At 59.7% G+C, this 136,922-nt stretch overlaps 4 protein-coding genes across 15 annotated transcripts; 2 read left to right on the top strand and 2 right to left on the bottom strand.

The window, feature by feature from the left end:
• Positions 1-674: 674 nt before the first annotated feature.
• Positions 675-14,670, bottom strand: BRAT1 (BRCA1 associated ATM activator 1). Of its 6 annotated transcripts, XM_082428463.1 has the most exons (16): positions 14,371-14,593; positions 13,595-13,782; positions 13,369-13,511; positions 9,697-9,851; positions 7,516-7,663; positions 6,644-7,016; positions 6,251-6,367; positions 5,106-5,197; positions 4,281-4,399; positions 4,021-4,207; positions 3,721-3,794; positions 2,531-2,633; positions 2,311-2,409; positions 1,952-2,127; positions 1,327-1,629; positions 675-1,287 (listed from the first exon to the last, which is right to left on the bottom strand). In XM_082428463.1, the coding sequence occupies exons 3-16, from the start codon at positions 13,493-13,495 to the stop codon at positions 892-894; spliced, it is 2,469 nt and encodes an 822-aa protein (XP_082284589.1). In that variant the 5' UTR covers positions 13,496-13,511; positions 13,595-13,782; positions 14,371-14,593; the 3' UTR covers positions 675-891. The 6 variants fall into 6 exon arrangements, with proteins under 6 accessions (XP_082284589.1, XP_082284586.1, XP_082284590.1 ...); XM_082428460.1 differs by lacking the exon at positions 14,371-14,593 and adding an exon at positions 14,600-14,670 and having other exon boundaries at positions 675-1,629; XM_082428464.1 differs by having other exon boundaries at positions 675-1,626; positions 7,516-7,660.
• Positions 14,671-16,729: 2,059 nt separating this feature from the next.
• On the top strand, positions 16,730-58,040 carry IQCE (IQ motif containing E). Of its 7 annotated transcripts, XM_082428466.1 has the most exons (23): positions 16,731-17,011; positions 23,783-23,830; positions 24,912-24,957; positions 27,791-27,919; positions 29,457-29,527; positions 31,954-32,067; positions 32,194-32,244; positions 35,284-35,354; positions 36,413-36,485; positions 36,684-36,733; positions 38,677-38,840; positions 40,124-40,179; positions 41,399-41,598; positions 43,174-43,278; positions 44,545-44,635; positions 47,505-47,663; positions 49,265-49,288; positions 51,533-51,640; positions 52,107-52,228; positions 53,295-53,395; positions 54,337-54,450; positions 55,701-55,873; positions 56,984-58,040. In XM_082428466.1, exons 1-22 carry the CDS (start codon positions 16,976-16,978, stop codon positions 55,826-55,828), a joined length of 2,061 nt encoding a protein of 686 aa, XP_082284592.1. In that variant the 5' UTR covers positions 16,731-16,975; the 3' UTR covers positions 55,829-55,873; positions 56,984-58,040. The 7 variants fall into 7 exon arrangements, with proteins under 7 accessions (XP_082284596.1, XP_082284592.1, XP_082284591.1 ...); XM_082428465.1 differs by having other exon boundaries at positions 55,701-58,040; XM_082428470.1 differs by lacking the exons at positions 54,337-54,450; positions 55,701-55,873; positions 56,984-58,040 and adding an exon at positions 53,812-54,302 and having other exon boundaries at positions 16,730-17,011.
• An 11,355-nt stretch (positions 58,041-69,395) lies between these two features.
• TTYH3 (tweety family member 3) lies at positions 69,396-96,753 on the top strand. The gene is made up of 14 exons (XM_082430008.1): positions 69,396-69,757; positions 83,350-83,519; positions 83,723-83,834; positions 83,978-84,198; positions 84,496-84,591; positions 84,756-84,828; positions 85,099-85,174; positions 86,277-86,332; positions 87,072-87,164; positions 87,812-87,904; positions 88,306-88,442; positions 90,122-90,295; positions 91,028-91,103; positions 93,545-96,753. Exons 1-14 carry the CDS (start codon positions 69,635-69,637, stop codon positions 93,617-93,619), a joined length of 1,575 nt encoding a protein of 524 aa, XP_082286134.1. The 5' UTR covers positions 69,396-69,634; the 3' UTR covers positions 93,620-96,753.
• A 5,503-nt stretch (positions 96,754-102,256) lies between these two features.
• LFNG (LFNG O-fucosylpeptide 3-beta-N-acetylglucosaminyltransferase) lies at positions 102,257-110,932 on the bottom strand. The gene is made up of 8 exons (XM_082430009.1): positions 110,407-110,932; positions 105,862-105,910; positions 105,259-105,358; positions 105,004-105,157; positions 104,810-104,895; positions 104,228-104,393; positions 103,603-103,688; positions 102,257-103,421 (listed from the first exon to the last, which is right to left on the bottom strand). Exons 1-8 carry the CDS (start codon positions 110,833-110,835, stop codon positions 103,355-103,357), a joined length of 1,137 nt encoding a protein of 378 aa, XP_082286135.1. The 5' UTR covers positions 110,836-110,932; the 3' UTR covers positions 102,257-103,354.
• Between the last annotated feature and the right edge of the window lie 25,990 nt (positions 110,933-136,922).

Raw genomic sequence — 136,922 nt, forward strand, 5'->3', positions numbered from 1 at the left:
TCTTCTTTTCTCATATACGCATTCAATGCTATAAATATCCCTCTGAGCACTGCTTCTGCTGCATCCCACAAATTTTGGTAAGCTGTAATTTCATTTTCATTCAGTTAAAAATATTTTTAAGTTTCTCTTGAGATTTCTTCTTTGACTGTGCTGGGTGCTTTAGAACACTGAGACACCTCTGGGAGGCAGAGTAAAATCCCCATTTTACAGATGAGGAAACAGGTCAGCCCAGGGTCACATGGCTGGGAAATGGCAGAGCTCAGACTGGTGTACCATCTGTTTGGTAACCTGAGGACCAGCCCAGACCTCAACTCCCCTGATGTTACCACTGGCGACTCTACGTGCCTGGTGAGTTGAAATGGTGAGCTCTGAACTGCTACAAGGTCAAGCTGATCCTGGGGGTTCAGAGACTGAAAACCTGGCTTGGTTAGACCTGGGGTCACTATCGCCAGGGGCCAGGGACCAAGGCCAGACACTCTCCAGCCTGAGCTGTTTGCTCTCTGACCTTGGGTGTCCCTGGGGCATGGTGGGATCCAAGCAGAGGAACCACCCCTCCATGCCAAGGAAGCACGTGGCCACTGTGTAGAGGGTCCCACCCCAGATGTTTCTCCAAGCCCCTACCAGGCCTGGGGCCTACCCCTGGGCAGTCTTAGAACACTGTGCTGACCCAGTGGCACCGTCAAATCACATTTATTTTGAGTAGAAAATAAGCCACTTCTTCTGCAATACATCAAAATGTGGGGCTCTTTGAGCTTGCTGGGCTCACCTGGTCCTGACTTCCCTGGAGGGTCCCTTGTGCAGCCAGGCCAGACTAGAGCCCTCAGGATGGCAGGGCCCGAGGACGGGACGTGATGCAGCAGCAGGGTCCTGGGGAGGTCGCCACGAGGCGGGTCAGTAGCAGTCGGCCTCGTTCTCCCCGAGGACGCCCACGGCAGCCAGCATGTCCTGCAGGAGTGACTGGGGGCTCTTCTCCACGTGGTCACTGCTCTCAGCCAGAGTGTCCCGAAGGCCCTCCAGGTCTATAGACCTCAGCACAGCCATGACGGCCCCAGGCTCCAGGTACCCCAGTGGCTGACCCTGCTCACCTGCCTGCCATCTCTGCAGGGTGGCCTCCACAGAGGCCACGTTGGGACTGTCCCCCGCCTCCTGCGGGCTGCCACAGGGAGCAGCCTTGGCCCTCAGGAATAGGAGAAGATCACAGGACTTCTGGGCCACAGGTCGGTCACAGTCAAACAAGGCACGGAAGGCAAACTCAAAGAGCTGCACACGGCAGAGCACCTGCAGGGCCTGGGCCAGCATGCCAGGCGGGGCTGCCTCGGGCAGGGCCTGGGCCAGCGTGCCAGGCGGGGCTGCCTCGGGCAGGGCCACGGCGCAGGGACAGTGGGAGCCGCGCGGGCCCAGCAGCCGCCCCAGGAACACCAGAGCCAGCTCGAGGCCCTGGGCCCGCACCTCCCAGTCCGGGTCCCTGCTCGCCGCCTGCAGCACTCGGGCCACAAACCGCTCCGGGTCTTCAGCTACGTCAGCATGGCCGTCCCTCAGCCACTCGGTGAAGACCTGCATGACGGCCCTCCGGGGGAAGCCCTCCGAGTCTGCGCAGAGGACGTGCAGAAGCTCCACGAGCAGGCTCTCCTGGAGGACGGGGTGGGAAGAGGGGGGAGGGGCCGGGGAAGTCGAGTTCCCGCGGACGGGCTCGGGGGGCAGCAGGGAGAACCCCCTGAGGACCCCCTGCCACGCTCGGCTTCCTTCAGGCGATGTGCCCTTCAGCCCCCCATCTGCCCACCGTCAAACGGGGGTGGCTGTGTCCAAGTGACAGGGCTTCCAGGAGGCGGCGCCGGAGATTCAGGGGACACGCCCGACCCCGAATGCCACCCCTGGGCGGCAGACCCACTCCACCCCGGCATCAGGACAGCCGCCAGGTGGGCACACGGCCACAGGACCCACTGCCTCCTACCTGCTGAGCCCCTGGGCGCTCAGGGCTGGCAGGGGCGGCAAGCAGCCCCCAGCTAGACAGCTGCCCTGTGGCGGTCACTGCGCTCGCGCGGACGTAACTCTCAGGGTCTTGCAGAAGCTGCTTGGTGAGCTCGGGCACCTCTGAAGCAAGGAGCGCTTGTCTGAAGCCGGCCTGCCCTGGGGGTCCAAGCAGCCACAACCAGCTATGACCAAAAGCTGAGTCCACAGCCTCTCCTCCCTCTCCCAGAGGCAGCCTAGGTGGTCCGAGTTCCCAACTACCTGGGGACAACAGTGTGCCAAGGCCAGGCCAGCCCTCCCACAGGGCCCCGCCCCGCCCCCGGCCCCACCCCCTGCACTCACCTCCCCAGTGTCTGGTCATTTGGGTCAGGAACTCGAGGCCTGAGTCCCTCACCTCCCAGCAGGGGCTGCACAGGCGCTTCTGTAGCACAGGAAGCAGCTCTGGGGCAGGGGGAACGGTTCAGCGGGGCCCGGGCCATGTCCACCCTGCCTTCCTGCCCAGCCCCCAGTCGCCTCCATCCCTGCTCCTCCCTCGGTTTCCCCTGGGAGGGGCTGGGATTACCCCTGAGGAACAGCTGGGTGCGGGGGTCCAGGTCGCAGCAGCCGGGGGTCTTGGGTGAGCTCAGGAGCCACCTGAGTGTGGCCTGGAAGGCCTTCTTCAGAACCTGGAGCGGGAAGAGTGGGGCTGCAGGGCCAGGAGGGGTGAGCTGGCCTGCCTGCCCCCGTCCACCTTCCAGTGCCCCTGCCCCTGCCCCTGCCCCTGCCCTGGGGTGTAAGATGGGGACAGGGTGCGTGGGGAGAGGGAACACCGGACTTCATTTTTACGAGGCAGAAGCCTCTGGAAGCAGCAGACTGGCATCCAAGACTGGCGAGAGAGAAGAGGAGGGGGCAGCTCTTGTCAGGAAGCCCCACTAACGGGGAAATGAAATTTCTGCACCAAAACAGGAGGAACTACCCACGGCACCTTTTCCTGAAAGCCCCGGAATCTGCCAGGCCTATCAGCCAATCTCCCCACTGCCTGCTCACTGCACATGCTACTCCTGCACCTCCAGAGCATGACTCAACCCTGGGGCTACAAGAACGGGGAGATCGGCAGGAAACCTCAATGAGAGTTTGGACCCCAAGCGTAAGGCCCACCTGGTTCTAGTTTACATCTCTCGTGGAGAATTCCCGGTAAGACTGGATCCTCTCCCTGCTTTCCACAGCCCGGTGACCCCTCACTCAATCTCCACCAGTGCCAGGCCCCGGGCCGAACCCTGTGCAGCTGCCTGCCCCTTGAAACTCACTTTAAGAAGCAATTCTGGGGACTTTCCTAGTGGCGCAGTGGTTAAGAATCCGCCTGCCAACGCAGGGGGCACGGGTTTGAGCCCTGGTCCGGGAAGATCCCACATGCCACGGAGCAACTAAGCCCGTGCGTCACAGCTATTGAGCCTGCACTCTAGAGCCCGCGAGCCACAACTACTGAGCCTGTGAGCCACAACTACTGAAGCCCGCTGCACCTAGAGCCCATGCTCAGCAACAAGAGAAGCCACTGCAATGCAAAACCCGTGCACCGCAACAAAGAGTAGCTCCCGCTTGCCGCAGCTAGAGAAAGCCCGCACGCAGCAACAAACAGCCAAAATTTTTTAATTATTTAAAAAAAAAAAAAAAAAGAGGCAATTCTGGCCCCAGAGAGGCCTGCAGGGGTGCCCTGCCTCTGCCTTCCTCCCCCTCCCCTTCCCCCCCGCCGCGCCCTGCACCCTGTGCGTGTACCATGGAGCTGGACTCAGGGCTCATGAGGTACTCCAGGAGAACGGAAAACACCTGCGTCACCGACTCTTGAGGGCCTGAGACAGACGTGGATGGCTGAGGCACCCAACCTCCTACCCTGGGGCCTCCCCAGCCCGCAAGTGTGGCAGCCCAAGGAGAAGAGGGGGCAGAACCCATCGGTCAGCTGAATCCCAGCCCCTGCCCCAGAGGAGACGCGCGGAGGACAGCAGTCTGGGGACATCTCTGCGCAGCTGTGGGGCTCGCCCAACACCCGAGCTGTGCGGAGAGAGCATTCTCACTTACCGGCCCCCTGAGACAGCGCCCCCAGGAAATCCAGGGCAGCTCGCTGGACCCGGCCACAGCCCACCAGGATCGCACAGAGGCGGCCGCCCACATCGGAGGTGGGGGCCACTGAGCCACTGCAGAGCCGCAGGACCGTCACCGCAGCCCCAAGCAGGGGCGCCTGCGGCCAGGGCGAGGGGCGCTGGGGCTGGGGGAGAGGGAGGGTCAGTGCAGGCCACAAGTCCCACTGCCAGTGTGGAGCCGGGCCGGGCCATACCTACCAGCGGCTGCAGCAGCCCCAGGTGGCTGAGAGCGCAGCACAGGAGACCCACGCAGGCCGACTTGGAGCAGAGGAGCGTGTCCACCGTCATCGGGTCGCCTGCGGCCCCACCCAGCAAGCCTGGAGGACAGCCAGAAACAGCTCCCGGTTAGCGGGCACCTCCTGCGTGGCCACCACAGGCCTTGCCGCTGGTCACTGCTTCACGCCAGAGACCAGGCCCGGACGTTCCGAGCAGGTGGCTCGTCCAGGGCGGCGTGCAGCCGGCCGGAGCCGAGGTCTGAACCCGTCTGCAGGGCTCTCGAGCAGTCCCGCTCTCCCTGCAGCCCGTGCCCGGGCCGGTTTCCGCTGGTCAGAGGCCCATCTCTACGCTCGACACGCGGCTCCGAGGCACAGCTGGGCCCCCTTCTCTAATCCTCACCCCATCGTGCGGCTGAAGCAAGCCAAGTCGCAGCGAGGAAACTCACTCTCCCGTCGCAGAACTGACCTTCTGGGAGGACGAGCGCCAAGCCCGTGTGCCCGCTCTGGGTCAGGAACCATCCACGTGGCCCAGGCCCCCCGTAACCACCACCAACTGCCAGGGTCAGCTGCTCTGGGGGCCGCTCCAGCTGATGCCCACAGCGCGCAACGCTGCCCTATGAACTCCCAGGCGGGGACGCGAGCAGCAGTCACACCCGGGGCGGCAGCCGACACCGCAGCCACCTTCACTCTTCGGTGGCGTGGCAAGCCAGGTACCCCGCTGCCCATCGGCCCGCCCTGGCCCCAAGGACGTCCTCAGGACCCCAGGGTCCTGCCTTCCTGCACCTGCCCACCCTTCCCAGCAGCCTACCTGGAGGTCCAGGGGCCTGAGCAGCAGCTTCCAGGACACAGGCCAGGGGCTGGAGGAGGACGCCGAAGGCCTGGGTCCTCAGCGCCTGTGGACTGAGGACAGAGGACGCGGTGAGGGCTGCCCCCGCCCTCAGGCAAGCTGGCTACCCTCCTAATATCCCCAGCAAGTCTGGGCCAAAGGGGTCAGTGCTGGGGATCTGGACACCCCCTTGAGACACAGCTTCCCTGTAAGCATTGTGACCGACACTCACACCGCTGGCCTGGGACTCCAAGGAGCTGCTAGGAAGCACCACCCGGGCCCCGGGAAGAGCCTGGGCAAGGCCTGGCCACACCCACTCCAATGGGCAGTGCCTGCTCAGGGCCAAAGGGGTGGGATGCCCCACCTCCCGGAAGTACTCCCAATGCTGAGATGTCCTTTCCTACGTTCTGGAACATGGTCTCGCCGATGTGCTTGGGCCCAGGGTGGTTGGGAGGCCGAGCTGGTACAGAGCTCTCCCTCCAAGCCAGCTGCCCAATCCTTCCCTCTCCCTTCGGACCACTCCCTCTCTCTGAACATCCGGAGACCCTGGAGCCCAGAGCCAGGCTGGCATCGTATCCCCAGCGCCCTGTGCCCACTTTCACCCCAGACCTGGGCCAACAAGACAGGCTCTAGTCCGCCCGAAACCCTGGAATGATTTCTCTTCCTTCCCACCTCTCCGGACCCCACACCCCCTTCCTGGTAGGGCGCACATCTCTCTCCCTCTGGGAATCTGTCCTGTCACTCCTGTCTACTGGGTCCCCCTCCACCGTCCCACAGCCCCTGGTACCCACCCCAGTGGCATGCACACGGGGCGGCCCGGGATCCACAAGGTGAGGCCACTGGGGAGGTGGCAGAAGGCAGCTGAGCAGATCCTGAGTATGAACCCAACCCTGCTCTGAGCAGGGCTGCTCCGAGAGTCTCTTTTATCTTTGGGGAGCCTGTGAAAAAGCTATTCCACCACTAAAAAATGTAGAAGCCAGAGCCTGTGCCAACACCTTGGTGATAACCCACGGACTGCCCGGCCACGCCCCGGCCAGCCGCCTCTGACTGATCTCTGGTTTCAGGAGCTCCCCTGAAGTTCCCTGACCTCTCTGCCCGCCTCACACAACATGAACCCCAATCCTTACCAGTCCTGCAGTTTCAGGATCCCCAAAGCCAGAGGCCCTGCCTGTGTGGGGCTCAAGTGGCTCAGAGTCTGGGCCAAAGTCTCCCACAGGCCACGGTCAGAACTCGGCACAGAAGAACTGCGGAGGAGCCCAGGAAAAGAACGTCATTCCCCCGTCCAGCCCACACCGTGCCCGGGGGGCCGCCGTGGCCTGGGCTGGGTGTGCCGGCTGAGACGGAAGGCCCTTCCCGGGTGTGCGGGCTTCCAGACCCCCTCTGGTGTCCCCTCTGCTCAAGGCAGCGTTCTCGGGCAGCCAGTGAGATGTGGCCCAGGTGTGATGGCTGCCCCAAGACTTCCCGAAGAAAACGAGCCCCCCCTCCTGCCCACCCCACCAGCTGCGCCCCGGGGGCCTGACCGGGCCACGCTGAGGAGGAGATCCACGAGCGAGTGTGAGGCTGGGACAGGGTCTTTCTCGAGCAGGCGGGCCACGAGGGGGCTCAGCCGCACCCAAAGGCCTTGCGTCCAAAGGCCATGGCAGTGCCCGAACACGGTGGTCAGGACATTGAGGGCCTGTGTGACCTGCGGGGTGGCTATGGAGCACAGGGAGTCTTCAATGTGACACACAATCTTCTGGGCACATGCTGGCCAGTCACAAGCCTGCGGACTGCAGCGGCCCTCGGCTGGGCCTCGCATCGCCAAGTCCAGGATGTGCACCAGGAGCTGCCCGGCTGCCGAGGCCACAAACAGGCTGGAATCTCCCTGCAGGGAGAAGATGGTGTCAACAGCACCTGGGGAGGGGGAGGGACAACGGGTGGGGAAAGAAACAGGGTTCAGCTGGAACAGAGTCCATGGTGACAGCAGCGACGCGGAAACCACTGAGCAGCTTTAACCACTGACTTCAGAACCTCGCGGACAGAACTCAGAAACCACCCAGTGCGGAGGCACCGTTAGAGGCCCAGCCTCCCCGCTACTCAGAGGCACAGGAATCAGACGGAGGGATCACAGGGCGCGGGGCTTTAGAACCCTGGCCACTTTGGATTCTTCTCATCAGTTTCAAAGCCACCCCAACTGCTGGGTCTCACCTATAAGCCACAGGACACCGTACACCCTTGAGGGGCCTCCAACCCTTGGTTACCCTGAATGTTCCTCACAACAGCCCTACGATACCACAGCCACTTTCACGTTCAGAGGAAGAGACCCGGCAAGGTGCAGTGACTTCCCAGGAGTCGCACAGCATCAGGCACAGCAAGGGCAGAGGCGGAAGGCAGGGCAGACGGGGGCACTCACCACAGGCGGCAAGGAAGCGCAGGGCACTAGGGTGCTGTGCCAGGGTGCGCAGGCCCTGGATCCAGCCGCTGCGCACAGCGGGGGCCGTCCAGGCCGCTCCTCCGAGGGGGCCCACCTCCCCGAAGAGCATGGGCAGCAGCTCCCCCTGCTGGGAAGCAGAGGAGGAAGTGGTGACCTGAGCAAGGTCCCAGGGGACCACACATCAGCGATGGCTTTTCTATCGTTCACAGCTGGTCGAGGCTCTTCTTTGGGGGAACTTTCTCGTGAGCTGCCGACACAAAGAGCCTGTGAGAGGTGGCAGGTGGCCACCAGGGCCAGCCGATGGCGGCCACCGCACTGCCACCTCTGCCTTCCAGGGGAGAGAACTTCGGAAGGAAGAACTGGGTTTTCCATAAAGGCTCATCAACCCTGTCACCGTTCACTTCAGAAACCCTTCCCCCACACAGCCCACCAACTGCAACGCCCAAGGTCCCCCTCTGACCGTGACATGCTGCGCTCAAGGACCCCCAAAGGTCTCCACAGCCGACTGGGCTCTTGTGCTTGGCACTCGGGGTCCTCCAGGGCACCTGCCCTCCTCCAGGTGTCCCCTACCCTGGATTCCCCAGCACGCCCCATGAGTCAGGCCTACCCCCCCCATATACCTGCTCAAACCCCTTACAACCTGGCTGCAAGACCACTGCCCCTACGAAGCTGGCCACCCCACCCCGTCAGCAGGCAGTGGCTAACTCCCCACTCAGTCCCCATCTGCTCGTGGACGTCCACAGGACAATACGCATTGTCCTGATCTGCTGCCACGTGCACAAGATTCTTGTTCACTACAGGGTGCCAACACAACGAGTGGGAAACTCGGGGGCTGCCTCTTACCCACGGAGCCCCTCACGGGTGTAGCTACTAGCTCTGAGCCTTGTCTATCTTGACAATAAAATGCTGGTCCCCACCCTCGAGTCATCTCAGACTCCAGAGTAAGAGACCACAGGGCCTCGGAGACACACTTCCAGTCGCTCAAGGATGACTCCAACTCCGCAATGGCCTCGAGGCCTTGAGGGGTGTTGCTGGAGGCGGCAGCTCACAGGGCAGGCCCTCTGTGGGACCTCGCGTCACCGAAATGCCCCCCCAGAGCTACAGCCTCTCCCTGGGGGCAGCTCGTAGCCAATGGGAAGGTACAAAGGCTCGGGCCCCTGCCTCAAGTAGTTTGTCCACATGTCCCCTGCCCAGACACCAGCTACTGATGAGCATCTGGCTGCTGAAGGGCCCTTAGGGCTGCCAGGCCCCCTGGGAGCCTGTGAAAGACCAGGTGAAAAGGGAACAGGAGCCCAAGCCAGTGCCATGGGCCCAGGACAGAGAGCAGCCTTCCACTGCGACTCAGAGCCCGAACCTGCCCCTGTCCCTCGTCCCCACGTACAGGGGGCCAACCACCAGACTGAAGGGCAGTCAGCGGCCTTCTAAGCCTCTAAAGCCATGGTCAGCCTTGGGAAGGAAGAGGAGGCCCTGGAGAAGTAGAGATGGGAACTGGGAAGTACTCAGGAAATCAGTGAAGTTGGGGAAGGCCATCTGACTGGGACTGAGGATTTACTTTCAGAGAAACAGATGGTGTAACAGAACATTCGAACAGTGCGACCCTTCAGGGTCTAGTGTGAGCTCTGCCAGTTCTGTGGGATTCTTATATTGAGCCTTCACTGTCTCCTAATCCAGGAAAAAGATGAAGACTCCTGACCTGCTTACTGGCCAGGTCGCCCGGGATAACATGAATGTGATTTTGTAAACTGAGGTGTTTTACCAACTGCAAAGCACCAGAGGTATGGGTGGATTATCACACGTGAAGTCATTTCCTAAAACACACCTCAGTGCAGAACATCCTGGGAAGCCTGTCCCGCAGCGAGCTGGGGTGGGCTGGGCCCCTGGAGCCTGCGCTGCTGGACTGAGGAGCACCTGTGAAGGGCGGTGTCAGAGCAGAGAGCCAGCCCCAGCTCTGCCTTATTTTAAGATGTTCCCCGTTCACCCCAACACCATTCCTGGTGAGTTTTTCAAAGGAGAATTATACTCAGGAATAAAAACCTTGCGGTACACGTCAAGACACGGGGGCAAAACAAGCTTCGGAGACTCAGGGGTCATGACAGCCACCACTGCTTTGTGTACCTGCAGGAGAAGGTGGGTCACTCAGGTGGGAGGACCCAGGCTCACCTGAAGATACTGGAAGCAGTCTTCCTGGGCTGCAAATATCCCTGCGAGGCGGAGTGAGAAGGAGAGGATTCTGGAACTTAGGTCCTGGGATTTCAGCACGCGGAACAGCAGCTCTACCAGGCAGGGATTCTCCTGTAGTAACAGGAGACTGGACCCTGGAGACAGGCCCAGCCGGGAAGCATGTCACCAGGGGCACAGCGCATGCCTCCCTGAGGGGCCATTCTTCTGGCAGCCCCCAGACTCCCTTTCTCTCAGGCTATTAGACTTAGCAGTCCAACTGGGAGAAAACAGTCGCAACAACTGCCACGAAGGATCCGTAACTTTAATTCAATGAGGGGGGACAATGTAGAAAGCCAATACCTTAACGACAGGCAAGGGACCTGGACAGAATATACAAATGGCCAGCAAACCACGAAAGATGTTCTGCCTTGCTGATTATGAAAAAGAAATGCAAATTGAAGCAGAAGACAATTTTCACCTCTCCAATGGATACTTTTCTCTTAAACTGAGAATACGAAAGCAAGAAGCACAATGGAACAGGCATTCTTTTCCAGACGTGGCATCTAAAACGTCTCTTCGCGACTGCTCTGTCATTCCAAAGCGCTGCCGGGGGTGGGGCAGGGGAAGGGGGAGGAAACCTGGGGCAACGCTGGGAGGGCCTCCACTGCGAGGCCCTTGTGAAAGGACGATGAATGGCACAGTAAGGAGGGAAAACCAGGGTGAAGGAGAGAGAAGCAAGAATCAAAGAAACCAAAAACGTGGGCGAACCTAAAAAAGCACTGACTTTAAAAATTAAGTTAACTTTTGAAGGAGTTAAAACAAAACAGAATCAAAACACCAGACGACAAACCACGGAAGACTGGACCGAGCTGGAGTTAAAGCGCCCGAGGCTCCGTGTGTGGCTGGCGCAGAAGACAGAGATTCTAGCTGACTTTCAACTTTTAAAATCCAGTTTGCACGTAAGAGTAACCCCCCAAAACGTAAGCAGAATGCTTCAAAACTCACTTCAAAACCAGAAAGACTGAAAGAACAAAAGCTTTATTAAACGATGGGGGGCAGAAAAGGAGGTAAAAGGCACAACGACAAGGCATGGAAAAAATGTTTTAAATGCAAAAGAATATAGTAAAAATAGGTTCCAATATAACAGTAAACTCAACAAATGAAACAAATTAAACTGTCCATGAGAATAAAGAGCTGTGCAGACTAGATCAAGAACCAAAGGCTAGCATCACACTGTGTGCAAGAAACAATGAAGCGTGACAACACAGAAGGCCACATTTGTAAAGGCTGAAAAGATACAGTTGGCAAATCCTAATTTTTAAAAAGCTGCTGCAGCAAGAGTAATATCAAACAAAACTGACTTTAAAGCAAAAAGCTCTGTCAGAGCTTTAGAAAGGAAGTCATTGCTCAAACAGCCAAATCCTGGAAGATATAACAGTCTAAAACTGTACATACCTAACCTAACTTCAAAATATACAAAGGGGGAAAAAAAGACAGAATTTCAAAGAGAAATTGTTGAATCCACCATCTTAGTTTAAGATTTTCACATATCTCTCAAAAACAATTAAGCAAACAAATTAGCAAGAACATCACAGGTTTTAACAATGTAAACTTGAACTAAGGAACACGTATGGAGACTATATTCTTTTCATCATGTACAACACTGAGGAAAATACAGGCTGCGGGAGGAGGGAATAGAGATTAACTGCCAATGGATACCAGGTTTCTTCTAAGGGAATGAAAATGTTGCAAAATTACCACTGAATTACACACTTTAAATAGATCAATTTCATGGTATGTAAATCAAATCTCAAATAAAGCTATTTAAAAATAATTTTTAATAGAGTTACCGTATGATCCAGCAATCCCATTCCTGGGCATATATCTGGAGAAAACCATAATTCGAAAAGATACATGCACCCCAAAATTCATCGCAGCACTATTTACAACAGCCAAGACATGGAAGCAACCTAACTGTCCAGCGACAGATATGGATAAAGATGTGGTGTGTGTGTGTGTATGTGTGTGTATAGAATGAACTATCACTCAGCCATAAAAAAGGATGAAATAATGCCATTTGCAGCACCATGGATGCACCTAGAGGTTATCATACTAAGTGAAGTAAGTCAGACAGAGAAAGACAGATATCATATGATATCACTTATATATGGAATCTAAAAAAAATGATACAAATTAACTTATTTACAAAACAGAAACAGACTCACAGACATAGAAAACAAACTTATGGTTACTAAAGGGTAAGGGGGGGTATAAATCAGGAGTTTGGGATTAGCAGATACAAACTACTATATATAAGATAAACAACAAGGTTCTACTGTATAGCACAGGGAGCTAGAGTCAATATCTTGTAATAAACTATAATGGAAAAGACTCTGAAAAAGCGTGTGTGTATATATATACAAAAAAAAAACAAATCGCTTTGCTGTACACCACAAACTAACACAACACTGTAAATCAGCTATACTTCAATTAAGAAGTTTTTTTTTAAATTTAACTACTAGGCCACAACTGAGGACTCTATAAATTCCAAACAGTAATATCCTATAGAGAAATCTAGAGAATATGTGCAAAAATGGTCTGTGTACTATGCCACGATAAAAGCCTCAACAGATATAAAAGAATCAAAATACAAATACTTTCTAACTCCAATGAAATAAATTAGAAATCAGTAACAAAAAGACTGAAAAAAAACCCCATGTCATGAATCTAAAGATACCCTTTAAATATTGATAATTTGTGGATGAAGAAATATTATAATGAAAAGTATGAAATATTTGGAAGTAAATCACAACAAAAGCACTGCATAGTAAGACTTACAGGGTGCAGCTAAAGTGATACCTTCAGAGACATGTGTAGCCTTAAATGCATCTATTAGAAAAACAAGACAGACCTAGATATTCAACTCAAAAGAGGGTAAAAGAACAGGGTAAACCAAAGAAACAAATAGCAGAAATTTATGACACGTAACCCACACTAAAACAATTATCAGCCAAACATTGACATGAGCAGGTTTACGTACAGAGAAAGCCATTATGTCATTATTTATAATAATGACACATTAGAAACACAGACATCTAACAACAGTGAACTAATTGTAAAATTAAGGTCCATTCACAGAGCAAACTGACATACAGTCAATAAAATCAACGTGTCAGTGGGGAAAACACCCACTAAGACAGTAAGAGAGAAAAAGCAAGATATCATGTTTATTTACGGTGTGACCTCATTTTTATAAGAAAAGTACAGAATTATGATGTGTTAAGGAAAAAGGTTGGAAGGAAAAAAATGTTCGGAGTGGTTTAATCTTCCTCTTTACTCCTCTGTGCTGTTCAAGTTTTATATAAAGAATATGTATTACTTACATAATCAGAAAGAAAAACCGATTTCTTAAAACAAAAAAAATGCAAACAAGAAGATAAGTTTGTCCCGTGGCCTCGGCAGCCACCTAGCATGGCCTGAATAACGGGAGGCCTGCATGCAGCTCAAGCTCTCCTGATCATCCCCTTAGGCTCAGCTTGCCGTGTGCCCAAAGCCAGGGGGAATCTTTAAGATATGAAGGAAGGACACTGGACAGACAGTCCTTCCCGAGGACAGGGGAGCCCGGCACCCTCTGGCCTCCGGGGAAAATCACCAGCAGCACCCTCACCTTACCTGCTTCGGTTACTGTTGTAAACCAGTCCAGCAGCTTCTCCAAACAAGTGTCGTCTGCCACAGGCTGCCTGGGGTCTGCCAGGACGGCACAGAGGGCAGGGAGGAGCCGGGAGCACTCTGGGTCCATGACGAGGCTGGGGTTCCTGCAAAGGCAATGTCAGGGCCAGACCCCACCTGCCCTAGTCACAGGCAGTCCCCACGCCCGCCCAGGCCCCAGGACTTCCACCTCAGGCCAGGTGACCACAATCTTCAGACGGAAACTCCAAGCTGCCGGGATCGATGTAAAGCCTCAGCGCAGGTGGGACCGGAGGTTGCCAAGAGCGAGCAGAGCCCTCAGTTCTGGCGGTGGAGATGGAAGGGAATCTTAAGTACAACATGAGGCCTGAGCAGCTCAAAGTCGGCCAACCTGGGACGCTGGTGGGAGGCGAGAATAAAGGGAGCATCAAGCTGACCGAGGCTGCAGGCGGGCCAGAGCGAGGGGCGTGTGCGCGCTCTGGGGCCGGCCACGTGCAGGAGGCAGAGCGGCTCAGTCCGAGTTGTAAGTGGCTCAGTCCAGACCGGAGGTGTGTGTCTGTCCCTCCCAAGGTCAGTGTGAAAACCCTGCAGCAGGAGTGTGCGGGGGGGAAGGCGCCCTGCCCACTGCCGGTTCCTCCCGGGACGGCAACTGGACCTGCGTGTCCGGCCTGGGAAGGGTTCAGGGAGCCCGTCGGTCCTGTGCTCAGGGAGGGCTCTTACAGGGGGGTGGGGTGGCCAGTGACTCTGCCGGGTCAGGAACAGGCCTGCCTGGGCTGGGGCGTCTGTCTATCCCTGGCCAGGCTCAGTCCTTGCGCAAGGCGCCCTCCCCGTGGACCCCGCTGAGGACGCCAGGCCGGCGGCCGCGGCCCAGCCCGGGCCACACACGCGGGCCCCAGGCTGCTCTCCGGCCCTGGTCCCGGGCCCCGAACCCCGACCCCGCGGGGCCAGCCACAGCGACGGCGACCCCTTCCCTGGCGCGCGCCTCACCCGCTTCGCGTCCGTCACCGCTGCAGGCCCCGCCCCGTGCCGTGCGACCCGCCGGGCTTGGAGGGGGCGAGGACGGGGACCGCGGGCGTGGGGAACCGTGAAAGCGCCCTGGAGGCGACTCCGAGAGCCCAGAGGGCCCAGGCTCGGGGAACGAGCTCAGGCTGAGACGGACATGCCACCGCCGAACGCGTCCACCTGACCCATCACCCACCCCAACCGGGACGCTCACAGATAAGTGCTCGGGGATCCGGCAGGCTTTGCGCCCGGAAGACAGGGCTTTCGGCGGAAGGGGCGTGGCTATGCGTGAAGGGGCGTGGCCTCGCCGGCCAAAGGACCACGTGTCTGGGCGGGCAAGCGAAGCAAAGCGCCAGCCGCGTAGTAGACAGATGTTCCTCCGCTTGCAGTGGGGTTTCATCCCGTTTGTAAGTCCAAAATGCATTTAATGCCCCTAACCCACCCAACATCATAGCTTAGCGTAACCTACCTAAAACTTGCTCAGAACGATTCCATTAGCCTACAGTTGGGCAAAATCATCTAACTCAAAGCCTATTTTATAATAAAGCGTTGAATATGTCATGTAATTGATGGAATACTGTACTGAAAGTGAAAAACAGGATGGTTGTCTGGGTACAGGATGGCTGTAAGTGGATGGTTTTTTACCCTTGTGATTGCGTGGTTGCCTGGGAGCTGCAGCCCGCCGCCGCAGCCCAGCGTCATAAGAAAGGATCCTACCTACCGCATATCAGTAGCATGAGAGAAGATCAAAATTCCAAATTTGAAGTACGGTTTCTACTGAATATGTATGCTTTTGCACCATTGTAAAGTCAAAAAACTGTAAGTGGAAGCATGGAAATTCTGGAACTGGCTGTAACTAAGAGAAAGTAAGTGAAACAACAGATGCAGGAAGGGCAGGGGGTTTGCGGAGCCCCAGGAGAGGGAGAGGAGCAAGAGGTACTGGCGCATAGGTAGTTTAGATCGTGAAGGCACTTGTCTGCCACGTGAACAATACCCCCCCGAGGAAGCAGATGGAAGTTAAGAAGGTGAGAGGCCTGGTAAGATTCACCTTTTATAAACAACTCTGGGGGCAGCTCAGAGGAGAGCATGGGGTTTCTTCTAGGATCCATCAGGGAAGGTGTAAATAGGGAACCAGAACTTGGGGTACAGACTGTACCTGACACCACTCAGGAAACAGGGCTTCACAGAGCAGAGGAGCGCCAATGACTGAAGGGGATAATTTCAGAACAAATAAAATTTTGCCATTTAAAATACCATTAAAGTAATTGGACCAGCGGCAAAGCGTTACCTGGTAGCTTGTTTTTTTGAGGTGCTTACCATGTGCCAGGAACCATGCTGAATTTTAGCTGTGTTTTCTCCTTCAGTGCCAACAAAAGCCCTGAAACTGTTTCTACTTTGCAGACAAGGAGACAATGGTGAAACTACTAAACCTGGGCTCCTGAGCACTAACCAGCTTGTGGGGAGACAGCGTCCGACCACCGTGTGGCTCACCCCCTTTGTTGTACAGATGAAGAGACTGAAGAAACGAGGGTCATGGACTCATAGTAATTGGTGGTGTTAGATTTCGAACAGTAATAACCTGCCAGGCATTCGTCCTGCTACACCACGCTACCCTGTGTGGAGACTCATTCATTTGTTCACCTCATAACAGTGTACGAACACCGTCACACTGCGCTCACTCTGGAACCGGCAACTGCACTAAGCAGTTTAGAGATACTGACTCATTTGATCCTCACCACAACGCTTTTCCCCAATTTATATTTGAGGACACAGGCACAAAGAAGTTATGACTTGCCGGGCACCAAATACCTATTGATTGAGCACCTGCTATGTGCCAGACCCTGTTCCAAAGGACAGAGATACAGCCGTGAACAAAACACAGCCCTGCCCCAGAGAGCTTACATGCTAGACATGGGAAGTTCTTGTAGATCATAAAGGCCAGGGGGCTGGAAAAATAAAGCAGGGCAGGGGGACAGAGTAGATGCCCTTGGAGGTCTGTATGAAAAGAAAGGGCAGGTTATACTTGCTAATAATTTAAATAAACTTTGCAGCCCAACTCGCCTAAAGATCTTCATGATGCACACTGAATACAGTGACTGAAAACTCTTATTTTTTATTGTCCTGTGGCTACATCAGAACCCTTGAGCCTAAGGTACCGAGATCAGGAAGATGGTTTTCTGAATGCCAGGCGTTCAGAGCTGGCAGACCGTGGACACCGCAGAAGCCCCTTGTCCCTTTCAACGTTAACCTAATAAATATTAATATCCGGCTCTGGTGACTAGTGCACAGGTTCGCATTGCAGCCTCGGCGGCGGCTGGACTGTTCCAGCTCCGCCCCGATCTCCGCCCTACACTCTGGGCGCGCAGCCTGTTGACCCGCCGGGGCTCCCCGAGCACGCTCACGGTCGGCCCGCCTCGCGGGGCGCCGGCCACATCCGGGGCTCGGGGGCCCGCGCGGTTGCCATGGCAGCGGGGGCGAGGCGGGCGCGCTGGCAGGCCCCGAGGCTGCTGGCAGCCAGGCGGTCGGCGGAGCCCCAGAACCGGACGGCCTTACCCGCAGCGCCTAGGGGCGATCGGGCAGCGCCGCCGCCATGTCCCTGAGCACCGGGGAGCCGGCCTCGGAGACGGTAAGCGCGGAGGGCGGGGAGGTCCCCTGGCTGCCTCCCCTCGCCGGGGCGCGGGCTGGAGGAAGGGGGCGCAGGGCCGGCGACCGCCGGTGACTACTGCCATTATTGTTACCGCATAAGAGCGGGCCTCCGGCCCCCGCCCACGTGCGGCTGGCCGGGCGTCGCCGCCCCTCGCCCAGCCTCCAGCCGCCTCTAGTCCCCCGCTCGTCCTTGCACTGGCCATCGCTTCCAGGAAGCCCTCCCGGACACTGCGCCCTCGCTGCTCGGCGCCTGCGAAGCCGGGCCTGTGCCGAGCCAGCGACCGCGGCCCGCCGGGTGACAGAGCTCACTGCGCAAGTGTCTGCCCACCCCTTGCCTCCAGGGCGGGGGACTTGGTTTACCTAGTGTTTCTGGCGTGCCAACCATCTGCTGGAGACATCATTGTGGATGAATAAACTGCATTCCAGTGGCGTGGGGTGGGGTGGGGGAGAACAAGGTAAAAAACAGATCATGTCCATCAAGTCAGAAAGTGGAAAGTGCGCTGCAGAAAATAAAACAGCCCATGTAACGGAGGTGGTTTGGGGAGGCTGCTTTAGACTGGGTGCCAGGAACAGCCACTCTGAGAAGTTGGAGTGTCCTGATGTCACTGATGAGAAGGAGGCAGTCTGGTAAAGATCAGAGAGCAGTGGGACCAGCAGGTGCAAAGGTCCTGGGGTGGGAAAGTGCAGTGGTTCCAGGGCCTGAAAGAAAGTTGCTGGGATCTCCTCAAGGGCATGGGTGTGGATGGAAGGGAGCCATGGGCCTGACCATGGAGAGCCTTGCAGGCCATGCACGGAGTTTGAATTTATTCGGGCCACAGTGGGAAGCCTTTGGAGAGCTCCAGACAAAGGGAACTTGGCTCACTTTGCTTCCTTCTCCCAGAGATGGCAGTACCCAGCATGGCTGTACAGAGCTCACCCCAAGCAGGGGCTCAGTGCTGCTGCCACTGGAGCTGCTGAAGTGTCCTACTTGTCCCTCAAGGCACCAAGTCCTGCCTCATCTGGAAGGCCTGCCCGTCTACAGTGGCCTCAGTTACTGCTCCTTCAACTTCTCATATTGTGATTATAAACGTTATTCATGCCCAGTAGAGAAAATCAATTACCCATAATCTAACTGCCTACAGAAAACCACGGTTAATGTTTGGTGTATTTCCTTCTGACCATTTTTAATGCATCTTTTTTTTTTCATATGCTTTTTAAAACTTGAGATCATATTTATATTGTTTTGTAACCTTTGCCATTTCATTTATTCCTAGCATCTTCCCGTATCCACACATTTTCAAAAACATGATTTTTAAAATTCTAACTTTATATATATACATATAACTAAATCACTTCGCTGTACACCTGAAACTAACACAACATTGTAAATCAACTCTACTTCAATTTAAAAAAAAAAAAAATACATCAAAGACAAATACTGTATCATCTCACTTATATATGGAATGTAAACAGCAAGGATTTACCGTATTGCACAGCGAACTATATTCAATATTTTGTAATAACCTATAATGGAAAAGAATTTGAAAAAATATATGTCTAATATAACTGAATCACTTTACACCTGAAACTAACACAATGCTGTAAATCAACTATACTTCAATTAAAAAAATTTTTTTTTAAAAAACTCTAACGTGGGAATTCCCTGGCGGTCCAGTGGTTAAGACTCCGTGCTTCCACTGCAGGGGGCATGGATTTGATCCCTGGTGGGGGAACTAAGATCTCGCCTGCCGTGTGGCGCGGCCTAAATAAATAAATAAATAAATAATCTCGACAGTTATTCCTCATGCAAAAATGGAAAGATAATATTTTTTAAAAATAAAAATAAAAACGCTAACCTAATAGGATACCCCCATTTTAACTCTCCATTTCCTTGCTTTTACTCTTTTTTTTTTTTTAATTTATTTATTTTATTTACATTTATTATTGGCTGCATTGGGTCTTCATTGCTGCGTGCGGGCTTTCTCTAGTTGCGGCGAACGGGGGCTACTCTTCCTTGCAGTGAGAAGGCTTCTCATTCCGGTGGCTTCTCTTGTTGCCGAGCTCAGGCTCTAGAGCACAGGCTTCGTAGTTTTGGCGCATGGGCTTAGTTGCTCCGTGGCATGTGGGATCTTCCCGGACCAGGGCTTGAACCCGTGTCCTGTGCATTGACAAGCAGATTCTTAACCACTGCACCACTAGGGAAGCCCGCTTTTACTCTCTTGTTTTCACGTTTGTGCTGTTAGAAACAATGCTGCTGTAAACGTTCTTGCACATAGAAGCGTTTGTTGAGCCCCTTATACATGCCGGCCTCTGAGGACACAAAGACAAGCTGAGCCCCAGTGCCTTGGTCTCCAGGAACCCAGTCTGTGGAAGAGGCTGGGGCAGGGCTCTTCGGGCATTTAGGAGACTCGCCGCCCTTGGCCCAGGCTAACTGGCGATTTCTCTGCTGAGCTTACGTCTGTTCTCAAGCAGACAAGAACCTCTTGTGAACAGGCACTGTCCAGTCTGTCCAATCCCCCGAACACAGCCGCCACTGGGCTTGCTCGTGAACTTCACAGAGCACTTACCGCGGTGCCAGGGAGCCCACTGTGCCGTGGCCGTGAGCAGGCCCCGCTGGCCAGGGCAGAGCCACAAGGGTGAAGTGGAGCCTGGGCGTGGTCCCTGGTGATTTAAGGGCCAACACTTCTAAAAGGGCTCACAGTTTCTAGAGCAAGATAATAAGAGCATTTACAGGGCGTTTACTACTTGTAAGATTCTCTGTTCCCTGCTCTACGGCTCTCCCTGCTCTAGAAGCCTTTGTCCGCCAGGTCCATCATCTGGGCCCTTCAAAAGTAGTTTCTATTGCCTGCTCTTTCCCCCTGTATATTGGTCACACTTTCCTGTTTCTCTGTATGTCTCATAGATTTTTGTTGAAAACTAGACATTTAGATAATATATTACAGCAACTCCTCCCCAGGGGTTGATGTGGTTTGCTCAGTGGTTCGTTTATTTGCCGAGTGACTTGGCTGAGCTAACTGTGTGAAGTCGATGTCCCCGCACCGTGCGGCCTCTGTTTCCCGTCTCAGATTTTTTCTTGTTTAAATCTTTTAGCCCAACTACCTAGGGGTTACCCTTGGGTCAGCAGAAGCCACTTGTTGGTCAGAGGTTGTGTTTCACCCCCTGGGCCGGTCAGATTTTTGCCCTTAACCATTGAGTGGTGTGTGTGTGTGTGTGTGTGTGTGTGTGTGTGTGTGTGTGTGTGTGTGTGTAGGCTGCTGTCACAGTTCAGGGGTTACATTTTTGCCCACGTGCAACGGGGAACTAGCGCATATGGGTTTTTCCCTCTCCCATCTCTCCTGAGAGGGCATCCTTGGACACGTGTGTGGTTCTCTGGACTTCCGGGGATGTCTGTCACTGTACTTTGAAGTTTTCTTTTTTTAATTTATTTATTTATTTATTTATTTATTTATTTATTTATTTTTGGCTGTGTTGGGTCTTCGTTTCTGTGCGAGGGCTTTCTCTAGCTGCGGCAAGCGGGGGCCACTCTTCATCGCGGCGCACGGGCCTCTCACTGTCGCGGCCTCTCTTGTTGCGGAGCACAGGCTCCAGACACGCAGGCTCAGTAGTTGTGGCTCACGGGCCCAGTTCCTCTGCGCCATGTGGGATCTTCCCAGACCAGGGCTCGAACCCGTGCCCCCTGCATTGGCAGGCGGATTCTCAACCACTGCGCCACCATGGAAGACCTGTCATTGTACTTTGAAGCCTGGCTTCCTGGGGCCTGCTCTCGGGTCAGGGTAGTTTATCATTCAGCCAGGGTTTGGTCAGCAGCTGGCCAAAGCCCCAGCACCACCAGGGCTCGCGCCCTTTGGTAGGTGTGGGTGCAGCGTGGGGACTGTTTCTGAGTTGGCCCAAGCCTGCTCTGACAGCACTCCGGTGCTTGCCGGCAGCCTCCCTGAGCCTCGGGGCTGACTGCGACCTCAGGAGGGCGCTCTGAGCTCTTCACCTTCTGGTTGCTCTGCCAGTGAGCTCTCTGCTTCGCGACCGTGGAGCTGGGGGCCTCGGGATCGCTCCCCACCTTGTCTTCGACTTGGCAATGGAATCAGGGAGGCGTGGAATTCTCCACTCTCTGGTACAAATACAGTCAGTCCCCTCGGCACAGCTGCCGTCCTGCCTCTCCCTTTGGGGAGGACCTCTGGGCTGCTGCACAGCAGGGACAGCGCAGTGTTTCCCCGCGGTGACACTCCTTCTGGGCCTGCCCCTCCCTGCATGGACCCTCTGCCCTACCAGCACAGGGGCAGTCTTAGCCTGCCGCCTCTGGGGTAGAGCTTACACCCTACTTCTGGGAGCTGGGGACAGGGGATCCACCACCACCCCTGTTGTGTTGACTGCACCCGCCTGGAGGAGAGCTCTCTGGAGTCCTTTCTATCAGATGGAGCCGGGGAGCCTAGGGGTGCCCCTGACTCTCAACGTTCTTCCCTGGATTTAGTAGATTTTTTTGAATGAATTTTTCCCCATAGCTGTGTGCTTTTAGGTCAGTTTCCAGAAACCGCAAAAGATTGATTGTTTCGTGGCTTCTTCTGTTCAATGGTTGTTTGTTGAGGAGAGGGCCTTCCAAGCTCCTCACCCCACCGTTCTGGAAGGTGCCTCCTGGATCAATGCATTCCTTCCCCGCTTTTACCGTATACTAAATCCCCGTTTGTTCCTGCATCTCTTTCTGGACACTGTGTCTTTTCTCCCCAGTGTTTTAATTAGTATATATTTAATGGTTTGAAAATCCTGGTAGGAGAACGTGTCCTCCTTGTCGACGAGGAAGCTGAGATGCAGAGGGGTGAGGGACATGACCAGCATCACCGCCCTGCGGATTCCTGACTCACGGTGCATGAACGCGATCTCATGTAGGAGTGCGTGGCAGCTCAGATCATACTTGGAGAAGGAAGAATGACTCGGCCGTTAACGTGCTCTTTTGTTTTTTTTTAATACTGTATATGGTCTCTTTCATGCTGCTGACTGAAGGGGTGGATCTTGGGCTGTTCTATGATTTCAGATACTTATATTTTGCTTCTTTAGTTCCTTCTGACTGGCAGGATGGAGGGTAGCAGAGTTTGAGGGGGACTGACTGGGGGGGAAAGCGATGGTGTGGGTGAGCCCACCTATGAAGACAGAGACCACTTCGTTTTGTTCACCACACACATAACCTCCTTCCCTCGTAGAAACTGCAGGTCCTTAAAAAGTTTTCAAGACTTTATTCAGAACAAAGAATAGTGACAAGTATTCACAAAAGAAAGTGTTGCTACTTTTCTGTGCAGTTGTTAACAACTCACCTTCATGGTTGGCGGGCTGTCCTTTGTGATGCCAGGAGACCAAGACTGAGCTTTTGACTGGCTTTCCTGATCTCCTACATCGTATGTATACCAGTTCCCTGCCTTCCCTGCCTCAATGTTGCACATCATTTCCATACACTTGGTTCAATGAAAACTTTATAACTATCGTTTGCTATTTATACCTTATAATGTCACCTGTTTAATGACATCAAAAAACTAATTCAGTGGCTGATTTTTTAAAGATTCTGTTTGTTTGGAACGCACTACCTTCCCCTCGTCCCCCGAATCCAGTCCCCTTGCATGCTTACGCTGGACTCTCCTTGTTTAAGAGGCGCGTACCGGAAGGGTGCCCCCTGTTACAGCTGCCCCCTGTCCGTGTGATTGTGCGGCTGTACGTTTTTAGTAAAAGTTCAAGCGGCTAGCAGAATTGTTGCTAATGTACCGATGGTTAACCTTGTAGACGATACACGGGCTTTCCAGAATGCAGTCCAGTCCCGCTACAGCCCTACATGGACTTAGCTACACTCCAGACAGCTCGCTGAAACGTAATTACACCGCCACCCGGATACGGCATTATTGGTTCATAATAGGGGCATTCAGTCCTAACTTCAGTATCAGCAGTTTAGGTCAACCGTACAGTATGGTGAAGGGATTTTAGAAATTGTTCTGCTTTCTCTCTTTGTAGGGTTTAAACTTGAGTAAGTGTGTTAACACAGACACATCATTCTCTTGGGAAAGTTCCCTTTTCTCCCTGACATGCTAGTGCTGGTGTTAGTACAGATTTTATTTTACTCCCTGGGCCAGGGCAGATCACTGGAATCAGAAGGTAGGAACCTCTATACGCCCAAATAACTCGTGTACTGATGGATACGTGAATGACTTTGATTGGTTCTCACCAGGATGCAGTCACAGGTTCCTTGTGCTTTGATACAAAGATGAAATCCTTTTATCAAGAACCGTTCATTGGGGGAGGGATAAATCAGGAGTATGGGACTAACAGATACACGCTACTGTATATAAAATAGATAAACAACAAGGATTTACTGTGTAGCTCAGGGAACTATATTCAATATCTTGTAATAGCCTATAATGAAAAGAATCTGAAATACGTATATATGTAACTGAATCACTGCTGTACAGCTGAAACTAACACAGTATTGTAAACCAACTATACTTCAATTAAGTTAAAAAAAAACAGAAGCGTTTGTCAATTCTGTGGAGATGGTGTCGCTAGACTGACAGGCCGGGAGCAGCCCTGCCAGCAGAGTTTTGTTCTGTGTCCCCACCTGTGCCTTCGGATGCGACGGGACAGACTGGCCGCTCCTGCTGTGAGTGTCGTGGACGGATGGTCTGAGCTGGATGGGGGCTCTGCGGCCGCAGCACGGCCTGGCCCGGCCGCTCCCGCTCTGTCAGGGTGACTGTGGAGCCAAGCTGGCGCCTGAAGCTTTCGCTGTTTGCATCTCTTCCTCCAGGGGGATGACAGCCTGTCTGCAATAACCTTCGACTCTGACTCCGAGACGGTGAGTGCAGGGGAGGGGGGGCGTGGCTGCCCGGGTTTCCCTTTCCACGGTACTCACACGCTTACACGCGGCCTCCCCACAAGTGCTGTGTGTAGCGCCCCATCACAAATTCCAAATGCTGCTCCGAGTTTGAAAAGCTCCAAGCCCTCAGTTGGATTTGAATAACTTAGATTATGATTTTAAAACTTTTACCCAGAAGTTAGTCGTGAGCTGAGTACTTTTGAGGCTGATGACAAGTTCCTATCCTGCATCTGGGTTTGGCCCGCACTCTCCCCGCCCCCAGCCCCCCAATCCTGACAAGTAACTGGGGGGGGGCGCGCGGGAGCAGAGCTCCGTGATGCAGTCGGAGGCGGAGGTGTGAGAAAGGAAACTTTGGCAGGTGCTTGCCTCCCAGCAGATAAATTCTAGCCTAACCACAGCACGTAGCCCTGGGGGAAGGCGGCCCCAGCACATCCCACCACAGCTCTGGGGACGCCAGGGGCAGCACCCTGGGCCTGTTGTCTGAGGCGCAGGACCTCCGCAGAGCTGAGTGTTCCCTCCACGCCACTGAGGGCATGGGCCCAAGATGCTCCCGGGAGGAGGAGGGATCTGGACCAATCTCCTGGGGGAAAGTCAGCCTGCACGGAGCACTTCAGTATTCCCGCTGGCAGGGAAGTAAGTGGGATTCTCTGTCCGGTGTGAAGCAGATCGGGGAAGAAGGCATGGAAGGGGCCCCCGGGTTCCAGGCGGGCCACTCCTGCTGCACCTTCCCCTCTGCCTCACTCTCAGGTTTCATCTTGCTGAGTACCCCCTGCGGACAGTCACGCCCCCGTGCTCCAGGGTGGCGTGGGGACAGCTGGTGGTACCTTCAGGGCGGATTTGAGTCGGCACACCTCCGTCTCCGCTGGACGCAGGCTGGGCTGCTGCTTCTGTGTCTGGGGGCGCCTCCCTGTGCCCGGTTCCCTCCTTTGCTTGCACTCTGCTTTGGCCAGTTAATCTACCGCCCCCGCCCATTCTGAACACACCGGTGCTTCCTGGTTGGGACCGTTCGGGCTGCTTGAGAAGGCTCAACCTACTTTCCATCGTTTGTTCTTTCTTTCAGAAAGCAAAAAGGAAAAGTTTCCACAAACCTCCCCCTACATCACCGAGTAAGTATGACCAGGCCCCCGTCCGTCAAGTTTCCACAGTTTAACTCAGAAAATGGTGGTTGGAAGCCCTCCTTCCCCAGTGTCCTGCGAGGAAGATCGGGAGCGCTTTCTTCTCTGAACCCTTAGGGTCACTGAGGCACGACCCTTCTGCCACTTGGCTCCGTTTCGTGTTGGGACCTCAGGCACTCACTCCCCGGGTCACCGCCCCCTGCAGGCGTCCCAGTGGGAGGAGGTCCAGCGAGGGCTGAGGTCCGGAGCTCTCACTGTCCCATTGAGCCCCCCTCGTCCCTCCCACACACACCGTGCTTCTCGGCCTTTCATGTTCTCTTTCTCAAGTCGCCATACGCTTCCCAGCGCTGCCAAAGTGAAGAAAACGCAGGATTTATTCCTCGAGACACAAAGCTGTTCATCTGGGTGCTATGCTGAATTTTATGTTTCCCGAGGCTTTTATGACACACCAAATCCTAGATTGACTTCCTTTTGCTGCCCACAAGCCTGTGGCCTTGCCTGACTTATTATCTATGCCTGTATGTACAATATGTGTATGCTTACATTTCTTATATACATAAGTATTTGAAACATACTGTCTTATATATGACACACTCAGAGAATACAAGTGAACTTTCATATTAGCCCAGGAACAACATAATCAGAAAGATAAATTCCTGCAAAGAGAAGAAAGCATGTTTTATATTACAAACAAATACAAGCGTTAGAAAGAAACCATCTAGGGCTTCCCTGGTGGCACAGTGGTTGAGAATCTGCCTGCCAGTGCAGGGGACACGGGTTCGAGCCCTGGTCTGGGAAGATCCCACATGCCGCGGAGCAACTAGGCCCGTGAGCCACAACTACTGAGCCTGTGCATCTGGAGCTTGTGCTCCGCAACAAGAGAGGCCGCGATAGTGAGAGGCCCGCGCACCGCGATGAAGAGTGGCCCCCACTTGCCACAACTAGAGAAAGCCCTCGCACAGAAACGAAGACCCAACACAGCCAAAAATAAATAAATTTTAAAAACAAATAAATAAATAAAAATAAAAATAAAGGAATTACTTAAAAAAAAAAGTATAAAGACATATTATACTCTAGTATGTCTTACTTGAAAGTAGAAAAATATTTAAAAAAAAAAAAAGAAAGAAACCATCTAGCAATTTGGATTTTGGAGGTCCTGGCTCTCCTTCCGTGGAGAAAATTGAGAATTGATATAAAGTGAAAGTATGGGTGTTTGTGTTTTAAACCTTCTCTTTTCAGACCATTTTGTTTCAGTCCTTCTTGTCTAGAAAGTACCTAAGGTAAATGTGAGACATCTCTCATTATTCTTGCTGGAAGTCAAGCATTTCAAGTGTTGAAAATGCTAGTAATCAAATTACTTTTATCTCGATTTCTATAAATGTCAGAATTGTGTTTCACGTAATTTAGGATGGCCAAAACCCCCAAAGAGGTGTGCCGTCACTCAGTGGCTCTGCCCCTGCCCGCCCCCCCGCCGTGCTCTCCCCCGGCCACGCCTGACGCCTGTCCCCGCACCAGGGCTTATCCCAGGCACCTTGCTCATCCAGCATGGACGCGGCGACAGGACGCTCTGTGTCCCCTCCCTGGGAACCCCCAGCCCGCCCTCCTAACACTCCCTTAATAGGTGTGCGCCTGTCTGATTTCCGGGCCGTGACAGCAGGAGTCATGCCTGCCCTGTTCACTTCATAAGTGGTTCTCTTCACTGCCCAGTCCAGGGCCACGTGGGTTTGCAGCTACCTGCGCTCTGAGATTTTCGGGCCTCACAGCGCTCTGAGGAGGACGGGGCGGGCGGCCAGTTTCCAGTCCTTCCACGCCTACAGGTTTCCACTGCCTGCTGCCTTTTTTCTTCTTCCTTCACAGCTCTATCCATAGGCGTACATGTTTGGAAATCCTTACTACTTATCGATAAATCCCATACATTTAGGAGGGAAATGTCGTTTGTGGGTTTTTTCCGATCACTAATTTACCTTCATAAATGAGCACTTAAATGCATGTTTAAAGTTTGGGAGGCCTTCCAAATATCCTGGAAGTGGAGCACGGTGGTCCTGGATGAGTGGAAATGCCTCAGGGTCCAATGTGTCTTTACTCCTTCACCCTAAACAATAATGGGAAATTTTCCATAAATTCTGAAGCCATGGAAAAATCTTAGAAATCTAAAAAATTAAATGTATTAGATTTAGAATCCCAGGACCTTCTACAGATATAAATTTCTTTGGCATTTAAGAAATATAAGCATGTTTTATGAATAGCTTGGCTTTGCATAAGTTTGCATAATCTCCATATTTCACATAATTAGAGGTAAGATTCCAGATTAAAATATAATTTTAAAACCTTTCCATTGTTTTGATAACAAAATCAAAAATGCCCTGGAAAAATATAATTTTTTTCTCATCTCTTCTAGCCGTTTTACATATCAAGTTCTAAATATTATTACTTGCACGCTATGTATTGACAACAACATGAAAAAATATTTACAGTGTTAAGTATAAAGGATACAAAGTTGTGTGTTCACTATGACTGCAACTATATAAAAATACATATGCATCTGAAAAAATTGAATAGGAAATTAAGTACTGTAATATTGGTAGAATTTTAGATTCATATTTTAAAATAAATGTCCCGTTATTTCTCTATAATAAAAAGTAAAAAACAAATGTAAGTATACCTACAAATCATAACTATAGTTTTAATTTTTGTCACAATGTGTTCATCTGGGGTTGTCATGCCCTTGTGAATATTTTGCTTTATCATTTTTGTCTCTCTGAAGCACCTGTGTTGAGCGGGCATCGATACTTTGCACCTCTAAAACCACACATTGGCTTTTTAGAGTCGCCTTATCAGTCTAAGCCGAGAAAAGTGGCCTCCTGGAGATCTCTGAGGACAGCGGGGACCGTGCCTCTCGGGAGCCGAATGTCCTTAACGCCCCAGAAGCTGTGGCTGGGAAGCTCAAAGCAAGGTATGTGGTCGCCCGGGAGAAACCCTTCCTGCTCAAGAGGAGTGTCTTAGAAATCTCGGGTGGTGACTCGGCACAGAGCGTTTAATATGACTCGTTTGAGCTGCGCTGTTTTTGATCTTCTCAACGACATCGCGCCTCCCGGCTTTCACGCAGCATGTGGTGTGTTTCCTGACATTTGCCGCCTGGGTCTTGGCTTGTCTGGGCGCCGCGGGCAGTCGTGTGTTGGAGCTGCTCCTGCTGGCTTGAGGAGCTGTGTGAGCTGTCCCACGTCACGCCGGCAGCTTGAGATTGGGTGTGCCGGGGATACGCACACCCCAGGAGTGGGCAAACGCCACACATCAGGGCTTTGTTTATTTTGCGGGCCGGTGGCTGGACGTTTCTCACACACCACTGGTCTCCCTAAGCTTTCATCAACCCTGAAGACTGATTATTAGAGGCAGCGCCTTCCGTTGTCTCTGCTTGTACCTGTCATATTAAATCCATGCACGCTGAAACCAGGAAGTCTGACCCCAGCCCTGAAATCAGACTTCACCTTGGAGCGTGCATGGACCAACCCCCACCCCCAGCAGCACCCCTGACTATTTGACCGAAGCTGAAAGAATGAAGAGGTCAAACCTCAGGCATTCTGCCAGCCACGGTGAGCACGTTGATGGTGACACGGCCACGACTGAGGGAAAGCAGAGCGGAAGGGCGTGGGGATTGGTGGGTGTGCTCTGACAAAGTGAGACCTGGGGCTCCCTCAGTCGGAGTGTCCTGAGGACAGTGACCCCTGAAGGTCCATCCTGCCCTCCTAGAAAGCGGCTTTCCCGATGTGGACAGAGACATCGTCCCGGGCTTCAGCGGTGCCTAGCTCCCTAGACTTAGAGTTGTATTTAAATTTGTTGTATAAACAATCTCAGAAATGAAAACTGCAAGGATAATAAAAACCCCAGATCTCACCGAAAAGAATCGGTTGGTTTTCATGTTTCTGTCTTCCTGTCTGGTCTTACCCACGTGCTTCCTCCCTCAGCTTTACTGCTTTTCTTGTCGGCCCTGGCCCCGTGGGAAGCACAGAGGAACCTTGTCCTGGTGCCAGGGATGGTCACCTTGCCGCACTGCTAGCTGGCAGCACTGTTTCAGGCTGGTGTGTTTCAGGGTCCTGACCCGTTAGGGATCACATGGAAGCAGAGACCAGTGTACACTGTACCTACCGTTAGACATCGGACTGGGTGCTGTCATCTGCGTGATGACATGACCACGTTTGTTTTTGTTTGTCTTTTTATCTGCTTGCTGTTTAAAATCTAAAGACATCACTTCTCCTTTTGACTCCCTCCGTTAATCCTTTTACTCTAATTAAGCCCCGTGTTCACATCTTTTAGTTTTCTCTTGCTTCTTCTTTCTATATCAATACCGGTTTTGGTTTCCTTACTTCTGGGGAAAGAAGTAAAACAAAAAAAAAGGATAATTTCATTAACCTCCAGGTTTCCCTTAAGGTATGGCCAAGAATTCCTTCTACTTTGCAGGCAGTCTTTTCAGAGGGTTGTGTGTCTCCCTGCAGATTATGTTCCTGGGACCCCTGTCTACAGAGAGAAGGAGGACATGTATGACGAGATCATTGAGCTGAAGAAGGTAGCGTTTCCCTCTGTTCTCTGTTGACTTTAAGCGGGAAAGCCCTTGGTAACGTGGATGGAAAGTCACACCTGTGCAGGGATGTGTCATGTGGGAAGAATAGGAGCTGTAGAGTGACAGCTGAGTTTACACCCTGGCCCGGTGCCTGAGCAGCGGGGCGACACTGGCTCACGGAGGGCCTCGAGCCCGCTGTGAGAGGAGCCTGGATGTCGGTTAGAGCCCGCCGTGCTATGCTTCTCCAGCCCCCGTGGCGGACAGCACTCGGGGAGGGCTAGATTAACTCCGGTCCCTCTGCGCCCTGAGACTTGGCCTTATGATAGGTCTTTTGGTGCTATTATTATCAATAACTTCCCGTTTGCGTAATTCTTTGGCGTTAAGGGCATTTCACAGGCCTGATCTCAGTTGATGCCCACAAAGGCCCCGAGAGAGAGGTCATAGCCTTGAGATTCAGAGACGTGAGTAGTCTATCCAAGGTTAACCAGTAGTAGAACCAGGATTTCCATCAAGGTCATCTGCCACCCGTCCTCTAAGGCACAAACTGCACTGCAGTAAATGACGTCATCCTCATCTGCTTCACCGTCACCGCGACACCACACCGGTCTTTAACGGCCACACATATTCTTGGGGTTCCTTCCCTTCTGTCACGTGAGTCTGTTCACAGACCTGCCGTCCCCACCCCACCCCCGCCCCCGCCAGCTGAGCCGCGTCCGGAGGGCTGTGATCAGTCTGGGCAGCAGAGGTTAAGCAGGGCGTTGGCGGCCAGCGTGCCCAGAGCACGTGAGGAGTGTCGAAGCCATCTCGCCTGAGGGGCACCGGGCCAGGGCCCCTGGACGGGACCCAGCCTCGCCCGCGGGAGCTGCACAGCAGTGCAGGGCCCGCCCGATGAGTCAGGACGTCCGTGTCCTGAGACGCGTTAAGCGAATCGGGCGCCGCAGGGAGGGTTGCTGTCTTGGTGAGGGGACCGAACCGCGTGAGCGCCGAGAGCCCTGAACAGTCGCCGCAGCGACATTCTCGGGAGGAAGCTGCCTGGGGCCAGAACTGGGTCTCCGGGTAAAACGATGCTGACTTCACTCAAACTAAATAAGCCGAGGCTTCTCTTCAGAGAGGAGGGAGTCTTATCTTCAAGACTCTGTCGCTCTGGGAGCTAGAGCGTCAGGGTAGTTTTTCTCGGGCGGGTAATGCCTCAGTTTCCTGTTGAAAAATGGGGATAATCATAATACAATTTCACAGGGTTTTGTGAGGATGCGACAAAATAATCCGTGAAGGGGCTTTAGTACAGGGTTCTTAGCTGTGCTAAGCAGGGGGAATAGGGAAAAGTGAGTGCACTTTTCTGGAATCCATATTTCTGGAAGCAGAATTCCCGGTATTGGATTTCTTATCTGTCCCAGCAACCGTACATTAATGACTAATTCACTAAACACTTGCGAGGGCCGGTACCTCTCCTGCCGGCTGTGGCCATGTGGCCGACTCCCCAGGTTTCCCTCAGTGGGACGCACACTTTGAATTGTCTTTCCAGTGCCGGGGGGCTGGCTGTGTTCAGACATTTCAGACTCTCTTCCGAGAACTACGAGTCCCCTGAAAGGAGAAGGACTTCTCCGAGATAACTGGCTAATTTGGGTGCAGGCTGGTGCTGGAAGCCGGTTAACCACGGCACTAGCTGACCCGTGTGGGCATTTCCAGATGAGGTTTACGAGCGCTGGCTTAACCTTACGCTTTTCAGGCTGTGGGGTTTCCCGGACTAGGGAAAAGCTTTTTCAAGTGAGGCCGTTGAAAACAAACTTTAAAAATAACCCTACCATCACCATTTCATAAAAGAACTATACATGTCCGAAATAATAGGAAGGGCATAATTTCAAAACACAGGATAGTGGTAAAACTTGAATAAACTTAGTTTTATGAAAAACTGACAGTCTTTCCTCTAAGTTCACCACAGACTGGTGAAAAGTTCATCCCCAGGTAGGCGTTTGGGAACCACTGCTCTGACCAACTGAGCCTTAGTTGAGGATAAGAATTTTAAATGGACATCAGACTATGATGGTATGTGGTGTGAAGAACATGGGCTTTGTCACACGGACGTGGAGGAGAGCATGTCACGTGGGCACCTTCCAGAAGTGCTGCTGGCGGTATCGATTGGTGGGGCAGCGTTTGTCTGTGGCAGGGGTGCTGCTGGCATTGTGTGGGGCAGAATTCCTGGTTGCCTGGGTAGCCCTGCACCTAATGGGGCATTTACCCCCGGCCCAGCCTTCACTGTGACGTCCAGACCTCCCTCCCCCACTGCACACGCAGCGCCCTGGTTGGGAAGTAGACAGCTTTTAAAACACCTCTCCAACTCAGTGTTTCACCGGGATGTGTGTGTGTGCACGGTGTGTGTGTGTGTGCACGGTGTGTGTGTGTGTGTGTGTGTGTGTGGTCCTTCTTTCCTTCAGTCACTACACATGCAAAAAAGCAATGTGGATCTGATGAGAACAAAGCTTCGGCGCTTAGAAGAGGAGAACAGCAGAAAGGACCGGCAGATAGAGCAGCTTTTGGATCCGTCCCGAGTAAGTTCCTGGCCCTGCACGGCGGTGCCCCGAGGCAGGCGTGGGGCGTCACCGGCTCCTCTCAGCAGGCCAGCAGGGTGGGGCTAGACCACATCTTGTCTTCATTCCTCAATCTACTTACCACAGGGCCCGGATTTTGTTCGGACGCTGGCAGAGAAAAGGCCTGATACTGGCTGGGTGAGTATAATCTCCAGCAAAACACATAACCTGTCCATTGAAATCTTACCTTCAAAACAGCCTCTAGAGAGATGCCTTTTCTCTAAACCACTCATACCAGAGGAGGAGCAGATTCGGGGAAGGGCTCGGGACTTCCTGAAACCCTTCTCCACGGAGCCATAGGGATTACAAGAAGATGCTGGGGGGCTCTTGGTGGGAGTGGGAGGGAGGCTGAACAGGCTTAGCACAAAGGCCGAAAATACACTGTAGAAAAAGGTAGTCACAGTGGGGGACTTACCCCGTCACACCTAAAAAACACACATCAGGCTTAACAAGTGATACTGATCTAAGACAGAGAAACAAAGCAGGAATAGAATTAGGACCTTAAAGCACATACAAACCCCTCTTGTATGTTATGTAATAATACATAACAGATTGAATGAAGCAAAATTATGGAAAATGGAGCCATTATGATTAATGCTATGGCAATAAACTATAGCAGTTGGAGAAAAATGTATCACAATAAACCTCATATGAGTCAAGGAAGTACATTTTTTAAAAAGATCTGACATGCTAAAAGAAAACTGGAAAGGATCCAATTTTGAGATTATTGAACACAAAAATCACATTAATGATGCAATTAATAATGGGTTTGATAACATAAACTTAAAATTTATAATAAAAACCCATAAGACTACAATGGAAAATGGATCAGTATATAATGGGTGAGGGGGGAAGACTTGATTGATCAATAAAACAGTTTTTATCCAGAATATGCAAAGAACCTATACTAATGTATAAAGAATAAAGGCAGTCTGTTCTGAATAAATGATTACAGCCTAGTTCTGTGCCTACAGTGGCACAAAGTAAATACTTAAGTGCTTGAGAACGAATCAATGTGTTTTTCATAAGAAATAGTTTTTAAATAATAGCCACTCTTAAACACTGTATAGTTGTACGGTATGCATGTACAGAATCTCATTTGATTTTTTTGTAATAGGGACTTCAATCCCCATTTTTAAAATCAGGAAAGGTTAAGAGATTTGCCCAAGTTGGGTTCATAGTGAGTGACCGTCGGCCCTGAAGGCCGGGATGGTGTGACCATGCGGGAGCCACGGTCTGTAACACCGCGCCCACCACTTGTCTAACAATGCTCTTTTTAGGACTATGTCTTGAGAAAAAAATCCAGTACTAAAGGCTGTTTGCACAAGATATTTACAGCTGCCCAATTTGGGGGGAAATTGAGGAGGAGCCACTCAAAATTAGAATACCGCTGTAACAAAACATCTTTGGAAAGATTTTTTTTTTTTTTTTTGGCTTCCCTGCGTGGATTGCAGGATCTTAGTTCCCCAACCAGGGATCAAACCTGTGCCCCCTGCAGTGGAAGTGCAGAGTCCCAACCACTTCACCGCCAGGGAAGTCCCCAGAAAGAAATTTTTAAAAAATATAAAACAGCACAGCTAAGTTCAGAAATGTCTACATTGTTAATTTGGGTGAGGATGTTGAATTCTGTAAGTAATGGATGCTTTTATAGAGAAAGGGCTCTTTGTATTTTTGTTGTTCTGTTGCTGTGTGGGGTATTTTTTGTGTTTGGTTTTTTGTTTTTGTTTTTTTGGCCACGGCGCACAGCTTCCAGGATCTTAGTTCCCCGACCAGGGATTGAACCCCGGGCCACAGCAGTGAAACTGTCGAGTCCTAACCACTGGACCACCAGGGAGCTCCCTGGGGTATTTTTGTTTTTGGGGGTTTTTTTTTTGTTTTAAATATTGTATTTATTTATTTATTTTGGCCTTGTCACGCGGCATGCAGGATCCTGGTTCTCTGACCAGGGATCAATCCTGCACCCCCTGCAGTGGAAGCGTGGAGTCTCAACCACCGGACCACCAGGGAAGTCCCCCCTTTTTTTTTTTTTAATTAAAGTTGATTAAAAGTAAAAATTCTAGATCATAGGGTACGTGCAGTTTTCACTCTACTACCCTTTGCCAAATCACCCTTCAGAGTGGCTGTGTCCTGTGACTGAACATTTCTGCTTGACATCACCTGCCCTCAAGAAACACTTGCCCTTGTGCACAAGGAGGACCGGCCGGGGGTTTCTGTAATAGCAAAAGTGGCTTACAAGTTAAGCATCTATCAGTAGAGGAACGGGTAACTAGAATAACATAGATCTGTAGGAACTAGCGGGGACAGATCACCAAGACGGCCTATTGAGTTTTGAAAAGAACAAGCTGCAGAATGATGTGTGGGGGGCACCATTTGTGTAAACAACAGCGAAATGCCAGACTTTCGGGGCTGTGCATGTGTGTGTGCGCGTGTAATAAGGCCTAGAGAATACGCAGGAAGTTGATAACAGTATTTAGTTGACAGGGGTCAACTCAAAGGGTATAGTGTCATCTATAATTTTTTTTCAAGAAAATGTATTCATGTATTACTAGTATAATTAAAAATTACCTTAAAATCCAGTTAAAAAGTTGTTTGACTCTTCAAAGGGAAAGAAAGGGATGTTCTTTCGGGAATATAGGGTGTTGTCTCCCAGAGTGCCACATGAGCAGAGGGCAGGAGGCATCGAGACGGAAGGGCGTCTCACGGCCTCTGTCCGGCTGCCCGGCCTCCTCCAGCCCTGCTCCCCCCCCCAGGGGCATGCTGGGGACCGGGGTGTCCTGGGCGGGCTAGGCTTGCTGAGCTTTGCATCTAGGGACCGAGGTGGCTTCCTCGAAGCTAACCGTGCAGCGTCCTGTTCTTCCTCCAGAGGGTGGGTGTGGAATGGGATGGAGGGGAGGGTGGCACCTTTCGAGTGGGAGCAGCCCCCGTGCCCCCACTCACCGGCCCCTCTGCTCTGAGCGGGCAGGACAGCCTGGCCCTGTCTCTCCAGCTGAGTCTAGAAGAGACGCCAGCACTGATGGGGAGGAGAGTTAAGTGCGAAGGCGCTCTGGCAGGAGGCTGTGGAGGTGCTGCCGGGTCAGCGGGCAGGGGACACCCAACCCCCCTTGGGGGAGCCCCTGGGGGGAGGGGGAGGCCAGGACCGCAGAGACGCCAGCTTGACGCTTCGTGTTCCCTTGGCAGGTGGTCAGTGGGCTAAAGCAGAGGATCCTCAAGCTCGAGCAGCGGTGCAAGGAGAAGGACCACACTATCGAGTACGGAGCCACTGGGGGGCCGGCCGGGGTCGGGGGGTGGGCACAGGCTCGGGAGGGGCCCGCTGGGCGCGCACCTGGCCTGCCTCTGGCTCCGCGTCCACACCCGCTGTGCCCTCAGCTCCAGCTTCCGTTCCCACCCTGCCGCCACGTCTGTGTCCAGCACCGCCCCTTCCACCCGTCCCTGAGGAACAGTGCTCCCCTCTCCTCTTTTCTGGCTCCTGTTCCGCTGAAGACGTGCTTTCTCTCCTTGGTCTTCTGTGGTCACTTGTCGGCTCCAATATGAATGGTATAGACCTTGATGCAGGCCCTTAATGCTTGGACATCTCCCCTCCCTGCTTCTCTCGCTGTCACGCACTGTCCTGGTGCTGTTTTTAGAGCAGCAACGCGGACTCCTTTCCTGCTGTTTTATCACAGAGGAGAGCCTTTCCTAGCTGTGTTTGAGTTTACTTAAGGAAATCTGAGTTTTCACTTTCTGCTGTATCCTCTTTATACAATAGAACCCCCCCCTTTGTTTCTTGATGGAATCGTCAACTTAAAATTTTTATCATTTGCCGATTTCTTCTGTGTCTCAGAATCCTGAACTCTGTGACTTTACTTTCATTTCTCTGTTAGAGCCTTTTCCCTAAAGTCTGTTAAGTGTTGAGAACAAGGAGAATTATACAGACAATATGACTTGAAAAAAATGATTCTCTTTCCTTTAAAGAACCATTCCCCCTACCTTCCCCAAAGATGACTCGTCCCGTCTAACCCTGAGGTCTGTCTTCACAATTACTGCGGTTTTTAAAGACAGGCCCTTGTTAGCAAAGAATATCCGCCGGGGGTCGGTTACGTCACCCTGGAAAGGGGCAGGTTCAACAAGGAAGGGCCCTGTAGGTGTGAGAATTCTCTCGTCGGCCTTGTACAAGGCCACGGCCAGCTGAGGGCCGGCTCAGGCTTCGCTTCCCAGCCCGGTTCTCTTCCAAAGCCCATCCTTCTGCCATGTTCTGGGAAACAGGCTTCCTCTCGCTCTGCCCGGAAATGCTGGCACTGCCATGTCAACTCTGAACTTGGGTTTTTAGCAAACTGCAGACTGATATGAAGACCACTAACTTGGAGGAGATGAGGATTGCCATGGAGACGTATTACGAGGAGGTGCGTGCCCTCCTTCCCCGGGCGGGGGGCGGGGGCGGAGGGTGGGGGGCCAGCTGCACTGAGGGGCCCTCTTCTAGTTCATCTTAACTTGAACGCAAATCAGCAACTTAGTGCTCACTTCCTGCCACTGGGCAGAAATCAGGAATCGTTGCAGTTTTTTCATTTTGTATTAAATGCATTTTAATTTGGTGTTTACAGATTCATCGGCTCCAGACTCTCCTGGCAAGTTCTGAAACGACAGGAAAGAAGTATGATCCTCTCCTTGGGAGCCATGTTTCATATGTTGTTTTCATGTTAAACTGCTATCAGAGCAGGGTAGGCCATACGTGGAACCCGCAGACACTGCCCTGACTTTGGAGCCTTGCTGGCACCTGCGCCCATGTTACTCATGGCTAGAGCTGGTGTGTTTCCCTTTGGGATGTTACAGACGTGCCCTCATAGTTGCCATGTGCTGCCCACTAACAGCACAGTCGGTGCTCTGGGCTTTCATTGTTCGTACTACTTCACAGCTTCCAGCTTAGAATTAGAAAACACTGTTTTTCAAAGCAGATCTTCCTTTTCGGAAGACATTTAGTACCAAGTACAAGTTCATCTTGCCAAATAAGTTTACTAGGAGAGACATCAAAGTTTCCTTATCTCGTGGATTTTCCCTTGTCCCTTTCCCAGGTGATATCAGGCTTTCAACAAATTAGGAAAGGAGGGATCCCTTATCTTAGATTTGGTTGTGTCACCAGCCTCTACAGTGAATTACTGACATTTATTGAGCGTTTACAATGTGCCAGGCATGGTCTTCCCTTTTTTCCTTTCCCCCTACTATAAAATGAGGGCTGGTCGGGACTTCCCTGGTGGCACAGTGGTTAAGAATCCGCCTGCCAATGCAGAGGACACGGGTTCGAGCCCTGGTCTGGGAAGATCCCACATGCCGAGGAGCAACTAAGCCCGTGTGCCACAACTACTGAGCCTGCGCTCTAGAGCTCGTGCGCCACAACTACTGAGCCTGCGTGCCACAACTACTGAAGCCCGCATGCCTAGAGCCCGTGCTCTGCAACAAGAGAAGCCACCGCAATGAGAAGCCCGCGCACCGCAACAAAGAGTAGCCCCCTCTTGCCACAACTAGAGAAAACCCGCGCGCAGCAACGAAGACCCAACGCAGCCAAAAATAAATTAATTAAATTAAATAAAATGGGGGTGGCAAACTTTCTGTAAAGGGCCAGAGGAATTACAGTCGATTCCCATTATTCACAGCGTTATGTTCTGTAAAGTGTCCACGAACACTGAATTGGGAAATGATGAACCAGTGCTTCTAGGGGAAGCACGAAGTTCTGTTCCTGAGACCCTCTGGTCACAGCTTTCCCATCACCTGACCAATATACAACCCGCCTTCACGTGTGTTTCTGTTTAAAGGCACCTTATTTAGTGTCTGTTGTTGGTTCGTTAACACTGAACTCTTGACCAACCGTGCCGTGACTCAGGCCTGAACGAAGCTCTGACACGTGTGGTTCCTCCCTGAGCTGTGTCACAGCCTCCTAGCAAGTAAGAACTATGCTGCAGGGGACCACTGAGAGTGGCGAGATCAACAGAAAGCACAAAACTGTGAAAAGACCTCGAAATCCACCCTGTGGATAGGACGAGATCTGAGACCAGATGCGGATGGCGCTTGTTCCCCCAGCCGGGAGTGAGCCCGCCTGCAACTCAGACCCTCGTCCACTCTGCCCGTGAGGGACCGCAGAGTGACCGCAGAGTGACCACAGAGGCACCGCAGGCATTGATTTGGGGGTTACAGATAAGTTTTAGTGAGTAGGCGAATTTGCAAATACGGATTCTGTGAATAATGGGGATTGACTGTATTTTAGACTTATTTTGCAGAATAAAAGGCAAGATCAAAACTATTATCTAAGTATTTATGGAACAACAGAGAAAATAAATTTCCACAAGTTTTTTAGTGATCCTGTTTAACGTCCATTGCTAATGACTGAACACAGTATTTTGTTACACAGGCTCGCTGATGAGAGGAACGGATAGCAGTCTGCTTGTCTGGGCTTCAGAGTTAGTGTTCCCTGTTTAATCGCAAACGTCCATCTGCAGAAACCACGCTGGGCAACCGGGCTGCCGAGCGCCCACCCCTCACTTAGGACGCGTATTAAACCAGTTCAGGCACCAAACCGTAGCCGCTTGGTCTCGTTCCACCTAGGCCTCCAGCGGAGAAGAAAATCGGCCTTAAAAGGCAGAAAAAAATGAGCAGCGCCCTCCTGAGCTTGTCCCGGAGCGTCCAGGAGCTCACGGAGGAGAACCAGAGCCTGAAGGAAGACCTGGACCGCGTGCTGAGCAGCTCCCCCACTGCCTCCAAGATAAAGGGTACCTGCTCCCCAGAGCCGCCAAGGGGGGAGGCGGGGGTGGGGGTGAGGCGGGGCCCCAAGATGCGGGCGGCCACGGCCGCAGGGGAGTCGCGGCCCTCCTTCCCCCGCGCGCCCCGGGGCAGCGCCGCTCCAAGGTGTGTTGCAAAGCGGCGGGAGCCTGCTGAGTGCCAGGGGCCGTTCTAGACACTGAGCTAGAGCAGTGAAGGCGCGCTGGCTGAGACGAGAGGCCAGCAGGTCAGATGCCGGCCAAGTGGTAAGAGCGCTGGTCAGCGGGCCACGGCAGGGAGGAGGAGGGGGGCCGGGGGGGCACCAGCAGGCGCAGAGCCCCCGAGTGTCCCGGCGCGTCTGAGGCCAGGGGCCCAGCCTGTGTACGCGCTGGCCATGGACACAGAGGTGAGAGCGGGAGAGAACAGGGCCCTGCAGGCCACTCAGGGGACAGAGGGCTGGAGCAGGGGTGGGAGGGTCTGCCTCGTCTCTCGAGGACCCCCTGCTCCTGTGCTGAGTGGACGTCGTGTAGGAAAGGGCCTCGCAGGGGCCGCTGGTGGCCTGACCCAGGCGGCACAGCAGTGGTGAGAGGTGGCCAGGCTCCAGTGCCCGTGGGGAGTGGGTGCAGCCCGTGAGGGACACGGGGGTCCGGGTCCGCGGCCTTTCTCTGGGCTACTGAAAGGACAGGCGGGGGTGGGGGACATGGAGCGAGCGTGCCGGGGGGGTGGGTAGGTGGCCAGTGGAGGTCGGTGCGTCGGTGCGTTGGGGGTCGGGCGGGGGCCTCAGCAGGAGGACTGGTCCTGGAGGCCGTCGGGGACCAGATGACCCGGCGAGAGTCCGGTCACCCAGCGAGTGAGTGGGGGGAGGGTGGACCAGCTGAGCCGCTTGAGGGGCTGCCAGGAGCGTGTGGGTGCCGGGGAACACGCTGGTGGCCCAGGGGCTGGGCCCGAGGCCGGGGCCTGGCATGTGGCGGAGTGGACTTGCTGGTGGGCTGGAGAAGGGCCGTCTTGGCAGGCTGGTGAGGCCAGAGCCCAACGGGGTGGAATCGGGAGAGAAGGCCACACTGAGCCCTCTCCCGACCGTTTGTGTCGGTGAAGCCGCGGTGAAAGGGAACAGACGTCGCCGTGGAGCCGCCCTCGGCACCGCAGGTCTGCCGGGCATGGGGCCGCTGGCCGTGGGGGCCAGCCTGTGGAGGGGACGCCGTCGGGCCGTGCTCCAGACGGGAGGTCCGGGCTGAAGGGGCCCGTCGGGACGGCTGTACGAAGGGCGCCCCGTCACACCCCGCTGTTCCTCCAGGCTCTGTGGAGTGGAGCAAGCCCCGGCTGCTTCGGCGGATCGCAGAGCTGGAGAAAGTGAGTGTGGTCCCGCCGCGGCACCTTCCCTGCTCAGGACCTGCCTGTGCGAGAGCAGCGGGTCTTAGAACACGGGACAGACGTAGCGCCACTCCCGGGACTTACGCAGGGAGTCAGGTCGTGCTGAACATGTAAACGGTGGCCGTCTGTCCGCAGACGGCACGCGGACACGCTGGCAAGAGGAGACTCTTACGGGTCCGGATGAGACCTAAGGGCGTGTCATGCCTGTCTCTCGTGTCACAGATAGCAAAGCGTGGTCACATGACACACCGAAACGTTTCAGGCTCTCGTGGGCACCCGTCGCTGGGTGCGTAGGATCCCAGAGCCTTTCAGACGCCCAGCCTGCCGTGCACATGGGGGCTTTTTACTGCCAGTCACTTCCCAGACTGTGTTTCTCACCACTCGTACAGTATTTGAATTCACAGAAAACTGTGCATCCGCACTTTGCCAACCAGGAAAGTTAGGAAGTTAACGTTTCCTCATATCCCCCATGTGAATTTGCAAACGTAGTCAACCTGATTCTGCTGAAATGGGTCAGAAGCGTGCCTACCTTTTGAGTACTGGTACAGTATCAAGTTAGAGCTGTCAATTGTTTGGCTGAGCAGAGTAAACCTAGAGGGGAACAATAAAAAAAACAATAATTTCACGTATTTACAAAGCAGAAAACTTAAGAAGTGTCTATAAATTGTGGGTAGTTCAAGAATACAGCTTGTTAGGAAAGAAGGGCAGCCGGAGGTGGTCCAGAAGCCAGTGGGGCGGTGCTCTTCTACGCGGAGAGATGCTGATATCAGTGGGAATCTGGAGGTGCTCAGTGCCTCCAGCTGGCAGAGCTGGATCGTCTTTGACGTGTGAAAGCGTAGAGGCTGAAGATTCCAGACGTCCTAGGGAAATAACAGGGTAAACGAGCACAAAGAAAAGCAGTTTACGAGTTCACGTTCCCTGCCCTCTGCTGTTTATTACGGCACCTGCCCCATCCCGGCTGGGTCTGCGTGCTCCCTGCTCCAGAGGAAGAGAGTTCTGGGGGCGGGGGGTGCCCTGCCATCGCCCCCAGGACTCTGGTGGAGCAGAATTGTCCCCGATCAGCGTCCCAGGTTTCTCAGATCCCACGCAGAGCTCTTCCCATTCCCTTGCTTGGGATGAGTTTCCCCTTGGCCATTGTCTCTTTCCTAGGAAAGTAGAGTAAGAAATAACGTCTAACAGATGCCTGTGTTGCCTCCAGAAAATAAGTTTGATGGAAAGCCCCAAATCCCACGCTTCAGAGGTGGTCGGGTCTACCCCGCCGGCTCACTCGGCGTCCAGCTCCACGGTGCACCGGCAGCCGCGCCCCGACCACCAGGAGGAGAGCGAGCGACTGCGGGGGGTTGTGAAGAGGCTGAAGGGCGAGCGGAGTGCCCTGCACACCCAGCTGCAGGAGCGAGAGTACGTTGTCCCGCACAGCTGGCGCCGGGCCCCCTCCGGGAGAGGTCCTGCTCCCGTGACTTGCGTAGTTGCTGGACTTGAGCTGTTCTGGGGATGTGGGGAAGGCTCAGCTAATAGCAGTCATCACACAGATACGTTTATATGATTCTAAAACTTGTGATGTCTTAGTTGTGAAATGAAGGCAGCTTTAGTGGGCAAAAGGAGACACTGATTGGCCGTAGTACGTCATGAAAAGCACGGGGTGGGGGGTGCCATTTGAATCTCTTTACACGGAATTCCAGAGGGCTTTCCGAATTCTTTTTTAGAGGAGAATTGACTCTGATTGATTCGTGTAAAATAATAGGCCATCCATCAGATCTCTTGCAGAAGGGTTTAAAGATTCGGTACTATGTTTACAGCACCTAATCTGTGCATCAAATAAGACACAGGTGCTGTGGCGTGTGGAGTATTCAGTGTGACCATAAGAGTGTGGAAGGCGAAGCCTCAAGGTTCTGCTCATTTACCCTTTGTTCTCTAGTGTCTCGCTCCGTAGCCCCCTTAAAACGCTCCTGTCTCCTCCACCCGTTGTTTACGTGTGGCTTCTCCAGTTGCAGTTCTGTCGCGAGCAGGCTAAGCCCATGCGTCTTCTGAGATGGTGTTTCTGAGACCTTGCTACTCAGAGTGTGGCCTGGGAAGCCAAAGGCCTCAGCGTCAGCTGGGGGCTGGTTAGAGATGCAGACCCTCGGGCCCTGCCCGCCTGGGGCTGGTTACCTTGGCCCGGCCCAGATCTCCTGGACCTGACTCTGCATCTAACGAGACCCGTCCTGGTGATTCATGTGCACGTCTAGGTCTGAGAAGGACCTGTCTCTGCTGCCTTCTGTTCACAGCAGAAGGCAGATCCCTTCCCGCTCCGCCTGTTTTTTCACCTCCAGTCGAAGCCTAATACTGCATCCATGCGCTAGGTTCTTTATAAAAATTAGGCCAGTCATTTTGCACGGTAAATAGCATCTCTGATTACCTCTTAAGCCGTCGCATGGCACGATAATAACTTCCACTCAGTGAGCCCTTACCATGTGACACTCCTGGTGATGTATCTCGTTCACGTGAGGTCACCACCACGGTGGGCCGTGGAACGTCTTAAAGCCACGTTCTTAGCGAGGCGTCACCTGCGGGGCACAGGCAAGCTTGGGTGGAGGTGCCTGGGTAGCCTCTCGTCCTCGAGGCCTTAGCTCAGGCTGCGTCTGGCCCACGGCGGTCCTGGGAGCTCTCATCTCAGGAGCAGATTAGGCGCCCAACTGTGTGACCGCTGGGTTAATGCCTCTCCCCGCGGGACGGTGACGCCCGTGAGAGCAGGGCCTGCACCTCATCCGGGAGCTGCTGGCGCGCACGGAAGGTACTCAGTAAATAACTGAGCGCTCCTGGGTCTGCTGCCAGCCTCCTGCAGTGACAAAGAAGGGCCTTTCTTCATCCTCATCCACGCATAAGTAAGGAGGTTGGGCCCGTTACTTTTTCTGAAAGCTCTTCCTGCTCTGATGACCCAGGTCACTGTGAGCCTTTGTTTTAATGACGCTGAAATATCTCTGGTTCCTCGTTCAGTCTGGAGGTGAAGCAGCTACTGCAGACAAAGGCTGACTTGGAGAAGGAGCTGGAAAACATGAAGGAGGGTGAGAAGGAGGGAAGAGAAAGAGAGGAGGCTTTGAGGTGAGTGGACGAAGTCAGAAGACACGCAGCCCCAGGCCCTTCCTTCTTCCCCAGCCCCGCCCACCCCGCCCCATCCGCTCTGAGCCCCCCGCCAAGAGCGGCCCGTAAAGCTCCAGCCCGATCACGTCACTCCTCTCCTGAGGTCCTCCTGTGGTTTGCTGTTTCCTTCAGAGTAAATATCCGACCTCTGGGGAAAGGCTGCTCACGGTTAGGCCGGTGTTTGCCGCTCTGGCGTCACGGCCAGCTCCCCGGCCCGCACCCTCCTCCAGCACGGCCGCTGCGGGCAGCCTCAGAACGCGCCCTGATTCCACACCCCGGATCCAGACGCCACCTCCCACACTCCTTCAGTGACCTCTGTCCACCGTAGATAAAAAGTGGACACGTGGCAAATGTCCGTCAGCTGGTGAAGAGAGTAAAAACGGAAGTACATCCGTACAAAGGGATGAGGTCTGACACCTGCCACGACGTGAATGAGCCTCAGAAACATGAAACATGATGCTGCCTAAAGAGGCGGACAGAAAAGCCCGCATACTGTGCAATTCGGAAATATCCAGAATGGGCAGATTAATAGAGAAGACGGTGGATTAGGGGTTGCTGGGGGGGAGGGGAGAGTAGGGAGTGAGTGGCAGGTAAGGGGCTCCTTTCTGGGGTGACAGAACTATTCCAGGATTAGATAGTGATGATAGTTGCACAACATTGTGACTACACTAGAAACCACTTAATCACATATTTTAAAATCGTGAATTTGGGGTTACATGAATGTTATCTCAGTAAGAAATGCCCAAAAAAGTAGGTTAGAAATCTGAGCAGAAATATTTAGCACTCAGAATAATTAGTAAGACACGGATTACTGAAATGAATACCAAATTTTATTTTCAGAATAAATATGACTAGACTTTGCCAGAAGCCTAGAATTAAAGTAAATCAGAATGGGCGGGTGTACAGTGAAGAATTATTTTTACCTTGCCTTTAAAATCTGTAGCAAGGACATGAGTTGTTTTTCCTTCCATTCGCCTTGTTTGTTAAAAACCCCAAAGGATATCCGTTCATCGTTCACGCAGTCGGTGTTTTTTCCGTTCCTCCCATGTGTCAGGAGTGGGGTCCGGAGGGGTCGCCCTGGGCAGTCAGGTGGTGGCCGGGCACCCACCTCGTTCTCGGGGAGGCGTCCTTGCCAGCGCTGCAGGCCGCCACCCCTCCTGTCACGTACAGACATCTTACACAGCGTCATGGCAAGTAAGGTGTCACTTTCCTCCCTTCCCACTTTAGGGAGGAAATTCAGGCACTTACCAGGAAGTTTCAAGAACTGGAAGAAAGCAAGAAAGGAGAGGAGGAGAATCCCGAGGAAACGAGTCCTGAGGTAGGGTTGTCTGTGTTTTTACCTCCTGTCCGGCATGGCGGGACCCTGAGCTGAGGCGTTATGGTTCTGACTGTCTCCGTGCCCGGAGTTTTGCCTGAATCCAACGTTGACAGTCCAGTTTCCTTCTACCATCACAATCGATTTCTATAAATTGGGTGTATTGCATCATGGAGTTCTGGACTAATTGATTGTCAGTTAATTGACTTTTCAAACTAGTATTCGCGTCTTAGATAGTTAAGCTGGTGAGTGAAGATCTTCCCCAACCTTCAAATATGTAAAAAGTTTAAATATCCAACAAGGGTTGCCGTTAGCAGGTGAGAAGGCGTTTGGGAAGTCCCCAGGGAAGGCACGAACTCTCAGTGAGGAGCCGGGTGGTTCAGTGTAAGTTGCAGAGTCTGGCACTGACGCAGGGGCCCGGCCGGGAAGGCGCTCGCTGGGGCCGGCATGGCGCCTCCTCCTGCCCTTGCCCCTGCCCCTAGGCCGGGGGTTGGGTGACTGGGGAGCCGCAGCTCCCTCCGCAGAGCCCGTGGGCAGGCAGGCAGGCGGTGAGTCTAGGCTGACCCTCCTCCCTGTCCCCTCGCTCTGTCCATTTCTGTGGACACGACGGCAAGGGGCTCCCCTGGCACCTCCTTGAGCACCTTCTTGAACCAGGGGAGCCCTCTGGTCCCCGTTGGCCCAGTGCTACCTATGCTAGGACTTCTAGTGGCGAGAGTGGGCTTCCCTGGTGGCGCAGTGGTTAAGAATCCGCCTGCCAATGCAGGGGACATGGGTTCGAGCCCTGGTCCGGGAAGATCCCACACGCTGCAGAGCAACTAAGCCCGTGCGCCACAGCTACTGAGCCTGTGCTCTAGAGCCCGCGAGCCACAACTACTGAGCCTATGTGCCACAACTACTGAAGCCCGTGCGCCTAGAGCCCATGCTCCGCAACAAGAGAAGCCACCACAATGAGAAGCCTGTGCACCACAATGAAGAGTAGCCCCCGTTCGCCACAACTAGAGAAAACCCGCTAATCTTTTTTTTTCCAATTAATGGATTCCCCAGATGGCAATTATAATCTTATATCTGTTAACACAAAAAACTAATAAGTGAGGTATTAAAATCCTGTGGCTGCAGTTTGCCCCAAGAGGAGGCTGTAGCGTGAGTGTGCGACAGGGAAGACCGGCCTGGCTGGGGCGTCCGGAGTGGGCGCACGCTGGGGTGGGCAGCCGTGCCGCCCTCTTCTGCAACCCTTGCTACAGGTCTGAGTAACACGCCGAATCCACCAGGACGGCCAGGCTTTACCCGGCACACGTTTTAGCCGAGAAGTTCTGTTGCTTCAGAAAGCGACTTGCTGCTTCGGTAGCCGGTAGCCTGACGGGGACTGGCCTCTAGGAGAGGGAGGGCGTACCAGGTGCGGGATTGACTCATCCGCTGAGAGCAGAAAAGAAAAGTGTTTGGGTTTGTTTTTTTTTTAAATCTAGACGGGCCTCCCTCTTACAAGGCTTTCTTATTTAGCTGGAGTCCTGTTTTAAGGCCCCTTCTTTTAACATCTCACGCTACGTGTACTTCAACCCCAGCACTAAAGGGAAAGAGAAAAGCCCTAAAAGGGAACGTGGAGAAGCTAGGAGCGTGTCTCTCTCCAGTTACAAGTTGAGACAAACCCCAGGCCACCGACCGATTCGGCAAAGGAAAGGTGGCTCTCCTGGTGCGTGCTGGCTGGAGCCCCGTGGGTGGTGCGGTGCCCTTGACCCCGCATGTCCGGCTGGCCACACGTGGGGTGGACGCGTGAGTCCGTCTCAGTCCCTTCCGTTGTTCAGGAAGGTAGACTTTCCGTGTTACCCGTGTGGGTGCCTCTCCCTGGCGGCTTTTCCGGGGCTTTAGATAATGTTCTGAGTCCTGCAGGGTCACTGTCCTCCTGTGCAGGAAACTGGCCACCCGGCCCGATGGGCCCTTTTCAGGAGACCCCTACCTACCCAGACGCCCGCGCTGTCGGCCCCAGGTGGCTGCGGCGCCGGGCCGCCGACCGCCCGGCGTGTGGTGGGCAGAGCTGCGCTGTCTGTCTCCTCGACGCGCCTCTCCCGATGGGGTGCTCGTGGTGCTGACCGACCCGTGCCTTGTCTGCCTCAGGCAGCCCTGGCCCCTGGGGGGCACCCGACACACGTGAATGCGGCTATTTCTGCTTATTCCTGAAGCTTTCCCTCAGGGAGAAAAAATATTTTCCACGTCCGCCAGAATTGGCAGTGCAATTCATCTCGTTCTTGCTTCTTTCTACGTTAAGACCCCCAAGCTAGGGGTCTTCCCCGGCGGTCCAGTGGTTCAGACTCTGCGCTCCCACTGCGGGGACCACAGGTTCGATCCCTGGTCCGGGAAGTTCCACGTGCCGCGGGGGTCCGGCCAAACAAACAAACAAGCAAACAAACAAAAAACCAAAAAACCAAGCTAGGAATCTATTGCCTTTTATCTCAGAAGTCCCATTTTTGTAATCCAGTGTTAGACGAAAAGGAAGACGGTAAAAGGACCGCCCGGGAGGCAGATAATTGGTGCACCCATGCACAGACGTTACTGAGCTCAGAAGGTGCGCTGTGGTCATCTGATGACACCACAGGTCACGTCGCTTCCCCTCCTCGCGGGAGAGCGCTACCCCCAGAGTTTGCAGGGTTAACGAAAACCGACTTTCACCCTATTTACTAGCGAATACGTTAGCTCTCCAGAGACTTTTTTTGTCGTCTGGCATGCTGAGCGGTGTGGACACTGATTTTTTTTCCTCTAAATTAAAGTCTAGTCTGAGAAGCTTCGCCTGCATCCTAATATCCTGCCTCCTGGCCTGATAGCCGGCTTCTCTGCCCCCATCCCCGACCCAGTCATCCTTCTCACCTTGGACTTCCTGCAGACCCGGAATGCGCCCCGACCCCCCGGTCCCTCCCAGACGGACTCGGAGCTGGACACGAGCGAGGGGGGCTCCTCCCGGCCCCGCTCCGGCTGCTCCGAGGGGAGAAGAGACGCCGCCGCCCGGCTCCTGCAGTGCCGGTGGAAGGGGCACCAGCACCGGGTGAGAGTTCCCTCGCCAGCCGGCCCTCTGCTGCCCACATCCTCACTCGCCAGCCCTTCCTCCGCCCCTTTGCCGGGCGGGCTCCGTGCCAGACTCCCTAGACACGTAGGAAAACGCAGGGAGGCAGAAGATAGCCTCCGGAGACCCGGGGTCTCAGGCGGGCGAGGGCGAGAGGAAGGCCGCGCCTGGAGCCCGTGTGGGCGTGCTGGGGGGTGCCTGCCGCGGGCCGGGCAGTGGCTGGTCTGGAAGCCTCTGTCACCTCCCGACGGGTCCCAGGGACGCGGGCTGTGGGTGCAGCGCCCCTGCAAGCACAGGACTGAGCTTAGGGGTCTCCCTGGTGGTTCGGGGCCCTCGGCAGCCCTTCGCTGGGGCTCCCGGGATGGCCGTCTTGTCAGGAACAGGGAGAGCCTGCCTCGGGGCTGCTCCTCCGAGGACAGCGGCCTGGGCTGCGCGTGGGGTCTCAGGCCCGGGGGTGGGGCGAGTAGGGCAGCAGGGGCCGCAGGCTGCGCACGACAGACCGGGAGCCGCGACGTCCCGTGGTCTCTCTTGGGGGAGGAGTGGGGCTCCTCTCGCCAGCTCCTGGGGGGGCTCGCGGAGATGGGGCTCGCGGAGATGGCAGTTGTTAAAGGACAGTGCTCCCTGATGATGAAATGCTCTAAAAGAGCCCCCCCCCCCCCACTGTCTGATAGAACGCAGCACGACCCTTGTTCCCCCAGCTGAACAAACAAACAAAAACTGGAGCTCTCCACTTGCCCGAATAGTGTAAGATCTTAGCTCCAGAAAGTTGCCGGTGGAGGTTTTTTTTAATCATGGCTTCTTCCCAACTTTTATTATGAAAACTTACAAAACATAGAAAGTTGAAAGAATTTAGTATATTCAGCGATGTACTAATTCTTGCCCACCACCTCGATTCAACAACAGTGCACGTTTAGCCACATTTCTTTTCTGCACGTACTGTTTTTTCCAGAACCGTTTGAAAGTAAGTTTTAGACGTTAATGAGACGTCAGTGCGTATCTTCTAGGAATGAGGATGTGCTACTTAACCATAGTACCGTGACAGCACCTGAGAAATTTCCCCGCCGCCCCGTGATTTTGATGACTGGTCAGACTTGGGAGTCAGTGACCCAGACCCTGCACGGGGGTCCCCTTTGTAACATCACCAGCGGGCAGCGTCCAGCCGCTCTGTGGACATCCAGAGAGGACACCGCATGTTATAGGACAGCTCTGGCTGGGGGAGGGGCTTCCTCACGTGGAGCCTAAGACAACCCCGTCTCGGTGGTCCCTGCAAGTCACCTCGCCGCGCAGCCGGCCAGGAACCGCAGACGCCCCCATGGCGGCCTGGGCTCCAGCTGTGATTCGCCTCCCGGTCACGGTCACGGCCGCTTGCTTCCTCCTTCGCTGTTGCAGGCGGGTCTGCATCAGCTCCATCAGCCTCTCGCGGAGCCCCTTGGGTGGCGGGCAGGGGGCTGTCGGCGAGGGGAGGGTACCCGACTCTGCTTTTCCATCGCTGTTGGTTGTGGCAGGGGAGGGACCAAGGGACGAATACGGTATCACAGGAAACTCATCCTCGTGTTAATTCATAACTGATCTCCTTATTTCAGAAAAAAAAGGCCGTTCGGGACGAGGTAAGCCAGTTTTATTTCACTAATTTCAAAATACATATTTTTACTTTGGTTCAAGTGACTGTGGGGAGATCTCAAGAAGCGTCATTGAGTCCGTGTTTTCACGAAACCAGGCCAGACCCCAACACAGTTAAAATACTTAAGTGATGTTAACATCAAATAAATACTTGGATAATTTCACACTTTCATAATTCATTCAGTCATTCATCATTCTCCCAACACACTTTTATTGATCATCAGTTCTGTGTCAAGCAAGCTGTGGGCCCTCAGGACACAGAGAGACATTAAGACAGACAGGCCAGTCCAGGATGGAAGGGAGGTTTAGGGGCATGTCCACTGCGCTGTGGGGTTCCTGCTCGCCAAGGCCGGGAACGTCCCTGCAGCGGGGGGGCCTTGAAAAGGAGAGGGACTCACTGAACTGGGGAGTGAGAGGAAGGGCATCCTGGGCAGGAGAATTCACGCAACAAAGCCCTGGGTAAGGGAAAGGGTGTGGCTCGGCCGGGAAAAGGAGAGCAGGGGTGTGACGGAATGAGGGTCAGAGCAGAGGAGAACAGTCGGGTATATGGTAGACGGTGCACATCTAAGCCGCTGGGACGGTCGCCCGGCCTCCCCACCGGCCCCAGCTTCTGCTCTGCCCTCCCACAGCTTATTCCCTGTGCAGCCACCTGGATGATGTTTTTAAATGTTAAACCCCATCACTCCATAATGACTCCTCTCACACTTGGAACAAAACCCAAAGCTGTTCCCTGAAGCCCCGCGTGTGCTGCTCCCCGGCCACCCCTCCGGCCCCGTTCAGTCTGGAGGCGTCTCTGGCACCCTTGAAAATATCCAGGCTGCTCCTGCCACAGGGCCTTTGCACCTGCTGCCCCCTCTGCCTTGAAGGCTCCTCCTCCAGACACTCGCATGTCCTGCTCCCCGGCTTTACTCAGGTCTCTGCTGAAGCACGACCTTCCCTGGACGCCGCACCACCGGCACTCCCCAGCCCCGCGCCCTGCTTTACTCTTCTTCATAGCACCTACCCCCACCCGATACTTCACCCTTTTTGCAACTGCTTGCCTCTCCCATTAGAATGTAAGTTTCGCGGACGCAGGGACCATCCCGTGTTTCTGCTGCTAGGTCCCTGGTTCCTAGAGGGGTGCCTGGCGTGCGGTCGGCATTCAGTAAACGTTTGTGAGCGACTGAGGGGACGAGGGTCCCTGGAAGGACCGTAGAGCACGTTTATGAAGCAGGCGGCGGCCTGTGTGCTGTCGATAGTGTTCCGCCCTTTCCCCTCCGGCGTCCCCTCCTCCCTCAGCCTCCAGGGTGATGACAGACCCACCGTGCGGGCTGTCGTGTGGGCAGCATGGCGTGCAGGGCGCCTGCTCCCCTTTCTGCCCTGCTCAGTCCGCACCCTCACCCCTCCAGCAGGTGCGGTAGCTTTCCTGTGAGCCGCGTGGTGGGAACCCTCCGGGTTTGTCTAAATTCTCATTTGCTTTTAGTGAGTTATTTTGCCCTTAGTAACTGATGTGCTCTCGCCTCTTTGTTGTCTCCTAACCCCCTGTTTGTGGCATTTCCTTCACTTTGCGTTCAAGGAAGACAAAGATGTTTTCTTTTGGTGACTGTGATCATGGAAGCATCTGAACCTCTAAACGCAGGTGCAACAGCAGGACTCAGTGTGCTAGAGTGTCGTTCTCCTAAATGTTATGGAGCCGCAAGCCCGTCCTCAGGACTAGAGGCAGGACCCCTGAAATAAAAGTGCCGCCCCTAAAATCCGGAACGTTGATCTCAGAACTTACAGAGCATCCATGTGTATCTCTAAAGAAAATGATTTAAGATTAAGGTCGAAGGATACGTAATTCCTTTGTGATAGTTTGAGATCATGCTCCACCCTACTTGACTTTAGAAGATGTACATGGAAAGCGTATGAAGTGGAATAACTATTCCAACACGGAATAAAACATAACTACGTGTAAAACATGGAATCACATTTGCAGCTAAATGTAATAGCGTTTAACAGACGATTCATTTATATGCCGAGGTTCAGGTGTCTGGGCCTTTTCCTCCCCAGAGCACTGGCATGTTTCTCGCTGTAGGAGGTTGTGGCGAGTGAGGGAGAGAGGCTCCTTCGGGTGCCCCGAGATTCTGCGGCAGAAAGGGAGCCCTCTCCTTGGCCGTTGGAGCTTCTCCCTCTGGGACGCCCCGACCCGTGCCGGCCGTCTTCCAGGGAAACTGACACCCGTCTCCGTCTCCCCACCCCACCCCTGCTAGGCTGCCGTGCTGCAGGCGGCTTTCCGGGCGCATCTGGCACGGGCGAGGCCATTGTCTAGCGGAGTGTGCGGCCCGGACCCCCCTGCCGTGCCAAGCCCTCCCACCCAGGTAACCCTCAGGGGCTGCACAGGGGCCCAAGTCGTAACGTTCTCTCTCCATTTCTTCCCACGCTTCGTCGGCGGGACGAGCGCAGACGCCTTTGGGTCCTCGCGTCCTGCCTCGCCCTGGGCATGTGCCTCTCCCTCCAGCCCCTGGCACCCGTGGCCCCCCCAGGGTTGAGCTTCAGGAGCCGAATGGCGTTGAGGTGCTGGGACATCGAGTCCCGTGTCCATCTTGGGGTCAAGACAGAGGCTTAAACTACAGCAGAGATAGGAGCCCCTCCCCTGTGAAAACCACCAGACGCCGATTCTAAGAATCTCTAGAGTCCAAGTGACCTGCAGTCAGGAAACTGCTGACGAAATAGTAACGAGGGCAGCCACCCGAATCGGAACTGCGCTCTTACCTGGCGCCGAGGGTCCACACGTAGGAGGTGGCGGGGGTTCACGCGGTTCTCTTCCCCACGTCGCTGCCCCAGGACTCGCCCGAGCCCCGCGTCCCGAGCCCCGTCGTCCAGGCCGAGGGGGACCCGTGGCAAGAGGAGGCCGTCACCATCATCCAATCTGCCTTCCGGGCACACCGGGCACGGGCCAGGCACAGGTAAGTCCACCTGGCAGGCCTACCTCTGTTCTGTATCGCAGGGCAGTGCCGGACACCTGCGGGGGCTGCCCAGCCAGAAAGGCACAGGGTGTGTCGCCAGAGCATAAGCTACACCCAGCCACCCAGGTGAGGTGGGCCACAGGCTCCGGTCCTCGGAAAGAAGCCTTTCTAGGACCGTTTCCTCCTGCTGGGAGAAAACAAAAGGGAGGGGTTAGATACCGTGCGGTTCGGGGAGCCCTCGGTTTGCAGACTGCCTGTCGGCCTGTGCCGATGCCCTGCCCCTTCCTGAAGGACACTGTGGCGTGACCCGTGTTCAGGAAGACGCGGGTGTCGTCAGAAGCCTTCCTGCAGCAACACACTCTTGTCAGTGGCGCCGTGCCTGCCGGATCCGCCGGGGCTTGGTCGGGACTGTCCCGGCTGCCACGGCTCAGAACCCTGTATGAGTCACCTCGGGCAAAGAGTGGGACTTACGGCGGGCCAGGGGCCGAGCTCGGGTTGGGGCCCGTCCCTGGTGCAGCCAGCCACGGCCAGGGGGTGCAGGGGACACACCCGAGGCCCCTCACAGCCCACCTGTCTCAGGACCTGGGCCCGTCGGCCGTGCGGGCTGGCCGGGCTGGACGCTCGCGGGGGGCGGGTGCTTCAGCAAGCCGGTGAGCCCGGCCATCGGCCTCAGACGGTGCTGGCCTTCCCTCAAGTCAGAATCAGCTAGTCTGGGCTTCCCTGGTGGCGCAGTGGTTGAGACTCTGCCTGCCAACGCAGGGGATACGGGTTCGAGCCCTGATCTGGGAAGATCCCACATGCCACGGAGCGACTAGGCCCGTGAGCCACAATTGCTGAGCCTGCGCGTCTGGAGCCTGTGCTCCGCAACAAGAGAGCCCGCGATAGTGAGAGGCCCGCGCACCGCGATGAAGAGTGGCCCCCGCTTGCCGCAACTAGAGAAAGCCCTCGCACAGTAAACGAAGACCCAACGCAGCCATAAATAAATAAATAAATAAAATTAAAAAAAAAAAAAAAAGAGTAAAACCTTTAAAAAAAAAAAGAATCAGCTAGTCTCTCTCTCTCTCAGTGCTGCTGGTCCAAGAGCTGCCACTGCAGCGCTTCCCGACAGACCTGCGTGGGCCCCACAGAGTGCACCCTGCTCTCCGCCCTTCCCTGCAGACTCTCCTGGTAATTGCATTTCATTTTGGATTTCACGCGAGGGGCAGCTGGCCTTCCGAGGTTTCAGCCAAAAGAGCTGCCACCGTCCCGGAAGTTGGGACATGTAAAGTCGTGTAAGGGGGCTTGTCCCGCGCGGCCACCTGCGAGCTGGGTAACGCCTCGGCCACACCTTCCTGTCACAGCTCCGTCCCCTGTCCCTTTGGTCGTAGGGGAAAGAGCCGGCCCCAAGCGACTCCCCGGAGCCCGACAGGCTGGCCGGTACCAGGGTCGGTGACCGCAAGCCACACAGTCGGAGCTTCGTGGCTTTGATCTTTATTCTCAGCTCTAACTGGAGCAAGGTGGTGTCCCTCCTTTGGGCCAATGTTTTGCCTGTTTGTTGGTTTTAAGTAAAACTTTGCTTGTATTTCCTTTTCTGCTTCATTAAGATCCAGTAACAGTCAGTGGAGAAATCCCTGGACTGGCCCGGGCGCACAGCCCATGGTGAGGCCCGGTCCCAGCTCTGCCCCACGCCGGACACGGGGTCCTCCCGGGCCTCCCTCCTCCTGTGCGAGAGCCAGAGGGTCGGGCGAGGCCACTTGCAAGTCGCTTTCAGTCCCCAAATGTACGCTTCTGCCTGTACTTGAGGCCCTCCCTCCCTCAGACTGTAACCGGCACACTTGCGTGGACCGTCTGTACGCCAGAGGTGGCACAGAGGTGGCAGCATGAGGTCGGAGGCTGTCACTAGACGGAGCGTAGTCTTGAGTCTCGTTTGCGAGCGTTGCGCGCACGCTGAGTTCTGAGGTCGCAGAGATGCAGTCGGAGAAGGGCAGGCGCAGGAAGGGCGTGGTGCTTCATATCGAGGGAGAACTGCAAAAGGAGCCGTTTTTCTGAGCAGAAGTGCGAGCCTAGGAAGACGGGTGGGTGCTACGAGCCTGTGAGGATGGGAGCCTCCCGCGTGCCTGTCGTTTCAGGGCAGGAAGACAGCGAGGGGAGCAGCAGGGAGACCGCGGAGGCTCCGGCTCCCGGGGACGGAGCGCCGAGGCCATGGGGGCCAGGGGCGCCGGCAGCCCTGCGGCCCTGCTCTGGTGAGTGTCGGGTCACGGGGGCCCTTCCGGGGCTTGCCTGACCTGGAAACTGCCACATGTGAAAAATCGCACTCTGTCCCGTTCGGTCATCTTCTGGCTTTGGCAGAGCAAACTTTGAACTTTGAGGTTCTCTCCAACACCTCCGTCTGTAAAGCTCCCCAAAGGCTGCATATTATTCTCCAAAAACCAGTTTCAGTCTGATTTCGCCAGACCCTACGTTTGGCGACCTTTAGATTCTTCGATCAGGGCTAAAGTGTCTGTGTATGCCGCCCTTTCCTCCTCTTGTTAAATGCGTGTCCTTTTAAAGTGGCAGCTCATTCTCCTGCCTGAAAAGTGCCACCGCCGGCCTTGTTTGGGCCCTTGTTTACATGAGGAAACGGTCTCTGTGAAAACTGCACATGGAGCCCTTGTTTGATCTGATTGTGAAAGTGTTTTTAAAGGGACAGAAAAACTGAAGCTAACCTTGAAAACTGATGTTTTTAATTTCATAAGTTTTTCCCCTCTCATAGTTTCCTGGACAGTTACAGAAAAAAAGCTGACACAGTTACAGTATCTGCAGCACGCTGGGTGGTGATTTCCTTCCCTCTTTTATCTCAAGTCAGCGATTGGTTCCTTTTTCACTGGCACTTTACTTTGTGAAGCAGTCAGAGCAGAGGCCGTCTTCTGGGGCTGGGAGCACCGGCCCCAGGCCCCAGGGGAACCTGCCCCTTCCTCACATCCCATCCAGGTGGCCACTGAGGGCGGAGGGGGTCTGCAGGGTGGTCAGCAGGTGCATGCCAGCCTAGGGTCGATTACGATTACGGGATTTGAAGAGTTTAGATGTGCGTGAAGAAAGGAGCGAGAGCTCGCGGCTGGTCCCTGGGTGTTGGCCTGGCCTGGCCCGCACCCTCGTCCTGCGGGGGGCGTGTCCTCCCAAGGAAGCGGGGGGCCACCGGCTGCATCTGCCCACGAGTCACAGCCGGCCGCCCGGGCCGCAGAGTCCCGGATGCTGCCCTGAGGGCGACGTGCAGAGAATCCCCGCCGCCGACTTGAGCCTCCCCCGTGCCGCCAGCCTTCACCTGTGGCATCTGTTTTGCTTTGGGGAAACTGGCCGTCGCTTGGGAGCTGGGCGCAGAGGGTGCGAGAAGGCTCTAACGAGGGTGGCCGCGTGGCGTGGCGTGGTGCCCATCAGGCCTGTCCCGCCGTCCCTCGCGTGTGCGCCCCTGGCGGCGCTGAGCGTGGCTGTGACCGCCGCCCCTTCTCTGTTGCAGCGGAGCCCTCTCCCTCGGGGCCGCAGCCCGCGGCGACTCCGCCCGCGGAGGACGTGAACTCCGACGACTCCGACGAGATCGTCGTGGCTCCGCCTCTGCCCACGAAGAACATCGCCTCCCCGCCCTAGGCCCCTGCGGTCGCCCGGCGCATGGCGATGCCCTGTCCGGGCAAGGTTAGGTTCAGAGGACAGAAGCGCTCAGGCCGGAAAGGAATTTATCTTGTGAGGACGAGAACGGAACCGACTTGACACCTCACCTCCGTCCCCGGTTTTTCTCTTTCGTTTTGCCCGTTTGCTTGTTTGTTGAGGGAACCCCGAATGCCTCTCTTTATTTTATCTCCGGGAAGGGGTCGCCTACGTTCCGCACCCCCGGCTGCAGGCCCGCCCCCCACCCCGTGGTCTTCATGCCGGACAGACACACCTGCCTGGGCTGGGGGACAGCAGGGGGCCCGGCCGAGACACGTCCGTCCTCTCGGGGCACCTCTGGCCACCTGCGGCCGTGCAGGCGAGGGCTGCGTCATCGGTGCTGACGCCGCACGGCCACCGGCTCCAGGACAGGCGGCGCGCCTCCGGGGACAGCTGATGCGAGGACCCTCGCTCTCAGCCCGGACGGAGCGCCCTGCGCACCGGGCAGAGCTTAGTCCCGGGCCACCCCTCCGCCTCCCCGTCGCCAGCGGGACCCCCCGCACCCCGACGGCGCGGCAGCCCTTCTCGGGTTGCACCTCAGGGGCTCCGGCTCAGACTTATCCTTCTTTCGGAAACTCCTGGGCCCTCCTCACGGCGGTCAGAGGCTCCCGGCTCCAGCCCGGGCGAGGCGTGTGGCCAGGAGGATCTGTGGTGCCCTGTCCCGTGAGAGAGGCGGAGGGATCTCCCAGCCCCGGCCGGCCACCCCGAGTCAGGCGGGGGACCCGCCAGCCCCTTTCACCGCTTAGGTGCCGGTCATACAGTGGGTTGAAAAAAGTTCAGCCAGGGGGCCAGGCTTGTGTCATTTTTTCTTTACTCGGTCTGTGAGCTGCCAAGTCCGTTTTTTCTTCTGTTTCCCCCGCTGGACTGATGGCTAACTCGAGTGAACTCATTGCTGACCTTTGCCTTGTTTCATCCACTGGGTCTGTTCCTCCTCTGGGTGCCGGCTCAGCTAAAGGCCTGTAGGAGCCAGTCCACCAGTCAGGCACCCAGAGGGTGATGAAGGCGATGCCCGCGGCCTGCAGGTCCCCAGGGGGTCATTCTCCCCACCCCCCCACCCCATTCAAAAACGGGCATTTCTGCATTACTCCTTACTCTCAGGAGCCCAAGGCTCTGGCGACCTATGACGGATGGATTGCTGTCAGGACGTCCTCGCCTGGTCCTGGAGGAAAAGGCCGTGTGTGCAGCGGACTGGCCGTCGGCAGAGCTGGGATGGGCAAGGTCAGCCCCGGGACCTGAGTTTTCCAAGAAAATGCTCCTGAGAATTGCAAATATGTACATCTGTCTGCCTGTGCTCCTTGGGCCCAGCAATGTTGATCTAGTGAAAGTAAGCAGTCTTGAAGCCACCTCAGTAAATGACTTAACTCAAGGCTGTGACCCTCTGACACTGTATAGATCTGTTCCCTGGAGAATGCCAGGTGCCCAGCATGCTTGCAGGGCCCACAGCTTGGGGCTGGGGTTCTAGGGCTGCAGGAGCAGCACAGGGCAGGACGGGAGAGGGGCCTGGGGCCTAGAGGGCCTGCTTTCTGCTTAGCTGCCTCTGTGCTGCCCCACCGGACGGGCCCGGCCACCCTGCAGACAGACCAGAACCCTCGTCCCAGCAAAAAGACCGATGGCATTAGGAAAAGGACGGCCACCTAGCTCAGAGCAACCAGCGTGAGAGCTGCAGAGCTTTGCTTCGTTTTTAAGTAATAAATACCCTCTGCAGAAAGCCCCGTTCACCTTCAAGAGCTGAATAGAATTTAAATTCCACGAGAAGCCATCTAAGCCAATTCAAACCCCTCCTGTGGTTTTGGAAGCAGTGTTTGCTCTCGTGTAGCTCAGAAATTCTGAGGACTGGAGAGTGGACACTCAAACCTGCCCGGGGCCGGCCGGCTGCCACTCCAGGTGAGGACCTCCCCGAGCTCCCAAGGGCCTGTTAGCAGCTGATCACGCCGGGTAAGCATCCTTTGAAGCGAGAGAACCCACATCTGGGAGTTGAAATGTGAAGCCATCAGGTGGCTCCAGGAGGAAGTGGTGGACTCGCTGGTCTTCGACCTTTGTATTTAGGAGCACTCTGACCTGCACGTAATTTGTACACTAATCTCTTGGAAGGCATAAGGTTTTCCCTCTGTGCTACCCATCATTGGCCTTTGTAAATAAAAGCTGTTTTGCAGGGTCTTTGTCTTGATTGCCCTATAAACCCGTGACTTTTCATGACCTCTGGGTGTGCCATTGCCGTAGCTCATGCTGCACAAACCCCGTGCTTCTGGGCTCCTGGCTTTTGCTTTGGTCACAGCACAGCCCTGGGAGTGTAGAGCCAGCCAGAGGAAAGGGTCCCACAGCCAGCTCCCTGCCGTGCGTGAACTCGTGCATCCGTCTTTGAATTTCTCTTCCTTGTTCATCAGTGAGGACTTGAGCATCAAGAAATGAAAATGAGGGAGTATTTCCCCCAATTCTATTTCTTGTTTTAGGAGCAGGGAAGGAATAATTTACTGAGGAATCAAACAGATGTGAATGACCCCCAAAAAAGTTGACTTCTGGAAAAATAATTGTTTTCCAATATTTTGTTGGAAAATTGCAGCACGAGGTGCACCTGTGGCTTTGTTTGCACGCGGCTGCTTGCTGGGCCCTCGAATTTGTCTGAAGCCCTTACGGGGACTGGTCTGTTGGCTCCAGCACTGGCCTGAGCGGATCACCGTGTATCTTACGGGCAAATGGGTCACTTGGAAGACTTGGCGCTTTCAGAGGTGCTGGTTGGCCCTTGAAGAGGTTGTGACAGAGGAGAGCCGGGTTCATCAAACCCTGAGCCCAGCCACAAGCCTGCTGACACCTGCTCTCCCGTGAGGCTGGGGCCTGGCAGCAGAGAGGCAGCCTCAAGGGGGGCGGGGGTGGAGGTCTCAGCTGGAGCTGGTAAGAGGAGAATGGAGTACGGTCCCCCCTCGGGCCTTCACCCAGCAGGAGGAGAGCTGGCAGGAAGGTGCAAACGTGTGGACACGTACTTGTGCACAAACACATGGGATCCCTCTCCCACTCCTGCCACTGGCCTTCCTTGCTTTTGGCAACTCTTCACTTCAAAGGTGGAGCCCAGCTTGGTCCACACGTGAGCCTCCTTAAAGGCTGGTAGCTGACAGTGACCCCCAGGCCTCCGCCAAGATGATTCTAAACATGAGGTTCCTCAAAATCGCAGGCGAAGGGGGGAAAATGTCAGAATGCAAATCCCTGGTTTCTCTTAGCTGCTGTTGGGTTCAGAGCATGAATGTTGGGATGAGGAACGGGTCCGTGTTTCTTTGCTTGGACGCCAGCCAATGGCCTTGGGCCAGCGCCTTCCGTTATCCTGGGAGCCCCGCCGGGCAGCGACAACCCAGAAGGTGGCCCCGTTAGACAGTGCCTGCCTGGGGAATCTGGGGGACGTTTCCATGGTGCTGTGTCCTTTCTGAACAGGGAGAGGGGGTGCCCCTGAGCTATTCGTTAATTAAGCCCAGAACAGCCTGGGATTCAAAGCAGAGGGCCCCATGTGTGCCAAAGCTCCCGGGGCGGCCATTCAGGCAGCCCCCCAGCCCTCCCCTCCGGCCCGGCTTTGAGGGAGTGAAAGCCGGGAAGCCCGGGGGTAGGTGGGCCGTGGGCGCAGCTCATGGAAACGGCGGAAAGCCGCTGTCCCTGCTAATAGCAGCCTCATACACTGTCAGCCGGTCTCACAGGGCCTCCCCTGCTCAGCTCTGTTGTGGCCGCTCTCTCTGCAGCTGGGGACGCAGTGGCCCCTTCCCCACCCCCTCCCCGTTGACATGGTTTTTCTCCCGGCCTGTACCAGCCCTTCCCCTGCTGTCTCTTAGATGTGGGCGTCCCCAAGGCTCTGACCCCAACCAGACCCCACCCCGACCCGAAATGTCGACGTGGACGTCTGCACGTGCGTGCCTCAGGTGCCTCAAACTCGGCCTAGCCCAGCTCTGAGTTACCTTTGCCCCCTAGCCTGCCCCCAGCCAGAGGTCCCACCCCAGGGGGTCGCAGCCTCTCAGTTGTCGGAGCCGGAACAGGTATCATCCCCCCGTCCCTCCATCCTCTTCGCCCTCCAGTCACCAGGCCCCAGCGGCTCCTGCTCAGAGCCCTGGACACCTGCAGTGAGGCTGGGTGACCCCACCAAGTGCCCCACGGACCCCAGGACAAAACTCAACTCCTGAACGTGCCGTGCCCCCCGCGCACAGTCACAACGCGCACACGACGCAAACATACAAGCACGCATACACGCACAGGCATGCACATGCGCGCACGTGCACACACACACCCCCTCTAAACTCGAGCCGCCATGAGCTACATGAGGCGCTTCCATTTTTCCAAAAAGGAGACCACAAAAAAAGACCAGCTTGAAAGTTCCCACACTTTTCACAGGTGTGGATGAAACTATCAAATGCCAGCTTGTTCATGATTCCTTCATTTGGTCATATACGTATTCAAAAATCATATAAAATAAGACGACATCCTTTGGCTTCGTGAGTTCACAGCAGTGTCACACCCCTGGCCTCGGTCATTCCCACCCTGCGGATGGCTGCAGAATCCGCATGTATCTCCCTCGCCCATAACACCCCAAATAAGAGTAACCCAAACAAGTTAGAAGTTTCCAAAGCCCCGAGGAAAGCAGTACAGATAAAATATGGTAGCTGCATGATTTTCAAAGACCTGTACTCTTATTGTTGCTCCCCTGTCCTGAACACAAGGCTTCATGGTCCAAAGTGGCTGCTTGAGCCCCAGCCACAACATATGCATTCCAGCAAGCAGGAAGGAAGGAAGAAAGGGGCATCCCCTCACTTGAGGACATCACTCCTATCCTGTTGGTCAGAACATAGTTGCACATCCAGCTACAAGGGAGCCTGGAAATGTTGTCTTTTATTCTAGATGGCAATATGCTCAATAAAAGTGAGAGGGCCTGTTACTAGGGAAGAAGAGAAGGATAGGATGGCCAGCACTCTCCTCCCTGTTCCTCGTCTCCCTCCAGCCTCAGGCCCTTTGGTCCTCCTCCCCACCTCCGTAAACACACACCTTCTCCCCTTGCTCAACAGATTCATTTAGATTCCACGGGGCACCCTGGATTCCCTCCATGCCCCAGCTCGGCCTCCATCCCCCGGCCTTTCAAGAAACACGCGGCCCTTCCCCACCTCCAGCTGGCCCCTCGCAGGAGCTGTTTCCCAGCCAGGAATGTCCTTCCCACCGAGCCAGCCCACACTGCCCCCGCTGCTGAGAAGTTCTTTGCAATCAGCCCCTCCTTTCTTTGTGTTCTCACAACGCGAGTTCATTTCGTGTGCTTTAAGATTTCCTGCACGTTTGCCGCGTGCCAGGCACTGAGGGAGGAAGGCACTGTGTGCACAGCATCAAGGGGTATTTCATCTGCTTGCGAGTCTGTCTCTCAGCTAGGCTGAGCTCTGTGGGACTGGAGTAAGTTCCTTCCCTGCCCAATACCCACCTGCCCAGGTGCTGGGCCCCAAGCGTGCAGAAGTCTGGCCAAGCACCCCTCACCAGGGTGGCGAGGGCCCATGCGGGAGAGGCCCAGGGGCATGGTGTGCGGGGGGGCGGTGGCCACAGGGTCAGGAACAGGCTGTTCCGCACGCCCAGAAGAAGGAACGAGGGGCTGAGGCTGAGCCCGTGGGGAGGCGGCTCTTCCTGTGAGGGAACCGGCAGCCGCCACCTCCCCCCCAGAGCCGGAAACGGCACTGGGGCAGCTGGGGCCCGGGGGCCACGGAGCTCAGGAGGGAAGCGGAGGCCGAGGGGGCGTTGCACATTCTGCTGAGGAGTTTGGCCTTCACCCCAGGAGCCGTGGGAACAGGGAAGGGCTGCTGGCAGGAGAATGACAGAGTCGGATTTGCATTTCAGAAGGTGGAAGGATGGCTGGCAGCTGGGAGGGCAGCACAATAGCCCAAGGGCTGGTGAGGAACCCTGTGAATGCCGCCTGCCCCCCCCAACCCAGGGCCCAGCGGAGCCCCGCGAAGCCAGCCCCCTCCCCGCCACCCACCCAGAGAGGAGAGCACTCAGGGCAGCCCAGGCCCCCGGAGGGGGAGCAGGCCCGGCAGGCGGGGCGCAGCCTCGGATGGGGAGCACGTTTCCAGCCATCCCTCCTCTGGGACCCTCAGTGGGGAGGAAGGTGGAGGCGTCTGCATAGCAGAGTGTGCCCCCAGAGCTGGGCCTCAGCCTTGGGCAGACGAGGAGGCGAGCCTGGTGGGACCTCCTGCTCCCCGCAAGCCCCACGCCCACGCTGCAGACCCAGCTGGGACGTCTGGGGAGGAAAGGGTCCCTGGGCCCACAGGCAGAAGAATCCGGGCTGAGGGGCCAAACCACCCCGGCTGGTGGCCTGGGGAGAGCCTGTTACCCATCTGTAAAAAGGGAGTGACGATGGCCGTGTCTCTGGGTGGCTCTGAGCCGGTGGCCTGGGTGGGCCGATGGCGGCCGGCGGTGCTAAGACCACGATGGTGTCTGTTCCGGAAACACGCAGGGAGCGTCTATTAGGGCCCAGCTGTGATGGGTCGTCATCATGGCTTTGCTTCTGGAAGCCTCTGCCTTGCTCCTCACCTGACCGCCGCCCACCCTGCACCTCCGGGAGAGATGGGGCAGAGTGGGGCAGCAGGGGCAGATGTGGGCGCCTTTGGACTTGGTTCTGAGGCCCCGGGAGCCAGGGAGAGGCCAGCAGGAGTATGGCTCGGTCAGATTCCTTCACAGAGACCCAGGCGGTGGGGGGAAGGTCAGGACCAAGGGCACAGCCCTTCTCGTCCAAGCTCCTGGTGGCCCGGACGAGGGGCTTCCTTTTCGGAGCCCAGGCTGGGATCACATCTCTCTGGGGAGCGGGAGGCCTCTGGGCTCCCCAGGAGAGGCAACCCTGGCTCACCCTGACTCCCTGGACCCCACCCTGACAGTGAAACAGGCCTCCCCGCATGCGAAGAACAAGGTCTGTCCAGGCCCGGCTTTGAACCTGGGGACCTAGTGTCTCCCACATGGGAGCCAGTGGCCGGCCTCTAGCAGGCAAGGCAAAGACTTCCCGGCTGTGGGGCGAGTGACTTGAGCTGGTCACTGGGGGACAGGTGACAGTGAAGGAAGGAAGCTGGGCTACAGCTGTGAACACCCCCTTTCCAGCGTGACCCTGGGACCACCGGGCAGGGAGGTAGGACTGTCCGCCTTTTGCAGACGCGGAGACCGAGGCTTGGAAAGCTGCCCAATGGAAGGGTCTCTGCTCTTGGAGGGGAAACAATGTCACCAGGCAGCCCAAACCTGGGAGCAGCTGGGGGGGGGCTCCGGAGAGGGAAGTGTGCGTCTGTCCCTCCCACGGCCCCAGGCAGGGGGTGGGATGGGGGGACTCCAATTCCTCCTGGCCCTGCTGGGCCGCTTCCAAAGTCCCGGAAAGGCATCCCCTCTCCCCAAGCACAGGAGCAGTGCAATGCTTGGTCTACCCTTCCCAGCTAGCCTTGGTCACCGACACGGACCCCAGCCCACGGAGGGCCAGAGACCCACTGCTCCTGGAGACGGAGTGAAGGTTCGTGAGGCTGCCAGGAGGAGCCCATGTGCACCTCAGCCTCCAGGACCCTCCTCTCCCAGCTGCCCACACCCAGCCCCCTTCCCTGAGCCCAGCAGGGTGGAAGGGAACTTACTGGCTGACCAAAGAACATCCCCCAGAGCACCACAGCTTGAAGAAACCTTTCCCCATTTGGGGAGTTCACTGACTCAAGATGGTCACAGCCATGGCCCTGTGTCCACACCCCACTCTGTCCCGCCTTGTTCTGTCCTGACTGCCCCTTACCCCTGGGCTTGGCTGTGACTGGCTTTGGCCGACGGAGAGCTATTAAAGGGGACACGAGCCTCTGGCTTGCCCTCTCTGGCCTCCCTGAGACTCCGGCTAAAGAAGCCCGAGGTAGCTGGCTGGAGCCACGTGGTCCGTTGAGCCAGCACCAACCACCAGCCACGAACGAGGCCGGCTGAGACCACCCAGCCCCGGTGGAGCTGCCACATGGCTGCAGGTGCATGTGTGACTCTGGGCGACAGAATGAGAACCACCCAGCTGGGCCCAAGCTGCTGACCCCCGGAGTTGCCAACAAACACTGTGGTGGTTGCTTGAAACCACCAAGGTTTGAGGCGGTTCATTATGCAGCAGTAGATAACCAACACATCAGCCTTTTACAAATACATCGCTCAGGGACTTTCCTGGTGGCGCAGTGGTTAAGATTCCACTCTTCCAATGCAGAGGCCGCGGGTTCGATCCCTGGTCAGGGAACTAGATCCCACATGCATGCCGCAACTAAAAGTTCGCGTGCCACAGCTAAGACCCGGCACAACCTAAATAAATAAAGTAGAAAATAAAGTTAAAAAAAAAATACATCACTCAGCGGGTTGCACTGGGGAGAGAGTTAAACCAGAAATAAGAAAAGACAGGGGTTTCCATCTTGTCTCTGCACCCAATTCTCTGAGCCTCTGTTTCCTTCTCTTAAAACAGGGACTGTGGTTGTCCGCCTCGCGCAGGAATTAAGTGAGACTCTGGGCACAAAAGGTGTTTGTGCAAATGTCGGTGTGCACGCACAGTCACCCTCTGCCCTTGAGTGAGACGGCCTCCCGAGTACAGCTCCTGCTCTCTTCACGAGTCAAGGCTGTGGTTTGGAGCCTGAACTTCCCCTGCTGCAAGATGGGGAAGCCGGGCTTGGTGAGCACTGAGGCCCCTGAGGGCGACATAGGTCCCCACAGGGCTCGTGGTTGGTGGCAAAGCCTGAGATGAGCCCAGGTCCCACAACTTGGCACAATGCTCACCACAGATGCCAGGTTGGGCGGGGCGGGTGGGCAGGGATGAGGGACCCACCCGGGGAGGGCGTCTCTGCGACTCCTTTTCATCCGGTGCCAGTCTCCCTTCATGTAACTTTGGGGCTACCTCCTCTGGGGCGCTGCTTTGGATCTGCCTTGGGCTTGGGACACAGAGACCAGCCTCGTCAGTAGTGCGTGTGAAGTAAGAGTGAGGGGCTCTGAGAGAGACCACGGGTGCGTGCTGGCACTCGGCCCAGCACCCTTGGCAGCTCGGAGGCCTTCCCTACCGATTTCCTGGTTCCCGGGGGTGGGGGCGGGGCGCTCTCTGGATAAGCGAGGCGGCTGGATAGGTGACGCTAGGCAAGCCAGAGGTGTGCACGTCATCCTGGCTGGGTCTGGTAGGCTGGCTCCCGTGGCCTGCTCAGGGACCACACTGGCTGGCATCTCTCCCAGCCTCCAGAGCCACGGGGCAATTCCACCATGGCCAGCTTGAAAGCAGCGCTCCTGTGGCTTTTCTGTGACCAGGTGTCTGTGGGGACCGGGCGCTGGGCTGGCTGTGCATCTCAGTGGGAGCTGGGGAAACCCGGCATCCGGCTCTCCCTTTTCCCTGCCGGTTCTCACGAGCTCTATCTCCATGGAAAATGTGAATCTCGCTGGACAGGGTCCAAATGCAGGGGATTCCATTGTTCTGGCTTCCGCCCCAGGGTCTGGCACCCATCCCCTGCCTGGCCTTTCTCCCAGCGCCTACAGGTCTTGGGACAAACCATTCCAGAGCCTCAACCCAGCCACCTTCCTGGCCTGGAGAACAGACCCTGGGGAGGTCCTGGCCTGGCTTGCCTCCTCCTTTGTTCCAGATGCTTCTACCAGATGCTTCCAAGCAGCTCAGTCCTCAGTGCTCTCTCCTTGCAGACTTTCTCATCCCTGTCCTTCACTCACAGACTCTACTTCACAGGGAGGGAGGGGAGAGAGGGAGGGAGGAGAGGGGAGGGGAGGGGAGGGAGGGAGGGAGGGAGGAAAGAAGAAGGAAGGTGGTCAGGAAGATACCGAGTGAGGCCCTTGTACATGTAATCATTTGTACCTGTGACAAAATGTGCATAACCATTTCAACGTGTACAATTCGGTGGCATTAACTTTGTTCACAATGTTGTGCAACCTTCACTATGTATTTCCAAAACTTTTCATCCCCCCGAAAAGAAACCCCTCACCCATTAAGCAGTCCCTCCCCATTCCCCTCTCCCAGCCCCTGGCAACAACTAATCCATGTTCTGTCTCTATGGATTTGCCTATCCTGGATATTTCAATGGAATCATACGGTTTGTGGGGTTTCGTGTCTGGCTTCTTTCACTGAGCCTTGCGTTTTCACGGTTCATCCATGTTGTACCATGTGTCAGTGCTTCATTGCTTTCTATGGCTGAATAATATCCCACCGAGTGACGGTGCTGCATCCTGTTGATCCGTTCACCAGCTGAGGGACATTTGGGTTGTTCTCACCTTTTGGCTGTTGTGCATAGTGCTGCGGTGTCATGTCACTTTACATACGCTCACGTTGCTATGAGCTAAGCAGGACTCTACCCATTTTAGCCATGAAAAGGCTGGGGCTCAGAGGCCCTGTGACTTGCAGTAGGAGATAGTTAACTTAAAAAGAAAAGAAAGGAAAAGACCTGGGCTTTGGAGCCGAGAAGACCTGGGTGAGAGCAAGAAAAGAACAGTGTCCAAAGATGGGGCATCCCAGGAGCTGGGCATACGGCCTGGCTTTCCACACACAGCCTGGACCGCATGACCTCCCCAGGAGGTGGGACTATATTTAGTCCCATTTCAAATAAAGGAAATCAAGGCCCATCTGCCTGCCACTTGAATGTGTCCACTGGGGGCAAGTTTCTTCACTTCTGAGCCTCGAAAACCCCCTCACCACCGGCTCTGTGATGTGGGAACCTGGCTGAGGCCGGAGGAGATCGTGGGTGTGGGCACTGAGGGTGGCTCAGCTGGGCCTTCCTGCCCACGCAGGCCTGGCCCTGCTGGGCCTTCTGGGCTCCCCGGCTCCGGGTCCCCATGGTGGAGGCGATGGGAGGCTGTGGCTCTTTATCGCTGCCTGGGCTGCTTCCTTAGCTGGGGGAAGATTAACCGTTTCTCCGTTGGCCGCCTCCCCAAGTCACACTGCAAGGTCATTGAAGGCATGTCCCTTGGCGTCCTGGTCAGTGGCCAGCACTGCAGACCAAGTCCTCTCTGACTTCTCCGGCCACTGGAGCCCTATTTCAGGTCACGTAGTCTGCGGGCAACAGCATGAGGCTGAATCCTGGTTCCCTGACCGGGTGGTGATTCTTGCACCCCCTGAGCAACAGTGGGACCTGGGCTTCAGCTGCCCCATCTGTAGAGTGGGGCTAAAGTCAGTTCCCAGCTGCAGGGGACCCAGGACAGGCGGGAAGAACCACTGCAGCTCCAGCCAGTGAGTGCCAGGCAAAAGAAGGGTGGCGTGGGGTGGCGGCAGGCCTTCCTTGTGCCCTACCCCTGCCACCTGACATTCTCTAACCCTCGACCTCCTGGGTGCCTGGCCGCAGGAACCCCGTTTTGCAGATCAAGGACAGGAGTAAAGATGCAGAGATCGCACCGCTGCAAGCATCAGACCCCAGGGCCCCTGGATCCTATTTACCCACAGGAAAGCACAATTCTCCAGGGGCTTTTCAGTTCCACGGGGATTTTCTCACCAACACTGGACCTCAAGCAGCAGTAGGTTTCAGGCTCAGGCTCCACCAGTAGAGGCTTTGGCGGTGCTTTTCCAGAACTGCATGTTGTGGGCCCCTCCTTTTCTCCACCCTGGACCTCCTTTATCATTCTTTCTCCATGGATCCCTGTGGGAAATTGTCTCACCCACCAAACACGTTGCAAATATTAATCAGTGACAAGCTCCTTTGCCATTTTGTGCAATCAGAGACACAGAATGCCTGCCAACCGGAAGCTCTGAGCAGCCTGACGTATGAGTTTCCTGCGGCTGCTATAACAGGACCACACACTGGGCAGCTTAATCAACAGAAGTGTCTTGTCTCTCAATTCTGGAGGCTGAAGTCTGAGATCAAGGTGGCAGCAGCGTTGGTTCCTTCTGAGGCTGTGAGGGAGGATCTGCTCCAGGCCTCCTTCCCAGCTCCTGGTGGCAATCCTTGGGGTTCCTTGGCTTCTTGACACATCACTCCCATCTCTGCCTCTGCCTTCATATGGTGTTCTCTTCGTGTCTCTGTATCTCTGCAACGTGTGTTCAAATTTCTCTCTTATAAGGACGCCGTCATTGGATTAGGGCCCTCCATAATCTCCTATGACCTCATCGTACCTTGATCGCATCTGCGATGACCCTACTTCCAAATAAGATCGCAGTCACAGGAACCAAGAGTTGGGACTTGTACATATTTTCTGTGGGGACAGAATTCAACCCCGTACACCCAAGTTACCATTTCATATAATGTTTGGGTCTGGTTTTCTGGCCCTACCAGAGGAAAACGCACAATTTTGTGAAGCTTCTTGGAACGTGGAAAGGAACTCGGGGCTGTTAGTCCCCAGCCGGGTGGTGTCTGTGACTCACCAGAGAGTGGAAACCATAGCATTGCAAAGGCCTCTTTTCCCACCTGTCCCATGCTTGCCTGTCTGCAGGAGGCGCATTGGGGCTTCCCAGACTTATCACAGGAAAACGGGCAAGTCAGGGCCATCAGGTGAGCGGACAGACGGGCCTCTTGGGAAGCCACTACCCAGAGCTGTCCTTGCGTGCAAGAACCCAGCCCAGCCACAGAGCTGGCCGAGCCCAAGCATGGCAGACGGCAGAGCCCCGGGTGTGGAGACCTGTTTCTCAGAACGCAGGAGGTCCAGAAATAATGCCCCCAGGTGGTGACGAGCCAGAGCCAACAGGATGCACCCATTGCCCCTGGGGTACACAGAGAGGGGTGTGCTGGGCCAAGCACCTAGAGCGTTTCCAGCCTCCTCTGTCTGTTCATGGGGTCCCCATCTCAGTAACACGCATGGAGACGCCCCATTAGGAAGTGTGGCTGTGTGGCTTCCGGGTCCATACTGAGCCCTCCCTGGCAGCTGCCTGGATTTCCAGGCCCAAGGATGCCAGGATAGGACACTGTCTTTCTTTTAGGTCTTGATAAAAGACCCAACCTTCCCCAAAGGGAAGCTCCGTTAGGAACTGAGTTTACGCCCACCCCTCACCCCGGCCACTTACTGGGACTGGGTCACACTCTGATGCTCTGAGCATTTTACAGTCATTGTATTCCCTATTTACAGATGAGGACATTGATGCACAGAGAGGTTAAGTGATTTGCCCAAGATCACACAGCTCTAGGTCACCAAGCCAGGCTTTGCCTCCAAATCATCCGTATTTTACAGACAGGCCACTGGGTCCCTTGCCCGGCGCCGCAGTCTGCGTGTGAGCCGCGGCTGCTTGCTGAGGAGCCAGCCCGGCCCCTCCAGGCAGTCCCTGCAGAAGCTCAGTGAACGTGCAATGGTCCAACCAACGAGCGAGCGCCCGGGTGAAGCGCAGCTCCACGTGCAGGGGACGAAGAGCCCGCTGTCGGGATTGCGGGTCCTCAGCGCCTTCCCCGCCAGGCGCCCCTCGCCCTGGGGAAGGGGCCCTCGTGGGCGGAGCCTCGTCCAGCGTGCCAATGGCGGGGCGGGAGCAGGGCGGGGCGGGGCGCGCGGGCGGGGGGTGCGGGAGGCGGGGCCGGCGGGCGATCGGCCAATGGCGGCGCGGGGGCCGGGCGGCGGGCGGTGGGCGGGGGCGCGCGGAGGCGGCGGCGGCGGCGGCAGCGGCGGCGAACAAAGAGGCGGCGGGCGCGGGCGGCCGACCGGAGCCGAGCGCAGCCGAGCCGGGCCGAGCCGGGCCGAGCCGGGCCGAGCCGGGCCGGGCCGGACCCAGGAGCGCGCGGGCGATGCGGGAGGCCAGGCCGGGGTCGGCGGGCCCCTGATCCCTGCGCCCCAGGCCAGCCAGGGAGCCCCGCGGCGGCCGCGCGCTCCAGCCGCCGGCCCGCCATGGCCGGGGTCAGCTACGCGGCGCCCTGGTGGGTGAGCCTCCTGCACCGGCTGCCCCACTTCGACCTGCACTGGGAGACCACCAGCAGCCAGTTCCGGCCCGAGGACACCGACTACCAGCAGGTGACGCGGGCCCCCTGGGTCGGGGGTCAGATCTCGGGTCACGGCCCCTCCACTCCGAGGGTCACGGCCCCCCTCCCTGCGGGGTCACGGCCCCCTCTTTCTCCAAGGTCTAAAGAGTCCCTATCCCCCGCCGACGGTCACGGCCCCCTCCTCCGCCGTGGGTCCTGAGCCCGCCTCCGCGAGGGTCATGGTCTCCTCCTCCTTGAGGGTCTAAAGGCTCCCGACCCTCCATGGAGGGTTATGGCCCACTCCTCCTCGTGGGTCACAGCGCCCGTTCTTCTGGAGAGCCTCCTGCTGGGTCACAGGTCTCACCTGCTTGAGAGTCTAAGGATCCCCCCCCATCCCCCATGGAGGGTCCACAGCCCTGCAGATTCTAGCCTTCTCTTCCGGAGCCACTAAGAGCCTCCTTTCTGGGGTTAGGAGGAGCCGCCTCCTTGCCCTCCATGGAGACCCCTCTGCCAGCTGTCGGTGCCTGCTAAGGCCCCTGACCAGGGGCGGCCTGGGGGTGTTGCCAGGCAGAGCTCCCTACCCAGAGGACCCAGGGCCCTGAGACCACAGCCGATGCCTGAGAACATTGGGTGAAGCCAGGTGGGGATTCCTTACCCCTCACCCCCAGCCGGGGAATCCTACTCGCTGCCAAGCTTTTGGTGGGTGAGTGGTCTGGGTAGGTGCCAGCCCTCCCTGGCTGGTAATGACCCCGTGCTGGGCGGCCAAGCTGTGGGATGTACACACAGTGCCTGCCCAGAGACCCGGCTGCCTGTAGTCCTGAGGGAGGGAGGGAGGCCTGGCCCCAGGGACGCCAGATTGGCCTCAGTCTGGAAGGCTGGAAAGGGGCTGCGCCTGGGCAGAGCTGGGGGGCGGCTCGGACCCTTCGCAGCCCTCTCCCCGAGTAACCAGACTGTACCAGTGGAGCCCTAGGTCTGGGGTCATGCCAAGCCCAAGCGCCACCCCTGCCACTGAGCCACTGCTGTTTGAGTGCAGGGCAGGGGACCCGGCTGTGGACATTTCCTTCCTGCCTGGGGATCCGGATTCCACACACCCAGTGACTGGGGTGCCTGGTCACCCAGAACACCTCTGAGTTCCTCTTTGGTGATGAATACAGAGCCCCAGGGTGGGGTGGGAACGACTTTGCTCGTAAGATGGCCTGGGAGTCCGGTATCCGTGGACCGTGTCACCCCTCTCCAGTTCAGAGCTCTTTCCTCTTTGGTCTCCCTTGTCCAGAGGTGGAGAACCGGAAGCACCCCAGCTCTGCAGGGGAGCCTGCCGCCCCAGCCTCAGTGTTCACGTGGTGCCCGGTCCCCCAGCCCTGCTGATCTGTCTCTAAGCAGACTAGAAAGGGGCCTAGGGATTGGCCCATGCACACCCAGGGACAGCAGGATTCTTATAAAACCGGATGCCCGTGTTCTAGAAGCCCAGCCCTGGGGGGCTGACCAGTGTGAGGGCAACACCACTCCTCCGTGCACCCCAGGAACTTCACCTGGGGTGGCTCTGCCACACCTATCCCCGGGGCCCTGCTTCCACAGAACAGGACAATGTACCTTGCTTTAGCAAGTTCTCTGCCACTTGTCAGTTCTGAAGCTCCAGGGGTACCCGGGGTGTCTGTGACCCACGTGGAGCTTTCCTGCTGGCCCGTGGGCTGCCACCTGCCCATGCTGCCCACCACGGTTGAACTGGCTGCCATCCCTCCTGCCCTCCGAGGCTCCCGGACATGCGGTGGGAAGTGAGCGAGGGGCCAATGCCTGCGGCCCCTGCGGCCCGTGGAGGCGTCAGGAGTGGTGGCCAGGCCCCTCTCCGCTCAGCCCGGCCTCCCGCAGGGCCCTTTGCTCCTGAGAGGGCCCTGGTTTCTGCCGCGGGGGAGGTTCTGACTCACCCTCTCTCCTCCTCTCCCCGCGGAGCAGAATTAGCCGCTGAATAATTCACGGTGTGGAAAGCAGCCTGGCTCCCACCTCGCTGCTGGCTCAGGGCTGTGGAGCTAGCCGGACCTGGGAGTCGTCCTGCCCCTGCCCTCCTGTGCTGGTGCTTTTGGGCAAGCACTTGACCTCTCTGAGCCTTCACTGCCTCATTCCTGAATCTGGGCTGGTGCGCCTTCTTTGCAGGGCTGGTAGGGAGGTGAGGGCCCCGTGCTCCTGCTCTGTGTTGGGTGTGCAGCCCAAAGAGCTCCCTTTCTGGGTGGGTGGGCGATGGTTTGGCGTGGGCCCTGGCCTAGGGCCTCTTCCTGCCTCCCCTGGGGGAGCATTCCTAGCTGTGGGGGGATGGCCGCTCTCATCCCGCTGGTGGGTGGTGGACCCCGTATCCTCCTGATTTGGGACACCCCTCTTGGCCTGGGAGCCTGTCTGTGTCTGGCACCCACCTGGGCTGCAGGGGCCTAGCAGTCTTCTCCCCCCATGTGGGCTGGGCCCAGCTGGGGAGGGGCTTCTGCTTCCCAGGCCGCCCAGGGGAAAGGCGAGGCCTGATGCAGGAGTAGAGGGGTGGTATGGCCAGGGAGACCAGCTGTTGACCTTCGCTGTTTCCTGCCCCCACCACCCACTGCTGGGAGCCCGGTGAAACCCACTGGAAACCCCATGGACCAGACCCTGTTTGGGGGTGCTGTTTGGGGCTATCACTAGCCTTTTCGCACACAAATCTGGAAGATGAGGACAGTCGTCTCCATTGTACAGATTAGCAAACTGAGGCTTAAAGAGGAGATTGGCTGAGAATCACATAGCGAGTGGGTGGTAGGGCCGGAATCCTGCTTCAGGCCCCTTGCCTCTGCCCCCCTAGGAGCCAGAGTCAGCCTTGGGGGACAGGGGCTTCCTGAGTCCCCGCCGGCTGGCCCCCTGCAGGGGATGTGACTGAGGGATTAGGTGCTGTTGGAGGCTGTTCTGTGGGCTCTCAGAGCCCTGGCCGGCCCTATGCTAGGGACTTGGAGCCTCTGCAAGACCAAGGATCGGGTTTTGCATCCTAAAGGCTTGTGATTTCTCTTGGCTCTGTATTCCTGAGGCCTCCACCCTGGAGAGGAGGGGCTCCCTGGCCATGACTTCTGTCTCCTGGGGGCTCATGCTGTTTGCTGAATCGACAGACTGCAGGAGGGTGCTGCTGCGGGTTCTGTGGGGCCTGATGGGATCTGCAGGCTGGCAGGTGCTGGAAGGGGCAGAAGGCTTCTGGGGTCTGCTCTGTGCCGCCCCACCCCCGCACCTGCCTGCCTGGCTGCCGGCCTGGCTCCCCCCGGGACTGGGCTATTGCCAGCATGCCAGGAGCTCCCCAAACCTGGGGCAGCTGATGGCGGGATGCTCGCTTTACAGGGGAGGGGGCGCAGGCCCAGAGGAGGGAGGAGACTCCCTGGTGGTTGCATAGCCTGTGACCTGATGTGGCTTGAGGCCAATGTGTCCTCCATGGTGAAGGTCAGGGCTGTCATGGCTGCAGGCGGGGGGTCGGGGAGAGTCTCAGAGCCCTCTCCGCAGACCGGAGTGCAGGTGCCTGGCGCGGGGTGCCCAGCCTGGGCTCGAGTTCTGTAGCTTCCCACCTGTGTGACCTTGGGTGGGTCCATCCACCTCTCTGGGCTTCACCTGGGGGCGGGATCTGCCCCCTTAACTCCTACCAGCCCTTCCCGACTCCCCCCTCCCAAGCCTCCCACACCCCTGGTGTCCTGAGGCAGAGGTCACACTCACTCTCTGCCCTCAGTCTCTCTCGTTGTCGCTCACTGTCTCCACCAGTTAAGGGGAGACTGGAAGCTGTGAGCTGGAGGACAGTACAGCCTGGTATGGTGGTGCTGTGATCAGGTCAGGACTAGGCCTGCGGAAGTCCAACAGTCAGGGAAGGCTTCTTGTAGGAGGCGCTACCTTGCCTGCCGTGGAGGCGGTGAGCCAGGCTGTGAACGACCAGAAGGTGAGGACCTGCCTGGAGCTTGGCGTGCAGTGGGCACACCAACTCACCTTCCACGTCAGCCCAGTGTGTGGGGCCCGTTTCCCATTAAAGCCCTGAGTGCTCGGATGTTCCCATCGAGACCCTAAAGATAAGACCGAGGTGGCTGTGCAAGAGACCTTGTGGAAGAGGGTTCTAGGCAGTGGGAACTGCCCATGCAAAGGCCCTGAGGCAGAGAGAAGCCTGGGCCTCAGCCCAAAATAAGGGAGTCCCTCTGGTCTGAACACGCTGCCTCAGAGCTGGGGAGTGCTCTGTGCCCAGGGTTGTGTGAGGCCAGCCTGGAAGGCCACTTAGGCAGGACCCACAGGAGCCAGTAGTCTCCTAGCAGAGACCACAGCACCCTGGTTTAACGCTGTGACTCAAGCAGGGTCAGCGTGTGCCTGTGAGTGAGGCTGTCCGTTGGCACCATCTCCACAATCAGGAGGAAATTCTCTCTGGTTAAAAACAGCATTTATCGCCTCTCTTCTGGTTTATGAAAGTAAGACACATTCATGGAACACTTGGAAAATAGGAAAGAGTGTGGGGACAGGAAAAAAAAGTCCCTCTTGCTGGAGTCTGTCCATGCGCTTATACCCGGGGAGGGGTGCCACCTAAGACTAGAATTTGTCACCAGCTTTTAAACATCATGTCTTTTGGACCATGTCCTTGGTCCGTGGTTCTTGGTGCTTGCCCAGCATCCCACGACACCAGTCAGGATTCTAAGGCTCCAAGTGACAGAAACGTGCCAAACGTAACAGAGCACACCGAGGGGCTGCGTGGAAGCTTCTAGAGCACGCCCTGCGTGGACAGCAGCTGTGAGGGTGCAGGGGGGGCAGGGAAGCCCCTGCTGGGCGAAATCAACTTTGTCAGTTTCGCTCTTAGCCAGTGTCCGGGCGCTGGGGAGAACCGACTGTCACGTGGCCCTTCGGCTGGGAGGTGAGGCTGCTGGCTGCCTCTGCCACCAGGTCTACACCCGCTGAGGGGCAGGTGTTGGGGCCAAACTCTTGCCTGGCGCTGGTGTGGGCTCTGCGCCGCCAGGCGCCATCTTTGGGCCTTTCTGGGGCTCCTGGTTTTCTCGGGTCTGAAGATGCGGTGACCAGCTCTGTCCCCAGCACTGTACTGCCCTGCCTGGGGGACAAAACAGCTGGGAGGGCTCCTGTTTTGGCTCTGACCAGGGGCTCTTGCTCAGGCTCTGGGCTGGGTGCTCTGTGGCTCTGACCCCCAAGCTACAGCTGCTCTAGCGAAGAGGCTCATGGCGTTTGTTTTGTAAGCTGTTTGTTTCTGGGAAGCCAAACAGCAACACTACAGAAGTGAAACTGAGGCCCCTGGCCAGCCAGCATCAGTGGGCTGGGAGGCACGGACAGGCTCCAGCTCCAGCCCAGCGCTGCCCTGCCTGCGGCCACAGCCCCTGTGCGCTTTCCGAGTCTGGTCCCCCCAGCAGGTGCTAGTGCAGGAAGGCTCAGAGGGTGCTGGCACCAGACCCCCACTGGCCAAGGCAGCTCTGCTGAGTCCTTGGCTGGCGAGGAAGAACCGAATCTGCAGCCCAGGGCCTGGATCACAGAGAGAGAAAGTGCCCCACGTGGCCCCCGAAGAACTGGGGCACGTGACAGAGGGCGGGTGCAGCAGGCCCCAGGAGCGCTTGGCTGTGCCCATTGCTGCCTCCTGGGATCTGCGGGGAGCCCACCCTAAGCCCTGTGCTGGGCCGGGCACACACACGGCCCCCAGGCAGCCCTCAGGGGCTTCGCAGGATCTTGCGGGGGGTGAGGACCCAGGTCCCCGGTCGGGTTGCTGCAGCTCAGCGTGGCGAGGCTCTCGTGGCACACACCGGGCGGGCAGTGTCGCCCAGAGCGGGGAGCCACACGCTGCCAGAGGTGGGGGGTACTCTGCAGAGGACCCCCGTGGCTAAGGTCCCAGGCCTGCCCGGGGGTCCCTGCTGCAGAGGGGATGCAGATGCCCCAGAATTGGGTCTGCTGCCTGCCCTGCTGGACTCCCGAGGGGCCCATGCACCGCGGACACCTGCTGAGGCAGGGGGTGCCCTTCGTGCCACGGACGGGGCTGTTGGAGGCTGCAGCGGGCCTCCAGGCCTCCAGCCCAGCGTCAGGGGCAGGACAGGGCCCGCTCCCGGTGCCAGCTGGCCCTGAGGCTGCTCTGCTTCTTGTCCAGAGTCGGGGCAGGAGCCCGGTGTGCCCTCAGGGAGCAGGGCCAGGGGAGGGTTGAGCGACTTCCTGGGCTGGGCCTGGCGGAGCTGAGGGGTGCCGGGGTCTGCACGTGGGCTGGGCGGGCTGCTGGGGGGGTGCCGCTGCCTCCCTTCACACTGCCCCCCACTCAGGGCCTGGGCTCTTCATGTGCCGCTGGGCTCCTGCACACACGCAGGCTGCAGCCCCCGCTTGGCGCGCCCCTCCCCCTCCCGGGAGGCGGCTGGCTGAGGCTGGGTCCCCTCAGAGGGGCAGGTGGGCTCTGAACGGTAGGTGTGCCAAGGGCACTTGGTTTTGTCCGCAGCACCCTCTAGGGCCAGGCGTGTCCTGTGTTGGCCGAGGGCACGGGGTGAGGCCGGGCTGCCCAAAGCCTGAGTGGCCCCTTGCTTCTGCCTCTGAGAAGAGCGCCAGGCGCGGTGCCACTCTGCCCGGCTCCCCGGCTCCCCTGCTCTGGCCCCGTGCGCCCTGGGCTGGGTTCCTGACCGTTGCGAGGGGCCCTCCAGACTGCTGACCCCCGAGTCGGGTTGGGCTATGCCCCCGGGTGGAGATGAGCCCTGGGCTGGGCTCTGGTCTGGATGATGATGTGACCGCCCGTCTGGTAGCTCCTGGCTACATCTGAGGTCTGTCGCGTGCGCCCGCAGGGGCGGCGGGGGGAGAGGCGCTTGCAGACAGGCTGGTGAAGAGCAGAGTTTTCTGGGTGTCATGCTTGGAGACGTGTTAGGGCACCGGGACCGAAATAGACACGCTCGCGGCTTCGAGGGCCGCGCCGGCGTCTCGTTCTCTGGTGTCTGCTCCCTCCGCCAGCAGGCGGGGCGCGGGCGGCGGGAGAGCGGGGCCTCGGTGTCCTTCCACGTGGCCCACAGGCCTGGAGGGCAGCAGGGAGTGCTGGGCCTGGGGGGTGACCCACCAGAGCTTCTCTCTGGGGCTTCACCCAAGTCCCGCCTCGCTGGGCCTGTGTCCCGGTGATTCCTGGCGGGGCAGGGTGGGGTGTGCCCGTGAGGATGTGAGGCGCAGCTGGAGCGTGTCCGTGTGCAGCCTGGTGGCCTGGACCTAGGACCTCAGGGCGAGGGGACTTGGACAGACAGCTGGGCCCCTCCCGGGCTCCTGCATGCTGGCCGCTGGCTGTGCTTTCTCCAGGCATGGCCACGAGCTCACCATCATGGAATTCATGAAACCCAAGCCTGGCTCGGTGGAAAATCTGTTCTTAATTTCTGGCCAGCATCTGGGAGCCACAGCCAAGTACGCTCGGGTGGGGAGCAGCGGCTGCACAACCGGCTCAGCTCCGCGGCCCTCAGCGCCCAGCCAGCCTGGCCCAGGAGGTGAGGGGCCTCTTCTGGAACTTTCCTCAGGAGGCCTGTGCTGGTTCACACCCTGTCTCCATTACTCAAGTGTGGGGGCCCTGGGTGTCCCTTCTGGCCCCAGGCCCCTGCCCTGGAGGATGGGTGCCACCCCTGCCCTGGAGGATGGGTGCCACCCCTGCCCTGGGTGGTCTGGGGACCAACAAGGCCGTGTGTGTAACTTGGCTACAGTGGGTGCTGAGGCAGAGGGCCGGCACTAGGGGAGGGAGCAGTGCCACGTGGGGTGCGTCCTTCCCAGCGGGAGACCCCAGACGTAGGAGCTGTGGCAGCAGCTCAGCCTGGTGCCCCTCCCCTTTCCTCTCCCAGGCCCAGGGCTCCAGCCAGGACATCTCCGGGTTCCTAGAGGGTGCCTTGGGGTGTGGGACCCTGCCAGCCTCCTGGACGCCCCGACCTGGTCTCTTCCTCTGGAGAAGGGCCTTTGGCAGCCCCAGGGCTGGGGTGGGCAAGCCCCAGAGGCACTGGAGGGGTCCATGGCTTCCCCCTTCCCACTCCACCCCTATCTACTGGAGCCCCCGCTCCGCTGTCAGGGGCTGCAGGCTCAGGCCTGACCCCTGCCTTGGTCACAGCTGCCGGGGCCCCCCAGGACGCAGGTCTGCAGCCTGGACCTGGTGCTGGGCCCTCACTCACACTGTCCCTCTCTGGGAGTGCTCACCCCACACCTCACCATGCCCTGCTGGCACCCCCTGACCCTGCGATGGCAGTTTAGGGCACCCCCTGAAGCTTCTGCACCCCTCCCCCGATCTCCCTGGTTCCCACAGTCTGTGCTTCCAGGCCTGCACTGCTGGGGTCTTGGGAGATGGCAGCCCACCAGGAGCTGTGTCTGCGGGTCCCATGCCCTCCCGTGCCCAGGGCCAGGCCTGGCACTGAGTATGGACACCGTGTGTGCTAATGGTCCTCAGTCTGGGGCCAGCTCCGGGCCGGAAGCCCTGTGCGTGGTGAATCCGGCCTGCTACTCCAGAGAGGCCGGTGTGACCAACGTGAGGACACAGGAGTGTGGGCTGGTGAGGTTCCAGGTCCCTGGTGGAATTTGGACTTGCCTCCTCTTTGGAGCCTTGCTCTTTACCAGCTGGCCAGGCCACCACTCCCGGAGAGTTGGTATGGGGGGAGGGGGGCAGGGCCCGAGTGGCGGGGGGCAGCCCTTCTCCGGGGGCTCCCGCTCTGGCAGGCACACAGCCCTCCCGAGTCCCTCTCATCCGCCCGGCAGCAGTGGGACCTCAGGCTGCGGTCACGCCCCTGGGCTGGGATCCCGGCCCCACCCCACTAGCACATGACCTGGAGGAAGGGCCCGATCTCCCGGAGCCTACCCAAGTCACCCCTGGACTGCTGGTCCCAAGTCCCCATGCCAGCGCCGGCGCCTGGGTGCACGTGATTTCCCACAAGGAGGCCCGCCACTGGGATGGCCGGGTGGCGGGAAGCGGCCTCTGGCGCTGTGCTTGGGGCAGCCATAGGCCCAGACTTCCCATCAGAACCTCCGTGAGGGTCTCCCGGTGGGGCGGTGTCTCCCCAGCCTGGCCGTGGGCTTGTGGTGGCCCGCAGAGGGGCTGAGTGGACAGGCCAGCTCTCGGGGTCAGTTGCTAATGGCACGGCGGCAGCTCTGCCGGGAGGGGTGCGTGTTCAGCAGGCAGTGTGTCCGTGGTTCTGATGTGCTCCCCGCGTGTGGCGTGCTCCCTCGCAGGCTTCCGTGCCACGTGCTGCCAGAACGCCTAGCTGGAGCTGCCTGTGCAGGTGACACGTGGAGGTGCTGCCCCAGGGTCATGCGTGGCCCTGCCGGCCCGGTGGCCTGGGGCCTCCTGGTGCAGCCCGAGCCGGCGCTGTGTGGTGCGCGTACCCGTGCATTGACAGCCCACATCCGGGCTGTGCCGAAGGAGCGGAGCGGGCGGAGCGGGCCAGCAGCAGGTCGTGGAGGGGACAGGCCTGCAGCCTCGTGCTGTCTCACGCTGTGGCCTCCCGGCTGCGATGGGGCTGAGCCTCTGCTGCAGGGGCTTTTATCAGTAAGATTTGGTGACACACCATGGCCCTCCCCTTACAGGGCCGGCTGGATAACCCCCTTGTGGCCGGACTGCCGGCAAGTCTGAGGCTGAGCTGGGGATCCGCCCACCCTGTTGGGACCACCCACCTGCACAGGGAGCCCGCTGAGGCTCACACAGAGACCACCTCTGCCCTCGGGCCCCTGTCCCTCGTCCCCTCGCTGGGGCTGGCAGGACCTGCTGGAGGCCAGGGACTTGTTGGGTCCCCTGCTAGGCCTCAGATGTGGGCCTGGGCCGGAACTGGGACGGAGTGAGCTTCAGACCCTGAGCTCTGGCTCATCAGGTGTTTCCAGAGCCGGTGGGGACTTTGGGGGCCTTAGGGCCTGGGGGGAGCGCGTGGACACAGGGCCGGGCCGGGGCCTCCTCAGTGGATACATTCCACGGCAGGGGCTGCAGGGTCTTGGGAAGGGTGCGGTGGTCTAGGGCTGAGAAACGGCGGCCGTGGGGCCGGGAGGGGTGGGTGGACAGGGCCCCCCCAGCCCAGCGCACGTGTGTCCACGCCGAGTCCTCAGCGCAGCGCTTGAGGCGCGCTCAGGGGGCGGGCGGCCAGCGCTGTGGCCCGCGGTCGGGATACAGGCCCCAGCGCCTTGTCTCGCCTGACTGAGTGCTGACATCACTTCCATCACAGACGGAAAATTCCATTTGGTCAGAGCCCAGATGCTGATCAAACATTTCCCATTCAGAAGGGACGCCAGGCTGTTGAAAGGGAAGGCGGGGCCGCCACGGGAATGCCAGGGGAAGGCTGTTCTCTGGACCAGGGCAGAGGTCAGGCCAGGCCCCCCGGGCCCCTGGGCGGGAGGAAGCAGCTGCCCGCTGCCGTGCGCCCCAGGCCTGGCTCCTGCCCCCACGTGGGCTCTGCTGGTCTGCAGCAGTGGGCTGGGACCCTGTGTCATCCAGGAGGAGGGTGCTGTCACCTCTCCAGGGGGCTGAGTGAGGCTGTCCTGGTGTAGGCCCCGCAGCCTGCCTTCTGGGGCTGTGCCAGGGGCCACGAGCAGCCCAGTGGGGTCCAGGTTTAAGGCTGGCCCCGTCCAGGAGGAAGCCGTCCTGCCAGAGAGCAAGCTGCCCCAGCCTGTCAGAGCTTGGGGTGGGGGGCAGGGGCCCCGTGTTTCTGAGTGTCCACTGTGGGCCAGGCCTCAGGGCCAGAGGGGGCACCACCCCAGCTACATTGATGAGCTCAGCGAGGCCTTTCCAGCACCCCCTAGGGGAGGTGTGGGCAGACAGACCCAGCGCTTAAATGGTGGAAATAGGGCCCTGTCCTCACAGTCAGGAAGGGCGTTCTGGAGCTGGGCAGACAGAACAGGAGGGGAGGGGGCGGAACCCCAGCTGCCCGGACGCCTGGCTTCCTGTGTGTTGGGCTAAAGGGGTGACATATAGCACGTGGGTCTCTGCCTGTCCTTGCCTTCAGGGAAGCCTCTGGAAGTCACTCTCCTGCCCTCAGGTACCCCTCCCGGAGGAGCCCCGGGACGCACTCTCACCCTCTAAGGCCCTGGACCTGGGGCTCCCCGGCGCTGGGCCTGCCTTGCCCCTGCCCGTCACTTGTTCAGTCACTTGTTCAGCCCGTGAGGCAGGGGTGAGGCAGGGGTGGGACGGGAGGCTCCTCCCCCAGGGCTGTGACTTTCAGGGCCCCCAGGCAGGTGGCCGTGCCTGTGTGTGAGGCTGCCCTCGGCTTGCTGACGCCTCTCTCCGCTCCCCGTTGCTGGCAGGGGTCCGATGCCCAGGTGCTTGGGAACCCCTCCCCGCCTGCCCCCCCGAGACCACAGAGCTTCCAGCCACAGGCTGCTGTTGGCACTGCTGCTGGGAGCTCAGCGGCGGCAGCTTCACGTGCATGTGCGTGAGCGTCAGGATGTGTGTGTGAGTGTACGTGTGTGGGTGTGAGTGAGCATGTGAACACGTGTGGGCATGAATACGCGTGTGTGGGCGTGAACGTGCACACGCTCACTTTGTCCGTGAGCAATCTGGACTCCCCTGCAGCAGCTGGGACACCGGCTCCCTGTCCCCAGCCCACCCGGCTGCGTGGGTAGAGCTGGCCTGGGAGAGGCACCCCGAGGGCTCCCCACGGAGGCACTGTTCTAAGTCTTCACGGGTATTAGCTCATTTCATCTCACAGCAGCCCTGCTAGGTAAGGGAGTGACGCCACTGGCCCTGTTCTATACGCGGGGAAACTGAGGCACAGGGCCACTGACTCACGGTCACATCCTAGAACCAGGCAAAGCCGCGTTCGAACCCCAGCCCTCTGGTTCCCCTCGAGACCAGCCGCCCCTCTGGGCTGGGCAGGAGCCACTCCCCCACACCTCTGTCCGGCAGCAGGCGGTTCTCGGCCTCCTGGTGGCGACACCTGGGGTGTCCCTCCCCTTGACCTCTGCTCCTGGGGGACTGGGCACCAGCAGGGACTGCAGCATCGCCATAAGCCGGCCCTTCTCCCACGTGACAGCTGGGAGGGACTGGGAAATGTCACATTCCCAGAAGAGGAAGCAGGGCCTGCGGGAGATGCACCGGCTCTCACGTGGCAGAGCTGGGAGCAGGCCAGGGGCCTCCCACGGCTGGCTGAAAAGAGCTACTGACAGGTTTCTGGGTTCGTGTTTTAATTATAAAGGTAGTACGGTTCGTGGTTTAGGAAAAAAAAAAAAAAGATAACCATAAAAGGAAAAAAGAAAAAAAAAGAACCCAACAGCAAAAAACAAACCAAATCAAAGCTGTAGGAGATCCAAGTGCGCCTGCCGGGTGCCCAGGCCTGGCACAGCACCTTCTGGGCACTGGCAGCTGCGGTAGCCTCTGCCCAGAGTGCTCTTCCCTGACCTGCTGGGTGAGGATGTGCCCTTGCAGACTTGCCCTGCTACTCCTGCCTGTTCTGCTTTTTCTGTTTTTCATGGCCCGGCTCACGTCCGGCAGGCCCCAGCCCCTGCCTCCTGCACCAGCCTAGCAGCCCCGAGGATGGGGGCTATGCCTGTTGGGTGCCTGCCAGGCCCTGGCACCTGACACGTTTCCCAGACGAGCGGTGAGCCCAGCTGTGCCCCACCCCGGCCTTGCCCCAGGTGCTAGGATCCTGCTTGGCCAGTGACGCTTATCTTACCTTCGTTCTCTCATCTGGTGCACGGGACTGGGTCGTCCTGGCGCCACCCGGGCGGTGGTCTAGGCCCGCGAGCTCTTTGACGAGCCCCGATGACCGTGTGAGCCCTGGCCTCGTGCGCCGCCAGGCTGGGTGGACTCAGGGCCCCAGCGTGGGTGCCACCTGCCCTGGGCCTGATTCCCCGGCTTCCTCACCCCAAGGGGTTTCCTTGAGGGGATGCGTGTAGATGCACTGATTTCAGCATCAGCTCCAAGCAAGCTGTGTTCCGCACGTGGGGGCGGGTTGGGGGGGGTCAGGCAGGAGAGGAGGTGGCGCGAGGTGGGTGGGGTGGGCCTGCCGGCCTGAGGACCGTGGTAGGCGGGCTCCGGCTGGGGGAGGAGGGGCAGCGGTTGCTGCCAGCGCACGGCTGAGCTGGGGCTGGCGGACGGGCTCGCAGAGCCTCGGGGGCCAGGCTGGTGAATCGGGGCTCGTTGCTGGTGGAGATGTTCAGGCAGGCGTGTGGCGTGGTCTGACAGGATTTAGGGGCGCAGCCTGCAGGCGGGGGCGGCAGGGGCCCATCCACTCTTTGCCGCTGACCCGCGCGGAAGGGAGCGGCAGGGCCTGCGGCCGCTGTGCTTGGTCTCCGGCTTGTGCCTGTGAGGGCAGAGCCCACGAGACGGTGCTGTTCCTCGCACCCTGGTATTTGCTGTGGGGGGGGGCGGGGCTTGTGGCCGACACTAGGCCCCTTAAAGTGAGTTCCCTCCCCCATGGCTGGCGCCTGTCCCTCTGACGGCCCTTGATTTCCACCGGAGACCCCCTGCTGTGGCCTGGCTGGTGTCCCTGTGTGACCTTGGACAACCTCCCTCTCTCCCTCCCCCCCCGCCCCGCCACTGGCCTCGGAGTCCCCTCTGTGACGCGAGCACCCTGGGACCCTGACGAGGTGTGCTCTGGAGCCAGCACCCTGGGCCCGCTCCCTTCCCCCACCCAGCTGGTGGGCCAGGGTGGCCAGGTCCTGTCAGACCCTCCTGCCTGTGCAGAGCCAGGGCGGGGGTCCACACCTCCAGCACCACTTCCCAACCTCCTTCAGGCGCTGCTGCTGCTGGGGGCGGCCGCGCTGGCCTGCCTCGCCCTGGACCTCCTCTTCCTGCTCGTCTACTCCTTCTGGCTGTGCTGCCGGCGGCGCAAGAGCGAGGAGCACCTGGACGCCGACTGCTGCTGCACCGCCTGGTGCGTCATCATCGCCACTCTGGTCTGCAGGTGAGCGCGCGGGGCGGGCCGGGTGGGGGCGTGGCCAGCGAGAGGCGGGGCCAGACTGGGAGGGGCGGGCAGGATGGAGGGGTGACTGGGCCGAGAGGGAGAGGGGCCGGGTGGACCGGCCGGGGGCGGGGGCGGGGCAAGTGGGGGCGGAGCGGGCCTGGGCTCCCAGGCCTGTGCCCTCATGCGGCCCCGCCCTGTCCCAGCGCCGGTATCGCCGTGGGGTTCTACGGCAACGGGGAGACCAGTGACGGCATCCATCGGGCCACCTACTCGCTCCGCCACGCCAACCGCACGGTGGCGGGGGTCCAGGACCGCGTGAGTGGCCGCATGGGAGGGGGCCTCTCTTCCTGCCCCTAAACCGCGTGTGGGCGCGTGTGCCCCAGTGTGTGGGAGCGAGGCGTGGGCGTGTGTGGGGGCCGGCCCGTGACCCGGCTCACGCCACCCCGAACCTGGCGCAGGTGTGGGACACCGCAGCTGCCCTGAACCGCTCGGCGGAGCCCAGCTTGCAGAGCCTGGAGCGGCAGCTGGCCGCCCGGCCAGAGCCCCTGCGGGCGGTCCAGCGGCTGCAGGGCCTGCTCGAAACGCTGCTGGGCTACACGGCTGCCATCCCATTTTGGAGGAACCCAGCCGTGTCTCTGGAGGCGCTGGCCGAGCAAGTGGACCTCTATGACTGGTACAGGTGCGGCCCTCTTTCCTGCCTGCCCCGCTCGGTTCCCACTAGTCTCTATGGGCCAGTCGGCGCCCAGCTCCCAGTGCCTGAGGTCTTTTGGGGCGAGGGGCTGGGGCCACTGGTGGTCACTGTGGCAGGAGTCCCCCATGGGGACGTACGTTACAAGAATGAGGGCAGTCTCCATATCCCAGGACTGCCTGTGGATGCTCCTCTGGGCTGCTTGCCTGGCTCTGCCCCAGCACCCCCTTTCTCCTGCCCTGGGATTGGGCCCCCTATGCCCGGCCCATGTGTACGCTGTGCCCCCAGGTGGCTTGGCTACTTGGGCCTGCTGCTGCTCGACGTGGCCATCTGCCTCCTGGTACTGGTCGGCCTCATCCGCAGCTCCAAGGGGATCCTGGTCGGGTGAGTCTGTGGGCCCTCGGGGCAGGGGGAGGGGGTGGGGCACCTGCAGCGCCATGTCCCCTGAGTCAGCCCTGTCCCACCCTCCTGTCTGCGGGTCCAGCCTGGCGTGGGGTGCAGCCCTCACCCCGGCCTGGAGGGTGCTGACTGACTCTCTTTGCCCCAAGGGTCTGCCTGCTGGGGGTCCTGGCCCTGATCATCAGCTGGGGCGCACTGGGCTTGGAGCTGGCCGTGTCTGTGGTAGGTGATGGAGAGGACAGGTGATCCCCGTCTGCTGGCCAAGCACGGGGGGAGGGGTGGGGGATGCCACACTCATCGCCCCTCCCCTCTTCCCCTGGGGACCTGTCACGGGCACACAGCACGTCAGTCCCCGCCGCCCGTAGACTCACGCCACCTTCCTGAGCCAAACGCAGGCCCTGGGGGGCCAGGCTCCACCCGAGAGCTGAGGGGTCCAGGGCGGGGGGGCGCCCAGCTCAGTCATCCCATCCTCCTTGCCGGCACCCACCCCAGGGCTCCAGCGACTTCTGTGTGGACCCCGACACCTACGTGACCAGGATGGTGGAGGAGCGCTCAGTGCTGAGCGGGGGTGAGTCTGCAGTTGTGTCCCAGCAGTCCCAGCCACACGTGAGTGCCAGCTCCTGCCTGCGGGGCCACAGGCCATCTGGGTCAGGCCTTGTGCTGGCTCCGTTGACAGGGGGCGAAAGTCAAGTATGGGGCGTTCTTAAGTTCCGACATAAGTTCCGTAGGAACCCAGATCTTGACGGCCAGGTATGGGTGCGGCGCGGAGAGGCTGCCCTGGGCCGTGATGGACCTTACTCCTGGCCCGCATCGTGCGCTGGATCCCAGAGAGCCGCCAAGAAGGGACCCGAGAGCACAGGGCGGGGCGGTGGTGGGGGGGTGCGGGTGTTAGGCAGCTGGGGTCCAAGCCTTCTTCCCCAGCTCTGGCTGGGCTTGAATCTCTTAGGTTTTCAAAATCAGAATTATAAGTGAATCCCCATCTCTGAACGTTGGACGCTGAATCAACACCTGTTTTAATGGGGATGTGCAGGCCACCTGCACGCCCCGGCTTCGTGCCCCCTCTTTGGGGTGACGTTCTGGCCTAAGAACTGTTCTGCCCAACTGGCCTGGGAGCAGATGCCCGCCCAGGTGACCTCTGACTCCTTGCCCACCCCCAGTGCCCTGTCTGCTGCTCCCCAGGGAGGGGAGATATGAGGCTGCCCCCCAAGAGAGAATTGTGCACCTTTCAGGGACATGGATCAGAGCAGAAGGGTCTGGGCCCTGGCCCCAGGCTCCCTGGAGACCATGTCCCCCCTCACACCTGCACGCTCACAGATACAGACAGGTGCACACGTGTGAATGCACACACACATATGCAGACGTGCACATAGACACCCATGTGTGCAGACATACACGTGTTCACAGATAGACCTACACACACGACATGCAGACACAGCCGTATATATGCAGATAGGTGCGTGCACACGTATATGTGCACACGTGCAGATACGTGCATACACATAAAAAATATATACAAGCAAGCACACGTATGTTCAGCATACACGCAGGTGTGGAGACACCCATACACACGTATATATAGACATGCACGTGTAGATACACATCACATGCAGACGCACACAGGCACACGCGGACGGCTGGAGTGGCTCAGCCGCCCTGACCTCTCTCCACAGACATCCTTCAGTACTACCTGGCCTGCTCGCCCCGCGCCGCCAACCCCTTCCAGCAGGTGAGAGCTCAGCTGCTCCGGCCCCGCAGAGCGTCTGGTCCCCCGGCCCCCGCCCCCAGGTGCCCACAGACTACGAGGCCCACTCTCACACCTCGTCAGGCCCCTGGGGCCCCAGGAGCTGTCGGGAGGCAGTTGGGCGAACGCCACGTTGACATTACTAACTGCCCCCGGGGTTACCACCCTGAGAGCCTCAGCACAAGCCTCTTGGGGTGGCCTGCTTAATGCCCCCGAACCCCTGGGACTCCTTTCATTTCTCAGGCTGCCCCAGCCATCCCTGTAGGGCAAAGCCGATTGTGTGGCAGGTGTGGGAGGGGCCCAGGGATGCGCTGTGGAAGCAGGGGTCCTGTGCCTGCTCTGTGGAATAAGTGGATGGATGTTGTCACGATGCAATTTGAAGGGAAGCCGTGTAGCCCACTGCCTGTCATTCCACGTAACTGTGTGGCCCTCTGGGGTCCTCAGGACTGTTTATCTGCTCTAAAGACGCTGTATTATCACTGTTGCCTCTGGGGTGTGTGGTCATCCGGGGGGCCAAGGAAAGGTGTCCCCCAGGCCCACAGAGCAGACTGCCAGGCACAGCCATCCCACCCCACGAGCTCGTGGCCTCACAGGCTGGACGCCCCTTGGGCCGGCAGAAGCCGAAGGCACTGGAGCTGGCGTGCGCGTGTGTGGGCGGGGACCTCGGGGAGGGGGAGACGGCTGCCCCGCCCCCGCTGGGATCAGCCGGCCTCTCTGTGAGCAGAAGCTGTCGGGCAGCCACAAGGCTCTGGTGGAGATGCAGGACGTGGTGGCGGAGCTCCTGAAGACCGTCCCGCGGGAGCAGCCGGCCGCCAAGGTGAGGCGTTGTGGGTGTGGCCTGTGGAGCCAGCGGGATTCCTCTTCTCATCACGAAAGGGAGGTGGGGTGCACACGCTGCTCAGGCTGCCTCCCGGGGGACCCTGCTGGGGGGTCTGGCCCTCTCTCCCACCTGCCATCCTTCCCTTCACGTCCCCAAGGATTTTGGGTAGGTTTTACAATGCACACACACTCACGTGCGCGCGCACACACACACACACACACACTATAGGACCAGTCTCACTCTGCACAGAGTATCTCGGACAATGTTTTGTCCCTTAAGATATCCTGAAAATTTCCTTTGTCTTAAACTGTTCCTTAAAACGTGACTTTTAAAAGAACCAGGCCCGTGTCAGGGGACATGTGGGCGTTTGCTGTCTCCCCCGTTGCAGTGAAGGCCCCGCCCCGGCGGCCGCGTTGGGCAGGCGCTGTGCGTCCCACTCTCCTCGCCGTCCTCCTCACATCCTCAGCAGCCCCCTGAGACCAGGGCACAGACGTGGGGGTCCCCCTTTCTCAAAGCCAGGGCCTGTGGTGGGACTGTGGGGGTCAAGGTCTCGACGGCAGGGTGTGGGGTGGAGGGAGGCCTGTGGCTGGTTCAGGACCCTTTCCGGAACGTTGTGCTGACCTTGCATGGTCCACGCCCTCCAGGACCCCCTGCTCCGTGTCCAGGAGGTGCTGAACGGCACGGAGGTGAACCTGCAGCACCTCACCGCCTTGGTGGACTGCCGCAGCCTGCACCTGGTGAGAGCCGTCTGCTAGAGCCGGCCCGTGGCTGGGCGGGCTGGGCGGGCGCGGGAGCGGCAGGGAGCAGTGGCGAGCAGCTAGGAGCAGAGTGGGGGGAGGGGCAGCAGCTAGGGGAGCGGTGGGGGAGGGGCAGCAGCTAGGGGAGCGGTGGGGGAGGGGCAGCAGCTAGGGGAGCGGTGGGGGAGGGGAGCAGCTAGGAGAGGGGTGGGGGAGGGGAGCAGCTAGGAGAGGGGTGGGGGAGGGAGAGGGAGCAGTCACAGGGCCTCTGCCCAGCCTCGAGTCGGGGGCGGTGCAGGCTGCTGGGGGCTCCTGTGCACACTCCATCTCACCCTGTGCTTCCCTGTCTCTCTCTCTCTCTCGGTGTCTGTGTCCCCGTCCCCATCCCCGCCTGCCCTCAGGACTACGTGCAGGCCCTCACAGGGTTCTGCTATGATGGCGTCGAGGGCCTCATCTACCTGGCTCTCTTCTCCTTTGTCACAGCCCTCATGTTCAGCTCCATCGTCTGCAGTGTCCCACACACCTGGCAGCAGAAGAGGTGAGGGGCTCAGGGAGTTCCTGGAACCTGCCCCAGGCCACACAGCACCGGGGGCTGTGCCTTCTGGACACCCCATGTCGTAGCCAAGAGACAGGGACGAAGGCCTCCTCACCTCTTGACACTCCCGGGGCCTCTGTAGCAACAGCCCAGAGGCGCTCCCGGTCCAGGCGACACTCTCGAGTCCGGAGCAGGCAGGGAGAACCGGGTCCCCTGCCTGCTGGTGCTGCCTCTGTGCCCACAGCCCTCCCCACTTCTGACTGGCTGGGCTCAGGATGTCTCATCCGTCCCCCCACCCCTGGGCAGGGCAGGTGTGCAATGCTGTTGAGGGGGGAGACCAGCTGACTGGGGGACTCAGAGCTTCCGCAGGGAGTGCCCCACATGGCCCTGACCTCCGTGGCCCCCTCAGCTGGGTGACCAGGATGGCAGCTACCTCCCATGGGCCACTGTGTCTATCTTTGAAATGGCGGTCCTGGTGGCCCCTGCCTCAGTCTCCCCAGTCAGTACTGGATTGAATGGTACATGGGTATGCCAGGCCCGCCCTCCTTGAGCCCCTGTGGTGTGTCTCCCACACCCACCACTTCCCCTCCCATTTGGACTGTGGCTGTTTCTTGGTGGCCCAGCTTGTTTGGCAAGTAGCCCGGCTCAGATCTCTTCCTTTTGTCTGGACTTCTACTCTGTTATTTTCTGTTGGGATGTGTTGCTGCTAGCGGTGGCAGTAATGGCGACGATGATGCTAGTCACGGTGGTGGTGGAGGTGGTGGAGGTGATACGGTGATTGTGATGCTGGAGATGGTGAGAATGGTGACGACAGTGGTACTCATGGGAGTGGTGATGGGGGCGGTAGTAAAGATGGCAGCTGTAGGGGAGTGGCTAAGAGCACATCCCTGGAACCTCATGGCCTGGATTCAGATCCCAGCTGTACCCTTGCTTATTGGGTGACCATACGCAAGTCACTTAACCACTCTGGGCCTCAGTCTCCCTGCCTGTAGGATGGGGGTTAGAAGAGTACATCCTCTTGGCGTGACGTGAACACTAGATGAACCACTGCTTGCAAGCGCTCGGCCCTGGGCTTGGCTGGGAATTGGCACTTGGCCAGTTGCTGCTGCAGCCCCACCTGTCTCACTGCGAGGAGCACGGCGAAGGGACCCTCTGCTCCAGGCCACCCAGCCGGTGGTGGGGAGGTGGGACGTGAGCCCCGGGCTGGCTGGCCTGTACCCTCACCACCAGGCAGCCAGTCCCAAGTCCCATCCAGACCAGGCAGCGTGTGAGGCACCACACACCAGAGCGCCAGAGGCCTGGCCTCGCCCTGCAGCAGCCGGGGTGGCGTGGAGGGCAGGGAGCCAGAGGGCAGCAGCGTCCGAGGACCGGGCTCAGGCCCCCCAGGGGCGGGCTGGGACGGCAGAGCCCCAGAGCACCCCGCTTTCCAGGCACCTGGCCCTCTGTGCTCCCCCAGGAGGGGCCCTGTCCCTTCTTTTTGGTAGACAGTCGGTGTCCGTGTGTGCAGGCTGAGGTGCAGGTTCCCTGGTGTCCCCGGGTGACTTACCCACCGTCCCATGGTGGGTAGGTGACAGAACCAGGATTGGAACCAGCTGTGTCTGCACAAGAGCCGACCCCCTGTGGGTCTCGTGGCTGGCTGCCTCACGTCAGGGCCTGAACCTGTGCTGGGTCCGTCCCTGCAGGGGCCCTGATGAGGATGGGGAGGAGGAGGCCGCCCCAGGGCCGAGGCAGGCACACGACAGCCTCTACCGCGTCCACATGCCCAGCTTGTACAGCTGCGGCAGCAGCTATGGCAGCGAGACCAGCATCCCGGCCGCGGCACACACTGTCAGCAACGCCCCGGTCACCGAGTACATGTGAGTGAGTCGTGCTGGGAGCGGGCGGGGCAGCCCAGGTTGGGACGGCAGACCCGAGCCCTGGGATAGGCTGCCTGGGACTCAGTGTGGCCGGCATGCACGGCTGCCGTGGCTTGGAGTGGGGATGCAGCCCTACTGCAGGGAGCAGGGACTTGAGCTGCTGCAGCGGGGAGGGGGTGGGGCCTTGGATGGCGGAGAGGGTGGGGCCTTGGATGGCGGAGGGGGTGGGGCCTTGGATGGCGGAGGGGGTGGGGCCTTGGATGGCGGAGGGGGTGGGGCCTTGGATGGCAGAGGGGGTGGGGCCTTGGATGGCAGAGGGGGTGGGGCCTTGAATGGCGGAGGGGCCTCCCCGGGGGCTGTCCGGGCTCTGGGTGGGCTTGGCTTGCTGCTCCCACATGCCTGGGTCGAGGCCACAGGGAGGCCACTCTGTCAGATGGAGGGTCTGTGTTTCGTGCGGGGAATGACGTTGCCAAGGGCCCTGGGCCTGGCCACGTGGTGGGCAGGCAGCCGGCGGGGCCGGGCTGAGGCTGGCAGGTGGCCAGCATGGGCCTGCTCGGAGCCCTTCACCGTGTGCCGGGTTCCCGGGAGCCCAGGCCCTTGCTGGCGGGCAGTATGCAGAGTGCTGGGGAAGATGGATGGAGTCCTCCTAGCTCCAGAATGGGCCCTGTTGGCCCAGGGCTGGGCCTGCCATGGCCAGTGGTCACTCACAGCCCCCTCTGCCTCTCACCTCAGGAGCCAGAATGCCAATTTCCAGAATCCCCGCTGTGAGAACACCCCTCTCATTGGGCGCGAGTCCCCGCCGCCTTCAGTAAGTCTTGGGGCCGGAGGGCGGGTAGGGGCCCCGCCCCGCCGCCTCGTGTCTGCTGTGGCCTTCACAGGCAGTGCAGGCCCTGCCGGCGGCCCCGAGCCTTCAGTGCCAGGGCTGAGGGTGGATCCCAGCCAGGGCTCTCAGGCAGGCATCTGGCCTGTGTAGACGGGGCTGGGTGAGCTCACAAGCCCCTGCGAAGGCCCGTGCATCTCTTCCCACCCCAGCCCTGCTTCCTCTTCTTTTCCTCCCTCAACTTCCTGGACTCAACCCAGGTCTCGTCTCCTGGCTCTTCCATCTGTGCCTGGTGTCCCCTCTGGTCTTGGGAATGAGACACAGAAAAGGGGACAGGGTGGGAAAGGAGCTTGTAGAGAGGCTGGGGCCCCTGGAGGGCTTCCTGGAGGTGGTGGGCCTCAAGGAACAGGGCTAGAGAGGCTGAGGGCCACCTTGCTTCAGAAATACCCGCCCGCACGTGGGGTGGCCCCGTCGTGCCCTGCAGCACAGAGCCGGCCTGGGGTGCCCTGGCCTCAGACCTGGCCCTGGCCCAGGCTGTGCGGGTTCTCAGGCCGTGTCATGCTCGGGCCACCCTCCTGTCGGTACTCTGGTCTGCACCCAAGGCCTGCTGTGGGCCGGCCCTCACCCTGGCGTTGAGGCCACCCTCTCTCTCTCTTTTTCCTGCACTCCTCCCACCCCGGGCCCTCCTAGCGCTATCTGGCTGCCCTGGACTCTGGCGGCCACACGGGCTGGCAGTTTAAGCCCATGAACAGTGCCTGAACGCTGTGGTGGCTGTGTCCTCAGAGTGACAGGTACTGACCCACCTGGGTCCCATGCCCTGCACCGCCTGCGCACCCACACCTCCGTGCCTCACACCCTTTGCTCACTGCTAGCCCATCGCCAGTGCTGGCTTGTCGGACAGGTCCCAGTGCTGTCTCGGCTCAGCGCCTACGGGGCCAGCTTGGGGCAGTGCAGGTGGGTGGGCTTTGTGGCCCCTAGCCCAGCCACAGAGACCCTGGCCCTGGGCTGTCACCCTCACATCAGGGGCAGTGAGCCCCTGCAGAGCCCCCTCTTCACCCCTGGCCCAGCTGCAGCTGGCCACTGCCCATCTGTCACCTCCCAGCGAGTCAGCCACCCAAAACCGTGTGCGCGTGCAGCCTGTGCCTGGCGCCCTGGGGTGCGCCAGCAGGCCCGGCCCTCGAAGGGCCGCCCCACGTGTCCGGAAGTGCACACAGGTGCGTGCAGAGGGGCACGCAAGCCGCTGCGGCCCTCCTCACTCCGCGCCGCACGCCTGCTCGGGCTCGCCAGGGGTCTGGGCTGCTGCCCGCCGTCCCCCGCCCCGTGCTGCATGTCCCTGGAGTGACGTGGCTCCCAGTGCGCGCTCGTCCTTCTCCCAGCTCGCCTTTGTGGCCGCTGACGGGCGCTCACAGCCTTCTCCCTTCCAGGAGGCCTGGGGGGGCTCTCGGGGCCCAGGGGAGATCGTCTGTCCTGATCTGCACACTGTGGTGGGTGGCCTCGGGTTCGGAGCCCCCAGGGATTGCTGGGGGCTTGTGGCTGTGGGGTCAGCCTGCCAGGCTCCTTCCCACTGGCAACCCTTGGCACGTGCCTTGGCTTTTGTCCCCCGGATGGGCGTGTGGCCCCTTGCACACTGCTTGGTTTTAGCACACGTCTCTTCCACGTGTGTTCATTGTGAGCACACGTGCACATGCATGTGTATCAAGTGAGGCCTTCATGCTTCAGGTTGGACAAGAGTGGCCGAGATGTGCTGGCTGTCCCCGTCCCCAGCTGCCTTTGTCCCTGCGTCTGTGACCCACAAGGAACCCACAGTTTGGTTCCCATCCGAGTGGGTGGCAGCGTCACCCCAGCCTGAGGGGCCTTTGTGGCTTCGGGGTCCCTGGGGTGACGGGGCAGAGCAGCTGTGGAGCCTCCTCACTCCTGTGACCTGTGGTGCCTGCCGCTCTGGGCCCTTGGGGACTGTCTGTGCCTTGGACACAGCCTGAGCCCACACGCTCCTTCTGGCCGCCCAGCCAGGATCCCGCAGTGGGGGGAGGAGGCATGTCGGGTGCAGTGGGGAGCCTCCAAGCTCTGGTTCTTGCTGCGGGCACAGTGCTGCCTGGCCTAATGCCACATGCCCAAGTCGGGAGCAGGCGCTGCTGTGCTCATCTCACTGGGCGAGGACGCTGGTCCCCGTCCTGAGCCTGGGGAGTGGGCGGCCAGACCTCTGCCCCCCTGGGGCTGTCACTGCCCCCAGCCCCGGCCAGGGCTCAGGAGTCCAGGCACTGGACCAGCTGGCCCCTCCCAGAGCCCCTTCTCCCAGGGCTCTGTCAGCTGTGCCACTGTGTGGTCTGCCCCATCCCACCCCGGGGTGCTCCGGCTCACCCCATGGAGGCCCCTGCCCCGCTGTGCCAGTGCCTGCTGACCACCTGCCCCCTCCCCTTGTCTCCCTGCAGTACACTTCCAGCATGAGAGCCAAGTACCTCGCCACGAGCCAGCCTCGCCCCAACTCCAGCAGCAGCGGGCACTAGACCGCCCGACAGCCACCCGCCCCACGTGCCAATCGCCCCGCTCCTCCCCGTGCCAGCCTTGCTGCTTACACCCGCGGCTGCCTGCCGCACCCTCCGCACCTACCCCGGGCCTGCTGCCGGCGCCTCTGTGGCCACTCGCCCCTCTCCTCCCCTTCCTGCAAGGGCACGGAGATGCCTGGCAGGCTCCTGCTGGTGGCGACACAGGGACTCTGGGCCCGCACCCTCTCCTCGGGTCACACGCCTGGACACCTGGGGGTGCTGCTAGCGACGCCCGGGCCCTCCTGGCCCCCAGCCCCCCGCCCCTCTGCCTCCGAGGATTCGGGGATTTGCAGAGCCCTGCGCTGGGCCAGATGCGTCGTGCTGGTGCTGCCCCTGCGGACACCTGCAGTCTCCTCGGCTGGCAGCCGCCCCGCCCCCCCCCCCCAGCCCTGACGCTTCTGTGCCTCACCTCTTAGTTCGTAGGCAGCACGCCGCTTCCCTGTGTGCTGGGCATCTGGAGGGACGGCCGTGCGGACCCACCCGCCTGCTTGTCTCCCACGCGTGGAGACCCTCTTGTGGCGCCTTCACATGCCTCTGCAGCATCTATAACTCCTTCCTTCCCTCGCCCCCCACCCCACCCCAGGCTCTCTGCATCGGGTCCCCACTTTCTCTGCTTCCCTCCCAGCAGCGCTCTCTCCCTCAGCACCCACCCAGCCTGTGGCACCCAGCCCTCCCTGGCGGCAGGAGACAGCAGGTGCCATGCGGAGCCCAGGCTGCTCATCGAGTGCTGGCCGCCCTCTTGGTGCCAAGACCCCCTCCCCCACCCCAGAGACTTGACAGCTTCATCCGGTTCGTTTTTTGCACTAACCACATTTGTCATCTCTAGGGCAGGCGGGGTGGCGGGCCGAGTGGCACCCCCTTTTCGGTTCCCTTTCCATCCAGGACAGGCACAGTGTCCCAGAGCCGGCTGGGGGGCTGGACCCGAGCTGGCTGTGAATGTGCCCTCGGCCCCTGCTGCCCCTCTTGGGACTAACCACTGACCTCACTCCAGCCTCCGAGAGAGCGCACCCCGGCCAACCCAAAGCCCGAGTCCAGGCCGGAGTTGAGGCCCAGGATAGCCGGCTGGGAGTCGGGCTGGAGAAGGTGTTTCTTCTCGTGGCGCTGCTGGGGGGGTCGAAGACAGAGGCAGCCCAAGGGCCTGGAGACCCCTCCCTGGGCAGGCGCTGCGCCAGGGGACCGTGTCCTCAGGAATGAATGTCCCTTGGGCTGTAGGACTGAGGTCCCTGTGGCCTCAGTCTCTCTACCTGTGAAGTGGGAACAAGGCTTCCCTAAGGTGCTTTTGGCTTAGTGTACAATGTTTGCTGTGTTTCCTGCCGCAGATGGGGGTGCTACCCCCAAATCAAGTTGGGAAGTGCCCTGCCAGTCCCAGCCCTGCCCAGCCAGCCTGAAGCAAGAGAGGCCAGGTGCAGGCTCTGCCCTGTGTCAGTCCAGGGGCAGCAGAGGGCCACTTGGCAGCCACACGAGGGCCCAGGCCGGGGCAGACAGCAGCCGGCCCGGCAGTTTACAGACATGGGGGGCTCTTTCTCCCAGAGCGGCAGGGCACCCCTTCCCTAGGGTGGCTTGGAAGAGACCACCTTCCTCTGTGATCCCTTCTTTGTGCTGGTATCTGGGACCAAAAGCGTGGGTGGGCCTGGGACTAGGTCACGTCTCCCCCGCTCCTGGGGCAGCCTCTGCCCTGGATGGGGTTGGGGGAGTGAGTGGGCAAACACGGGGGTGCCCCAGGTGGGCCTAAGGGCCCGCAGCCTCGCATCTGAGCCCTTGCACACGGCCAAACCTCACTGAAAGGCACCTTGTGCTCCAGGCCCCCCGCTGTTCTGGGCACACACGCACGCGCGCACACACACACACACACACACACACACACAGCGGTGCCACAGCCCAACCGACCAGTTTTTCTCTGGGCTCCACCGCCTGGGCGGAGCATTCCTGCTCGGCCTCGGATCAGAGGGGAGGCGCCGGCTGTGCTGCCTAGGGCGCCGCTCGGAAGCACAAAAGGCCGCCCGGCCCGCGGGGCCGCCGAAATGTGAATGTACATAGCGTGAGAGCTGGGCGCCGCGCACCTGCGCCGCTCGGGGCCTCTCCGTGCGTGCGGCGTGTGCGTGTCTGCCCGCCCATCTGTGACTCCGCCCAGTTCCTTCTACTCATTGAGGCGGAAGAAAGGAAAACGGAGGAGGTTAAAAGGGGTGCAAGGCCAAGCCTCGCTCCTGGAGGGGGATCACATCCCGCCCTTGGTTTTCTTTTTGCTCTTTAAGTTTTCAGGCCGTTTCCTAACCAGTCCCGTCCCGGTGACTTACCCGCCTCCGCTCCCACCCCTGCACCTGTGGTTCTTGCCCCTCGCAGGCCCTGCAGCATCTTGGGCGGTGGTCCTCTACCACGTGGATGGGAGGGAGAGGCCCTGAGGCCCTTGACGAGCTAGGAGGGCAGGAGGGGTTCCAGTCCGGTCTCTCGCCGATGGGGCTCCTTGTGCAGATGCACGCCCCCCCAGCTCCCCTGGCCTGGTGCGGTAGGGCCTGATGGGAAGCCCTGATCCTATATGCCCCTCCACACCCACCCCATCTCACTATGCAATCCCAGTCCAAGCTCCATTCCCTCCCTACCCCAGGACCCCCGCCCAGCCCGGGAGGGGTGCGTGGGTGGCAGCCCCAAATGGGGGGACGAGCGGGGACCAGGGCCTCTTGTGCGGGCTTTTTTTTTTTTTTTTTTTTTTTAACCATAATGGTTGTGTGCCGCACCACTTTATATTTGTTACATATAATATATCTCTCAAAGTAATTTTGTTAAGACTCCCCCTCCCAGGTTTCTCTCCTGGCCCTTGCATCCCACCCACAAGGGGATTTAGCGTCCTGAGCGGGGAACTGAGGCCTGAACCGCTTGGCATTCTCCAACTTCCGTAGGGCCATGGCTGTATGTGCTGTCGCTGTGTTTCTGGGTTTTTCTGTTTGTTTTTGTTTTTTTAACTGGGTTTGGGGTTTGATTTTTATTTCTCTGGGGGCTTTATTTTTCTTGGCAAATACTAAAAATCTCGTCAATGTAATTTCTGTGGTTTCTATTCAGCTTGGGTTTCATGTTTTAAAATAAACAAATTTTAAAAAACAGGCCTCTTTTCCTGAGTTGTTTTGGCTCCCGCCCAAGTCTGTGGGCAGGGCGGCCACGTGCCGGGAGCCGCTAGGGCCTGGGCGACCCTGGTGGGCGGGGTCTCGCGGGAGAGGGGGCCTGACGGGGCGGGGCCTGGTGGGCGGGGCGGGGCGTCAGGTGTGCAGAGCGGCTGGCGCTGGGAGTGGTGGTCTCGACGGCGTGAAAGCCTCATTTGCAATCTGGGCTTGCGCTGGAGGGGCCTGAGGAGACGCGGCTTGCTGTGAGGAGGGCCCTTCTCCGGCCAGCAAGAGAGGTGACAGACCTGGCCCTGGGCAGGGCTGTTGGAGCGGGGCAGGGAGGCCAAATGGGAGGATGGTGTGTCTCCAGGAAGAGCATCTCCTGCGTCCCCACTGTAACCCGAGGCGGGGTTCCCGGTGCTTCCCCGGGCGCCTCGCCGCCCACTGGCCTCGCCGGAGTCCTTACCAGTGGTCTGAGCAGCAACCCAACCCCCGCCCGCCGAGGTAGGAAGGATCACTCTTGTTCTCATTTGAGAAGCGGGCTGGGGAAGGCGCCGTGTCGTCCGAGGCCACGTAACCCAGCACATCACCCTGGGTGGCAGGCGACATACCGCCCACCTCACAGGGAGACCCTTAGGACCCGTGGAACTGGGGGAGGCACGTTTGCCCAGGAGAGTGTTTGTCTCGCATGCCAGGTGCGCAGGTGGGCGAGGGAGCTGCGAGGCCCGGTGGAAGACACCAGGCTCCCGTGGCATTGCTGGCGCCGAGGTTCCTGGCTCTCGGCACCATGAGTGCCTGGGCTGACGGGGGCACAGGGCGGAGCTTCTGCCTCCAGCGCACACCAGCAGCCTGGTCCAGTGGTTTCCGTTCTGACTGGCTTCTGGGGAAGGGGGCCCAGGATACATGAGCTCTGATGGGGGGATAAGCACCTAGGAGTGGAGGCATCTGGGGCTCCGTGCTTCTGCGGTGCCATGTGGGGACAGCAAGCATTGTCTCTCCTCTTAGGTTTAGCTGCCAAGCAGAAAAATCGTGCTATAGCTGTAGGGGGCGTGGCCCAGAGATGTGTGTGTGTGTGTGTGTGTGTGTGTGTGTGTGTGTGTGTGAAGGCTGATGGTAATGGTCCCGTAGGCAGAGGAAATGGCTGCAGCAGGAAAGACGAAGAGTTCGTTGGGGGAGTAATGTTCCTGAGTCACCAGGAGGGGCTGGGACCTAGGTCACAGTGGAGGGGCTGGCCACAAACAGGACTGCGGTCCCTCCTGCTGGCCCGGTGATGAGAGCATATGGGCAGCTTGGGGCTCATGTGGCAGAAGGTCTTATGAAGTAGAGAGGAGGCTGGAGAGCAAGTGGGGTGCCGTGGGAGAGCCAGGGGCAGGGGCCGTGGGCCGCCCCAAGGGCCCCTGAGGCGCTTGGTCTGGAACTCAGGTGAGACTCACCAGGCGGGAAGGCAGTCCCTCCAGCCACCCAGGTGTGGGTAGTGAGCAGGCAGCGGGCCGGATGCAACAGGTCAGAGACTACAGGCTTGGCCAAGAGAAGATGTGGAAGCGAGAGAGGCCGAGGGAGGTGAAGGCGACTTCAAGGGCATGATTGGACACTGGGATTTCAGCCAGGGGAGGACAAGCCCTTGAGGGGTGAGGGATCTGGGGTCCAGTGGGGGTCAGGAAATCGGAGGAAGTGAGCTGGACAGACAGGAGGTGGAGGCAGAGTGGGATGCCATGGGGTAGGCAAAGTGGGAGGAGTGACTGTGGAGTGGCGACCAAGGCGGGGGCGGGGCAGGTTGTTGGGGGAGGGGATGCCAAGGGTGTGGGAAGGGTCACTGACACCAAGACACCAGAAGCAGTGTGGGAGAGAGTGGCCCCCAGGACGAGGGGGCCTGTGGATACCCACATGGGGGAAGGGGCAGCAGATGTTGTGATCCTGTTGGGGGAGGGGGCAGGGGGCCGTGGAGAAGGGTCTGCAAGTGGCCGCAGGAGCATCTCCAGGAGTGAGGTGCGAGGACTGCAGATGCCCGGCAGGGGGCGCTGAGTCCTCGGAGGACGAGAAACTAAGGGCAGGGCCGGACGGACTCTGTTGGAAGGCCCACCTGGAGTCCTAGATGGGCTGGGGCGGCCCAGGAATCTGCATTCCCAGCAAGTTCCCAGTGACCGCCGGCTGCTGATCTAGGGCTCAGCTGTGACTACCACGTTCAAACAGGAAGTGAGCGATCACTTGGCAAGCATCTGGGGCTTTCACTGGGATGAGCCATGAGGAGATGCGACCAGCCCTGCATCAGAGCCAGGGGACAGGACAGTGACATGGGTGGCCTGGGGTGGCCTGCAGCAGCCGGCTCAAGCTTGCCTCTCGACATCACACATACCGCACCAACAAAATATTGGTAATAACCAATAGATTCCAAATATTGGTAATATACCAACTATAGGTAATAACCAAAGATTCATGATGTGAACTTTTAAGAGCAGGCAAGGGGCTGCAGAGACGGTCTCCCCTCCCTGTCACTCGGGGGCTGCACCCCTAGATCCGTGTGGGGGTCCCGGGAAAGGTGGATTCGGGTTGGGAGAGGAGCCACCAGCTCTGGCCACCAGGCGGCGCCCAAGGACTATGGTGGGTTATACATGGGGGGTGGGCCCCAGAGGCCTGGGCAGGGGCAGTAGGGGGCATATGCAGGGGGAAGCAGCCACAGCTCTGAGCCCCCAAATTCAGCAACCTCCAGGGGCCAAGACGAGGAGCCCCCTGGTCCCTGGGCCCCTCCTAGCGATGGACCAAGTGCCTTCTGTGTGCCCAGCCCTAGCCTCAGAAAGGACTTGGGGAAGGGGTCACCTCCAAGAACCTTTGGCAAGGTTGGGCCTGGGTTGGCAGCAGGACGGGCCAGTTGGTCGGGCAGACGAAAAGATGGCGCTGGCACTGGTTTCCCAACCCCCCCCACCTCCGCTCTGACCCCAGATCCAGAGAGGGCAGGACTGGCTGAAGCCTCCAGCAGGGTCAGGCCTCTCGAACCACGGATGGAGCCTATGGAAAGCTCCACGGTGGTTGGAACAGGTGGAGGAGGGTCGTGGAGACCGAAGTCTGTAGGCCGTCCTGTCTCCCAGCCCCCCAGGCATCCTGCCAAGTCCCACCTCTGCACCTTTGCCCAGGCTGTGCCGAGACCTGCAACGTCTTCCTCTCCCCACTCTGCTTCCTACTGCAGCTCAGATGTGCCTCTTCGGGGGAAGTTGGCTGTGATGGCCCAGCTGAAGGGAAGTCTGTAAACTGAGCAGGGAGGGGCCCCATCCTGGCACCCCTCTCAGCCCCTCCAAGACCTAGGTCAGCCTCTGCTCTGGCTAGCTATCCCGGCACTCACCCGCTGGCAGAAGGGAAGCTCGGGGGCGGGGGGGGGGTGGGGAAGCGCCCAGCAGCCCCAGTGGTTGCGGTTTTACTTTTTATTTTTGAAAGCCCGCAACTGATGGGCAGTTTGGGAGGGCCGGAGTGGGGGATACGGAGCCCCTCGAGCCAGCCAGGACCCTCCCCAGCCAGCCACTAGCCCAGCGTGCGGTTGAGGGGCGCTGATGCCACCAGAGCGTGGGGCATGGCTGCCCACAGTCGTGCCTGCAGGAGAAGGGAGGTCACCTCTTCTGCTCTGTGACTCATCTTCGGGGGAGGGAGAGCCCCCCCTGCACACCCCTGAGGGCGGCGGATGGAAGACATCAGGCTGCCCGGTTCCTGTAAGGCCTCCTGGACCTGCTTCCCCTTCTGAGGAGAGAGAACTTCCCTCCTCCCTCAGCTTCTTGTGTAAGAGGAAAGGGCCGAGGTGCTGCTAGTCTGTGCCCCTCTGCGACCCCTGCAGGCCCAGAGCACCGGGGACTCAGCGGCACTTACATTTATCCCCCTTTCTCAGGTGGAGGTCGAGGCTCCAGGAGGGGCGGGGCTTGCCCCCCAACCCTGGGCTCCTCTGCTCTGCTGTTCCCCTGCTCGGTGCCCCCAACCCACGCGGGGACAGTTTGGACCAGCTGTGACCTACCGATGGCCCCAACTCTGATGCAGACTCCACCTGCCCCGGGCACACCTGTGCCCCGGGGTCCCGCCAGCTCTGTGCAGAGGCGATGCCAGCTGCTGGAGGAGGGGCGCTGGGGCCCGGGCTCCACGCTCTGCCAGGGCAGAGGCTCCTGTGACTCACGCTGGCAGGAAGGAGGCCCACGGCCTCTGCCCACAGGTGGCAGCAGTGCTGCTGTGACCCCCTCTCCCCTGCCGTGCCCCCACCCAGCCTGGCACACAGTGGGTGCTGAGGGGAGTCTGGGGGTGTCCCCCAGACAGGGGTCAGTGTGATGGTGAGGGGCCCTCTCTCCCTCCCACTGTCCCAGTCACTGCCACACCCCCAGGGCAGCTGCTCTGGAAACCGCGCTGCTGACTCAGGGCCATGCAAGGCCCAGCTGGGGTCAGGCCCTGGCCAGTTGCTCCCCAGGACAGGGCAGGCACCAGTACGGGCTGTGAGGAAGGGGCCCTCTCCGGCCTGTTGGGGGCGCTGAGTATGTGACTAGACCGGGAGGGGCTGGCATTCTGCCCCCAGCTCAGGGGTGGGAAGGGAGGCGCTCTTCAAACCACTCTGTCTGCTTTCTGATGTGTTGACAGGGCTAAGCGTGGAGCAGTGGGGAGCGAGAAGGTCATAGGGAACAAGGAGCCCCAGGTCCTAGCAAGTATCCACGGGGGGTGGGGCTGGGGCAGCTGGAGGCCGGGAGGGGGGGAGGGGAGGGGAGGGGGAGGGGAGGGGGGGAGGGAGGTGCAGGGGGAGGGGGTGTGTGTGTCCGGGCTCAGTTTGAGGAAGAGGAACTGAGGGCTGCCCCAGGCTGCCTGGGAGGGTGGGAGGAGGGGATTCCCCAGCTGAGGCCAGAGCAGCCCCTCCCCGCTCCTGCCATCACAAAGCCTTGATTTGAGGAAGGGCCAGAGGAGCTGCCTTCTGTAGAAAACAGGGCAGGGACCTGTCCAGGGTGAACGGGGTGGGGGGGCGGTGAGCCAGGATCCAAGGTCAGCCTGATATCGGAGTTTGAGCTCTTCACCAGCCCAGCTGCCTGACCTTGGGCATCACATCACCTGCTCTGAGCCTCAGTCTCCCCATCTGCAAAATGGGGCAAGAATGTGGCCTCTGTGGGCTTGTGACAGAGATGAAGCTGGGTAAGGAGATCCCAGGTCAAGCCACAGCCAGCCCCTGTCCTCCTGAAGGGAGGGCTGGACTCCCTGGCAGCTGTCCAGGGACAGGCCAGCACAGACCAGGGCTACAGAGTCTTAGAGCTGCTTGTCGGAGTGAGACCTGTACATCCAGAGATCTCCCCCTATGTCCGAGGGTGCCCTGGGCTGGTCATGCCTCTCAGGTACCTGGAAGTTGCTATTTAGATCCCAAGTTCCCTTCCCACAATAGATGGCTTGGGGGTCTCTACACACCTCCCCGACACTAGTGCAAACAAGCCCCCAGCCCCCCTGGTGCAGCTTCCACGAACCTGCAGCTCAGGCCCAACTTCCAGCCAAGACCAGGATGCCCAGGTTGCCCCAAAGAGCATCTTTATTCGCAGCAAAGGACGTCACCATAGCAACACACTTCAATTCCCTGAGAACTTTTCCCTTATCATTCACTTTCCTAGCTATGTCTTTGCAGAAGGAAAAACAGAAGACAAAACACACCTCACTGGTCAGGTGCGCCAAGCTGGGCTGGTAGGAGACAGGTTCTATGCAGGAGGTGGGCAGGGAGAGGCCAGATACCACGACATATAAATACACAGAGTGTTAGACATTTCCATCAGCTTTAACAACAAAGATTATCCCAAGTTTGGCTTCTGCTTTTTCTGATCCACAGAAAAGATAAAATGGCACCCTCCCCAACCCCCCGAAAACACAGACAAAAACACCCTACTTTGTACCCACCCCCTTTCGAAAAACAAGCACAGTAAAAAATACTGTCACAATATTTACAGACACACCCACTATGGGCGACTTTCTCTCTACTTCGGAGAGGAGATAAGAGCCTCAGCTGACTCCCCGTCACAAAGGGAAGATGGCCAAGAGAGCGGGGAAGACCCCTGCCCGGGGCGGCGCTGCACGTCACCCAGCGGCAAGGCCACGGGGGCTGCTGTTACTTGGAGCCACGGCACCCAGGTACCCAGGCCAGAGCTCAGTGGGAGGAGGGGACTCGGGCCACACCCCCCAAACCCAGCTTCCTCGCAGCACTGAGCATGGTGAGTTGTCCTGGGGGCTCTGAGGAGGAGCCAGGATCCCAGGGGGCAGGCGCCCGCAGCGCTGGGCCTGCGCTCAGCAGGAAGGGAAAGGCACCTGCACATCGCTGCAGAGCAGCCTCTGGCCCCCATGCTGCCCGAAGACCCCAGAATAATAATAAACCGGCCCTCAGAGTGACCTCTGACTTACGAATCCTTCTGGGGTGGAGCACGGAAAGACAGACGGGCGGTGCCGTGCCTGCTCCTCGGCAGAGCAGAGCTGCCCAGCAGTCTGCTACACGGATGGGCACACAGTACACACACACGCACAGCCCTGGGGGAGCCTCGAATGCCAAGGCCAGGGCGGCACAACAGGGGTCCCCGGGCCCTTTGGATACCAGGGGTGCCCGGGGACAGGGTTTCAGCCGTAGCTGCTAGAAGATGGCAGTGTGGGGACACCAGGGTGTGTCCGGGTACAGGTGGCAGTGGATGGAGCGGAACCTGTGGGGACAGAGTGGGGGGCTGGTCCGTGTGGGGTGCGGGTACTGAGCTCACAGCACCGGGGGCCCTCTTCCACCCAAGCGGGCTCCTGGGGGTACTCTTTCGTCATGCTGCTTAGCTGCAGCAGACCCCAAGGGACCCTAGGTGAGCCCCGCCCCCATCTGGGCCGCAGTTTCCTCACCTGGATGGGTCGGCCTCCACTGAGAAGGGCCCCTTAATGTGGACAGAATTCCGCTTGTTTTCAAACATGCCGTAGCTCAAGGTCACCTGCAGGGGGAGGGACAGAGTGACGCTGGGAGGGGTGCCAATGCCACCCCACCCTGCCCCTGCCCGAGGCTGGCACGTGTGTGGCTCTGCATGAGGGAACAGCCTTGCCTCCTGCCCACCCTTGGACCGAGAAGGAAGGCCCGTGAGCCACATCGCACCACACCCCACCGGCTCTGCACCCCCAGGAGCCAAGTCCAAGGGGGGCTTCAGCTGGGGCTGGTGGTGTTGCCAGCCGTGGCCAGAGAATATCTGCTGGCACAGAGAAGACCCGAAGGGCACAGAGTTGGCATCCCACTGAAGACAGAGGCGGGAAGGATGGACAGCAGGACTTAAGTGGGGGCCGCGCCGGTGGGGGGACGGGGGTGTCTGGGAGGCAACCAACAGCAGGGCCTTTCGTGACCTATTTAACACAGCGACCCCCCCCACCCCCCGGCCCTCCTCCCCCCCCCACTTCGTTCCTCCCTCCCACCTGCCCCTCCCCTCCTCTCCCAGCCGCTCTCCTCTGTCCCCATCCCTTCCCGGGCTGCTAGGCAGCGCACCTGCTCATGGAGCTCGGAGGTGGGGACCTGCTGCAGGTTCTCCAGGTGGGAGTGGAAGAGCCCGCTGCGGATGAGGGGCACGCCCAGCAGAGCCTCCACGATGTAGCCGATGGTGCAGTCGTCCGGCAGCCGGATCCGCTCGGCCGTGCTCATGAAGTGGCCTCCGCTGTGGGAGGGCCGGAGGGCCGGAGTGAGCTGGGGCGGGAGCTGGGCAGGACCCCACCAGGCAGAGCGTCACCCCGGCCAGGCCCAAGAAGGAGGTGCACATGCCCGGTGGGGCAGGGCGCAGCCCAGCCCGTGCCCCTGACGGGCTCTCCCGCTGGCAGCTCCCCTCCTACCTGAGCCCAGGACAGCCCCCTCCTCCGTACCAGCCAGATGATTCTCTGGGAGGTGGGGGTTGCCGGACGCGGGAAGGGGTCCTGACCACCCTGGTGGCTGGCGGGCAGTGGAGGGGTGACTCACCCTGCCAGTACACGTGAGGTTGGGGACACGGGTGCTGGGAAGAGGAGTCAAGCCAGGCCCCCAGTGGGGGGACCTTGGGATCTGGGGCAGCCTCGCCTGTGCCCCAAGGCACTCACTCACCTGGCCCAAGGGCTCATCTTCAGGGCCAGCCCTCGGCTGATGCAGAAGCCAGCCCCGCCGGTGGCAAACCAGAAGTGGACGGGACGCTGCGGGAGGGGGCACGTGGTGAGACTCCCAGACCCTCCCCCCAGGCTTCAGGGACACCTCCCGCCTCCGCCCCGCTCAGCGCAGGCCTGTGTGGGCGGGACACTCACCACCTTGCTCTCGCTGACCCTCTCCGTGGCCTGGATGGGCCTGTCCAGGCTGGGCTTGCCGAGGTAGATGTCCTGCGTGTGCGGGTAGCTGGCCAGCAGCCGCAGCAAGGCCCGCACGTTCACGTAGTTGTCGTCGTCCACGTGGCAGAACCACCTGGGGCGAGGCAGGGCGTCAGGGCAGCCCGCGGGGGGCACTGCCAGGGCAGGAGCCCGAGGAGGGCGCGCTCCCGGCCCCGGCCGAAGGCCAGCACTCACTTCCTCCCCGATTCGATGAAGCGGTCATACTCCACGGCCATCTTGCAGGACAGCGCCTGGCGGCTGTGGGCAGCCGAGCAGTTGGTATTGACCACGTTGCCTGCGGACAAGGGGAGGGGCTGTGAGTGGGTCCAGGGTGGCTCAGCGAGGGCGGCCTGGCCCGGGGTCACACAGCAGGCCCCGTGAGAGCAGAGCAAGAGAGGGTGGGTGGCAGTCTGTCTCGGGGCGCCCTGGGTTCAAGCCGTGCCTGCAGTGGCCTCCCCCTCAACCCCTCCCTCGAGCAGGACCCAGGCCCAGTGATCTCACCCCCCCCAGCCCAATCCCCTCCTGGGGGCCCCGCCCCGCCCCGCCCCTGCCCATTCAGGCGGCTTTTTCCCAGCACCAGCCACCTGTTGCCGCCACACCAGCTCAAAGGGCCCCGGGCGCTGAAAGGGCCTCATTTGCATGAGAATTGGGCGGGGGGGGGGCGAGTGGTGGGGCGGAGCGTTGAGCAAACCCCTTGAGTAAACTGCCCTCCCAGGCCCGTGGCCTCGGTGACCTCTCCAGAGGGGAGGGTTTCCTCTGGGCGGGAGCCCCCCTTGCCTCCCCACGTCCAGGGCTCACCCGTGCGCCTGGCCAGGGCTGCATCTTCCCCGTCCGTGAAAATGTACGTCTGCAGGGAGAAATACGGCCTTGAACAGGCAGCCCTGTGCCCCGGCCCCCGGCCACCGTGGGGCCCAGGGCTGGGCACCCTGCGGCTTCACAGGGATCCTTCAGTCACGCCCATGCCCCACCTTTGAGCCTCAATTTCCCCACATGCAGAGTGGGGCTCAAGTGCCTACCCTGAGTGGAAGTGGGCTGGGGGCCCAGGAAGACCCCACCCCACCCCCTACCTCGACAGCTGGGCCCAAGGTCAGCCGGCAGCTGCGCCGGCACGAGCCAGGTGCGGTGCCCCGCCCACCCGCCAGGTAACCGGCTCCCGGCCCGCCCTGCACACCTGGCGGGGCACACACCCTTATTGACACAGTGCCCAGCCTGTGGGAGGGGCGGAGGGTGGGGGGGGCAGGCGGAGGAGGTCGGCTTTGGGAAGCCAAGTCTCAATCAGTCGGGGACAAAGGCCTCTGCTGGGCGGCCGCCAAGCACAGGCGGACAAAGGGCCCGGAGAGAGGGTGAATCACCAGGCATTGTCCGCCAGCTTTGTCCTGGGCTGCGCTGTGAGGGGAACTGGCCGCGTTAAGCGGGAGTGGCCGCACAGCCCATTACCATACAGCTGGCCTGGTTAACTGGGCCGGGCTGGGCACAAGGTCCGGCAGGCTGGGGTGTGGCCCCAGCCCAGCAGTCCTCCGGGCTGGGCCCGCAACACCGGGGCCCCCCTCGTACCCCTGGCTGCGCGACCAGCCAGCGGAGCCAGTCACCTTCTCTGAGCCAAAGCAGCCTCCAGGGTTCTAAGGGGACACGGTCCGCGGGGTCGAGGCGGGAAACCTCATGTGCCACCAGCGCCCCCAGCACCCGTGCAGCCCCGCCTGCTGCTCGCCTTGCTCAAGGCCGCATCCGGGCTCCACCTGTGCCAGCACAGGGCCACCCCTGCCAGGATCGCTCCGCGGAAGAGGCGGGGGGCCGACGGGGAGGGGCCAGGAGCTGCCAGCGCCCGCCTGGGCCCGTCGGCACAAGGGGAGGAATGTTCCTTTTCCTCTTACCGGCCCGCCCAGCGCGTGCCGCCCAGCACCCCGAGGCGCGGCTGAGTGCAAAGCGCAGGCCCGGTGGAGGGTGCCGGGAGCACAGGCAGCCGGAGACCCCCCCACCTCCGTGCCCACCAGGCCTCGGTTTCCTTCTGTGTACAAACGGGTGCAAGGGAGGGGCCGGCGTGTGCAGGCCTGGCATACAGCACGAACCCAGCGACCTGGGGGACTCACCTGCGGTGCCCACCCTCAACTGGCAGCCCCAGCTCCTTGCCCAGCCTGAGCCCAGACCTGGGCACACTCTCAGTGAGGCCACAAGCTGGCTGGGCCTAGAGAGAGCTAAGGGGGGTGGCAGGCTCCTTCTACACCCTCTCCACGCACGCACCCCCTCCTTCCAGAGCAGACACCCCAGGGCGGCCCGCACGCACAGACTCGCATCCAGCCCCCCCACCGCCCCGCCTGCCCCCCAGCATCTCAGCCCAGGAATGCCGTGGGAGGACGAGGCCGGCCCGTGCAGACGCCGTTGCCGCCACTGGATTAAAAGGAAAATGCTTTCTTAATGAGATCAAGGGAGGCCTGTTCTCCCGCGCGCTTGGTGGTGCCCTATAAACCCAGCCCAAGGCTACGGAGATTAAAGTCACCTTTGTTCAGAGGGGAGTGCTTGGAGGCGTGGGGTGTGGGGTGTGCGGGTGCCGGGCCTCCGGTCTCCCCACATCAGAGCAATCAGGAGGGGAGGGGACGGGCTGCCCGGCCGCGGGCCTCACCCACTGCTCAGAGCCTCAGTTTCCGCCCTCTGTGCAATGGGCGGAACCAGAGCTCACGGGTGCCCAGAGCAGAGTGCCCCGACGCCTTCTCTTCTTTCATCTCCCTAACGGCCCTGAGAGGAGGGCACCACTACGACCCGAGTGTACAAGTGGGGAAACTGAGGCCCAGAGAGGGGCAGCCCCTAGTCTGCAGTCACACCCCGGGGCAGAGGCGGTGCTGGTCCACCCCAGCCATGCCTTCCAGGGACCAAGACACCCCCCCACCCCGCCCAGACCCCTCCCCACTTCCCCGAAAACGACAGGGCTGGAGGAGGAAGAGCAGGGCAGCGAGGGCCGCAGGGCTGGCTGTGGGGGGGGGGGACACCCACAGGAAGCGGCATTGTTCCTGGAGCTGCGATTCAAAGAAACACAGGATGCCAAGCTCTCCCCCCAACAATTGTGGCTGCCGCGGTGGCAGCCGCTGCAGCCTGGCCCACTCCGGGAGGGATGGGGGAGGAAAGTGTGGGCCAAAGGCCCAGCCCCTCATCCTGGACTTCAAGGCCCATCACAGTGTGGTCTCTATTGACCACCCCCACCCAAGTCACTCCAATTGCTGGAAGTTTCTTGCACACCCCCCATGCTTGTGCTCAAGATGCCCAATTGCCCTTTCAGGGCATTTTCTTCTCTCAGTCTAGCTCAAATGGCACCTCCTCCAGGAAGTCCCTCCCTCCCCAACACGGGTCAGATGCCCACTTTCAGCTCACACAGCCTCTCTGGGTTTCCCCCGCTGCGGCCCTGACTTCCTTGAGTCTTCCCCCATCAGACTGGGTCTGAATCACCCCTCACAGGGCTGGGAAAGGAGGTCTCTCTGTTGAAACAGTTTCAAGGACCCCTCCCCCACAGGACACCGTAAGAGGGGTTCCTGCTTGCTGTGACACATGAACCGATTGTTGGGGACAGATTCGGCCTCTCCTGGGTGGGGGCCCTGGGGTGAGAAGGAAACCCAAGTGGCCCCTCAACGGGGAGCAAAGGGTCCAGGGGAGGGACCGCCTCCATCCCGACTCTGCGTACTCCCTGGGCTCATTCCCTACATCTCTAGGCTTTGCCAGCCCTCTTTTACGACACCCTACTGGAAGGGCAATGCTTTCCCTGTTTCAGAGATGAGGAGACTGAGGGTCAGAGAGGCGCTTGGTCTTGCCCAAGGTCACCTAGCTTGGCTGGGACTGGTACCTGAGAACCCCCTGACCGTATTCCCTCTGCTGGAGAAAGCCCCCAAAGTCCAAGACGAGGGGTGCTCAGAGCTGGTGGCAGCCCAGAGGGGGCTGAACACTGCCAAAGGTCACACAGCAGGGAGGCAGAGTCCTGGGGGATGGTGCCCGGCTCAGGGGTGGTGCCCCACAACGGCTGTCACTCAGGGATGTGGGGGACCCCACAGGCCCTCATCGCCAGGCAACCTGAGTGGCCAGCACGCCGGCGGCGGTTCCCATGGAGCACATAGCTGCACACAAGAGGCCGGACGCCTTTCTCCACTGGAGAAAGGGGCTTTGTTACCTTGCCCAAGCGGCCGGCGTGAGAGCCGCCCGGCGCTGGGAATCCTAACGGCCCAGCAGCCAAACAAAACCCGCAGCCCCCGCTGCCCCCTCCTGCCGGCCTGCTGAGCCCCTGGGAAAGGGACGCTGTGTTCCCAGGAGGCTGCCATGGGGTTCCCAGGGCCCCCTCCCCATGCTTGGACCAGATAGGACCCTGCCCCCCCAGGTCCCATCAGGACCCCACCAGGGCCCTGCCCCAAAACAGGGCTCAGCCAGGCCAGAAGGCCACCCCTCCCAGACCTCGAGGGCTGAAACAGGGAGGAAGTGGTGTGGGCTCTTCTCTGAGCCCCCAGCCTGGTCAAGGGTCCTTCACCCTCATCCCAGATACCCAGTTTGTCCCTTGAGTTTCCCAGCTCAGGGATATCCCCCCACCCCACACCCCCGCAGGGCTCACGTTCTGCCCTCGTCCTGCCCCAACCCAGCCGTCCTGCTGCAGCCTGGAGGGAGATTTTCAAAGTGGGGTGTGTCTTTATTATGTATGTGGAGGAAGTCGATGCTCAGCTAGGATGTACCGAGCACAAGGTGCCAGGCTCCAGAGACTTCTGCACTGTGGAGAGAGGACCGCCGCGCAGACTCTGAAACCCCGTGCTCTCTTTCTTTTGAGATGTACTCCCCAGGGCCCACTAACGCCCACCCCCAACTTCAGAATATTTTCTACAGTGACTTGTCCCATTGCAAAGACTGGGATGGGGATGGGACTGGCCCTGTGCCCGGGGGTCCTAACCCCACTCCACCTCTAAGGAAAGAGTTTTCTTCTTCCCAGGGAAGGGTATGAGCCCAGGGTGATGCCCCACGCAGAATCTGCCTTGGGGAGGTTTGGGGACAATAATGCCCAGTTCATGAGTTCCAGTGTTGGGGGGCAAGAAGCATCACAGGGCACCAAGCCCAGGCACTGGCGGCTGGTGGAGGGTCAGTGCAGGCCACCCAGGGCCCTGCGAGTTGGCTGGGGATGGGTCCCCGGCACGCACTTCCACAACCGTATGGGGAGAGTGGCCCCACCAGGAAAACTGGGCTGGAAGGGGCTGGACTGGCGTCACTACCCCCCGATACTCCCAGTGGCTGTACAGAGATGCAGCCTGGCGCCCATCGGATGCTGCCACCAGCTGGACAAGAGGGCACCTTCTCCCCTGCCCACTTGCCCAGGCTGCGGGGGCTCACCATCTCCTTGTGGCGCGAGATCCACGTCTCCAGCAGCAAGTCGAGGCGCGCGCGGTGAAACTTTTTGGTGGTCTTGACCGCGATGAAGACGTCGTGCGGCGTGAGTGGCTCGGCCGGGGACCGCGGATGGCCGTCTGCGGGGCGGGGGACGCTGCCGGGCGGTGGGCCCGCGTCTCTACGAGAGCGGGTCAGCAGGCTGAAGTACTCGGACAGACTGTGCACCTCGCGGACTAGCGCCCCGGGTGCCGCCGCCGCCTCCAGCCCAGGAGCTGGGGCCACCCCCGAGGGGCCCGCCAGGCTGCGCAGCGCGCGCCGACCGCGCTCAGCGGGCACCGGGGTCGGCGGCGGGTCGGCGGTGAGCACCAGCAGGCAGGCGAGCAGCGCGCCCGCCAGCGCCAGCAGCAGGCGGCGGCCGCAGCGCTTGAGCATGGTGGGGTGGCGGCCGCGCGGTGCGCCCAGCCCCGCGCGCCCTGCCCGGTGCGCCCTGCCCCTCACTCCGGCGCCGAGGATCTCGGGTCCCGCGGCAGGTCCAACAGTGCACCGCCCGCGCCCCGCGCTCTTAAACCTCCCCAGCCTGGCTCCGCCCCTCAGGGGGCGGGGCCCTGCCTGAGGCCCCGCCTTCAGCACGAGCTCACTGGCTCCCGGGCCCTGGGGCGGGGCCTCTCCAGGTTGCCCCAGATGCTCGGCAGAGCCCACGTGGGGCCGCGGCGGGGGTCTGGGAACTGCCGAGCGGGCGTCGTGGGCTCCCGCCCCCGGTCCGCACGTGCACGCCCCGCCCCGCCCCGCCCGGATCGCCCCCGCGGGCAGCGGGGCGGCTTGGGGATGTGGGTTCGCCCCGCCCCAGTGGCCCTGAGGGGGAAACCCAGGCTGGCCAGCGCCGGCCGGAGCTATACTCAGCGTCTGACATGCGGAGGGGCGCGCCCTTGGCGCTGTAATGGGGATTCTGGGACAGGGACTTCGGGCTCAATCGTCCCGCGGGGGACGTCCTTCCTTCCTCGCTCCACACTTCCCCTCCCGAGCCCGGCTTCCTGCCCTACGGACGGCGCAGGCCTTGTAACAGGGCTGCTGCTGCCTGGGTGGACCTGACCGCTCGGTCCAGAGTACCCTTTATTGATATCGAGGAGGTGCTTAGCCACCTGAGCCACAGGTAGGGACACGAGGTTCCAGCGAGAAAGCACCTTACGAAATTCCATCCCTAGCCCCCGAGCTAATTTCCTCGTCTCTGCCCAACGTCGGAGGGCAGAGGATTGGTTCCCCGAAATCCTCGGGCGCCCCGTGGCGCCCCGAGAAGAAACCGAGATCGCCCCTCCCCGCGCGGGATGAAAGGCCGCCTTCTGTCCCATTTGGTCCCTCTGCTCTCGGGCCAGATGTGGCCCAGCTGTGCCCCCGCCCCGCCTCCCCGGCACACGGCGGCTCCCACCCCCCGGCCCTTCCCACGGGCTGGGCCAGCCCACCGCACGAGCAGGGGCGGCAGGAATGTGCGCCGACAGCCTGGGTTGAGGGTTAGGGACCAGGGGCAAGGAAGTGGCCAAGGGCTCCCCGTGGCGAAATCAAAGTCTGAGTCGCCCGCCCGCAGCATCTTCCGGAAGCGCGGCTAGGGGCGGCTCTCCGCTTGGCTGCCTCCTTCCCCTCCCTCCTCAGTTCCTCCGAATCCCCTCCTAAGGAGGCCCTAGGTGACCACCGGGCTAAACTGGTCCCCCCTTAGCGCTCACTCTGCCCGCTGGCCCGTTTTCTTCATAGCGCTTACCTCTGCTCGATGGCACCCCTTCATGGTCCCTTTCCCTCCACCGGAATGTCAACTGCGGAGAACAGGGCCTGGAACGTAGTAGGTGCTCTGTAAAGATTTATTGTGTAAATGTCTGGCCCGGGTTCCAGACTCTCGCCTGGCCCATTTGTTCTTAGGGCCCTGGGGCCCTACCCCTTGCCCCTCTGGGATGGGGTGCGGTGGAGGATGGGAGTTCCCAGGCCTCTTCCTGTACCCACCCCCAAGGTAATTAGCAGGCGCCACCTCAGGCAGGCAGATGCCTGAGCAGATGGTGCTAGCTGTGCCCAAGTGACAAGACTCCCATGGAGTCACCTCCTGCCATAAACCCCTCCCCCATCAGCCAGAGCCCAGCCTTGGAGCCTCTAGTCAGTTGGAGAGGTGGGGGTGGGCAGGGGGGAAATGGACCCGATGGCGGGGTGGGCCACCCCCAAACAGTCAGCTGAGCCCCAGCACAGCTCCAGCCTCCTGTCTGAAGGGTCTCTGTGCCGCATTTCCCTCGCCCCACCACTGATGCTTATCTATCCCATTCCTGGGCTGTTTTGAGAGGGAGCCTTCTTCACGGCCTTCCTCTCTCCCCTGGACCTCTTGAGCAGCCTCCACCCTGGTCTCCCTGCCCCCAGTCTACCTGCTCTATTGATTCTCTGCTCAGAAACCACACAGCTTAATCAGACCCCCATGCCCCTGACACACACACACACACTCACAGGTCAAAATCTTTGATGGTTTCCCATGGCCCCTGAGTTCAAGTCCTAGCCTGGTGTCCACATACCTCCCAAATGGGTCCCAGCTCCATTTCTTGCTACTCCCTGCAATGCCTCCCCATTCTCTAACAGCCCCCAAACCGTCAAGCCCCCAAATCTTTGCATGAACTGTGCCCTGTACCTGGGATTCCGTCAGTGGCACCCATATGAAGTGGTACCCACTAGGTGCTGAGCATTCTGCAAGAGGTAGGAGGGACAGCAGTGTGAAGCCATGCCACCCCACACTCCCACCTGATGAGGTCCTGTGAGCCAACCCCTCCATGGCCCCGACCCAAGGGGCGGGACCCCCTGCTCCGCACCCCAGAGCATCCCTGCTTTCTCCGACTCGTGCTCCCCGGTTCGTGCTGCATAGTCCTGGCTGCTGTGCCTTTGACACACCAGACCGCAGACGTGATGTGCCCATTGTACAGAAAGCAAGTTGAGGCTCAAGAAGCACTGCTGCATTGTACTCGGGGAGCAAGGAGGAGGAGCAACTGTAGAGAGGGGCAGTGGCGCAGCCTGGCAGGCGCACGGTGTAGAGGCCGGCAGGGGGTTTTCTGCACCTCTCTGAAGCCAGGCTTGGTGGGAGTGGGGGGACCTGGGTGTGAGTTCCTGTCTGGGAACAGCAGGACAAAGCTTTGCAGCATTCTTGTGGGGACCATGGGCTTTGGCAAGAGTGATTCAATTTCTTTGCTGTCAGGAGAATGGAATTTCGTGGTGACTCCTTGAGGTCTGAAAACTGTAGGGGGGTGGCGGCCTAGCCACCCCCGCCCCCTTCCCTAGGCTCAGCTCCAGCCTGAGGCACTCCCGTCCCCTGCCCTCACCCTAGACCCAAAGGCTCCCTCCAGGGACCCACTGGGCCAAACAGCTCTGAGGTGGGGGGCGGTGAGAGGAGGAGGTGCTGGGCCCAGGACAGGAAATGGGGACCCAGGGAAGGGATGGGGAGGGCTGACCAGGTTGCCAGGAAACCCCCTGGGGCCTTAGGGTCCTTGGGAAGGGGGATGGGGGAGAGGCTGTGCCAGGGTCCTCCCCAGGTATGGGACACAGCCCTGGGGCTGGGGCCTTCTAGAGCCAGACTACTTGCTTTCCAGTCCCAGAGGGGCCACTTCTCAGCTTTATGACCTTGGACCCGGGACATTCCTCCTCTGAGCCTCAGTTTCGCCACCCATAACACAAGGATGCCATTGTTGTTCATCTTATAAGGTGCCGGCCGACGGGCAATAAGTCAGGCGAGCAGGCGGACTGGCCCTCTCGCCCAGGGACATGGGTGTGTGCGCCTCTTGGGCAGCTGACCTCCGCTCGGCATGGCACGGCCCCTCCACCAGCCCCCGAGTGGGGCTCCTGGGCAGCCGGGTGGCAGAATGGCTTGAGACCTGCCGAACGAGGCTGGGTGGAGAGGTGGCCGAGGACAGGGGGCCCACATGACCAGCGAGGCCCCAAGGGACTCTCCTTGCCTCCCTGTCAGCTCAGAGGAGGTGCTGTGTGCCCGTCCGAGCTCAGGCCCCCTTTCCGGGCTGGGGCTCAGCCTGGGGCCTCCTGCAAATGGAATCAGTCCCAGCGGGTTCTAGAAGCCCCTTCCCCACCGGCTCCTGGAGACTTGGGGCTGGCCTCCCCTGAGTGTCTCTTTCCTGGGAAGATCCAGGAGACATAATGGGTGACCCATTAACTCGAAGGGAGTCATCCAAGGCAGTCCTGGGAACAGCCTTTCCCAGCCCAGCAGCAGAGCCCAGAGAGGGAAGGAGGGCACGGTCCCCACCTCCACGAGGTGGTGGCTGGCAGGTGGAGCCGGGCAGGGGCCTCACGCTGCCCCATCTGACACAGACATGAGAGGCCTGTCCTCAAGGCTGCCGTCAGGGCGTCCGAGGAAAAGTGACAGCGTGGGAGCCCCAGATGCCAGGGTGCCCACGGGCTTCCTAAGGGGCAGTGAGTGGCATGCCCGCGGTGGCCCAGAAGCTTCTGGGTGAAGAGTCAGTGCTGGCAGGAGGGGAGGTAATGGAGAGGGGTTGGCTTACAAGCTCGGTGCAGGAGGGAGGGGGCACAGCAGGCGACGGCAGCTGATCCGCATTACTGATGGTCTGGGTGGCAGTGCACCCGTGAGAACAGACAGCCTACAGCTGCAAATGAGCCCCCGGCCCAGTTCCGCCTGCCTGCCGGCTCGCTCTGCCTGGAGCCCCTCACCCCCCACCCACGCTCTGTGTGGTCTTGGGCCAGTTCCCTTCTCTCTGTAGGTCTCAGGATTTTACTTGACTCTGTAATAGGGATATAGCTGGTACCTGCCCCGCCCTGCCAACCCTGGGCTGGCTAGGGGCTGGTACTCTGCAGATGTAAAGCACCAATGAACACTGGTGGCCTGGCCCTTTGGCCTGAACCTTGGGGCCTGGTGTGGTCAGAGCAGCCAGGCCGACTTGGCCTGGACGGCTGAACAAGGCTTCGGGGAGCATGGATGGATGGATGGATGGATGGATGGATGGATGGATGAGGACATACAGAGACTCAAGAGAGCATTCCTTCCCCCCCAGCCCCCTCCCGCTCAGGGGAACATGGGTCTCGGGGTAAAAGGAGGCCTGGCAGGGCTGCCCACTGAACTCTGAGCTGGCAGTGGGGATGGGGCCTCAGGGCAGAGCTGACCCCCATGAAAATGACCACATGCTATGTGTCTGCCCTGCACTGGGAAATGGGCATTTCCCACTGTGCCGCCTCAGGAAGGCCTCAAAAGGTCCCACTCAAACCATTGGTCTTACAGATGGGACACAGGGGTCCAGAGAGGGGAAGAAGGATGCCCTTGACCCCACGGGAAGGTCAGGGTGTCTCAGCCCTGGGACCAGGGTTTGCGCACACAGTGAGGGCGGCAGGCCTAGAGCTGGCAGCTGTGTTTCTTCCTGGTGGCTATGCTGGGGCCATCTGGGCCGCGGGGCTGGACGGAGCTAATCTGATTTGCAGCCCCCGGTGGCAGAACCCCACCGCCAGAACCCATTACTGACGTCCTGCAGGGGCCAGATTCCCACCAGGGAGGCACCAGAGCCCCTCTGCCCCAGCTGGCCTTTGTCTTCCCAAGAATGGCTAGCTTGTGCTGGGCAGGGGTGAGCCGTGGCTGTGCTGGTGCCTGCCAGGCTCCAGGCGTGATCCCCTGCCCCAGTCATGACCCTGTGCCCAAGTGGATGGGACCAGACCCCAGGAGCAGTGGGAGGAGGGGCTCCGGGCCGGATGGGGTAGCCGGGCTCAGAGTCTTGGCTCCCAGGGAGCCCTGCTTCCTGCGTGATCCTGAACTTGCCTCTTTCTCCCTTGACCTCAGGCCCCTCCTCCATCTGGAACACGGGATGGCATTGTCCTCCCTCTTGCTCACCGGCATGGGGGAGGATGTGGCATCCCTTGATATTCTGGGCTGGACGTGACATCCCCTGATATTCTGGGCTGGACGTGGCATCCCCTGATATTCTGGGCTGGACGTGACATCCCCTGATATTCTGGGCTGGACGTGGCATCCCCTGATATTCTGGGCTGGACGTGGCATCCCCTGATATTCTGGGCTGGACGTGGCATCCCCTGATATTCTGGGCTGGACGTGGCATCCCCTGATATTCTGGGCTGGACGTGACATCCCCTGATATTCTGGGCTGGACGTGGCATCCCCTGATATTCTGGGCTGGACGTGGCATCCCTTGATATTCTGGGCTGGACGTGGCATCCCTTGATATTCTGGGCTGGACGTGGCATCCCTTGATATTCTGGGCTGGACGTGGCATCCCTTGATATTCTGGGCTGGACGTGGCATCTCTTGATATTCTGGGCTGGACGTGACATCCCTTGATATTCTGGGCTGCCCTGGAAGCTGGCAGGGGGAGGGGTACATGCCCAGGAGCGGCAGTCACAGCCCCAGAGAGATAAGCTGCCACCATGGACCCATCCACCCATCTGTCTGTCTGTCCATCCAGCTGTCCGTTCACCCACCCATCCATTAGCATCCCTGGGCGCTCTCTCCATTCCCAGCTCTGGCTCCAGGGGAGTGTAGGAGGTGACTCAGACACAGCGCCTGGTTCCAGGGGGCTCACAGTCTCCTGGGGAGGATTCTTCCAGCACCCAGATGTTCCCCAAACAGGCAGAGGGTGGTAGGGGCTGGAAGATGGGTCAAGTCCAAGTGTGCCAGGGGCCTGGGCAAGGGAGAATCCACCTTGTGCCAGGGCTGGGGGTACAAGGCTTCAGGAGAGGCTTCCAGGAAAAGATGGTGACTGTCACGCTGCAGCTTGAAGGTCTGGGCAGGCAGAGGTGGGAGGGAAGGCAGTCGGGGGTGACTGGAGAGGCTGTGTGCTTCGATGGCGGTGTGGGGAGAGGAGCAGTGGGAGATGAGGCTGGAGAGGTTAGCCGGAGCCTCCGGATCCAGGCTCAGGAGGTCGGGCTGGGGAGGGACTGGGGAGGCGCCGGGGAGCCCCAGAAGTTTTGTGAGCAAGAGGGGTGTGGTCCAGGTTGCTTTATCAAAGGAGGAGAAGCAACCGAGGTTCAGCTCAGACACCAGGAGTCAACCCTGAGCCTCCCTATCTGTCTGTCCCTCTGGGCCTTGTGTCCTTGCGGCCAGAGAGGGAGGAAGCTGGGAGGGGTCTGGGGGCAACGTCGGCCTTCGTGCTCCCTCCTCCCTTCCTTGGGAGCCTTTGCCAACAGTAAATCTGAGTCTGGGGAGGATTTTCGGAAGAGGGCAGGGCCAGGTTGCTCGGAGGTGGGTGGACCCTGGTGGGAAGGGAGGCGGGAGGCTGGGGGGACCGGACAAAGATTGGGCTGAGGCCAGCACGAGAGGGAGGCCCAGGCCTCTGAGGCTCTGCCCTCCCTCTGCAGCCCCAGTGTAGCTGTCTGTGCACTGTCTGCAGGGCTTGCCCCTGGGTTCTCAACTAGGGGTGATTTTGGCCCCCGGGGGTAGTTGGCAATGCCTGGAGACATTTTTGGTTGTCACACCTCTGGGGTCAGGCAGTACTAGTGGATCTTGTCAGTAGAAGCCAGGGATGATACTAAACGTCCTACTACATGCCAGACAGGCCCTAAACAAAGAATTTTCCAGCCCACAGTGCCAAGAGGCGGAGGGGGAGCAATTACCAGTGAAATGACAGGTCTCTCTCCGGGCTCGGGCCTCCGTGGGGCGCTCGGGGTGGCTCCCAGGTGGGCATGTGCCTGGTGGTGAGGCTTCAGGGAGCGGCTTGCTCCCCCTTGCCTGTAGGAGGTTATATGAGGGCAGAGGGTGCGGCAGCCGGGCGCTGGGACAGTGCGCCCGCCCCGGGCGGAAGGATTACACAGGGGGCTTCCGGCGGAGGCCTGGGCAGGGTCAGTGGGGGCTGGGCCGGGGGCTGGGGGCGGCCTGGGGTGTGGTGCAGGGCTTGGCGTGGGGAAGGGGGCTCCCTCCCGGCCTTGCCACCCCTCACAGCCTCCAGGTGGCTCCAGCCTTGGGACAGGCCGGGGATGGGGAGGTGGCCGGGAGGGGCCTCCTTGCAAGCTGTTTGCTCAGCCGAGGTTTAATCTCCAAAACAGGAAGGCTCGTATTGACAGAAGCAGCAGGCGGAACTGCCGATGTGTCTGCCAGGTTAAGCTCCTGGGGCCCCGGCTCCTGCCCCCAGGCGCCGGGGGCTTCTCACCGACCCTGCCCTCAAATGCAAGTGCTCCCACCCGCTCCCACAGCCCCTCGGCTGTGCCGCTTGCTGCCGACCAGGCCTTGAGGAGAGGGCACCTTGGTCCACTCTGCCAGCTGCAGGGAGGGTGGGAGCCGGCGGAGGGGGGCAGGCAGGAAAGTGGAGGGGCTGCAGGGTCACAGGCTTAGCAGGGCGTGTCTCCCGGTCTCATTTTGCAAATGAGGAAGCTGAGGCTCAGAGAGGGAAGTGAGCTGACCTGCGTCACACAGTGGTGGGGTGCGGTGGTCTGCCCCGGGGCCCCCACCCCCGTTCTAGAACACACTCGGGTGTGGTGCTGTGTACCACCGCCATCTGACAAGCAGGAAAGGAGCGCCCTCCTGTCCGACACCCCCTCCCTGGTGCACCCGGAGAGGAGGTCTGGCTCCCGGCTCGGCACAGCTGCAGTGACCATGAATGTTTGCCAAGCAACCACTGCGGACGTCAGGAATCTCCCCACTGCCAGAGGAAGCTGCAGGAAGGAGCGAGCCCGTAGGTGGCCCACGGGCAACCTCTGGGGTCTGCTGGAGGGCCACTTAGCTTGACAGTGATGTCAGCCCTGCAAAGGCCCCGTGGCCCCTTTCTCTTCTCAAGCACCTGACTCGGTTGGACCAAGGTTCGGGGGCAGGGCTGAAGCCAGCCCACCCTGTGGACCACGTGGCAGAGCCCGCGCACCTCTCTGGCCCACGGTCTCCCTGGCCACCTGCGGGAGGAGGTGGAGCTAACCCCAGGCCAGTTCCGAGCCTGAGATGCTCGAGTCCTTGCCCGGAGCTGGAGCAGCGTGAGGGGCCGGCCGTGTGGTCTTGGATGGCCCCTGAATCCTAGAAATGGCGCTCTGGCCCGACACCCTCCTTGGCTCCCCATTCACCACCCTCTCGGGCGGGCTGGCCTGCCCACATCCCAGCATCTCTGCCTGCCCCCTACACACCCCGGGGCTCCGCCGACCAACGTTCCTCCCGCCTTCCCAGCCGGCACCTCTGCCTGTGTCCCACCCCACCTCCAGCTCAGCCTCCCTGCTCAGCTGCCCCCTCCTTGGGGAAGTCTTCCAGGTTTACTCCCTTCTTGTTGATCCTTGGTCCCCTCCAGCCCCAGCGCACATCCTGGCACCCAGAGAGTACGTGACCGTGGCAAGCCAACAGAGCTGAGTTTGCTGGGTGTACCAAGAGCTAGAAGAGCCTGAAGGAGCCAAGTCTCATTTCACAGGTGGGGAGACGGAGGCCCTGAGAGTCACAGAGCAGTCAGCTCGCATCTCCAGCCACCCCTGAGAATGAGCATCTGGGGGCTTCACTTCCTGTGTGTCTCCTGCACCCCAGGAAGTCCTGCAGTCCTGTGGGGCTGAGGCTCCAGGGCCCCCTCCCCTGCACGGGTCTACAGGAGGGCCCAGTACTCAGAGCACAGACAGGGTGGCAGTGGTGCACGGACCTTGGTCAGAGACAGTTTGGGACGCTGATCCCAGAAGGAGCTCCTGGCCAGGCCTGACTCTCCCTGGCTGCCCCTGGGTGGTTCTGTCCCGCCAGGAAACCGAATAGGAGGTGGACATACCCAGGCCCGCGCTGCTGGCTGGCCTGGCCCAGGAGGTGCGGGGGCAGGTGGCCTGAGCTATGCCCAGACCCAGGCCCCAGACCCCCAGCCTGCAGCATGGCCTAGGGGCACCCCTCTAGGTGGGACAAGGGAGGGTCCCCAGCCTTGGCTCTGTCCCCAACCCAATGTGGGGTCTTAGGCAGGTGGCTTCTCTCTCTTCTCAGCTGGCTGCCAAACTTGAACCCCTCCTTGGTGATCTGAGGCCAGTCCCCTGCCCCGGCAGGGCTGGGTGCCCTGGGGCAGATCTTCTTCAGGCCTGGAGCATCCTCAGGGACTGGCTGTGCCTGGGGGGTGGCCGCCCCCCCCAACCCCCGCCCTGTCCCTGCCTGCCATTGCTGTCACTCTATCCCAGCGACCCAGTTTTTCTCCCCATCTATGCCGGTGGGGCGGGGGACAGTGTCCCCCTTTGAGGCGAGGGCAGAGGTGGATCAGGTGTCCCGGGCGGGGCCGCCTGCTGGCTCAGGGCAGGGGCCACGGCTTTCAGGTCTTCAATAGGCTGAGATTAGGTTCCGTCCCCCAGGTGGAGGGGGGGCGGACCCGGTTGTGTGGCCATTGTGACAGCGTGGGAACTGCAGCATCCTGGGCCAGACAGGGATGTGCCGCCCTGCCCATGGGAGCCTGGCCTGGGGGCTGATTGGGCATCCTCCAGGGTAGGAGCACATGCCGGCACATAAACACATGTACACACAGCCCTGCGTCAACACGGGGTCTCGGGGAAACACGGACCCGGCCATGCAGGCTGAGACGTGTACACACTGGGTCCTTAGAACCTTAGGGCCACTGCATGGGAAAAGGTGCTTCTTCTTTGCAGTTTGGTAAGCAGAGCATGAGCTGGATTTCAGTCGTTTATCCTTGCTCAGTGCACGACCTGCACACGTGTGCACAGCAGCCGTGGCACTGTCCCCAGGCCCTCCCTACCTCTCCCAAGGCTTTCTTCAGCCTCTTTTCACCCGATGTCCTCCCCCAGCCCCCTGCTCAGATTGCAAGGGTCATCCTTGGCTGACACAGTCACAGGTCAGTCCCTGCTGGTGGTGAGGAGGAAGCAGGGGACCACAGGCTGACAACTTCAGGTCCTAACTGCAAGGTCTCGTGTTTCCTCCTTGAAGAATCAAGTGTGGGAATGAGTAGGGCCGAAATGAGTGGGATGCCTCAGCCGCCGGGCCCAAACACGCCCCATCTCCGTCACCATCACCCTTCCCCAGCTGTGGTCCTGAGGACCTGCTTTTCAGGGCCACGGTGCACAGTTTGGCAGAGAGAGGCCCAGCTGTACTCCTCTGAGTGCCCCAGACACACGTGTGCCAATGTGTGCGTGCCTTCACACGTGCCGGTGGGCCTGTGTGCACTGGCTGGGGGTGGGGGCCGTGGAGGCTCCAGGTTTGCACGTGCCAGCTGGCCAGCGTATGGCCGGGCACGGGGGACACGTGTGTCCGCGTGTACACACGCCCAGAGCTGGCCCCGGCAGCCTGCGTGGCCTCCTTCCTCCGGCGCAGCTGCAGACTCGGGAAGGAGGAGACGGGCTGGGCCAGCCTCAGCCGTGTTCCCCAGAGAGGTGGCCAGGCCAAGGTGGGAGGCCGAGGCCAGGCCAGAGTGCCGGGCAGGGGCCGGGGCTGGGGTGTGGCCTGCCACGTGCTTCCTATCCTGCCGGTGGCGACAGCTTTGGACGGAAGGTTGGCCCCCATCAGGAAGGCGCTGCCTGGAGAAGTGGGGCTTCTGGAGGATGAGTCAGCTTCCCCCAGAGTTCATCCTAATCCTCTACCATTTCTTCCTCCAGGCTGTCACCCAGCTGCCTTATCCCCAGGGCGAGTGGGGAGACTACTTCATCTGCCCTGTGGGCCTGAGTGCGGTACCTCGGGGCAGGCGGACACTCAGCCCTCTCGGCGTCCCCCCAGCACCTCCTGGGCTGAACCACTGCTTCCCTGAGGGCCCGGGGACCCCAGGAGACATACTCCCCGAGTTCTTATTGCCCTAAGGAGTGGTTGGGGACCCCGAGACGGGCAGAATTTGCTTACGGGCACACAGCAGCTCTGGAAGGATGCAGCTGGACCCTGGGGAGCCCACCTCCCAGTTCAGGACACTTGGGACGGTGGCAGTCACACTTGTACCTGGACGGCTGACCCCAGATCACCCTACAGCTCACCTGAGCTGAAAACCCAAGCCAGGGTTCAGGGGTCTGTGGAGCCGCCCTTCATGTCCATGGAAGGTGTCAGGGAGGGCTTGCCCAAGTGGTCCCCCGGCCGGGCCTTCTCCCAGGCCCTTACCACTGTCCGCACCCACCCAGGTTCTGGGAGATAAGCCTTTTCAGACCCCCCTTTCTCCTGTATTAGTGTCCTAGGGCTGCTGTAATAAATGACCATGAACTTGGCTTAAAACAACAAGTACTTATTGTCTCCCAGTTCTGAAGCCAGAAGTCCGAGGTCAAGGTGTGGCAGGGTTGGTTCCCTCTGGAGGCTCAGAGGAGACTCTGCTCCAGGCCTCTCTCCCAGCTACGGTGAATGCTTACATTCCTTGGCGTTCCGGGACTCGTGGCTGCATCGCTCCAATCTCTGCCTCTGTCATCACGCGGGCCATCTTCCCTCTGTGTTTCTGTGTTCTCTCCTCTTCTTTGAAAGATGCTTGTCATTGGATTTAGGACCCACTAAATCCAGGACGACCTCGTCCCAATGTCCTTCACTTCATTACATCTGCAAAGACCCTTTCTCCAAATAAGGTCACCTTCACAGGTTCTGCGGGTTAGGAGTTGGACCTATCTTTTTGAGGGGCTGCCATTCAACCCAGTATACCCTTAAATGCCAAGGATCTGGGAGGCTGCATCTTCCCTCACTGCCACGCCAGCGCCCCTGCACTTGTTTACGGCAGCCTCGGGGCCATGGAGGGCACCCTTGGACATGTGTGAGTCAGTAGGGACAGAGAGCCCAGCTGATGGAAGCGGGGATGGTGGCTTGGAGAGTGGGCAGTGCCAGGCCTGCCCACCGGGAATGTGGCCTGCTGTCCCCACCTCCACACAGGATGGGTGGACAGACAAGCGCCTTGCCCCTGTGCCCCTGGCTGGTTCTGGGGGCCCCGGGCACCTGCCCCACATAAGGACAGAGGGGCACATGCAGATGGGCCGACAACCCCTTAACGGCCGGCGCTCCGCTGGGCCTCCCCCTGGCAGGACGTTTCTCTTTCAGCCTCAGGTCTGGGCATGAGTGCTGGGTGAGTGGCCACCAGGCCCTGGGCCAGTGAGGCCCAGAGCTTGCCCCCTGCGATTGCCCCACCGGCGGAAGGCGCCTTCCACCTGTAATCACCGTGCCGAGACACAGGCTCAGCTAATCTTCCAGTGCGCCTTTTACAACAAATGGACGCTTGGCTCTGAGCTCACCCAGCCGGGACTGAAGCTGGGTCTGTGGGCCCCCATGCTGAGGGTGGCTTCCTTGGCCCTGGACGCTGGCCCTGCAGCAGCAGAGCTGGGAGTGCCATGGGGCACCCCCTGGAGACGCCCTGCTCCGGTCTCAGCCTCCCAAGTGTAACATGGCGTAAGGATCCTGCACATCTGTATTGCTCCCAGGGACCTGGGAGGGGCAGGACAATGTCCCTGGTCACAGATACAGAAACTGAGGCCAGGAGGGGCCTGGCCTGGTCTCCCCTGCCCAGCAGAAGTGGGTCGAGACAGGCCTAGGTCCCAGCTGGCCCACCACCTGCTGACCTGCTTCCTCCCAGGCCCTCTGGGGGCAGGCGGTGGGAACGGGCCACGTCTCAGCCTCCCAGCCCCCCGGCGGCCGCCCCCTGGGAGGCCTGGTCAACGGGCTCAGGTGTCCCGCACAGCCGGTTCCTCTGCCTCGTCCCATCCTCGCCTCTGTGGAGCCAGGGGGAGGGTCACTCCCCAGGGGCGCCAGCAAGGACGGCGGGCGGGGGGGCCGTCTGGCTTCGGGGGGGCCAGGCCGGCTCTGATGCCATCTTCCATGTCCCCCCGGAGGCTGGGCCGCCCAGGTGTGTCCACAGGGACCTCCCTCGTCGCCCCTTCCCACGACCTCTGTGCCGTCCCCCAGGGCGCAGTCCGCGCCCGCTGCTGGCTCTGCAGCCCTAGCCTGCTCTGGTTGGGGGTGCAGGGCCCGTCTGGGGTTCAGCGGCTCAGGGGAGTGGGGTGGGCTGCCGGCTACAGATGGCCAGATGGAGCGCTGGAAACCGCCCCTGATGAGGGGCTTGCACGCCTCAGCCGCCCGGTCCTTCCTGGGGGGTCAGGGTCACGATCTCATGTAATAGGTACTGAAAGGGAGGCTCGGGGCGGAGGGGGTCCCACAGCCTGAGAGCCATCCGAACCTGCGTCCAGGATGCCCCGCCGGCCACTTCCTACTTCTGACTGTGCCATACCTGCCCTGGGTTTGATGGGTGGGACCTCACCTCGAGCCAGGGAGTTTGGGAAAGCTGAGGCTGAGATGGGGGACTAGGTGCTTTGCTCCAGGTCACCCAGCTTACCTGTCTGTTGGAGTCATGCTGCTGGGCTTTAAATCTTGGTTCTGCTAATTATTAGCTGGGTGACCTCAGGCGAGTCCCTCAACATCTCCGTGCCTCAGTTTCTTCAGCTTGTAAAATGGGAGCAATGAGGAAGCCCGCTTCCAAAGGGTGTTGTGAGGATCCTGTGACCTGAGCACAAGGCCTGGCACATGGTGAGGGCAGTAACAGGCCCATTGTTATTGCCACTGTCACCATGGTCATTGTCAGGCCGGCCCTGCTGCACTGCGAACTTCAGAGCCTGGTCTTGTCTTGGTCACTGTGGAATCGCTGGGCCCAGGCCAGAGGTTACACTCAGGGAATGTTTTTAAGCTGCGAGCAGCAGTGTGAACCCAAATCCGCCTCACTCCAGAGACCGTGGCCTCCCTTATTCCGCCTGGCTCTCCAAGGAGACCCCCTCTGCCCGAGCCCTCGTGGGGTTTCTCTGGGCCCCGCACAGCGCCTGCCTTTACATACGTGCTGCAAGTCAGGAGACTGAGGCCAGAGAAGACGGACCCTCTCAACCAGGGCACCCCAGTTTTGGTTGGTGCCGAGGAGCCGCTGGGTGGCCTGGGCTGGGGGCTTGGCCCGGGGTTGGGGGGATGGAAGAAAGCAGAGCTGGCGGGTGGGGGTCTCGGGCCCCTGCAGGCGCTAAGCTGGGCGGGTTCCCTGGCGGCCGGGCCCGCTCCGGCTCGCCGACCAGCACGACTCCAGGCTGCGGGCGCCCACACAGCAGAAGACCCATGTGCCCCCGTGCCCCCCACCGGGGCCTGCCACATCCTCTGTGAGCGCCAGCATCCAGGGGGGCTGCCGGTGAGGGCTGCTGGCTCTGCCACCTCCACCCCAAGGCTGGACTTGGCGGGGGGTGGAGAGGCCACTGAAGCTGGAGTTTGGCCCCAGGTGCAGCCCATGCCCGCGCCCCGCGCCTCCTCCAGGGCTGTGCCTCTGCCCTGCACCCCGCTGGGACCTTCGTTCACTCATGCGTCCCCCAGACAGTCCCGGTTCTCGCCTGCGAGGCTCTGGTCCTCTCCGGGCTGAGACGTCTCCCCCGTGGCAAGAGGTGCTGACCCCCACGACCTGGCCGCCGAGGGCCTCCGGGAGGAGTGCGGGGCAGGAAGTGCAGGGTGGGGACAGCCCCGGCCCCGGCAGCACAGCCAATGGCGGCTGCAGAGCTGGAGCGTCCTCAGTCTCCCTGGGGAGTTCCGGAATCCGGCTCCCGCCTACACGCTGCAGACAGAGGCTCCCCAGCCCGTGCTCCCCCTCCTCCTCCCCTCCTCCGCTTGGGGCCCCGACACCCGCTCCCACCTTTGGGGGACGGGGAGGAGTTTTCCCCTCCGTAGCCCCTGCGACAGGTGAGGAGACTGAGGCGGACGGGGCTTCTCCCACGTGGGCCAGAGGCTCTCAAGGCCCCCAAGCCTCCCCGCAGCTGGCTTTCCTCACTGAACCCCTTTACCAACTACACGCTCCAAACTTCGGCCGCCCTCGCTACTGCCCGCCTTCCTGGGGGCCCTGCCCAGCTGACACCCTCAACCCCCCGTCTTTGCACAGCGGTCCGCTCAGCCCCAGCGCCACCTGGGCCTCCTACGGACGGCTTCCACCTTTGCGGCTGCCCCCAGCCAGGCTGGTGCGGGGCAGGAATCTGGGTAGGCAGCCCCCTTGTCAGCCCTGTGGCCCCTGGGAGCCGAGAGCCCTGTGGGGGCGGGGGTGGGAGTAGGGCCCGGGCCTGGGTCGCACGCATCTCACACTCAGTAAGTACGCGGGGGCTCGGGAAGCTGTCTCGTCCCGTGAGGTCCCTCGGCGAGAGACGCTGAGACTGGGCTGTCGCCCCCTTTTGCCACATGACCTGGGGAGAGGCCCTGGGGTCAGAAGGCAGGCTCCGCTTTCCCACAGGAGGCTCCAGACCTTTCCTCCTAAGACTCAGCTTTCTCAGCTGTCTAATGGAGCCATTTCCAGTCCTTCCTGCCTCACGTGATTGTCGTGAGGTTCAGAGAGCGACAGAGGCCCAGGGCCCAGCTGTGGAAGGAAGGGTGATGAGAGATGGGCCAGTTTCAGGGGATGCTCAGGACCTATCAGGCCTGAATCCTTGCTGATAGCCACTCACCCACGGCCCAGCCAGGGAGCGGTCACGCATGTACCACAAGACAGGAGCCCCTGGCAAGGTCCATCCAAGCTGAGCTTCCCTGCCATCTGAGCTGGAACCCAGAGCTGGGAGCATACCTGTGCAAAGGGGCACCTTCTCCCCAGCTGCACCGCCCAGGTGGTGAGCTTCCCATTGCTGGATGCATGCACGCAGAAGCTGGGCAGGAGAGGGGCCGTGAGGAGACAAGCAAGGGGCTGGCGGCCAGGCTAATCGAATCCTGGAATTGCGGGACTCCGGGATTCTGTCTGCTGGGGACAGAGGATGCTGCAGGGAGGTCTCTGTGGAGAGATTCTGCGTCCAGGATGGGACAGTGAAGACCTCCAGTGTGCCGTCAGACCGGCCCAGACTTGGCACCTCGTCCACCTCCGGATGCTCTGCATCCCTGGGGCTCAGACTCGCCCTCTCTGAGCTGAGAGCTCCCCAACCTCTCATGCAGAGCGTCCACCCCCTGCCATGAGCCAGGCGCGTCCGTGGTGCTGGGTCGCTGCCCTCACGGGGCTGGCATTCTGGAGGGGAGGAGGACGCAGTGCTGCTCAGGGCGTGTTGGGAGGAACGAGGCTCCAGGAAACACAGGGCTGGTGCAGGCGTTGGGAGGCGCAGGGCCTGTGGCCTCGCGGAGAAGGTGAGTGGGCAGAGGGAGCATCGCAGACAGCTAGGGAAGAACATTCCAGACAAGGAAACAAACAGCTGGAGCAAAGGGCCTGAGGCAGGAGCAGGCCTGGCACATCCCAGGAACAGCACGGAGGCCAGGCTGAAGGTGAGGGAACCCAGGGGAAGGGAACACAGAGATGAGGATGTGGGTGAGAGGATGGACAAGCAGAGGACAGGGCCAAGGACGGGCCTGGGGACCCTCCACGCCCCCGGACAGGAGCTGACCACTTGGCAAACGCTCCCTTCCCGCCACTGGAGTTCCCAGAGGGGGAGGGCTGGGGACTTAGAGACAATGCCAGGGACACAGGGACGGGGCCAGGAGGCTGGGGGGCAGGGGGCTGGATTTATGGCCTCCTCTGACCCCGGCAGAGAAACCAGCCTTGTTGGGCATGGCCGAGTCACCAGCGACCAGCCTGGGGGTGGGACGGCCAGGATGAAAGGCCCAGAGAAAGGATTAGCCGTGGCCCAAAAGGCCACGCAGGGTGCCATGGCAACCACAAGGCCACGGAGCCCCGGAGAATGGAGCTTGTGTTAACCCCTCCCCACAGACTCCTCAATGGGGCTGGGGGCTTGTTAACCAGCTTACCAGGCGGCCCATTGACATGGAAATCCAGACCTGCCATCAGTCAGCCCTGAAAAGGCCTGTCGGACCCTTAGAGGAGGCAGCCAGGGAGGAGGGGGGCCCCTTGAGCTGGTGGGGTGGGCAGGCGGGGGCAGGTGCTGGGCCAGCGCGAGGATGAGCTCCCACCTTCCTGCCCTGCTTCCTCCACAGCTGAACCCTGCCGTGTGCACAGCCCTGGCAGGGACGCCCGGGCTTGGGAGGGCTAAGAGTTCCCTAGCCAGACACCCACTGGACAGGGTCTGTTGGGCCTTGGGTGATGGGAGTCAGAGGGGGCCACGTGGTCTGAGGTGCTGGCCTGAGCCAGCTCAGTCGCAGACTTCGGGGCTGGAGGAGACACTGGACGAAGCAGTGGGGACAGGTGTGGGCCGTGGCTGCCTGACCCCCACGCCGGGCCGGCCCTCGTCCCAGCTCTGCCTCCAGCTCAGAAGTGACCTGTCCCCTCACTGGGAGGCCGTCTCAGGGCTGGCCTTGGCCACTGGGAGCGCTGTGCCCTCCCGTCACCCTGGCCCTTTCCCCTGGGGCACCCCCTGTCCTGGCCCCTCGGCAGGGCCCTGTTCTCTATCTCCCAGCCTCTCCCGCACCCTACCCCAGGCTGCCGGCTCCAGACACCGGGGCATCTCCAGCCCTGAGCCAGTCCAGAAAAAGCGCTCGAGTGACCTGCCACGGCGCCCAGCCCGTTCCCAGGACGGCCCTCGGCAGCGCTGAGACCGTCTGTGAGGTCGGACTGGAGGAAATCTGGCGGGAACCATGTTGAGGGGGGGAGAAACCGCCCTCCCCCCACTCACTGAGTGGGGAAAGCCCCTTGCACGTGAGATGTGCAGAAATGCTGGGGCGGCCCGCGGGGAGCGGGGCGGGGGCTGGACAGGTGTCTAAGCCCCTGTCGAGGGGGTAGTACAGGCATCTGGCGGCCCCTGCCCTCTCGGCCCCACCCCTCCGGGCTCTGGGCAGGACCCAGGGCGCTGGGGCAGGGTGGCTCTGGGCAGCGGGCGCCTTGGGGCCTCAGTCTCCCTGTCTGCAAAGTGGGCTGGTGGTGGGCAAGGGCACTGGGGGTGTGGGGAGCCTGGGGTCGGGGCTCAGGAGAAGGCCGGCTCTCTGCATTGGCCTCTGCAGGCAAAGCCCACTTCCCCAGCACTGGGTGTGTCCCAAGCCTCAGCCCCACATCCCAGCATGGGGAGAGGGTCGAGGACTTTGCCCTGTCCCCTCAGGGAGGTGGTGAGGTGCCCTCGGGGGGAAAGGAGCTGGAGGTACAATCGCGGGGAAACTGAGGCACAGGGCCTTGCTCCACTGGACCCAAGCCTCAGCCCTGCCTCGCCCTGGGCTTGGCTCACAGGTCACCCCTTTTACTGATGACAGACACAGTAGGTCACAAATGGCCCGAGACCCTGGTGGGGAAGCCCATGTGCAGCCCTGGGTCCCCCGCACCCCTACCAGCGTTGGCTTTCTCCGGGCGAGGCCCCAGCTGCACACAGCTGGCAAAGGGTGGGGGGCCGGGAACTTGAGAAGGCTGCATCCCCCATAGATCCCAAGGAGGGGCCATAGGCGCCCGTCAGAGACTCAGGCCGGGCTGGCCGGGCCTCCCCCTCCTTTCTCAGGCCCCCAGCTGCCATCTGCCTCTGTCCCTCCTCGGGGGAACCAGGAGGGGCCGGCCCACATTCCTCCACACGGGCCCCTCCCCACATCTGCCTTCCCAAACCTCCCTTGTTCCCTAGCAGGCCCTGGGGCCCTCACCCCACCAAGGACCTGCGGCAGGGACCCCTCCCCTGGCAGTATCTAGGGGTCCCCATGAGGAAGTGCTCAGAGGGGCAGCGCCCCCTTCCCCCACCCGGTCCCCCTGTGTGTGTGTGTCCACCCGCGTCCCCCAGCAGCTCCACGTCCTGCCCACCCGCTGTGCTCCCGGCTCAGGTGGGCACCTCTCCACCCCCCACGCAGGGCTCAGGGAGGCCCTGGCACTGAGGCGGGAGCAGGAGGGAGGCAGAAGGGAGAAGTCCAGCTGGACAGTGGGGACAGGGGTGCCAGGATGAGGGGCCACCCTGCCCCCATCGTGCACTCTGGTGACATTGGAGGCCTGCCATGAAGGGCTACCTGGGTGGGTAAAGGGAGACTGTGGGCCAGAGACAAGGAATAGTGGGTCCCAGGCTGAGGGCTAAGATGCGATGCTCCTTCTTATTGATCCTCAGAGCGCTCTGGACATCCTGGAGGAGGGGGTCCTGGAAGCCAGGCCATAGCAGGGTGCATAGGAGTTCGCCAGCAGAGACAGGTGTGTCTGCTGCAGGACTCACTGTTTTTTTTTTTTAATTAATTAATTAATTTATTTATTTATTTATGGCTGTGTTGGGTCTTCGTTTCTGTGCGAGGGCTTTCTCTAGTTGCGGCAAGTGGGGGCCACTCTTCATCGCGGTGCGCGGGCCTCTCACTATTGCGGCCTCTCTTGTTGCGGAGCACAGGCTCCAGACGCGCAGGCTCAGTAATTGTGGCTCACGGGCCTAGTTGCTCCGCGACATGTGGGATCTTCCCAGACCAGGGCTCGAACCCGTGTCCCCTGCATTGGCAGGCAGATTCTCAACGACTGTGCCACCAGGGAAGCCCCTCGCTGTTTTCTAAACCTCTGTGTGGGCCTGGTACTTCATTCACTCAGCCGACGTTACTTGAGCACCTGCTGTGTGCTAGGCCCCATGCTGAGCACCAGGACAGAGAAAGATCCAAACAGGACCGCTCCCCACTCCCTTACAGAGGGAGACTTTTGGCTGCTTCCTGTGAAGCCAGGGATGATGGGAGAGTGAAAAGGACTGACCCACACTGGGGCAAGCTTCTTGCAGGGGAGGCTTGCCAGGCATGGGAGGATGGTATGTGCAAAGGCCCTGTGGCTAGGAGGCTAGAGCATCTGAGGACAGGACAAGAGGTCAGTGTGGAGACGGAAGTGGGGGCACACCACACACTGTGAGCAGGAGGTGAGCGTGATGCAGTTTGCGGGGGGCGGGGAGCGTCTTACCCTTCTGTGTGCACTGCCCCGCAGGCCTCCTCCCTCAAGAACCCGGAGCCTGGAGTGGACGCAGGTGGGGGTCTGCAGTCATGGCTGAGGCGGGGGGCACACGTCGGGGTGCCGAGGGCTGTGAGGGCCGTGTTTGCGCAGGGAGCAGACGTGGGCACGCTGGGACCCAGGGACCCATGATCACACACAGTCGCATTTAGAGACACACAGAACAGAGGCTCAGCAGAAACACCTAAGCGGGCTGTTTGCCGCCCATGTCCCCCCTCCCCCACCCCCCGACACACACACCAGCCGCTGGCGGATCCGCTTTCTCTCCTGCCCCTTTTCTCTGGTTCTTCAGCAAAGCAGTTGCTCGAAACTAATTGAATTTTCCGCCTGGGAAGGGCCTGGGGAGTTAAGGCGGGTGGGGGCTGGGAAGAAGCTTGTTAACAGGTCTGGCCCTCCTTCCCCCACCCCCCCCCGCCCGGCTCCTCCTCTCTGCAGTGGGGGTGGGATGGCCAGGCTCTGGTGGCCTAGGAGCCATGGACAGACTGACAGGACGCAGCCCTCACCCTGCGCAGAGCCTGAGCGGGTGAGAGGAGGCCTGGCCTGCGGTACAGCCCCGCCTCCGGCCAGGAGCCCCCAGGGCTGCTGAAGTGGCCCCCCGCACCTCCACTTCCCCTCCTCCCCCCCGACGGGGGACGCAAGGCGGGAGCCCAACCCGCCCCCCAGAGGAGGAGGCTGAGGTCCAGGCAGGCCCACGGTGCACTGGGGGCCGTGGGCAGGGGAGCTGGGGGCTGGGGGCAGAGCAGGGCTGGGGCTTGGGGGAGGAAGGAGGGGCAGAGGGTCCCCCACCAGCCCGGGGTTCCCCCACCCCGCCCCACCCAGCACCAGTATTTTCAGCGCCAGGTGTGCTGCAGGGCTGTGTGTGGGCAGCGGGCCGACCAGGAGCAGCCTGGGGACAGAGGCGGGGCCTGCAACCCTCCCTGCCAGACCCCCGCCCTACCCCCCAGCCTGGTTCCTTTTCTGGACCCCAGCGCCCGGGCCCCACCAGCCTCACAGGTGCAGCGGGAGGAGGGGGACCTCACAGCTCCTCTGGGAGCTGCAGGGATGCTGGGGCCGGGGCCCTGGGGCTGGCCTCAGACTCAGGACAGCTGTGTCGCTCCCCTTCCTCATTAAACCACTGACTCTCTGGCCTCGCCAGGGCTTCCAACCCCGGGGGCCCTGCTGAGGGGTCTCGGGAGACTGTGCTTCTCCCCAGGGGTGAGCAGAGGTGACAATGATGGGACTTCAGGTCTTGTACCATCGGGGGCTGGAACTCTCAGGCCCCATCAGTATGAGCCTGGAGCCTTCCGGCTTTGCCCAGACCTGGGCAAGGCTCCGGTGGGTGGGGCCGGGGGGGGGCAGCGAGAGACCTGCCTGTCTTGAAGGCAGGGCAGCCACAGGCCCCGGTTACAGATTAGAATGCTGAAGCCCTGCTTCGTTGTCTGACTCAGGGTCACGCAGATGGGGGGCTCAGAGCCAGGGCTCAGATCCTGACACTGTGTGTATCCCCCAGAGTCCAGCTCCTTCCCCCACTGCTTCTGTGACGCTGCTGGAGGTCCCCCTGGAGCAGGGCAGCTCAGGGACGTGACCGGCGTAGACCTGGCTGGGTCCTGGACAGCAGGGTGGGTGGCCCTGGGGGAGGCCGCTGGGAGGACCAGGGGCCCAGGCACGGCTGGAGGCGGTCTGGGGTGAGCGAGAGGTCTCGAGCTGCTGTCGGCCCTGCCCAGCCCTGCCTCCCGGTTGGCCTCTGGGATGCCCGCCGGCGCAGCCCGCCTCCCTTCCTGCCCCCCTCCTCGGGGCCCTGGCCCACGAGGCAGGCACACCCGTTCCTGCCTGCTTCTCCGGAGGGCACGTGCCAGGAACCGGCGGCAGCCTCTCTGGCCTGCGCCACTGGAGGTCACGCGGGGAGCTTGGGGCACTGGGCCGGCCGGCGGGAGCAGACGGGCTCTGGGCACAGATGACCGCCGTTGCCGGGCTGCGGGTTGAGCTGTGTGTCCATCACCCGTTCTGTCTGAGCCCAGCCAGCTACTCACACGTCCACCCACCCACCTACTACACACCCACCCACGTACCCTCCATCCACCCACCCACCCACTCAGCGCTCCTACCTGAGCGCCTGCCGCAGACCCCGGGAGAGGCTGACCACACAGCGTCCTGTTCCAGGACCCCAGGCTGGCCACACCTCAGCATCCGGGCAGGCAGACCGGGGCGGGGGGGGGATGCAGGTCCTGGGGGAGCATGCGTGGGGTCACTGCCCAGACCAAGGTCACCCGTAGAAGCCACTAGGAGGCCATCCTGGGGAGGAGGTCCCCAAGGCCAGGGTTGGGGGAGCCACGAGGGCAGAACCCCGGGCTGTGAGACTCCAGGGCAGGGGCTGTGTTGCAGAGTGAGGCCCCCAGAGGAAGGATGTGGTTGGAGATAGAGGGAGTCAGAGATAAAGATACAGAGACAGTGAGAGACAGAGACGGTGAGACACAGAGACAACGAGGTTCAGAGAAAGAGGGGTGAGGTTGACCAGGGTCCCACCCTCTGGTTCGGAGTCCCGGACAAGGGCCCAGCAAGCCCAGAGCCCCCTCCCTTGTCCCAGCAGGGAGATAAGGAGGCTGAGGCTGTGATAAGTACGGGTTGTCTTGGCAGTCAAAGCCTGATACTCCTCTTGGGGGCATTTTTTCCCCATCAAGTCATCCTGGGCTTGGTCCAGGGCCCTCTCCCCAAGCCCTGGGGTGACCAACACTCCCCCGCAAGACACCCTGAGGCCAGAGAAGGGTCTGCAAGGGGCCTTTCCCACAGCCTCTCCCGGAACCCAGGGCTCACCCCGCGCTGAGCTCAGGAGGAGAAACAGGGGGCCTGGAGGCGGTGAGGACCAGCTCAGCCCTGCTTCTGGCTGTCCATTCAGGCAGGGGGTCCCCTCTGTGGCCCCCGGGGCTGTGCCTGAAGATGAAGGGGGTGGCGCCCACCCTGCTGATAACAACGGGTCCAAATCCGCTCAGCAAACACCCACTGGCTCCCTGGGGCCTGGGCCAGAGACCGGGGGGGTCAGCTATGACCTCCATCTTCCAAGAGGCCCCACTCTGGGCAGGTGGGTGTGGCAGAGGAAGCCATTCATCTGGGGGGCGGTGGTGACAACTGGTGGTTCCAGGAAGGAGCTGAGCTGTGAGCAAGAGGAAAACCGAGCCAGGCAGAGTCTGGGAGTGTTGGGGCTCCACCCTTTGTCCCCACCACATCCTCCGTGATTCTCTGACCCTCCTTTGGCATCCTGCCCCATCTGGACAGACAGATGGACAGATGTGCATGTGAGTGGATGGATGGATGGATGGATGGACGGACACAGGATGGAAAGGAAAGATCGAAGTTAGCACTGAGGGATGGAGAGATGGATGGTGGACGAATGATCAGATGAATGGATGGGGGCGGCGGATAGACAAAAGGATAGATAGGTGGATAGAAAGAAGGATAGAAGGACAGGTGGGTAAGTACCGGGCTGGCTGGCTGGCTGGACCGATGGATAGATAGTGCACAGGTGGGTAGATGGCAGGAGGATGAATGGATGAATGAACAGATGCTCAGATACATGGAAGGATGAGATGGCAGGTAGAATAGTGCCTCCCCCACGAAAGGCTCCCACGTCCTCACCCCTGAAACCTGTGAAAATGTTGCCTGACACGGCGAAAGAGACTTTGATGATGTGATAAGTGAAGAATCTTGAGACGGAGAGATCATCCTGGGCCACGCAGATGGACCCAGTGTAATCACCAGGGTTTTATAAATGAAAAGGGGAGTCGGAGATGCTGTGAAGACTGAAGTAGAGGCTGAGTGATATCACTGCTGGCTCTGAAGCTGGGGGCCGCGGCCTCCAGCCAAGGAATGCAGGCCGCCTCTGGAAACTGGAAAAAGGCCAGAAAACTGATTATCTCGTAGAGCCTCCAGCAGGGACGCAGCCCTGCCCACACCTTGATTTTAACCCGCAAGACCCATCTCTGACCCACAGAACAGTACGATGATAAACTGTGTTGTTTGAAGCCACTAAGTTTGCTGTAATTTATTACAACATCAACAGGAAGCTGATACAGACGGATAGAAGGACATAAGATAAACGGACGGGCAGGTGGAAGGATGATCAGGAGAGGTGTGTGGAAGAATGGCCCCCGGGGCTCGTTCCTTAGATTTACACTGAAATGAACCCTGGTGCTGCGGGCTGGGTGGTAAGACCCCTGGCCGAATGGCTAAGCAAAGGCTAGGGTCTAGACGCCCCAAACTTCCAAGATAACCAGAGCCCTGGTACCTGTGAGACATAACCGAGAACATGAGCATCAGAGCTTACGGAGATGGACATAGCAACACCCAGAAGGCAGTCCATAGCGGGCCGTGGTCTAGGTCCTAGGGGAACCCAGATGGCCCCTGTTCGGAGGGTGCTTGGGGTTTAAGGGGAGGAGCACGGAAAAGGAGCCCCCATCTCCTTCCTCCTCTGGTCTTACTCCAGCACCTCTGCACCTGGAAAGGGGGCCTGGGGCCGTGAGGAAGTCGGGCCCGCAGAGGCCCAGCTCCAGCTAAGCCAGCACTGCAGACCCGCAGGCTTTCCTCAGCCCACCTCAATGAGGCACGCCCCGGCTCACCTTCATGTCCACACGCACAGGCACACCGACACGCGTATGCACACGCTTACCCACGTTCTCACATGGACGCCACGTGGTAGCAGGGGGAGGGGGCTCTGCCCTGCTCTGCCTTGAACCTGTGACCCTGGCCACGCCCCTGGGCCTCTCTGGGTCTCCCTATCTGTGCGCTGAGGGGGAGGGGGGCCAGGGGCCAGCAGGGTAGTGGGGAAGGGGGCCTGAGGCCACGCGTGGGTGGGGCGTCAGAGCCGCCAACCTGGCCCTCACTCGCGTTTCTGACCACCAGGCTTCCTTCCCCGCGCCCCTCTGGGGAGGGGCTGTAATTAACTTCTTCCTGTTCTGATCAGGAGTTCATTTCCAAAAACATATTTCGAAGGATTATTTTGCAAAGGAAATGTTTTTGAAAGAATCTCGTGTCCCGTCCCAGCCTGGGGAAGTGGGAGCAGCAGTCAGAGAGGGGACAGGGGTGGAGTGGCCCCGGTGGTCCCGGCGGCGGGGGTGAGCCGGTATGCTGCACCCAGGCCCCGAGCCTCTGTCTGGGGCGGGAGGGGCGGGGGAGGGGAGAGGAGGCAAGCGGGGTGCAAGGGTCTCCACTTCCTCCCCGCCCACTCGGCCTTGCCCTCTGCCTCCCCCAGGCCTCCTGTGGCTAAGCTCAAGCTGGGGCCCCTCTCAGGGGCCTCTGCCACCATTTCAATGGGGAGATCGGCCGACCATGCCCTCCCCTCTGCACCATTCCCGCGGGCCCTCTCTTGTCCCCTGAGGGTGCCCTGGCCTCTGTCCTGGGCCCCAGAGTCCTGCCCACCCTGGCCCTCCTCCAGAACATCCTGCTGTGGCCCGAGGGACAGGCGTCCTCCAGCCAGGTGGGCACCTGCCTTGAGTCGATCTGCCCCTCCCCTGGTCTGCTGGTCCCTCAGGTACCTGGTAGGCACTCACTTCTTGAACTTGACCCTTGCTGGGCTTCCCCGTCGCACAGAAGGCCCTCCAGCACCACCGGAGTTAGACACACAAGTGGTTATTCTTTTCTTTTCTAGCCCAAGAAACACGTTGCAAAATTCCCACCATCACAAAACAAGCAGGACCTTGATGGCGTGGGGTGGAGGTGGGGTCATTTAATGGACAGTCTTGGTTTTGGGTAGAAAACGCCTCGACTCCTCTCTGGGACGTGTGGGCTGGGGGCACCCCAGACCCTGCAGAGTCCCGACCCTGACCTTACCTGGCAGACCCCAGACCAGTCCACGGCTGCCCACCTCCCCGTGTGCCCACACGGGCCCCCATCACGTCC

Source organism: Balaenoptera physalus (genome assembly GCF_965194825.1).
Source record: "Balaenoptera physalus genome assembly, chromosome: 16".
Lineage (NCBI taxonomy): Eukaryota > Metazoa > Chordata > Mammalia > Artiodactyla > Balaenopteridae > Balaenoptera > Balaenoptera physalus.

Coding starts and splice junctions, on each gene's coding strand:
- BRAT1 (XM_082428460.1), bottom strand. CDS start 13,495: ATGGACCCAGAGTGCTCCCGGCTCCTCCCTGCCCTCTGTGCCGTCCTG. Junction 2,410..2,530: donor CACCCAGCTGTTCCTCAGGG/GTAATCCCAGCC, acceptor CCCCTGCCCCAG/AGCTGCTTCCTGTGCTACAG. Junction 1,630..1,951: donor AGCGCCCAGGGGCTCAGCAG/GTAGGAGGCAGT, acceptor CCCGTCCTCCAG/GAGAGCCTGCTCGTGGAGCT.
- IQCE (XM_082428465.1), top strand. CDS start 16,976: ATGTCCCTGAGCACCGGGGAGCCGGCCTCGGAGACG. Junction 41,599..43,173: donor ACCCAGCTGCAGGAGCGAGA/GTACGTTGTCCC, acceptor TTCCTCGTTCAG/TCTGGAGGTGAAGCAGCTAC. Junction 43,279..44,544: donor GAAAGAGAGGAGGCTTTGAG/GTGAGTGGACGA, acceptor TTCCCACTTTAG/GGAGGAAATTCAGGCACTTA.
- TTYH3 (XM_082430008.1), top strand. CDS start 69,635: ATGGCCGGGGTCAGCTACGCGGCGCCCTGGTGGGTGAGCCTCCTGCAC. Junction 85,175..86,276: donor GCGCTCAGTGCTGAGCGGGG/GTGAGTCTGCAG, acceptor CTCTCTCCACAG/ACATCCTTCAGTACTACCTG. Junction 87,905..88,305: donor ACTGCCGCAGCCTGCACCTG/GTGAGAGCCGTC, acceptor GCCTGCCCTCAG/GACTACGTGCAGGCCCTCAC.
- LFNG (XM_082430009.1), bottom strand. CDS start 110,835: ATGCTCAAGCGCTGCGGCCGCCGCCTGCTGCTGGCGCTGGCGGGCGCG. Junction 105,359..105,861: donor AGCCCTGGCCAGGCGCACGG/GTGAGCCCTGGA, acceptor CCTTGTCCGCAG/GCAACGTGGTCAATACCAAC. Junction 104,896..105,003: donor GGGTCAGCGAGAGCAAGGTG/GTGAGTGTCCCG, acceptor CCCCTCCCGCAG/CGTCCCGTCCACTTCTGGTT.